Below are 144,179 nucleotides of genomic sequence, written 5' to 3'. Positions count from 1 at the left end.
CCCACGTTCACCATTTACCAAAACCACAGTTTGTGGGGTAGAGAGAAGTTCTTTGATCCAAGAGATACAGTTAGTTGAGAAAGCCAACAAGAAGATATTTATGAATCTATCATATTTTTTTTTTTACTTCAAAAAGTAATCATGTATTTTAAAAAATATTATTCTTTTAAAAGTATTTTAATCATTTTAATAAAGTTGAATTCATCTAATGTTAAACACAACTAGTTTGATGTTAGATTAACACCCCCCCCCCCCACACATATATATATATATATATATATATATATATATATATATATATATATATATATATATATATATATATATATATATATATATATACGATTGCATCTCTACCAGGTGATACCAAATTGCTTGGGACTGTTAATTTTAGGTATTTTTTCAAAATTCTAACCTTAGAGATGTGTTCAACATGATGGATTTAATAGAAATTGAAACTTGAACCATTTGATTTCGATGCATTGATAGGTTTTTATAAGGTTAAAAAAATCATGGTGTACAATTTTCATAAATTTTTAAGGCTTCAAATTCCATTTTTTTCACACAAAAATGTATGATCCAAGTGTCAATTTGTAGTAAATCAATCATGCTAAACACAACTGTAAGGTTAAAATTTTGAAAAAATACCAAAAAAAATCTTAGTGGGTAGAGCTTGTACGTTTTCTATCTCATAGGTTTTCATTTTCACACACACACACACACACACACACACACACACACATATATATATATATATATATATATATATATAGTAATGCATTCCTTAGGCCCCCTTTCCGGTAGGTCTCATTAGGCCCCTTCAAAAATTATAGTTTTAAGTATTCTTTCTGACATCTAACACCATAGATGTGATCTATAAGTTTTTTTAGCAGAAATTGGCTTTTGGATTGTCGAAATCTGACTTGTATACATGTTTTTCTAGTGGTACAAAATCAATGGCTATGAAGGTACCAGCTTTTTGTATCTCAAAAAAATATGTTTTTAATCGAAAAAACATTATCCAAGAGTTTGTTCCCACTAAATTGAGTATGCTAAACACATCTAAGGGTTCAGATCTATCATAAAATACTTAAAACTTATATATATATATATATATATATATATATATATATATATAATCTAGTTGTAATACAACACAAGTTATTTTGACTCAATCTAAGCTTATATGGCTTTGTGTAGGAGCTGGTGTTGGGGGAGGAGATGACAAGGTGATTGGAGTGGAGAAGAATACAAAAGATGAGGTTGAAGTTGGCAACAAAATCATTATGAAGATAAGATGTAGATGAAAATGGTCAATCTCCGTTCCTTACACCATTCTCTTCTTTGAAAACATGGTTCCCAAGCACATGTGAGGGTAGGTGGTATTTATTAAATCTTCATTAAATAACCGTCTACCCTCTCATCTTCGTCTCCTCAACAGAGCCTAAATGCATTATGGTGGATTTAGTGAGATGGGATCTTCCATAATATTTTTTTTAAGAAAAAATCATGTTTCTTTTAAGTTAGAAAAAACATGTGCATTTACAAACTATACACAGGTCGGATTCTGGTTATTCAAAAGCCACTTTTATTAAAAATAACATGCGAATCACATTCATGGAATCATTTGGAAAAAAAATGAAAGAAACTAAGTTTGTTAACTTATATATATATATATATATATATATATATATATATATATATATATATATATATATATATATATATATATATATATATATATATATATATATAAAGAAACTATGTGTTCATGAGCCCAGGTCTCATACGCATGAGATACATGGATTTCACGCAACCCTTAACCCCCCTTGGGGGAGTTATGCTTACGTAAAACCGATGCAGTTTCTTGTATGCTTGATCAAGGTGTTGGATTGCTTGTAGTCAATGAACGAAAAAGATTGGATCGGGAGGAGCACGTTGTTACACTCTCAATCTCTAAGAAGAGAGTATTCACAGTCTTAGGTAAAGATGTTCTCACTTCTCACCGTAGTGAGTTCTTTCTTTGTTGGTATCTTTTTTTCAGAACGAGTGAGAGTGTTCACTTGTGACTTACATTATAAAGCTGCGCTTAGACTTTGTTTTGCTTTTGTTGAGTCTGATGTAAGCTGCCCGGTTCAGGTACATCAATACCCCAAAGGGGCAGCCCATATGCTTGAACTGTAATAGCCCTCAAGCAAAATTGTGAATGAATTAAATGCATTGAGTTTTCTTTTGTTCACCCTCGTTGTGATTGCTTCTTGTGATTGCAATTATTCTCCCTCTATTCTCTATTGCTCTCTTGCACTCTGATTATAAGCTTTCGCGACTGGCAAGCGAGCTGACAAGTAGGCTTGCGATGGTATGGAAGGACCATCGCGCCGCGCTGGCCCATTGAAAAAAATAGGTCCCTGACAAGTGGTACCAGAGTCTGTTCTCATGCTGGGGAAAGGTCTCTAGAGTCGGTGTCGACAGACACGCCGACAAGCTGCGATTTGTGAGCATGACATTCTGGCACCTTATCAAAACTTGCGCAACACCAAAGGCAAGGCAGTTGTCGAAGCTGAGGAGATGGGTTCATTACAAGAAAACTGTTAATTAGCGACAGAAATTTGCGACAGATTAGCTAGAGAAAACTTTCTTCATGAATTTGTCTCTAACTAGCGACGAATTAGCGATGAAAGTTGTATCATCGCTAATCTGTCGCTAATTAGCGACGGATTAACGACAAAATTTTTTTCGTTGCTAATTCTCAATACAAAAAAACATTTTAGCATGGGAATTTTTCCGTCGCTAATCTGCGACGAAAAAATTCCCTCGCTAAATCCCTCGCTAATTTTCGATTTAAATCGAGAGCGAAATTTTCCCTCTCTTCTTGTTCGAAATTTAAATCGACCGCGCTCAATTTAAACCAACTTCGATGATGCAGAGTGATCATTGTGCAAGTCAATTCATGCCGGACGGCGATGATACAGAGTGATCGCTGGAGGACGGCGACGCCGGAGAGCATGGAGGACGGTGACGCCGGAGAGCATGGAGGACGGCGACGCCGGAGAGCATGGAGGAAGGCGATGCTGGTTCACGGCGGATGACGACACTGGTTCATGAAGGACGCCGGAGAGAATGTCGGTTCACGGAGGACGGCGACGCCGGTTGACGGAGAACGACAACGCCGGTTCACGGAGGATGAGGACGCCGGTTCATGGAAGACAGTGACGCCGGAGAGCACCGATTCACGGAGGACAGTTTACGGAGGACAGCGACGCCGGTTCACAGAGGATGACAACGCCGGTTCATGGAGGACGGCAACGCCAGAGAGCACCAGTTCACGGAGGACGATACAAGTTCAGCGATGAGGTAGAGTGTGAACACCCCAAATTTTTCAAAGTCTTGTAAAAATGACCCTTTTGCCCCTAATCCCGTTTTATGAGAAAATCAAACCATTTCTTCAGATTCTGTGAATTAAATTCCATAAAGCTATATTCAAAATTAATTCCGGATCCGAATCCAACACTTCAAATCCATATTTCCTCCAAAAATCCAGATCAAAACCCATTTCTGAAGAAAATTTCTCAAAATAGTTTTTAAATTCTCAGAAAAATTCCCTTTTGTAAATATTTTTGCAAAAACACAAAAGTTTTAATCTTTGTTTTCTCACAAACTTTAGGATTTTATTTTAAAAATACAAAAAAATTGAAAAAATAACGCAAAAACCGAAAATTTGGAAAAAATTTGAGAAAAAAACAAATGATTTTAAGCCTTTTGAAAAACAATTTTCGCTAAAGACGTCTGAAGCCCTCTTTTGTAAAAAAATTGAAAGTTGAAAGGGGGTCTTTTTCAAAACCTTTTTAGGGTTTTCTTTTCGTAAGGAAAAAGAGGAAAAGCCGCTCCCCTCCATTTCTCTTCGTCACTCTCTCTCTCCACTGAAACCCTAAAGCCCTCCTCTATCGGCAAAACCTCTCTCACTTTCAGCCTCCATTACCCATCAAAACCACCCATCTTCGCACAAACTCTTCCATCGCCCTTCATCTTCAACCGTCGGCCCATTCCCGAACCTTCGCCCCCCTCCTTAAGAGGGGCACGACAAGGAAACCCTGGGCATCGCCTTCACCCCTCCATGTGTCTCATTCTTCACGCTTTCTTCCTTCCTCTCCTATCCTTCTTCTTCTTCCCTGACATTTTTTTCTCTGAGTTACTCCACCCTTCTTACATCGGACCACGTTTCACCCCAGCACCCCTCTTTCACGCTCCTTCCTCCTCTTCTCTTTCTTCTTATTTCCTGAGTTTCGGTTCATCTAACCGAAGAAGGTTGACTACGAAGCACCTGCGCTTACAGCCACGTCGGCTAAAGAAGATCGATTGTTGTAAGGCTACTGGAGTCGATCATCTTGACAACAGAAATATAAAAAAAAGGCCGATTATACAGAGCCAAAGGGGCATCATCCTTTTTAGAGGATCCACGGAAGTCGTTCCATCCCCAGGATTTCCAAGCAACCTAATCGACCAAACATCAGAGGAATTACGGGGATCGCAGTACATAGCATCTACATCCTTCCAGGCGACAAGTTCATCTGTGCATGCATGGGCAACAAATATATTCATATGTTTCAAATATTGCAGGTCAGATCTAAGGATATTCAAATTCCTCAGACTATGTTGCTGGGCTTACTCAATCCTAGTAGATTCAATATGAGGGCAAAGCGATTGGTCGTGAACTTCGTCCACTGTTAGCTGTTGTTGCTTCCCAAACAATTGTCATTGAAATCAAACTCAAACATAAAAGACAGAGGCTTCATTAGAGAGGTATTCCTTAACTGGTTTGCTGCTACAACGTCAAATTGTCTTTTATGTTCCAGGGTTGATGTCATCTTCTTCATATCTTCTCACTGTGTTTACCTGCACATTACCAGGCGTATACCCACTCCACTGTATCCACCACAGTAGTGTAGAATATCAGTTTTTCCCAATATGCCAGATTGCTCTGTTCTTTTTGTTGTTTCTGTATATCCACATTTCCAGCATGCTATTCACTACAAGCACTGATGGTCTATAGTTAATTTTTGATGTATTTTACAATCATGCATAATGAATCTTCAGTGATATTACTGTATCAGTCATTGACTCTATCATGGAAATGATTTTGGGGTTGGTTAAACAAAGATATATTCATCTGTTGGCTCAGTCCCCAGCCAGATCCAATTCTAAATGGTCGGCCTCGAGAGACCTGGTGATGATACTGCTGTTTTGTAAAACCATCTTAGCCCCACAGCGACTCAAACCCCTGTGCTCCTCCTGTACACAGCCCCTTTACAGTATACCCAACAAATTCTTGTGTTTGTTGCATCACAACATTTCCACATTTGGTTGCACCTATACACTTGCACATGCCTTGTATACAACATCCTTCATCATACTAGACATTAGCACCCTGCAACCTGCTAATAGTAGCCCTCTCACCACTATGCACATCACTTACCCTCACAATTGCCTTTTGCTATCTCCACAATATCTTCACTTGTGTTGTCATATATTACATTCACCTCTTCATTTACACTTCACCATTGCACTGTGTTTTCTGGTTGCATTGCACTGTTTACATTATATCTACCTGTGGCTTCATTGGCTATAACATATAGCTTCCACCTTCTAGCCTAACCAACCGGCATGCCATTACACCATCTCCCACGCATTCTATGCTTACAACAGCATATGTACACAATATTTGCACATTATTTTCCTCTCTCTCTGCACTTATATCACACACTTTCACTATGATCCATTTCCAGCACCCTCATCTACACACATCACCACCCATGCTGTATACATGTAAATACACATATATACATATACCCCTATATCTACATATATATACATATCTATATCTATCTATCTATATATATATATATATATATATATATATGCATATATATGTATGCACATATATATCATTTCTCACATCTTAGATCATAAAAACCGTGGCATGTGAGTACCTCATATTTGGCATGTTTGAAATATACAATTTTCTTTTGCCTTCATACTAACTCAATTGTTTTGCAGGAAATATATGGAAGATATCATTATTTGGGGTTTTACATTTGATTTTATCCATTGTAATAGTTAGGTTGGAATAAGAATTTACATTTCCTGCTTTAGGTAGAATGAATGAGCATTATAAAATATCATGAAATTGTTTGTTTTCATGCATTTTGCCTTTATTTCTCAAAATTCTCACAATGGTGAAACATGAATGGCACGTGCACCATTTCATAAAAGGTAAGTTAATTCTAAGTTAATGATTTACACCAACGGCCATAGTCGGGGTGTAAACAAGACTTAGTATTTTTATCTTTTATAAAATAACACTGGATCCACACTGGATACTTTTACACCAACGGCCATAGTCGGGGTGTAAACAAGACTTAGTATTTTTATCTTTTATAAAATAACACTGGATCCACACTGGATACTTTTAAAAAATCATCATATTTTCAAATATTTTCACATTTTATCAGAATTTAACTTAAAATTAACTCAAAATATATACCAATGGCCATAGTCAGGGTATATTGAGGGTTAATTTCATTTTAAATTCTATAAAAGCACTAAAAAGGTATTTTATCCTTTATTTGAATTTAAATATGACTATTATATAATATATTCAATGACCATAGTCAGGAGTGTATTATATCATTAATTTTATTTAAATTCATTTGAAGAATGAAATATGATTTTCAAATCCAATTTCAAACTTATTCAAATTCATTCATCATTTAAGATAGAGCAACATCATATTCAAAATTCTTTTCCAAAATCCAAGTGATCTCAAATATCTTTCTTCAATCTATAGTTTAATTCATTCTTCTATCTTATTTCAAAGATTTAAATTCCAAGTTCAAAGTCCAATTTGACTTTGAAATTTCAAAATTCAATCTTTATATTCTTGATTCATTCCAAATTCAAGCTCCAAATTCAAAGTCCAATTTGACTTTGAAATTCATTTATAATTCAAATTCTCAAATCAATTTTGAAATTCCAAAATTCCAATTTAATTCAAAAATTCAATTTCATTTAAACTTTGAAATTCTTGATTCATTCTCAAAATCAAGTTCATCTTCTTATCTTCAAAAATTCAAAAACCACAGTCTGAGATTGGTTCTGAATCTCAAAAGCTTGACCTTTGCTAAATTTTAAATTCAATCTGGATTTTCAAAACCCAGATCCATAATTCAAAAGTCCCAGTTGGACTTTCAAAAGCCCAAATCCAAAGTTAAATCTCAACTTGGATCACAGATTTCACATCAAATCCATTCTAGGATCCAGAACCCCATTCTACACTGGATCTCAGATTTCAGATCCAAATCCATTCTAAGATACATAATCCAATTCTACTTTGGATCTCAGAATTCAGATCCAATTCCATTCTAGGATCCAGAACTCAATTCCCCTTTGGATCTCAGACTTCAAATCCAAAATCTATTATAGGATCCAGAATCCAATTATACTTTGGATCTTGGACTTCAGATCCAATTCCATCTTAGGGTCCAGAGTCCAGCTCTACATTGGATCTTAGACTTCAGATTCAAATCCATCTTAGGATTTAGAACCCAAATCTACATTTGGATCTTAGACTTCAGATCCACTCCATTTTAGGATCCGGAATCCAATTCTAATTCTAGATTTCAATTTCATTTTTGGATCTAATCTGAATCTCTTAAATCCATTTCTATTCTTAAATACCATCTGGATTTCTCAGATCCATTCTAAATTTCCAACTTCAAAAATCTAAATTCAAATTCCATCTCAAGTATTCATTTCCTTTCCTAAATTCAAATTCAAAATTCAAAGTCCATTTCTAACTTTGAAACTTCATTTCCTTTCATTTCAAAGCTTCAAGTCATTCTTTCTTATTTATTCTTCCAACTCTGATCTACTTCAAAGACTTAGAACTTCTCTGATCTATCTCAAGTTCTAAGTTAAATTCAATCATTTCTTCACTCCCTTATCAGATTCATCTCAAAAACACTTGGGAATTCTTCAAAACATTTTCAAAAAGAGCATACATCTTTGCATTTGCACAAGCATGATTCTTTGTGCATCTAGACTTAGAATAAATTCTTAGATAATTTCTTAGCAAAACAAAATGCATTAATTCGACCCTTGGTTCGATTACCCCTGGTAAAGGCGCCAGGAACGGTCGAACCTCGTACCGATGAGCGGATCCCGTCTCCTAGTTTTCCCGCAAATATTTCAAAACGAAGGCGAGTTATTTCAAATATTTTCAAAATTAAGGTCAAGTGAGACCCGCAAAAGAGTTCATCTTCTCCCCTTTTCTTTCCTTTTCTCTTCTCTCTTTCTTTCCGTCTTTTATTTTCTCCCTTCAAAAAGGAGAAAATAGAGGTTGGAAAGGGAAAGAGAAGGAAGAGAGAGAATATCATGAGAGAAAAAAATTTGCGATGATCACATAGAGTGATTGTTCTGTGCAATGCCTGTCGGGTGTGGTATAAGTCTGACTTATTGCTGCCGGAATACCGCCCGACAGGGATCAATTTTTTTTTTTAAATTTAGCGACGGATAATGTCCGTCGCTAAGCTGTCACAAATTAGCGACGGAATTAACAAGAGATAAGTTTTTTCGCTAATTAGCGAGCAAAAATTCGCGATGGCCTCTATCCATCGCTAATCCGTTGCTAAACAGTTTAGCGACAGATTAGCGATGGATATAGTCAGTCGCTAATCCATGATTTTCTTGTAGTGGTTCACCTCAGAGCCATGAAGAGATGGCTGCAATTGTCAACAAGTCGATGGAAGATGTGACTTCATATGAGAAAGCGATTTCACGCGCAGTTGAATCATTCGGTGGACTGAATGATGTGGTGACGAGCCTGCAAGAGCATGTAAACTTACAAATGGGGCAGATCACTTCATTGACAACAACAGTGGCTGACATGCAGGCTGAAGTAGGGGAGCTTCAGTTGAAAAACTGCACATTACAGCGGTCAATGACCCTAAATAGGGGAAATGGTGAGAGGTCATCAAGGATTGATGTGCCAAGACCAACAAAGTTCAATGGTTCTCGAGACAGCAAGGTCATTGAGAACTTTTTGTTCCAAGTGGAGGACTACCTTGGTGGAGGCACTTGAAGATCTTAGGATAAAGGTTGCAGCAGCGTTACTGGATAGTGACGCTATCACTTGGTGGAGGCGTAAGCGCAGTGACACGAAGAAGGGTCAATGCATGATAGACACCTTTGACGACTTCAAAATAGAGTTGTGCAACTACTTCATGCCAATGAATGCGCAAAGGCAGGCATACTGAATGGTTCGTAAGCTTAAACATACTGGTTCATTGCAAGACTATGTCAGAATGTTCTAAATGCTCATGTTGGAGGTGCCTAACATGCCAGAAGATGACAAGCTCAACTGGTTCATTGTGGGACTTCAGCTATGGGCATAGTTTGAAGTGGAAAAAAACAACCCTCGTATTTTGAAAGATGTATATGTGACAGTCGAGCGCTTAGTTGACACTCAACGCAAGTCTTTCACCCCATCAACCAAAGTCAAGAAGAAGCCTGACCACAGAGGCAAGAAGGATGAGCGACGCAATGACAAAGGTGATGCAACAACACGCCATCAATCCGACAAGAAACAGAACTACCCAAAGTATAACAACAACAATAAAAGTACGATTGTGACATGTTGGTTCTGTGGCGATAGACATATCGCCAGGTAGTGCCCCAAGCACCTCATGAAGGACAACAGACAAGCCAACGCAACGCATAAGGAATGCTATGATACTGAATGCAGTGACACTGAAGCTATGCAATCATAGATGGGAGTCGTGTGATTGATCAACACAGCTAGAAGTTGCGCAGTTGAGAATAGACATGTTAGCAAAGAATTATTGTATTTCAAAGTCATTACGAATGGAAAGTCTACTTCAGCTATGGTAGACTCTGGGGCCACACACAACTTTGTCTCACGAGAAGAGGCAGAGCGGTTGGGCTTGAAGCTTGAGCCAAAGTAGAGGACCATCAAAATGGTAAACTTTGAGGCCAAGCCCATCTTTGGTGAAGCAAGAGATGTGGCTGTCTAAGTGGGAGTTGGGTTGGCAAAGCCAACTTCTCTATGGTGCCCCTAAACGATTTTAAGATGTTTCTGGGTAAGGAGTTTCTACGGAGCCAGAATGTTATGATGCTGCCAAAGTTTCTATGCAGCTAGACGAGATGTTGAACGCAGACATCGTTCGTCCATCGAAAGCCCTATTTGGCACCCTAATCCTTTTTCAGATGAAACATGACGGCGCTAAACAGCTATGTGTGGATTACCGTGCTTTGAACAAAGTCACAATAAAAAATAAATACACATTGTCATTGATAACGGACTTGTTCGATAAGCTAGGCAGTTCCTGCATCTTTTCCAAGTTAGATCTGTGATCGGGTTACTGGCAGGTGAGGATTGCTGATGGTGATAAGCCGAAGACAACTTGCGTCACCTGCTATGGTGATAGCAGCAACATGGAGGAACATGTCGGGCACTTGCGAATAGTGTTTTAGGTGCTGAAGGAGAATGACCACTGTGTCAAACGAGAGAAGTGTCTCTTCGGGCAAGAGGGGATCAGCTTTCTTGGCCACGTTGTGGGGCATGGTGTGCTGCGTATGGATGGGTAAAACACCACAAGAAAAATGTCAATTAGCAACGGATAGTAGCGACGACATTTTTCCGTCGCCAATTAGTGACGGCTTAGCGAGCGTCACTAATCCGTCGCGAAGTTTCGTGATATTCACAGATGTAGCGATGGAAAATATTTCGACGCTAAGCCGTCGCTACGTTGTGACGGCTTAGCGACGGACCATTTTTGTCGCAACAACACGCTGCGGTTAGCGACAAATTGGGCGACGACATTTTTCCGTCGCTACGTAGCGACGCCGTTAGTGACGGACATATTCCGTCGCTAAGGAGTTGTATATATTTACGCCGGCTTAGCGACGAAATTATTTTGTCGCCCAATCCGTCGCTAATTTTTGCGTAAATCTGATCAGAAGCCCTTTTCCCTCTTTTCTTGTTTCCTCTCTCCCGCCATCCCTATGCAGCCCGACGCCTTCCTCTGCCGCCCGCCGCCCCACCGCCTGTCGCCCCGCGTTCCGCCCGAGCCGTCGCCCCGCCGACCGACGCATTCCCCCGCCCAGAGACAGGTTCGCCCGCCATTCGTCGTTTCCAGCAGGGGGTTTAACCCCTGCGTTTCCAGCAGGGGTTAAACCCCCTGCCTTTCTGGCATGGGGGGTCGACCCCCTGCCGTAAAGGCAGGGGGTCGACCCCCCCCCCCCCTGATCCCCTGCCTTTACGGCAGGGGGGTTGACACCCTGCATTTCCGGCAGGGGGGGTCGACCCCCTGCCTTTACGGCAGGGGGTTTAACCGTCTGCATGTTCCGACATGGGGTTTAACCCCCTGCCTTTACGGCAGGGGGTCGACCCCCTGCCTTTACGGCAGGGGGTCGACCCCCTGCCGAAAACGCAGGTGGTTTAACCCTCTGTCGTGCCAAAAACGCAGGGGTTTAACCATTGCGTTTCCGGCATGGGGGGGGGGGTCGACCCCTGCCTTTCCGGCAGGGGGTTAACCCCATGCCGGAACAGGCAGGGGGTTAACCCCTTGCGTTTCCGGCAAGGGGTCGACCCCCGTTTGCGTTTCCGGCAGGGGGTCGACCCCCCCTGCCTTTTCGACAGGGGGTTAACCCCATGTCCGAATAGGCAGGGGGTTAACCCCTTGCGTTTCTGGCAGGGGGTCAACCCCCCTACCTTTCCGGCATGTCGACCCCGGCAGGGGGGCGACCCCCTGCCTTTCCGGCAGGTCGACCCCGGCAGAGGGTCGACTCTCTGGTGGAAAAGCTGGGGGTCAGTTAACCCCCTATGTTCCGTAAGGGGGTCGACCCTCTACCAGAACAGCAGGGCAGTCGACCCCTTGCCGGAACAGCTTCCTTTTTTGTGGCAACTATTTTTTAAAACTGCATTTTTTTGTGCAGATTTTTCAACAGAACCAGCTCGTGCTCAGCCACCTGTGGTAAGTAAGTGGAAAAAACAATGCAAATCGGGTAAATACCCGTGGTGAGTAAGTGATACAAGCATATCACATGTTATTTAATTTATTAGATGTAACACTTTATTGTTCACACACTCACTTAGTTGTTGATATTTAGGGTTGCTTTGTTGGAGTTCGGAGATCATGCTGAGCATGATTTTAATGTATGAATATGGAAGTGTTCTTATTTTTGGAGTACGGAGTCCATGCTAAGCATGGCAGTAGTTAGTGAGATATTGAAGTGTGTTTGCTGCAGGTACATGTTTGCCATTTGTTTGATATGAATGATTACGATGTATTGCAATGTTTGATGTAATTGTATCCATGCTTGCATGTAGTTACTTTCAATTTGATTTTGACCTCCATGTGAAATTTTATAATAAAAGCATGCTCCAAATGATTGTATTGTGTCATTAATAGTTTACACATAAAAATATTAAGTTATCAATGCATGCATCAAAATTCTTGTTATTGTTTGACATAGTATATTGCATGATAAATTTGATATTTTCTTCATCGTAGCATTCTGATTGTTTTCTTTTAATTCGTTAGGATACTATTCGTAACGTCATACGACAGAATGACTGCAAACCGTAAATGGATGTACCGTAGGATAGTGGACAATGAGTTATCGCATGAATATATGGCTGGTGTTGACAATTTTATTGAATTTGCAACGGCAAGTGTCAGTACAGTGGATCCTACAGGTCAGATTAGGTGTCCCTGCAAGATTTGTAAGAATAATCGATTTGTAGAACCTCATAGCGTTAGACATCACCTATACAGGAAGGGTTTTGTGAGTGATTATCAGAACTGGACGTTTCATGGAGAAGAATTTAGAAACGATTTTGATGCACGGGTGAATGTGGTGCACGATAATCCATATACAGATTTGATATTTGATGTCGCAGGAACAGAACTGGGTTCTGCTATGCGTTCTAGTGATGTAAGAACTGTCGTAGATGAAGAATCACCAAACGATGCAGCTAGTAGATTTTATGATTTACTTGGAACGGTTGTGAGAGTCACACTATCTTGTCTGCAGTTTTGTAACTAATGAATTTGAAGTCCGAGTATAATTTGAGTCAATCATGTTTTGACTGTTTGTGCATGATTGTGAAGAATATGTTGCCTAAAGATGAGAAATTGCCACAAAATTTCTATCGTGCGAAAGTTATGGTCAACGCTCTAGGTATGGATTACAAAAAGATTGATGCTTGTCCAAATCACTGCATGTTGTATTTCAAGGATCAGGAAAACAACATATCATGCCCGTCATGTGGGCATCCTCGGTTCAAGCCAAAGACAAGAGGCAATGGTAGCACGAGATCAAAGGAAGTTTCATACAAGTCGCTCTGCTACTTTCCTATCACTTCTAGATTGCAGCGATTGTATATGTCTTCAAGGACAGCTAAAAATATGAGATGGCATGCAAATAAAGTTCGACACGATGAAAACAAGATTACGCATCCTGTTGACGCTGAAGCTTGGAAGCACTTTGATCGTACTCATCAGAGCTTTGCAATGAAAGTACAAAATGTTAGACTCGATCTATGTACAGATGGATTTAATCCATTTGGGGGTAGATCAACTCCATACTCATGCTGGCCAGTATTTGTAACTCCATACAACCTTCCACCAAGCTTGTGTATGAAACGTTCAAATCTTTTCTTGTCTCTGTTGATCTCTGGTCTGACCTCACCTGGCCAAAATCTTGATGTATATTTAAGGCCATTGATCGATGAACTAATAGTACTATGGGATGACGGTGTTACCACGTATGATGCCCACAAAAAACAAAATTTCAACATGAAGGCCGTTGTTCTATGAACAATCAGTGACTTTCCTGCATATGGTATGCTATCTGGTTGGAGCACACATGGGAGGTTGGCTTGTCCGTACTGCATGGCGGATTCCAAAGCTTTTAGATTGAGGCATGGAAGGAAGCCTTGCTGGTTTGAGTGTCATCGTCGATTTCTACCCAGCGATCATCCATTCCGACGATAAAAGAATGTGTTTAAAGCAAGCACAACTGAAACAGAAGGTCCATCCTCAAGATTGTCTGGCATAAAGATTCTAAGAAGATTGCGATAATTTCCAGATGTATTAACAGATGCCCGCAGTCCTACACCCTTCCGTTGATTTGGGAAGGATCACAATTGGACGAAGAAATCTATTTTTTGGGAACTACCGTATTGGCCGACCCTTTTGATACGACATAATTTGGATGTGATGCATGTAGAGAAAAATGTGTTTGATAATGTGTTCAATACAGTAATGAATATTAAAGGAAACACGAAGGATAATCTGAAGGCCCGTATGAATTTAAAATTAATATGTAAAAGACAAGAATTGGAACTCAAAGAGTATAATGGCAAAGTACGTTCTCGAACCTGATCAAATAAAACATGTATGTCAATGGTTTAGACAAATGAGATTTCTAGATGGATATGTCTCTAACATTGCTCGGGCTGTGAAGATTGACGATGGACAGTTATATGGGTTGTAGAGCCATGATTGTCATATCTTTATGCAACGATTGATACCCCTAGCATTCCATGATATGTTAGACAAACCTATATGGGGGGTATTGTCTGAGTTGAGCGGATTTTTTAGAACATTGTGCGCATCGTTGGTCGTAGTATCAGATATAAAGAATCTCGAAGACTCTATCATCACCACTGTTTGTCTGCTGGAAAAGATATTTTCGCCAGCATTTTTCGATGTTATGGAATATTTGATCATACATCTGCCATACGAACTAAGGGTTGGTGGCCCTGTGCAATATCGATGGATGTACCCATTTGAAAGGTATATGTTTTTTTATATTTGTCTCTTTAATGGCAGATATTTAAAATTTGAAATGTATATTCTTGTCAGATGCATGTATTATTTTATACAAAATTTTATTTGAATGTATTATAATATTTGATACGAATGATTCGAATGCATTGCCATACTTGATGTGAATGATTTGAATTATTTGAATGTATTATAATAGTTGATGCGAATGCATGAGTTGTAGTACAACACTTGATGTGAATGATTAAAAATTTTATTTGAATGTATTATGATACTTGATATGAATTATTTGAATGCATTGTAGTACTTGATGTGAATGATTTGAATTATTTGAATGTATTGTAATACTTGACACGAATGATTCGAATGCATTGCAATACTTGATGTGAATGATTTAAATTATTTGAATGTATTATAATTTATGCAACGAATGATTTGAATTATTGCAATACTTGATGTGAATGATTTGAATTATTTGAATGCATTGTAATACTTGATGCGAATGATTTGAATGCATTATAATGCTTGATGTGAATGACTTGAATGCATTGTAATACTTGATGTGAATGATTTGAATGTATTGCAATGCTTGATGTGAATGACTTGAATGCATTGTAATACTTGATGTGAATTATTCGAATGTATTGTATGACATATGTTATTTGTTAGAATATGGTTCGTGGAGGTTATAGTGGTCTCTCATCCAGTAGTAGTCAGGCTCAGCCTTCATCTTCACGGGCTCCTGTGATAGGTATATCATATAACTAATTGGATGCTTGATTAGTTCAAATGCGCATTCTGAGAATTTCTAATGTATTTTTTTACAGATGATATTGCGCCTGTACATGACCCACCTACACCAGTTGATCACACAAGTCAACAGCAAACACAGGAAACAAGGTCTTCTCAGGCTGGCACAAGAAGACTCATTCGAATAGGGTATATCGATAATCGACTGTAAGTATTTTGTTTTCAATTATTGCATATCTTATAAATATTTTATATTGATATTTATTGTGTAACAATTCATGTGCAGCACGAGGTTTGAGCCACAAGAAGTAGTACGAGAGATTTGGAATTCACTTCTTCAACATCTACCAGGACCGGTTGCTCAATGGAAAGAGTACCCAAAGGAGGTGTTAGACAGATTGTGGTCGTCATTCATGGTATATAGTTGTTCCTCATAGTTAATGTGTTTCATATTTAATTTATTTAAGTAATGTCTACTAACTTTCTGAAAATATTTGTAGGCTTCCAATCGCTTTGCAACTACGGTGGAAGAAAATGATGCAAGGAAGGTGTGGCAGAAGGTGGCTGCCAATCGATTTGCAGACATGCTGCACACTATGAAGACTGCAGCAAAAAAAGCATCTGGCATACTAGATGATCCATTACTGTGGAAGGGTCATGGCCCTATTACTATCAGGAGAGATTACTAGGATGAAATATGCGATAAGTGGGCGGGAGATGCATTTAGAAATCACTGTGTGAAGGTTGCACAAAATCGATCGAAGATGCCCGAAGCCCATCTACACACAGGTGGATCTAAGACATTTGGGAGTCACCTGAAGAAAATGGTAACTCATCAATATATAATATTAATTTTATAAGTATTGTTGCAAACTTGTGTACTAAATCATTTGTCATTTAACTTCGCAGGAAGCAGAAAAAGGAGGCAGTGTACCATATAAGGATGTGTTTGTTGAAACACATAAACGGAAGACCACGGGAGTCTTCGTATCAGAAAAGGCGACAACGACAATGGTATGTATTTATTCTATTAATAATCATTGCAATATATTTGCAAGTTATCATAATGTTATCATTAATTATTAATGAATACTTTAAACATTATTTTGTAGGAGGCATATGAGTAACAGATGGTAGAGCGATATGGCGATGACGCTACTCAGCATCCATCATTTGATCCTACAGCATGGGTGACTGCAGCAGGTGAACCCCAAAAAGGTCGCGTGTTCGGGTTTGTGAGTAATATGAACACTTCACCAGTTATTGCTTCTTCCAGTTACGGCTCACCGACTTCTTGCGCCGACATAAGCTCCAAGCAGCAGACTATTCTTTCCGGTGATGATGTACGCCAGATCGTTACGGAATCACTGAATAACTACTTCCATGACACTGTCGCCCCCTTTCTCCGAAATGAGATCAAGGTCGTTGTTCTGGAAAGGGGATCTTCGATTCCAGGTCCCTCTCAGGTATAATCACATATTCAGTTTTTTGTCTGTCTTAGAACACATATGAGCATAATCGAATCACATATATAACTTTTTGCCTACCTAAGAACACATATGAGCATGTTATAATCACATATTCGGTTTTTTGATTGCCTTAGAGCACATATGAGCATGCTATAATAACATATAGAGTTTTTTTATTGCCTTAGAGCACATATGATCATGCTATAATCACATATAAAGTTTTTTTGCCTCCCTAAGAACACATATGAGTATGATAGAATCACATATAAAGTTTTTTTGACTGCATTAGAACACATATAAGCATGCTATAATCACATATTCAGTTTTTTGACTGCCTAAGAACACATATGAGCATGTTATAATCACATATTCATTTTTTTGATTGCCTTAGAGCACATATGAGCATGCTATAATGACATATAGAGTTTTTTTATTGCCTTAGAGCACATATGAGCATGTTATAATCACATATAAAGTTTTTTTGCCTACCTTAGAACACATATGAGCATAATCGAATCACATATATAACTTTTTGCCTGCTTTAGAGCACATATGAGCATGATAGAATCACATATAGAGTTTTTTGCCTGCCTTAAAGCACATATGAGCATGCTATAATAACATATAGAGTTTTTTTATTGCCTTAGAGCACATATGAGCATGCTATAATCACATATAAATTTTTTTGCCTGCCTTAGAGCACATATGAGCATGCTATAATCACATATTCAGTTTTTTTACTGCCTAAGAACACATATGAGCATGATAGAATCACATATAAAGTTTTTTTGACTGCATTAGAACACATATGAGCATGCTATAATCACATATTCAGTTTTTTGACTGCCTAAGAACACATATGAGCATGTTATAATCACATATTCAGATTTTTGTCTGCCTTAGCACACATATGAGCATGATAAAATCACATATAGAGTTTTTTTATTGCCTTAGAGCACATATGAGCATGCTACAATAAGATATAGAGTTTTTTTATTGCCTTAGAGCACATATGAGCATGCTATAATCACATGTAAAGTTTTTTTGCCTGCCTTAGAGCACATATGAGCATGCTATAATCACACATTTAGTTTTTTGACTGCCTAAGAACACATATGAGCATGTTATAATCACATATTCAGTTTTTTGACTACCTTAAAACACATATGAGCATGCAAAAATCACATATAGAGTTTTTTTACTGCCTTAGAACATATATCATTTATGATAGAATCACATATAATTTTTTTTCCTTTGCCTGTTTTAGAGCACATATGAGCATGCTATAATCACATATTCAATTTTTTGACTGCCTTAACACACATACGAGCATGATCAAATCACATATATAGTTTTTTGCATGCCTTAAAGCACATCTGAGCATGGTAGAATCACATATAGAGTTTTTCTAGATGCCTTAGAACACATATGAACATGCTATAATCACATTCAATTTTTTGACTGCCTTAGCACACATATGAGCATGATAGAATCCCATATATAACTTTTTGCCTGCCTTATAGCACATATGAGCATGATAGAATCACATATAGAGTTTTTTTATTGCCTTAGAACACACATGAGCACATGATAGAATCACATATAATGTGTAATTTATTTCATTATATTTTGTTTATCAATACTGACTGTTGTTTTCTTGTGTAGGCTGATAGCGATAATCAGCGTAGCGGAGCTGAAGGGACAGATAAAGGCAATGAACAAGAAGACGCACAAAATCTTGGCGATGATTAGAGAACTGTGTTGAAGAAGTTCTATTTTTTTATGTTTCCTAATTGTAATCGTTGAATTGTAAATAATTAAAATTGTTAATTTTAAGGTGGAACGATTAATTGTTGTAGATTCTTTTTATATGGATTTTTTTGTCTGGTTTGTTTTTTATTTACAGGAAATATAAATTGTACAAGAAATATAAATTGTACCATTCTCGGTATTTAATTTTCAAATAATTTTTTTTAATTTTTTTTCGTGTTTGCGACGGATTAACGACAGAACCATCCGTCGCTATTCATATAAAGCTAGCGACGGACGTAAATCCGTCGCCAAGCCGTGGTCGTCGTTTAGTACCGGCGGATTGGCGACGGAATACAGCACTCGTTAGTCCATCGCAAATAGCGACGGACCTGGCGACTGAATAAATCCGTCGCCAGTTAGCGTCAAAAAATTCACAACGTAAGCATACCGTCGCCTCGTCGTCGCTAAGAGGCATAGCAACGGATTAGCGACGGAATGTGGTCGTCGTTAATCTACTGCTTTGTTATAGTGAAAGATAAGGGCTATCTAGGAATGAGTTCTGCCAAGTAAAGTGCCAGAATTTCGGTCATTTCTTAGTTTGGCGAACTACTATCAGCGTTTCATCGAAGGCTATTCCCTCGTTATTGCGTCCCTCACCTATCTGTTAAAGAAAAATCAAGTATGGCTTTAGACAGAAGCATGCCAAGATACCTCAGACTTTGCCATTGATGGAGTTATTATGCAATATGGTCATCTGATCGCATATGAGAGTCGTAAGCTGAAGGATGTAGAGAGGTGTTACACAGTGCATGAATATGAGATGACCACCATTATGTATTGCCTCAAGACCTGGCGACATTACCTCTTGGGTGCCGAGTTTATCGTCAAGATAGACAATGTGGCCATAAGCTATTTTCAGACACAAAAGAAGTTGACGCCTAAACAAGCTCGGTGGCAGATGTTTTTGGCTTAGTTCGACTTTGCCTTGCAGTGCAAGGTTGAAAAGACCAATGTTGTGGCGGATGTCCTAAGTCGTAAGGCTGAATTGGCAGTTGCATGCGCGGAGCCTTCTGAAGTGCATTTAGAGGGTGCATTGTTGAGCCGCATCCATGAAGGTACGCAGCAGGATCTGATTACACAACACCTTGTTTATCTGGCGCAGGCAGGGAAGACTCGACAATTTTGGCTACAGGATGGCCTCCTCGTGACAAAAAAGAGACGCATCTTTATGTCGTGGTGGAGAAACCTCTACCGAGAACTGCTTAAGGAGTGACATGATACACTATGGGTCAACCATTTTGGTCAGGAGCGGACCTTAGCACACCTTGAGTGTGACTTCTATTGGCTGCAGATGAGGAACGACGTTGAGACGTATGTATGGGCAATGCCTCATCTGCTAGCAAGATAAGGGGACAAACCAGAAGGTTGTCGGTGACCTTGAACCTCTACCAATTCCAGAACGTCCTTTGGATAGCATCTCCATGGACTTCATTGTTAGTCTGCCAAAGGTAGAGGGTCTCAGTCATATTTTGGTTGTGGTGGATCGCTTATCAAAGTATGCCCACCTTGATCTCAGCTTCTAAGGAGTGTCATGCAGAGAAGACTGCAGAGTTGTTCGTAAAGCAAGTGGTGAAGCACTAGGGCATACCAAAGAGCATTGTGAGTGACCGCGGTGCTCACTTCACGGGCAAGTTCTGGCATGAAGTATTTTGGCTACTTGGCTCTGATTTGCTGTTTTTAACAAGCTTTCAGCCGCAGACTGATGGGCAGACAGAGTGCATCAACGGGATACTTGAGCAGTACCTTAGGCATTTTGTTAGTGCCAATTAGAAAAATTGGGTGAAGCTCTGTGACGTGGCACAATTTTGTTATAATCTGTAGAAGAGCGAATCTTCAGGCTACAACCTGTTTGAGATATCCATGGGGCAACAACCACTGACCCTGTACACTTTTGTCACACAAGAAAAGGAAAGGTCATCCTTCGCCTATCAGTTTGTTCGCGATTGACACGAGTAGAATGAGTTGGCGAAGGCATTCTTACACAAGGCGGCAAAGAGAATGAAGAAGTGGATGGACAAGCATCGTCGGTCTGCTGGGTTCCAATTTGGGGACTAAGTGTTGGTGAAGTTATATCCAGGACGCACATGCATCTTTCGCGGGAGGCACCGTGGACTGCTCAGAAAGTATAAAGGATCCTTCACCATCACAAAGAAGGTGGACAAGCTAGAGTTGCCCCCAGACTTCAAGGTGCAGCCGATGTTACATGTGTGCAACCTCAAGCAGTTTCATCCAGACGGTGGATATCTGGAACACAGTGTGCCACAACGTGCTTCCATTATGCAGAGAGCCCGGCAGCACAATGGGCCAAGAAGCACCTCAGTAAGATCCTTCGTCACAATGTCAACTACTTGGGCGAGGCAAAGAAATATCTAGTGCAGTGGGAGAAAACAACATAACCAATGTGAGATCCTGCATTCTGAATGAACAACTGTTACCCGGCTGAAGTCAGGGCTTACCATGAAACAGATGGCACCGAGGACGACGTATGATTTGAAGGGTGGAGCATGTTTTCTTGCGACTTATATTGTAAAATTACGCTTAGAGTCTGTTTTGCTTTTGTTGAGTCTGATATAAGCTGTCTGGTTTAGGTAAATCAATACCTCGAAGGGGCAGCCCGTATGCTTGAACTATAATAGCCCTCGGGCAAAATTGTAAATAAATTAAATGCGTTAAGCTTTTTTTTGTTCACCTTCGTTGTGATTGCTTCTTTTGATTGCAATTATTTTTTCTCTATTTTCTCTTACCCTCTTGTATTCTGATTATAAGCTTTCGTGATCGGCAAGTAGGCTTACGGCAATAAGAAAGGATCATCGTCCCGGGTATGTAAACCTGGCTAAATTTATTTCCAATTTCTAGTTAAAACACCTTCCCTGATCCTCTCTTATTTTTAAGAGCCAAAAAAATTGTTTCTAAATGCTTTTGTCAGTTTTCAAACCTCTTGCGCACACACTTATGATTCAGGTCCTCTGATTTAAAAATATCAGACCGACTATGACCACAGATCCTAACACAAGGTTGTCACTTGTCAGTTTTGGGATTCTGATGGCTCAAATGATGGGCTGATGATCGTGTTAACTTGCACGAACATGAGGTGACTAGCTACCAAGAAAATAAAGTTACGGCTCTGGCCCATTACAATTTGCAACAGCATCATCATGGCTGGTTGAAGAATGGATAGGAGCCCATAGTCGCCTCCCCAGTCATGTCATACAGTCATGTCATAAAGCGATGGGCGGGATTGTCCCACCAGACCTTCACAATGCTGTCCATGTATATTGCTGAAAGGAGAAGAATAAAAAGTGGTGTGGGTCCCATGGTGATGCAAACCATGTGATCTTAACCACTACGGCAAGGGACAGGCTGCGTCAGGGTGCCCCCATCCCTTGGTCACTCCAGATGAGAGTGGTTAGGTTCACATTGTATATTACCAAGCTATTGGTTATATTTCATCAAGGCCAAAACCTGACATGGGATGATTACCATTTGAAATCCATAGGTGCATCCCTTACTGAAGAATTGAGATCAAATGCAATCAACTGATCACCCCCATCCGCATCTGCTTTTGGGTCCCACTCTGACAGGTTGTACAACAGGGATGGAGGGTGATCAGGTGCAGCAGTATATCTCATCTGTGCAACGTGATTGCATCTAATGCAGGCAGCACTTTTTTGTAGGGATGAGAGCGATCCGGTTTCACCGATCCTCTATGTCATCCGCTGATCTTCACTGAAGGAATAATGTAGATCATATCTGCGGTCCAATTTGATCAAAGCAACTTGCATCAATGAGATTGCAAGGAGGGGTATGAGGATAGGGATGGCTTTGGAAATGAGTAGAACTTAGCTAGCATGGGAGCAGTCAAGGGTTTTACTAACTGGAGGCCTACCTCATGGCGTTGAAAACTATTCAGATGGAAAGTGGGGAAGATCAAGGGCACAAACTCAAAGTAGGGTTTTCAGTTTTCAATCTCCAACCATCAATTTATTAATGGTTTTTGGTCTCATTCATGTTTCTAGTCCTATATAGTCGTATTATCACCATGTGATAGACAAAGTTACTTGTACTTTGGGGTTAAAGTATGGAAAAGGACTGCTGCTGTCAATTTTGTTTCAAATGTATGGCAGCATACAAAGAGACCAAAATTTGAGGATGCTCACATCATGGTAGATTCTTCTCTTTCTAATTCCAGTTTCTCCTCCCTTTCTCAGAACACAACTTATTTTAGGAAAATTAGAAAACGATACTTAAAAGCACACCAGCCAAACAATGGCCTGATCATGCCATGAAAGAAGGTTGCTTCGGTTTTGTTTCACTACAAGAAACGAAGCAAAAGGGATCTTGCTTCTCTTCACAAATTTCCTTCTTTTGCTTCCTCTTATTAATAGTTTTCTGTTTATTACAAGTGGAAACTGATGCCTGGTCCAGAGATCTACCGCACTGCAAAGTTCTATCAAGCTATAGTTGTTATGATGCAATGTGATGGAACACTTTTAGTATGCTGCTGCACCTGATCACCTTTCATCTTTGGGGTACAGAGGGGCCCAAGCAATGATGGAGGGCGATCATAGCAGAGCACTAAAAGTGTGCAATTACATTGCACCTGATCCTCCCTCAGTTGTTATGCCTAATGTAGTAAAACCCTGAAGCCTCCCCCCTTGGCTACCAAGAAGCCTGCTTCTTCGACTTTATGGCAAGGGATGCACATAAAGTGACCCAACTAGTTAGGTGCACGGAGCCCATGTGGGTGTTTATAGTTTAAGTTGGACCATGAGTTTGTTATTTTCAATCTTCTTGGACTACAGACACGCGAGCGCGAGCGCACACACACACACGAGCAACCACTCATCCTATCACCTTAATTTCGGTTGCTCTCTTGTTAGAACCCTTCAAAAAAGCATTGTCCTGAGTGTTTTTTGCTTGATCTGAAAAGCAGTAGAAGTGTTTATCACAGTTTGCATAGTAAAAACATGCATTAGATTGGGTATTTTCATGCTGAAATATGCTTGTTTAGAGAGATAAAAACCAATGGTTGATTTCATACTAAAACTTGATAGTAAAATACTAAAATATTCAAGTTTTTTCATTAAATCATTTCAATTCAAACCATATTTTTTAGTAAATAACCAATATTAATAAATACAATTATTGGTTTTGATCAATTAAAAAAATACCTGCAACTATTATTTTCAGAGCTGCTTTTGTGTGTGTGCGCGCGCCCGCAGAGAGAGAGAGAGAGAGAGAGAGAGAGAGAGAGAGAGAGAGAGAGAGAGAGAGACCTCACTTCAGCAAAAAGAGAATTCGTATTTACAATCTTTTTATTTCATTGACAACTCAGAGTGGTTGTTCCATTCTCTGGGTTGCTTCTCTAAAGATTCCCACCTATTTAAACAAGACCAACAGCAGAATATATACCAGAAAAATGACCATACGAATAGGCTACCATATATATTATCTGTTAAGTCACGCCTTCAGTTCTCTCTCCCCGTCTTTTTCTTCACACGTAGCGTGACATACAGCTACATTCACACATCAATTACACCAAGGATACGTTATTCCCACAGCCATCAACTGCCTAGAAGAGATCATAGAACTGCAATTTCCCATGTTGCTGGCTCTCAAACCCCACTAAGCAAGCATACAAGTCTTCCATCGTAACCGCACCGTTCTCCATCTTCATACCACCACCAGCACCTTCTTCTTCATACTTTCCATTACTTTCTTCACTAGTCTTTCCTTGAAGAGATCCACATTCATCATCAACGCTTTGGATCTGTATTCCACAGTTGTTCTTGAGAATCTCTCTGGCATTCTCAAGTTCATTACCGAGCCTTGCTACCTCCTTCTCCAACCTCCTCTTCTCCGAGACAACGGACTCCATCTGGAGCTTGAGCGCGTTGTAATCGAGTTCGAGCCGTTGCGTCTTCCACCTCGCCCGCTTGTTCTGATACCATATTGCCACCTGCCTGGGGTGCAAGCCCAGATCGTAGGCAAGCTGGACCTTCCTTTGTGGCTCCAGCTTTTTCTCCAAGCTGAAGCTCATCTCCAAGAACTTGACTTGATCTTCAGTGAGCCTCTTCTTGTATGGCCTTGGTGGCTGCTCTTTTGCGAAGCAACCCAGTAAGGATTCGCCACGAGTCTTCTTCTGATAGGCATCCATTATGCAATTTCCTTAGAATGGATGAATGAACTATTATAGAGAGAGAGAAAGAGAGAGAGAGAGAGAGAGAGAGAGAGAGAGAGTAGTGGCGGTGTGGGAAGAGGATAAAGGGAGTGGGAGGGGGACTAGGTGACCTTGATGAGCGTGGGATTCACGTGGGGGTCGGACCCAGCCTGTTTTGATTTGAAATGCTCCCACAGTTCTGAGGGAGAGGGAGGATCAGGTGCAATCACATTGCACACTTTGAGTTTGCAGTTGTGCCTGACTGCCCTCCAGCTTTGGGGTACAGTCTATCAGCTGTGGAGCCCAACACAGATGAAGGGCAGGTGAGGTGCAGCGATACACTAAAGTGTGGAGTGAGATTGCACCTAATCGGCCGTCGAGTGGGGCCGGGGATGGAAATCAGTGCAAGAAAGGATCGTCTGTATGTGACAGATTACGTGTATCTAGTATAGTACACTGGTGGGTGTCACAGTGATATTATGTCAAGTCATGTCGTGTGAAGGGGAACCACATCCACCCCCCCCTTCCCCTTGTGCCAACTTGTGTTGGACATGTCATGCTGAGCTACCACCACCCCCTCTCTCTCTCTTATCTGATATATTTTTAGTCTTTTCCCCTTATGGAATCAAGCTTCGATGGGGGCATAAGTTTGGCCAATTTGTTAGATTGTGATGTTTGAAACACAAGTTGGGGGCTCTTTTTCTTTTTGGTATATGCCATTCTTTTCACCTTCCATCAACCCCAACTCCCCCTTTTACTTTCTCTTCACCGTATGTTGGTGGCGTCTGTATTCTCTTGTTGATCCCGTGGGAGCCTCTTGACTTGCTAGAGAGAGAGAGAGAGAGAGAGATCGTTTTGAAGGAAGAGACGAGCCAACAGCCCAAGTCTGAACTATGGGCTGCCCGTTTGGTTTGGCTCGTAGCGTGTCATAGTCATAGGAATACTGTAGGTTGTATCATTATTGTGGGAAACGTTTGTGTGATTCTTTGCGTATGGATCGCCGGATGCGCCATGCTACGTTTTTGTTTCTTTAATCCATCGCAACGACTAGTTGCTGAGGAAGGCCAATCAGTTTTAATAAAAATATAATTTAAAAAGAAATAAAAAATGGGAAGAGGATGTCAAGCACGTTGTTGTTATTGGCCAGTCCAATATATGATGACCAATGTGATTTTTTGTAATCATCAGGGCAGAGAGTCATACACTATACTCGATCGTATGCTTTCGGTTTATAAGCGACGAAAAAGTATAAATAATTAGGGCTACGATTGGCGAACATAGGGGGCTCGTTTGGAAGTAGGGAAATGATCGGAAATTTTTTGATGGAAGATAAAAAAAAAAGTACAAAATTTTAAAATATTCTAGATAAGAGAAAAACGTTCACATGATTTTTTTTAATCCAAGTTTTTCACATGAACAAGTCCTCTCGCTGGAAATCTTGAAATTTTTTATACAACAAGCTGTTCTCTCTCTCTCTCCAATCCAATTTTCAGATGTTACACAAATGCTACAAATTTTTATATGTAAAATTTCATAAGTGAATTTCTCTTTTCATATATATGATATTTTTTTCTCACTTCTGAACACTGTCTATAAGGTCATTCTCTTTTTTCAAAAGAATGTATTTGATGACTTGTCAGTGTAAAGATAACATATTCAGATTCAGATCCGTGCCCACACTGCTCTAGACCTGAAACGGTCCACACGTCCATCAAGGAGAGTTAGGTTGTGATAGATTTTCTAATGAGTGTAGGATTTTATCTAATCAAGATTACCAAGAATGTAAAGACTCTAAGGTGAAAGTTGAGGAGTCCATAGTCAAGAGGGCATCAATTATGTAAACAATTATATAATGAATGATCCTCCTCTCAACATGATTTAGAGAGTGACAAAGTTTCATCATGGACATATGTTAATCTTAACCTAACCATGTTAAAAGGGGTGTCATTTCTTTGTATGGTGCACAGTTCCCATGTTGATGTTAGAATTTTCTTGGTGTCAGAGACGGTCGGTTCCATTTCCCTTTAGTTTCTCCAAGTGCAAGGTTCCCTGGTATGGCATCTGGTTCAGCTCCAAGTTCATCAAGTACGTCATCTCTCACCACCCCTAATCCCTCTATTCAGTTGAATGCCTTTTCGTCATTGGTACTGATCAAACTTGATCAACACAATTATCTGTAGTGAAGGTCTCAAATAGAGCCTAGTATATTTTTTAAAAATCTCATCAAATATGTTGATGGATCAAGCCCCTTCTTGATAATCATGCCACCCTCTTGATCAGTGTATCACTATAGGACACAGATTAAGCTGAATCCAGAATATATGGTATGGAAAAGAGGAGATCAACTTGCTCTTAGTTGGATTCGGGCTACTTTTACCAAACCTGTGTTGGGGACTATCATTAGAATATCCTCAGCACGAGAGGCTTGTGCCACATTGGAAAGAGCATACTCCTCCCAGTTGAGTGTTTGAATCCTGTAGTTAAAAAAAGGACATACAAGATGTTCAAAAATAAGAAAAAATATATCAAAGTACTTGAATCACATTAAGTTTCTGGCTGATTTCTTGTGTGCTATATTGAATCCATATTTGATGAAAATTTAGTTCACTACACTTTAAATGGTCTCTCTCAAGGGATTATGAAAGTTTTGTCACTTCTATCACTGCTAGAGGCTCCTTATCTATGTTTGTAGAACTTTATGAACGGTTAAATCAAGAAAAGAGATTGTAGATGATAAACAAACAACCACTTCAAGAAGATTCATCTGCCACAACCTTCTTTTTCCAAAGAGGACGTGGAAGAAGTGGCCTCTTTGAAAGAGGTAGGGGATGATCTAGAGGGGGTGGATGGTTTACTAGGTTTTAGACCAAAGATAACGAGAATCAAAACTAGTGACCTCCTCGGAAAGAGAGAGCTAAGCATTTGTCAGTTTTGTGAACATCGTAATCATACAATCCGAACATATTATGATATTCCTAAGGCGATTGTTGCCACAACTTTTAATAGCATGCAAGACTCATCGTGGTACCCTGACACAAGAGCCACCCACCATGTTACTGTTGATGATCAAGGTGTTACTAACAAAAGTGAATATCAAGGACCAGAAGGTGTTATAGTAGGAAGTAGATCGCACATTCCAATTTTTAGTTCAGGTAATCTTTTTCTATCGGTTGGGAATAAAACTTTCTTACTAAATAGAGTTCTTCATGTTCCCTCTATTAAAAAAAATCGCTTGTCAGTAGCAAAGTTTACAAGAGATAATCACTACTTGTTTCAATTTGATGTTAATGGATTTTGTGTAAAAGATCAACAGAGCATGACTACTCTCCTAAAAAAACTGAGTAAAGGAGGTATTGGTCGGTTGGACAACATGAAAAGGAGCACGAGTCTCCTATAGTTAGTTTTGCTAAAGTTGACAACATAGTGACAAAAGTTTTTATCGGTAATTTTTGTTTTTCAAAAACTCGTGAGAAATTGAAAAAATTCTATAAATCTTGCATTTTTGGGGCAAAATCTCGGTAATAAAATTTTAATTAAAAAATATAAAAATTATTTTTTAAAAGAAAATAATAATAATTATTTAAAAATAAAAATATAGGATTTTTTTGCGATAAATAGCCATTTAAAATGTAAATATCGTGTTTAAATTGCGGTATTTATGTTTTTTCATAAATCTCACAAGAAATTGCCGTTTTAAACTTTTAGGCAATTTCTCGCGATATTTCTCACATTGGTTGACGATAATAAATTTAGATTTTTTGATGAAGTTTGGCATTGTCGTTTGGGTCATCTTGGTTTTAAGTTATTGTTAAAACTTGAGAAACATAACTCTATTTTATTTTCTGATAATAAATATGCATTATGCTCATCGTGTGACATAAGCAAATTTCATAAGTTACCTTTTGGTAAGGTTGAATTTTCGGCACAAGCTTCCTTGGAGCTCATTCATGCATACCTACAGGGCCCTGCTTTTGTGCCATCTTGTGAAGGGTACAAGCTTTATCTATTGCTAGTTGATGATTTTTCAACATTTTCATGGTTGTTCCCTTTGTTAAAAAAGTCAGGTGCCTTCTCATGTTTCATAAATTTACAAAATATTGTTGAAAAGCAAATTGTTGGTCAAATCAAGATTTTCACAATGATGCGGGTGGAAAGTTTGTCACTGAAAAGTTTATCAATTTTTTGAATGATAGTGGTATCAAAAGACAGTGCCTTGTCCTCACACCCTAAAACATAATGATGTGGTAGAAAGGAAACACCAACATATAGTTGAAACAAATTTGACTTTTTTGTTTTATGCATCTTTGGATAAAAAAAATTGGGTTGATGCATTCAGAACTACTGCCTATTTGATTAATTGTGTCCCTAAGCCAAACCATAGTCACAAGTCCTCATATAAACTCCTTCTAAAGCATATCTCTGGTTATGAGCATCTACATTTTTTTGGATCCGGTTCCTTATACCAAGTCTAAACTTGACCCAAAGTCCAAACCCTGTGTTTTTTAGGTTATGGTTATAATTATTAGGGTTATCTGTGTTATGACCTTGTAACCAAGAAAATGTTTGTCTCAAGGCATGTTGTTTTTTATGGACACTTTTTTATGCTGAAAAATGAGAACTTCTTACTTCCCAAGAAGTGTCTGCCAGTCAACAGACCCATTTACCTAAGGATCCTACAACCAGTAAAACTCCAGAAAAGAACTGTGAGAATACTCCCATACTTTTGCCTAATTCAGTTTTGTTACCCAGTGTGGTTACACAACAAGAGGTTGTTCATCCCGACGATCCTTCTCTTGAAATAGGTTTCCCACACTTACCTCAAGATCTGCCATGGCATGATTTAGAAACCCAATGACTCTACCATCCTGCCAAATCAATGATCAATATGGGCATGCTCTTCCATCTAACTCTGGGTCCCAGGTATAAACCTTGTCCTTGACTTGTCCCATCAAAACCCTGTCATAACACATCATATGGTTACCAGATCTCAAGATGGAACCCTAAAACCAAAGTTGTTTTTTAGATCTAAATATCCTATATCCTTTTTGAGTGAGTTCAATGAGGAAGAACATGAACCTTATTTGTGCAGGTAAGCTCTTATTGATGTCAAGCAATGGAAGAAGAAATTCATGCTTTTTATAAAAACTAAACTTGGTCCTTGGTTCCTCTCGATAAAACTACTAATTTGGTTGGATGTAAATGGATCTACAAAATTAAAAGACTTGTTGATACATCCATAGTCAGATACAAAGCATGTCTTGTAGCCAAGGGCTACAGTCAGCAGGGGGTGATTGACTACTTTGAGACCTTTAGTTTTCTAGTCAAACCTGCATAAGTAAGGATGGTCCTATCAATTGCAGCCAGTTTGTGTTGGCCAATTAATCAGTTGAAAGTAAATAATGCTTTCCTCCTTGGCCTTTTGAATGAAGAAGTGTATATGAGTTAGACACATGGGTTTGAAGACTAGAGTCATCCTAACTATGTGTGCAAACTCAATCACACACTTAATGGGTTGAAGCAAGCGCTCATGATGTGGTTTGAACATTTGCGTACTTATTTGAAAAAATTGAGATTCACTGAATCGAAGGCAGATTCATCATTATTTGTCTTACATAATTATGAAGAACATATGTTTGTTTTAATCTATGTTGACAATATTATCATTATAGGAAACTCAACTACAAATATAAAAAATATTATTCAAGATTTTGGGCATGAGTTCTCCATTAAAGACAAACCCTCTGCATTATTTCTTGGGATAGAAGTTCTTTATGAGTATGCAAGAACCATGTTGTGCCAGAGAAAATATATTTTTGATCTCTTGGTCAAAAAAGGTATGACATATTATAACCCAGTAGTAAACATAGTTGTACCAAATGTAGTTCTGTCAAAATATGAAGGTCAACTTCAAGAAGATGCCACACAATACAGAAGTATCGTTGGAGCATTATAGTATGTCACATTTATTAGAGCAGATATAACACATTCAGATAATAAAGCCTCTCAATTTATGCATGAACCTAGTCAAGATCATTAAGCTCATATCAAACAGATTCTGTGTTATTTGAAGGACACAATTAACCTGGGTCTATAAATTAAAAAGTCTTTCTCTTTTTTATTATTTGTTTTTGCTATTGCTGATTAGGCTGCCTTGACAATCATAAATTTATGAGCAAATACTTGACCTTTTGGAAACCAACTTACTATCTGGGAGCTCAACTAAACAACGTATTGTTGGTAGGTCCAACATAGAAGCAGAATATAAAGCAATTGCTAGTGCATCATCAGAACTAATTTGGCTGAAGCAACTATTGTCAGAGCTGGACGTCCCATCCTGTGAAGATCGCTTATTATGGTGTGATAACCTGAAAGCCGTATATGTTGCTGCAAATCCCGTTTTTCGAGCTTGAGCCAAACACATCAAAATTGATTATCACTTTGTGCAAGAAAAGGTTGCCAGTAATGAAATTCATGATCAATTTATTCTATCGATCTCAAGATCAAGCTGTAGATATTTTAACTAAGCCACTTTCAAGGCCTACATTCATTTATTTAAGGGATAAGCTCAACCTCATGGAGGTCAGCTTGAGGGGGCGTATAAGGTTAACATATTTATATTCAGATCCTGGTCCACACTACTCCATACGTGGACCGATCCACATGTCTATCAAGGAGAGTCTGAAAAAGTTGAATAGATCACACACATGCAATCTTCACTCCCCTCTCTCTCTTAGATCACACAAAAACTTTATGTGGTTCGGTCTATGAAGAAGACCTACATCCACAAGCCTATACAAGCCATATCTAATATTTTTACTAACTGCCAGGGTTAGGATTACATGCCGATTTATGCAAGGTCGCAGATGATAGAAAGAGATTTCAAACTTTGTGTATTTGTTTTCAGCTTGTCATTATTCGCAAAATCTTGACATTTTGTGGTTCCTTTATCTGTATTTACAAAATCAAATTTGTTACTGTCTTTATCTAGTTGACAGTTAGTAGCTTGCCAAATAGAGTCCTCAAAATCTCAATTTCCTTGATATCAAAATTCCCATAAAAAAAGTGTTAGGCTATGATAGATTTTCTAATGAGTGTAGGATTTTCTCTAATCAAGATTACCAAGAGTGTAAAGACTCTAAGGTAATAAAGATTTGCAGAGTCCATAGTCAAGAGGGCATCAATCATGTAAACAATTATATAATGAATGCTCCTCCTCCGCTCAACGTGATTTAGAGAGTGAGAGAGTTTCATCATGGACTTAAGTTAATCTTAACCGAACCACATTAAACATGGTGTCATTTCTTTGTATGGTGTGTATACGGTTCCCAAGGTGACATCTGAATTTTTAAATTCATCCAAGCTAAAGTCCCTCTTGTGGACGTTGTGTTCATGAACATGGTTAAATCAACCTGTTTTGGAACAGGATCCACTCGTCCCTACTTCATATACACCTAATGTCATACCTACCCCTTGTGAGATATCTTTGTTGCAATTTGTTTTCTTAAAATCTTAAACTATAGATGAAGCCAACATAATCGATTGACCTTTGGATTATTTTCAATAAAAAGTATGAATTTTTAAATCATATTTTTTTGTGTTTTTACAGCAATTGATTTTAAAATTGCCATAAAATCCTGCACACATAAGATTTTGAGTGATTAGAACACTGATCTTTTCTAAATGAAGCATCTAGATCACATTTACTGGGTCAGATTTGATAAAAACAACCAGCAAGAATGAATCTCATAAGGGTAAGACATTAGGATAGTGGGATGGGGATAAGTAGATGTCATTCCTCCCAAATTGTTATTCAAGGCACAAACCTTTGTTGTCTTACATTAAACTTTCTGACGTACACCAATGGGGCCTCTGCTTGTTTGGTAGGAGCAGTGAGTGCACGTTATCTTGTGTTGAGATGTTGCAAGTTCCAACCCCAATGGAAACAGATCAGGCCATTTGACAAATGAGGATTACTGTCATGAGCCTATTTCTTCCAATGGGCCAGTGCGACGGGACAGTCCTTCCTTACCGCCACAAGCCTATTTGTCAGCTCGCTTGCCAATCACGGAAGCTTGTAATCATAGTGCAAGATAGCAAGAAAGAATAGAGGGAGAAGAATTGCAATCACAAAAAACAATCACAACGAGGGTGAACAAAAGAAAGCTCAACGTATTTAATTCATTCATAATTTTGCCTGAGGGCTATTACAGTTCAAGTATACAGGTTGCCCCTTCAGAGTATTGATTCACTTGAACCAGGCAACTTACATCAGACTCAACAAAAGCAAAACAGACTCTAAGCGCAACTTTACAATTTAACTCGCAAGGGAACACGCTCCCCCCTTCAAATCATGCACCATCCTCGGCGTCGTCTGTTTCATGGTAAGCCCTGACTTCAGCCGGGTAATGGTTGTTCATTCGGAATACAGGCACCCATGTTGGTTCCGTTGTTTCCTCCCACTGCACTAGATATTTCTTTGCTTCGCCCAAGTAGTTGACCTTGTGACGAAGGATCTTACTGATGTATTTCTCGGCCCATTGTGTTGTCGGGGCCCTCTTGGATCTCCATCATCTGGATGGAACTGCTAGAGGTTGAACACATGAAACACCGGGTGCACCTTGAAGTTTGGAGGCAACTCCATCTTATACACCAGCTTGCCCACCTTCTTTGTGATGGTGAAGGGTCCTTCATACTTTCTAAGTAGTTCGTGGTGCCGCCCACGGAAGATGCATGTGCGCTCTGGATATAACTTCACCAACACTTGGTCCCCATCTTGGAACCCAGCGGGCCGACGATTCTTATTCGCCCACTTCTTTATTCTTTTTACTGTCTTGTGTAAGAATGACTTTACCAACTCATTCTATTTGTGTCAGTCGCGAACAAACTGATAGGCAAAGAATGGCCTTCCCTTTCCTTGTGCAACAAGAGTGTGTGGGTTCAGTGGATGTTGTCTCGTAGCTATCTCAAACGGGTTGTGGTCTGAAGATTCGTTCTTCTGCAGATTGTAACAAAACTGTGTCACGTCGAGGAGCTTCACCTGATTTTTTTGATTGGCACTAACAAAGTGCCTAAGGTACTACTCAAGTATCATGTTGATGCACTCTATCTGCCCATCTGTCTGCAGATGGAATCTTGTTGAAAACAACAAATCAGAGCCAAGTAGCCAAAATACTTCACGCCAGAACTTGCCTGTGAAGCGAGAATTGCGATCACTCATAATGCTCTTTGTTATGCCCTAGTGCTTCACCACATGCTTTATGAACAACTTTGCAGAGAACTCCTTAGAAGCTGAGATGAAGGTGACATACTTTTAGAAACGATCCACCACAACCAAAATAGAACTGAGGCCCTCTTCCTTTGGCAGACTAACAATGAAGTCCATGGAGATGCTATCCTAAGGACGTTCTGAAATTGGTAGAGGCTTAAAGAGACCGGCAACCTTTTGGTTTGTCTCCTTATCTTGCTGGCAGATGAAGCATGTCCGCACATACACCTCAACATCGTCTCTCATTTGCGGTCAATAGTAATTGCACTCAAGGAGTGCTAAGGTTCGCTCCAGACTAGGATGGTCGGCCCATAGTATGTCATGGCACTCCTTAAGCAGTTCTCGACGGAGGCTTCCTCACCACGGCACTAAGAGGCATCTATCTTTTGTCATGAGGAAGCCATCCTGTAGCCAAAATCGTCAAGTCTTCTCTGCCTGCGCCAGAGAAACAAGGTGTTGTGTTGTCGGATCCTGTTGCATCCCTTCGCGTATGCAACTCAAAAATGTGCCCTCCAAATGCACTTCAAAAGGCTCCACGCGCGCAGCTGCCAGTTCAGTCCTGCGACTCAGAGCATCCACAACAACATTAGTCTTTCCAACCTTGTACTCCAAGGCAAAGTCAAACTCAACCAAAAACATCTGCCACCGAGCTTATTTGGGCGTCAACTTCTTCTTTATCTGAAAATAGCTCGTGGCCACATTGTCCGTCTTGACGACGAACTCGGCACCCAAAAGGTAGTGTCGCCAGGTCCTAAGGCAATACATGATGGCGGTCATCTCACGTTCATGCATCGTATGACGCCTCTCTGCATCTTTCAGCTTCTGACTCTCATATGCAATCGGATGAGCCTCTTGCATAATAACTTCGTCAATAGAAAAGTTTGAGGTGTCTGTGTGGACCTCAAAGGATTTTGAGTGATTAAGCAATCACAGCACTGGCTCCCTCAGTAAGGCTTTCTTCAAGCCATCGAAGGCATCTTGGCACGCTCTTGTCTAGAGCCATACCTGATTCTTCTTTAACAAATCTATGAGGGGTGAAACAATGAGGGAATAGCCTTCAATGAAACGTCGATAGTAGTTTGTCAAACCAAGGAATGACCGTAACTCTGGCACTTTGCTTGGCGGAACCCATTCCTGTATAGCCCTTATCTTCTGCCCATCCATGCGTAGCACACCACGGCCCACAACGTGGCCAAGAAAGTTGATCTCTTTCTGCCCGAAGAGACACTTCTCTTGTTTGACACAGTGGTCATTCTCTTTCAGTGCCTGAAACACTGTTCGCAAGTGACCGATCTATTATTCCACAAAAAAATGACCCCGTCGATAGCTAGTCGGGAGGTTAGGCTCATTCTCAATCGTAGTATAGTTCATGTAGCATCCTAACCATGATGGTTCTTAACCATCTATGATCGTTTAGAGTCTCCAACCACTGTGTGAGTGTAACTCTAAGTCATAGGTTAAGTTCAACACACAGACCCATATTCTCAAACTCATATTTCACTCATTCTCTCATGAGTAATATCGTGAAATGATCATGACAGATCTCATATTTTAATCTCAAGATGACATTAAAACTCATAATAAGCACGCAACGATGTAGAGTCTCCACATCGTTAAATCACCGATGGCTCACTCTCCATGGTGGTTGCACTGTTGCCGCGTACCAGGTAGCCCGTATCACAAGTCACCACTTTCAAGATTTAAGAGGTTATGCATGTTAATCTCAATATATTCATTCATACAATATGAATAGAATAAAAATTGGACTCAAGTCTAAACACAATCGCATCGCAATGCATGTCATTAGCAGTTTATTACATAGATATGTTATCACAAAATAATCTTTCTAACATGCATGGCATACAATAATTAACATGTATTCCACAATTAACATGGGTGTGCAATCATCTCATAGTATCATGCATGGTCAATTTATGCATATTATTTTTACACTTAAAACTTATCATGCTAATCATGTTAATTCACAACAAATAACATGCAACGTAAAGAAGTTTATTCACAACTAAAATTACTTATAATATCCCTTACCTCGAGTGTAAATATTGTGCTCTAATCGTAATCGAGTCTCAAGATGCTCTAATAGTATGATTTGGTCATTACACATTTGTATTCGTATTAATGCACAAAACCTTTTATATTATAATAAAATTACCAAAATACTCCTCTTCAATTGACTCATGAGTCTTCAATTTTTGTATCCCTGTTTTGAATAAAACTAGTAGACAGACAGATTCCCCTCGGTGATACGAGTCCAACGCACCAAACCTCACTCAGTTCTGAGTTCATAGTGTGAAGTTATGTCCAATTTACCAAAATAGATTTTGAATACCCACATGGGCATTTCGGTTATTTCAAAATTATTTTCATACTTCAAAAATAACTCACAACCAGTTCCAGGTCCATTTTTTATTTGGATCCAACATTGTCTAACTAGATCTAGACACCTTACTGATCTGGATCCAGAACCGTCTGATTGGATCTAGACTCAGTTCTTATCTGGATCCAGAACTGATCTAATCATATCTTGTTTTGGTTCAGATCCAGAACTGATCCGAACCAGATCCAGTTCTGTTTTGGATTTAAAACAGTCAGTCTGGATACATACTCATATTTCTCTAGATTCAGTTTTGTTTGGATCTGTCCAGATTGACTAAATCCAGATTAGGTCTAGTCCAGATCAAATCAAAATGGATCTGAGACCCTATCAGACCGAACTGGTTTGGTCTAACCCGGTTTGATCCAAACTTGTTCGGTTTGAACCGACTCAACCAAAACCGGTTCGGCCAGAACCAGTTTGTTTTGAACCGGTTTGACCAATACTCTTTTTTTTTATGAAGAACCATGTGGTTCGGTTTAGGTGCGACCCGGTTCACACCCAGACTGAACTAGCCCCCTTTTTTTTTATGCCGACTTGGTCTAGGTGCGACCCAGACCAGCACTTTCGGTCTGGGTTACTCCCAAAGTGACCCGGTTCGGTTTGGGTCACACCCGCACCAAGCCAGTCCCCTTCTTTAAACTCTAACTAACGCCCCTTTTGTCTTTCTCTTCTTCTCAAACAAAGAGGGGTCGGCCGCCAGAGCCAGCCCTCTCTGACCTTCTTTGTGGCAGAGGGTCCGGCCACCGGCGTCGGCCGACCCTCTCTCTCTCTCTCTCTCTCTCTCTCTCTCTCTCTCTCTCTTGTAATCTTCTTTTTTTTTTTTCTGCAGCTTCTCTGGCAGCCATGGTTGTCGGCTCCCTTCGCTCGGAATAGAAAGGAAAAAACGAAGATGAAGAAGATGGAGATAGAGAAGAAGGTTACCTCGTTGTCGTAGGCCGAATTTCGGTAAGCTCTCAACTTCTTTTTTTTATTTATCGTTGCTCTCCCTCTGTCGTTCTCTCTCTCGCTCTTGATAAAGGATGGAGGAAAAGGGCCTGAGTGAGGGTTTTTATAGCCCTCACGCAGGGTGAGGGGGATGAGGATAAACCTCACCCCCTCCCGTAGATTATGGGGGTGAGGTTTATCCTCACCCCTTTTTGGTTTATGGAAGGCGGTTCCCCCATTTGGGGGAACCATCTCTTCTCTTTTTTTTTCTTCGAGGTTTTCCTCTCCAACGAATACATCAGAGGGGGATTTACAAAAAAGAATTTTAAGATTAAGCCTCCATCAAATATATGATACCACCCACATATAAATCAGCATATTTAAGCAAATTTAACCCTCAATATGAATATTCCTTGGAGAAAAGAGTTTTTTTAGCATAGCAGGTTAAGAGATTTAATCAACATGAAAAAAGAGATTCACTTTTCTTCAGCATTACACATCATATGAAACAAAAGGAGTTTTGAAGCAGCATGAGATGTTCTCAGATAAAACCAAACACTCAGAAAAAAAAGACATGCTTTTTATTCATTATTAGCACAGATAAATGTCACTGGAGAAAAACAATATAGAGAGAGAGAGAGAAAAAGAGGGAGTGACGACAACAGAGAGGAGAACTGGCAAGGGAGGAGGACTTTGTCAAAAGAAGACGCTGCGATGAGTAGGACGCTGACGAGTCATCTCTCCCTAGTTGCAGCTAAGCGAAAAAGGGGTGAGAGAGGAGAGGGTGGTGTATGTTCCCCCCCCCCCCCCCCCGATGATTCACTGAATCCCACGTCTATGTTCGGGGCTTTGAATGAGCACCACGTATACAAGCACATGGGGCTTGTATTCTTGTGTATGTTGACATCACTAAGCAATGGAGTCTGGTGTGGTTGCAAAGACTTCAGTACCCTTTCTTGCCATTCTTCTCATAAAGTGATGGTTTGAGAAAATAACAAAAATGCCCTTCATTCAAAAAAGAAAAAACAAACTGTTCAAAAAAAGGACAAACATGTCCTCCATCCAGAAAGTCGAGGATGATGTTGACTCTTCAAAGTCTTCTTCTTTCTCCGTAAAACACTGTAAAACCCTTTCTCTCTCTCTAGAGAAGAAATCAAGGGAGGCAAAGAGTTCTCCCTGGAGAAGGCCCAACCACCTCACTCTCTCTCCCTTCTCTCTCTACTTCTGTGTACATCCAACAGACGATCTTACATTGCTCCATCAAACACCGACTGACCTGCACATTGACTGTAGCATCGTTCAACTTGATGAGTTGTGGAGCTTGATTCATAGTTTTTGCCCTTACAGGAGGGGGTTCGGGGGCTCCTCCCAGCGTGGGTAACATCATTCAACTTGATGAGTTGTGGAGCCAAATTTTTTTGGGGCCTTCCAACAGCAATTTGTAGTATTATCGGGCTTTCTTACAATGATTTGTAGTATTTTTGGGTCTCCAACTAGCCTCACAACGATTTATAGTGTTATTCGGCTTTTCAACAACGATTTATAGTGTCTTTCGCAAATCGCTATAGTGATTTATAGTGTTTTTGGATCTCACTATAGCGATTTGTAGTGTCTCCCGCAAATCGCTATAGTGATTTATAGTGCTTTTGAATCTCACTATAGCGATTTGTAGTGTCTTCCGCAAATCGCTATATCGATTTATAGTGTTTTTGAATCTCACTATAGCGATTTGTATTGTCTTCCGCAAATCGCTATATCGATTTATAGTGTTTTTGAATCTCACTATAGCAATTTGTAGTGTCTTCCACAAATCGCTATAGCGATTTATAGTATTTTTGAATCTCACTATAGCGATTTGTAGTGTCTTTCACAAATCACTATAGCGATTTGTAGTGTTATTCAGTAAGCAAATCGTTGTAAATCGCTACCCGAATTAGGACAAACTTGTCAGAGCCATATCTCCCTAACCGGAGGTCATATTTCAAATCCATAAAAAGTGGTGTCTTTGTTATTGAGTCTAGTTTATTCTTGTAAATTTTAAGCAATTTTTATTGTCATTTCATTCCCCATTTTAACTAAAAACCATACCCTTATTATTTTGTGTTATTTGAGTTGCACAACACCATTCTCACTTGACATCCACATCTTGATTCTGGCATGCTCTTTGTTGGATTTTCCATTGATTTCTTCCAACCTTGCTTGGAACAAACATGTGTCTTTCTCACCACAACACCCTGTGCATTTTTTGACCACGACACCCGGGACCCGTGCCGTGGGGGAGCCCTCGGACCCCCCTCAAAAACTCTGAATCAAGCTCCACAACGAATCAAGTTGAACGATGCTACCCACGCTGGGAGGAGCCACCAAACCCTTCTCTTGTAAGGGAAAAAACTCTGAATCAGGCTCCACAACGAATCAAGTTGAGCGATGCTATCTACGTTGGGAGGAGCCCCCAAACCCTCCTCCTATAAGGGCAAAAACTCTAAATCAGGCTCCACAACTAATCAAGTTGAGCGATGCTATCTACGTTGGGAGGATCCCCCAAACCCTCCTCCTATAAGGGCAAAAACTCTAAATCAAGCTCCATAACTCATCAAGTTGAATGATGCTACCCACGCTGGGAGGAGCCCTCAGACCCCCCTTTCTATAAGGGTAAAAACTCTGAATCAGACTCCACAACTCTTCAAGTTGAATGATGCTATCCACGCTGAGAGGAGCTCTCAGACCCCTCTTCTGTAAGGGTAAAAACTCTGAATCAGGATCTACAACTCATTTAGTTGAATGATGCCACCCACGCTGAGATGAGCCCCCAAACCCTCCTCCTGTAAGGGTAAAAACTCTGAATCAGACTCCACAACAGTCAATGTGCAGGTCAGTCGGTGCTTGATGGAGCAATGTAGGATCTTCTGCTAGATGTGCACAAAAGCAGAAATAGAAGGGAGAGAGAGAGTGAGAGGGTTGATGTTCATGGCCTCCTCCAGGGGAGATTTCTTTCTCGGATAATCCTTCAGTGCAGAGACTGGGTCTTAAATAATCATCTTCGGGGCACTTAAGTCTTTACAACCACTCCTTTTCAAGAATCGTCATTTTTTTTTGCACCAATGGAGAAGAGGGTACTTAAGTCTTTGCAATCGCATCAAACTTCAACGCTAATTAATGCTGACAAACATGGGGATACGAGATGCACATGCTTACATACGTGGTGCTCTTTGGGACCCCGAACATGAGATGTAGCTAACTCCCCTGTTCGGGGGGGGGGGACATATAACCTGCTTCGGTGAGAGAGGGCTTCGTGCCCTGCCCAGAAAAAATTTCATTGAAAAGATTCCTCCACTCCACACACACACACACCCCGGTGAAGGAATCTTTCCTATAAAAAAAATCCTTTTTAAAAAAACTTTCTCAAAAAGAATTTTTCTTTCATTTGATAAGGTTGACGACCTATATCATTTTTCTTATATTTTTTCCACTTCCAAACGTGCCCTAAAGGTAATCTTCAAGAGCTTGTGTATCTTTGGCCGAGTATGTGCCAGAATTTACATGGAAAACAAGGAAAAGCTAGAGAGGACATAGGGGTGAGATGTGCAGGAAGCTATGTCAACGGACCAAAAAAGATCCAGATCTATCTTGGTCCTAGCCGTCCAACTGATGCATCTGGATGGCTAGGCTTAGTCCACATCCATGTGAGAATATGAGCTAATCATAGCGGTTGGTTAGACTTCTAGGATTGGATATAGGATGGATATCCCTTCATATGTGATGCGATTCTCACTTTAAATGGATACGGCTAGAAGGACAAAGGACATGTCATTCTTATGAATGTAGTTTTCTATTAATCAAATTCCAAAAAGCTTCGTCATAACATGTAAATTGTCGCTCGAATCAAGAGAAGTTGCGTACTAAATACATCAAAATAATCTTATGCCCTACAATAAGCACTTCTCAATTATTTCTTTCAATCTATTCCGAAAGCTACCTGCAAACCCCAATATTCTCTTTCGAGATCAACCTATTAACTAAAATCATAAAACAAATTAATAGAATATAAACACCAATTTTCCTATTGTCAAATATGCTATAGATTCTTAGGTGCTCATTATGGGTTAAGACCTTAAATCGCCCAAATATGACCTCTCTGCAGGACTTTTGGGCTATTCAAAAATCAATGGTTGGCAAAACACAAAATTTTGTGAATAAAAAATCATACATTTTTGTTAAAAAAATATGATCCAAGGAATTCTTGTTAAACCGTGTTGATTCCATCCATAAGGTCAGATTTGATCAAAACAACTTGGATCATAAGATTTAAGAGGGGTATAAAGATGGGGATGACATAGGGAATGAGTTCCACACAAAATGTAGGACGCAATGGCAGCAAAAACATGGGTTGTACCGGTTGGCCCAACACTTTAAGCTATGGATTTTAGTACCTTGTCAACGAGAATGCTGCTGAGTATTCAGTTAAATGCTATTTTCTTCAAGTCCTTTTTTCCTTTATGTTGATTTTCGCTTATACCAAGTAAATGGCCCTCATGCAAAAAAAATTTTGAAGATGATGGTCCTCATGCAAATTGATCCACAGCAGCAGAGAAGTGGAATATATCCTATTGAACCTAGCCGTTATCTCTCTTGAAAATGTGATGCACATCTCATGGGACATACAACCCCAAAAAAAAGAATAAGAAAGAACAAGACTATTAAGGTTGCTTCTCTCTGTAAAAGCAGAACAAGACTAGTATTAAAGTTTTTCTTATCTATGGTAGTGCAAGGATGATATATCTGATACTCTGGTCTTTGACCTGTTCTCATGAACTTCATAGCTATGACTTCAAACTTCTATTCTTTCTAACATATCTTTAGCTTCCTGTTAACAAAGGCCTTACTGAAATGTTCTGTTAGATCTCAATCTATATAGTTTCAGAAATGTTGCTCTTGGTACTCTTCCACGTACTTTGCATGTTGCACAACCAACATGTACATATATCATTTCGAGCATCTCTACTTTTTGCAGACATTAGTTGATAAAGATATTGGGCTTTGGCATTAGAAAAAGGCTTCCACTGTCACCAACACCAAGAAAATCCCTCGTTTCTCCTCCAGCCTCAAACTTGTGGGTTAGCATGTCACTCCTAACATTACGAGGCATACCACTCATACTGAAAGCCATGTTCTTGTGAAGACTATTGTACTCTTCTTGCAACCCCGCTGGTTGGCCTCCTAGAAGTGGTGCATCTTGATTCAGTGCAAATTTTCTGTGATTAAAAGCATCAGTTAGCGACATCGCACCCATCTCGGTTGCCTTCTGCAGCAATGCTGTTGCAGACATGTGAGCATGTTGAGTCTGTTGGTATGGGTTCATGATGTTGCTGCTGCTTTTGTTGTTGTTGCTGCTGCTATTGCAATGCATGGAAGTTGTGATGCCCATGTAGGTGCTGAATGATCTGTTGATTGCACTTGAAGATGATGTGCTTGTAAGACCTAAACCTGAAAGAGATGACCCACTTCCAAATTCCATCCCTTTGGTGGTTAAGCAATTACCGAAAATATTGGCGTACCCATCGAGCTGGTTGGAGGAAGTTATTTGATGCAAATCAGAGATAGAAAGTCCGGTGTCCATGGCATTGATCCACTGACTATCATTTCCTCGCATGAAGGGGGCAAGAGTGGAGGGAAGTGAAGCTTGCACTAGGAAAGGGTCTGGTGCAACTCTCGATGTCTCCTGGGCCAATGCATCACAGAATGCTCTGTGCGTTGTAAAGCTGTCTTTTCTGCAGATAAAACATCTATGGTTAGGGAAAGAAATGATAAAGAGCATAACACTTTCAATTCCACAATAGCGGCATGCAGATGCTGTTTTTTATATTTAAGTTAAGAAAAGAAAGCCAGCATTATACTTCGAACATGTTAAGCATGAGTATGATTCAAACTTTCTAGCTTCTAAGAATAGACTATATATACCGTAATTGGCCATCCAAGTAACTAGGGCAGAACAAGCTAGCTTGGGGCTCGAGCTCAGCTCGAACTCGTCCAACTAAGTAAACGAACCGAGCTTGATGAAGGGCTCAGGCTTGATGTACTTAATTGAGCTAAGGTCAAACAGGCATTTGAGCTCAATTAAGATTGATTAACTGGATTAAGCTTGACTCATACAAGAGAGGTAGGGGATATGTATTATTTATATTGAATAAAATGCCAAATAACAGGTCTGAAGTTTGCTTCATATAATAGAGGTGGAGAGTTCGACTCCCTCCCCCTTCACAAGGAGACTTTTGAAAAAGAAAAAAAAAATAAAGCTCAGTTCAAGCCGAGCCAAGCCTAGTTCAAGTTTGGCCCGAGCCAAGTTCGAACAAAGATGTTCAAACTCGGATTGTGGTTGAGTCAAACCGAGCTTGAACATGCTGTCGGGTGAATGAGCCAAGCACGAACAGCCCAAGCTTGGTACAAGCTTTATTCATGTGCACCACTACCTGTAACTCGAGCAAAAACCATGTGACGCGCATGCAGCGCATGACTCAGCGAGTCAAGTTCTTTATATTTGATTCTAAGAATATACAAAAATGCCATATATGCATGTATTGCTTTCACAATTGTGTGTGTGTGTATATATATGTTCCCTCACAAAACCCTTGTTTTCTCTATTTTATGAATATTTTTAATAAAATATGTAATCGCAACATGAGTCGGGCTACTGAACTGAGCCGCAGTGTCTTGTTGTTTCTAACAGAGTTTAGGTCCGAAACAACTTTTCATGACTCATTAACCCATTTAATGCATGATTCAGACGCAATAAGTTACCAAGTCAACTGGGTGAGTTTGCCAACCATGGTCTAGTTGCTTCAAAATGAAGGTAGCTTCTAGCTCATGTGAAGCCTGGAAAATATACATGCGTGACTGAAGCTACGCGTACGTATAGCTTTATTGTATCCAAAAACATGAACCATGCATGAAGGATAATAGTGAGTATCGACCTTGAGAATTGAGTACCACAATCACATATGTACTCTTTGGTTCCACAAGTCTTAGAATGTGCCTTCCAATCAGACTGAACAGCGTATCTCTTTGAGCACTTTTCACACTTCCACTTCTTATCTCCATGCTTTCTGCAGTAGTGCTTCTTGATCCCTGTGAGGTCACCGAGTGCCCTGGTTGGGTCATGGTGAACGCAGGTCTTCTCCGGGCACACATACACTCTCTTTCTTGGCTCTTTGCTGCTTCTCTGTCGAAGCTTCCATGGAAGGTTATGCCCGCGTCTGTGGAGCTGCAGGTTCTGATCTCTTTGGAAGCCCTTGCCACAGATCTCGCAAATGAATCGATTAGTAGTCATTAGCGCCTTCGGAGACAAAGCGATCACCTCCGCTTCCGGGTCTGTACCAAAAACAATAAGTTTAAACTTAAGTACAAAGTTCGATATAAGATTCCTACTACTTAAGGACCAAGATGTCTTCTGGGGATGCTGGTAAAAAACTAAAGGGTGCAACATTAGCACTCTAGCATGTGATAGCTCATCGCCATTGGCAGGTAGAATGGGACTCTTATCTTTATTCTCTTTCAATCAATCATTTCTCTCTGGTCTCGTACCCTCAAGTGGATGATTTCATCTCTGAATATTTCATTATTCCTTCAACTTGAGATCGATTCATATCACAAGTTACCAACTAATTATTAGATTATTATGTTTATTATAAAATATTTAAAACATTATTACTATGACCCCAAGCATGTTTAACTTCAGAGTCAATATGGAGCCTGTTCTGATGGTAGTTAGAGGTTGGGGAAATGAAAGGCGCCTTTGAATTTTTGTGTAGAGGGAGAGTAAAGCAAGCAAGGAAAAATAGAGAAAAAAAAGTGCTAAAAAAAGGAAAATTTTAAGGGGTTAGAGGGAAGAAGATTGCCTGGAGTGCCTGGAAGGTTTCTCTTTCTCTTAACTGTGCCATGCGGGGGATTGCTTGCATATGCAGCAAGCTCCGGAGCAAAACCACATATTGACGATGACAAAGCATTCTGTACTACTTCTCCCGACATCCCTTCCGAATTTCCTACCACTCTTTTGAGATCCCTATTCACCATGAACATCAAGGAACAAACGTGAAAACAGCTCACCATCAATAGTGCAATTCAAATCCTTCAGATCAAACGTGAGTAAGTAGAAAAAAAGAAAATGATGACAACCACTACATATGATATATAATCATATACATAGCAACAATAAAACAGCACACCCCACTTCAACTACTAATTCCTTGGCAAGCAGACAAACAGAAATCCCTCGAGTGCACATCACATCCGAGTGAAATTGTAAACCAGTAAAGTCTCAATTTGACAAATCCATAAAATATGTTTATACCTTATCTTTTGGCAGACGTGGTTTTTTACTCCCAGCTCCTCTATTACTAATGTTGTTTGCTTCTGATTTCTTGTAACGACGTTGAAACAGAAGAGAGAGAGAGGGTGGCGATGGATTAGGTGGAAGGGTGAAACTTGAAAGCAGTCGGTCTTCTCCTCCTCACTTAATACTATTGTATCACTGCTGCAGATTATTTTTTTATTGATTATTCTATACTGTTGCTGCCAATTTTTTTATGCCTTTGTTTTTTTTTTGTTTTTCAAAGCAAACTTGTGTGTTTCGATTCCCAACAAACAGTCCAAACAGCAAATTGACAGAGAGAACGTGACTCTCCTTCCCATAATCCTACGCAATAATCGGCCAAGAATCAGATCAATCATGGTTTAGCGAAATGACCAGCATAGCCTGGGGTCGTGACTATAGCATGTGGTTAGGGATGGCAGTGGACCGGGAAAAAATCAGGCCCCGGGGATGGAGGTTAAAATCAAAACTTGTGCGGGATGAAGGCGGGGATGGACTTACGTTTTCTTTCTCCTGTCCCGCCTCATCCCCAATCCTCATTAGTAAAATGTTAAAATACTATTTAGGGATGACAATGGACTGAAGAAAATGGGGGTCACACTCCGCCTTGCCCCATTTGGACTGGGGATGGAAGACATGATGTTAGTTATTTGGATTCGGTTTGGATCTATTTGGGTTAGTTTGAAACCGGATCTATTTATCATAACTAACATTTATGGACGGCAAATGTGCGTTGGTTTTGAAATGAAGATAAGTTTCACGATTAGTCGTAGGCTTATTTATAACTGATAGTCAATTACAAGAAAACCATATTTATATATACTTACGTGGTTGAAAGCAGGGTAACGGAGTAGTGGTTTTCCAAAGGTTTATCTTCCATACGATAAGGGTCCCTGCTTTATTCTTCTCAATTTTGTGTTGTGACTCACCTAAGGCAGAGAAGAAACTAGAGGAGAAGACTCTCCCGTCTGAACACCGAGTCATCTCATCCAACAATGGCAGAGACATCATGTACATTTGTTCTCTATATTTACTGTTTTAATACAGAATTCATGTACAGATTTTTGGGGTCGTTTTGACCCCAACACATGAGACAGAGATAAAAGCGGAGATGAAGGTTAAAATCAAAACCCGTGCGGGTACGAAGGTGGGGATGAAGAGTGGAATTTTGAGATGGGGGCGGGGGTGAAGACTTTGTACCCTGCCCATGCCTCAGTCCACTGCAATACATGCGTTGGGTTTTTTTTAACAATTGGTTCTATAGGAATTGCCGGATGAGTAAAACCATGCTCAGGATTTATAAATTGTACTCCGGTCATATTTGAACCTACACGAACCGGTTTTGATTAATTCTTAACCAAGTTCATACATGAAAATGTTACGGAACCCACAAAGTCACGTCAAGTTAGGGGTGGCAATCGGGTCGGGTTGGCGGGTCAGCATACCTCAACCCGAACCCGACCCGTTTATTAAACGGGTCGGCTGTGGCAAACATGAACCCGACCCGTTTAATAAACGGGTAACCCGACACGACCCGCCAACCCATTTAATAAATGGGTTGGGTCGGATAAACGGGTTTTCAGGTTCGCGGGTCAGGTTGGCGGGTTGACGGATCGGGTTGGCAGGTAGGCATGTTGGCGGGTCGGGTTGACTGGTCGGGTTGGCGGGTTGACCCACCCGCCTAACCCGTTTATTAAACGGGTCAGCTGGGTTGGCGGGTTGGCATACCCCCAACCCGAACCCGACCTGTTTAATAAACGGGTTACGCGGGTAGACCCGTTTATTAAACGGGTTGGCTTAAGCCCAACCCGAACCCGCCTAAGAGGCGGGTTGGCGGGTCGGGTCAGAAATTGCCACCCCTACGTCAAGTGACACTTAAAAAGGCATTTGGATGCACTTATCGAAAGAAGGGAGGGACAAGTGGAAAGATTTGGATAAGTGCAAGCATCCTAGAGAAGGTTTTGAATCAAATGATATTGAAAATCACCATTGATAATACTTTCCTATTGCTTTGTAACTTTTTTTATATTTAAGAGAAATTAACCGCTCCTGCAAACAGAGACCTAGTCGGGCTGGCTCTGCCTGTCATGCAGACGGTCACTGTTATGATAGCGTAAAACTCTGTGGGATTTGAACCTAGACCTCTGCCTAACGGCCTAGGCCCCATCCCACCACACCGAACCTCTTTAGGGCAATTGTTTTGCACTTGATGCCAAAACCTTTAGAATTCTTTTGAACGTGCATTTAACATCTGACTTTTGATCCACCAGAATCGAAGGTGGATATTAAAAATCGCCACTGATGGTGATTTTGATTCACCTTATCCTTTCTTGAGAATGATATTGCTTATGACATTAGTGATGGGCATTAGCTCAAGTATCCAATGGGTAGTTGGGTACCCGACCCTATAGATGGTCATAGCTCATCATGCCTTGTGTAGCTGAAAGCCAATATGGCTTCTGTTTTTTTTTTTTTTGCCCATTTTACAATTTACACATGAAAATGAAACCCCTCATTTTCATATTCAGGCGAAACAAACATGCCAACATTTTTTTGTAGAGCACACGGTCAACATGGGTTTCTTTTCATGTTGGCGGTGCATTTGATGCATAAATCCATTCTCACCACTCCTGTGAATGGATTTATGTATTTTTTTCACACATGGGATGCCTTTCCCATGGATTTATTTTCTTATCAGTGGGAATGAAACAAGCCATGCCTAAGGCTTCTTATTTATACATGAAAATGGGGTTTTACACATGAAAACCTCCATTTTCATATGCAGGTGGAACAAACTTGCCAACTCCATTCTTCTGTGGAGCCCACTCATGCATATACTATGTAAATCCATACACACTACTCCCCTGATTGGATTTACATATGCATTTTTTCACAAATGAGATGGCCTTTCCATCATGAGATGCCTTTCTCATAGGGGTTTTTCTTATTGGTGGGAATGAAACAAGCGACCCCTGAGGACCAAAATGACATCACAGTAAAGCTTGACTTGGCTTGGCCAGTTTACTAATTAGGCTTAAAGAGTCCGACCCTACCAATCTTGAAGTCAGCCAAGTAATACACAAGGTTGGCCCTAAACCGATCGATATATAAGTCAGGTCCGGCTTTCAACAAGCCTAGGTCATGGTCTGACTGGTTCAATGTCCACCCTGGTTGTTCAAGTTGGAAGTGAGCTCAGACGGGGGGAGCCCACATTCAAGTGTTGTGGGGCCATGTGATTAGTGTCCATATGATATTGCCTAGGACACTGCTGATAATTTGGATGCCCCAATTAATAATTGGGTTTGAGGAGGAAGGAGAGATGGGCGAGAGACTTAGCGCGTATAGGCATGTGACGCTGCCAAGTCTGATGGTCAAATTCCCAATGCCTTGAGAATTGCAGTGTAGGCACCGTGGGGCTTTCTTAGTGTCGCAGAGGATGTGCGCGTGAATTTTTCGGTGTGCGGTCTGCCCACGTGGGCTGACTTGCTTCACTAATAAAATGCCCTCTCTCTCTCTCTCTCTCTCTCTCTCTCTCTCTCTCTCTATATATATATATATATATATATATATATATATATATATATATATATATATATATATATAGAACTGAACATATTAATAAGTTTCATTTAATTCTTGTTTCTGCTTAATTCTGCCCAATAGGTTTTAAGTATTTTTTGATAGATCTGAATAGTTAGATGTGTTTAGCATGCTCTATTTAGTGGAGATCGACTCTTGGATCATATTTTTTTGACAAAAAAAACATATTTTTCTAAGCCAAGAAACATTGAATACCTTAGTAACCATTGATTTTGGATCACACAAAAAAAACTGTATACAGGTCAGATTAGGGCGATCCAAAAGCCTGTTCCCACTAAAAAACCCTAAAAATTACATCTACAATGTCAGTAAGAAAAAATACTTTAAAACTATGATTTTTGAAAAGGCCTAATGAGACCTAACAAAAAAAAAAAAGGCCTAAGAACGCATTGCTCATGTAAAACAAACCCCCAACATCTTGTCACACATATTTGTTTCTTCTTTACTAATTCATATCCGTGTGTGAGCTACTATTCTTTAATACATATTAATGCCATTTATCAATCTCCACTAGAGAGCTACGAACTACGAGAAGGGGGTTTAGCCCGACCATATCCGATGTCCAACTCACTAGATTCCTTTACAAATTCCAAGTTATGCTCTCTCTCTCTCTCATATAAATGGATCAGGATATTTGTTTGGTTATGAATCAGCAGCAACCGGTCAGGACTCCTTGGAATGAGGAGACAACGAGTTTAGTAATCGTTCATTGATATATTGTTACGATATGAAATAATGAAAGGCACTCACCGTACTTGGACATCACGGGCATGTGTTGAGCGTTTTGTGGTGGGAGCAATGTTGAATGTTGTCAGTATCCGGGTCATTAATCGTTTGGCCACCGATTCACCTGCATCCACCTGATACCGATACCCAATTGAATCGTTCTGTATTGGCCATAAGATCATAAAAATTTATTACTTGTCAATCGTAATGTGATGCATGGTAAAACCATTAAAATAATATTACAAAATAATTTTTCATATTTTTTATATTTATTAAAAATAGCCGATTCAAGAGTGAAGCGTGTCGATTTTGGGACGACTAGATGCGTATAGGCCGATACTCACGGATACTGATAACATTGGGCGGGGGATAGAGAGATAGGAGAGGGTGGGTACGTAGTCTTGGTTTACCAAACTTTGCATGACAAAAGTTTTGGATTTTGCTTTGGACCTTTACATCTCAACGGGGTTTCCATATGAAACTCCACTTTCAACTTTTTTAAAACCATTGATGTCCTTTGGATGATGCATTTCAAATGTTGAAGGGCTTCCAAACAAGTTTTAAATGGCATATTTAGGGATGACAGTGGATCTGGGAAAATGGGGTCCCGCCCTACCTCGCCCTGTTTGGATCAAGAATGAAGGACATGAAATGGGGATGAAGGTTAAAATCAAAACCCGTGCGGGATGGAGGCGGGGATGGACTTACGCTTTATCCCACCCGCCCAGTCCCCAATCCTTCTAAAGGATGATAATGGACTGATAGGAAAAACGGCCCCACCCCTCCTCGCCCAGTTTGAACCAGGGATGGATGACATGAAACAAGAATGAAGGTGAGAGTGGAGGTTAAAATCCAAACCCGTGTGAGAATGAAAGCAGGGATGGAGGTCCGATTTTGAGACGGGGCCGGGTTGAGACCTTGTCCAATGCCATCCCTAGGCATATTCTTGAGACTATAGCAGACAAAATGCAATGTAAAACACATCCTCTTGTTGGTGAAACAGTTCGAAAAGGTTGCTCAAAGAATCTTGGGCATTTTACATATAGGTGCCTAATCATATAGCACGTTTATGTTTAGCTGCCTTAGCTTTTAAATATTAAATGACTACATTTTTCTAAGGAATTGCTCGTGACAGCCTGCGCTACTTTCTATATCACCCAACTCTAATTAATTCTTTAAATGAATGTGTTTGACCTTGTTCTTTCTTTGGATTATTGGATGTCGTTTTTGTAGCTATAATTAAGACTAAATAATCAATTTCAAAGGTACAACCATCAAAAGCATGAATCAAGCTAAAAGGTAGGCGATTATTTTAAACATTTGAAAATTGAGGCAGCAAAATGTAAAATTCCCATGTGTTAGGGGCCTACATGTAAACGTCTATTGGGGTGTAGGTCTAAACCATAGTCACAATTGTGCTAAATCTCGAGAAAATATTAGGACTTAAAAATATAAAAAAAAAATAACAAAGATAAGTAAGAAAATATCATGTTTAGTTAAAAATACATAAATAAAAAAATAAGTAAATTTTATAAAAAAAGAAAATATATTTAAAATATAAAAATAAATAAAATAGTAAAACTAATTGATAATTTCGTGATAATATCATGATATTTGATATTTTTAAAACATCATGATATTTTACTTATATTATCATTTACTGAATTTACAGCAATAATATCTGTGATATTTTAAAAATAGCACCAATATCTGTGACTATGGGCTAAACTAATGGTGTGTCTTTGTTGGGCATATTCTTTTTTAAATGGCCAAAGCCCAAGTTCATCATGGGAGAATGGTTAAGATTAGGCGATTTTTTTTATCATAAGTATTCTCCGCCAAGAGATGGGGTCATTTAGTTGGCCCAACCCTCTGCGATAGAAACTACATGGGTCATTTAATGGGCCCATCCCTACGAGGTAATCTTTGGGAGGTTCACTGTCCTACAAGAAATCAGTCGCTAAATTAGTGCCAGTAAATACATTTATTAGTGCTAACATAACGTCAGCAGTACAAAAAAAAAGACTGTTGATAAAACTTTTACTGTCGCTAATGTATGGGATTTTTAATTATGACCGTTGTTGTTGGTTGAATCAATAGCAACCATTGAGAGTGTGGGTGCTAATAGTGCTACCAATATCAGCCACACAAATTTCTGACCGCTGAACAGCAACAAAAAGCCAGTTATATGTAGCCAAAAATGTCACTGCAATTTAATCGATTGCAGCAACATTTTTACTAATAGCAACCACAAATGTTGCGTTAAAGCCCTTTATCATTGTAGTGGCACTAAAATAGAAAAAATATTTTTATTGATGTTAAAATAATATCAATAAAATATTTTTTTACTAGTGCACTAAAAAAGTGCTCAAGTAAAAATGGCTAATAAAAAATATTATAATAAAATAGTATACTAAAATCTTTCAAAGCTCGAATTTATCAAAAACTTAAAAAATCATAAATCATACATGAAAAAAAATCTGCTAAAAAAAATCCTAAAATCAAAAACTTAGAAAATCATAAATCAAACATAAAATGCAAAACTGCTAAAATCTAAATCATACATGAAAAAAAAAAGATTAGCATGATTTCACTCAATAAATTATAAAATTAGCAAATAAATACAAAATTCATAAAATCTAAATCATACATGAGAAAAAGAATCTAATTTTGCATGCTTTCACTCAAGAAATAACAAAAATATTGATCAAAATGCAAAACTCTTAAAATCTAAATCATACTTGAAAAAATCTAGTTTAGCTTGTATTCACTTAATAAATAACAAAAATATATATTAAAATACCAAACCCTAGAATTTTAAAAAAAATCAGATTTAGAATGCTTTCACTCAAGAAATTTAAAAAATAGAATTAAAATGTAAAACCCTTAAGATTTAAATCATATTTAAAAAAAATGAATTTAACATGCATTCACTCAGTAAATAAAAAATATGAATTAAAATACAAAACTCCTAAAATCTAAATCATACATAAAAAAATCAGACTTAGCATGCATTCACTAAATACATTATAAAATTAATAATTAAAATGCAAAACTCCTAAAATCTAAATCATACATAAAAAAAAGCAGACTTAGCATGCATTCACTAAATACATTATAAAATTAATAATTAAAACAAAATTGGATTTGAAACCCCTAAAATCTAAATCATACATGAAAAAAAATCAAATTTAGCATGTATTCACTAAATAAATTATAAATTAGCAATTAAAATTATACTTGAAAAAAAATATGATATAGCATGCATTCTTCAAATATATAATAAAATTAGCAATTAGAATACTAAATCCTTAAAATCTAAATCATATATGAGAACAATTTTGAGTTTAGCATGCATTTACTCAATCAATAATAAAAATTAAAATTAAAATATAAAACCCCTAAAATCTAAATCATACATGAGAAAAAAATGGATTTAACATGCTTTCACTCAAGATTATAAAAATATGGATTAAAATAAAAAAAAAATCCTAAAGTATAAATCATACGTGACAAAAAAAATTAAACTTAGCATGCATTCACCCAAGAAATTATAAAAATAGCAATTAAAATGTAAAATCCTAAAATTTAAATCATAATTAAAAAAATCAAATTTATCATGCATTCACTCAATAAATTACAAAAATATGAATTAAAATGCAAAACCCTTGAAATCTAAATCATACATGAGAAAAAAATCAGATTTAAGATGTAGTCATTGAAAAAAATAAAAAAATATAGATTAAAATGTAAATCCTCTAAAATCTAAATCATTCTTTAAAAAATCAAATTTAGCATCTATTCACTCAATAAATAATCAAAATATAAATCAAAATATAAAATCCTTAAAATATAAATCATATATTAGAAAAAAAAATAGCATGCATTCAGTGAAAAAATTATAAAAATATGGATTAAAATGTAAAACCCATAAAATCTAAATCACTCTTTAAAAAAATCAAATTTAGCATGCATTCACTCAATAAATAAAAAATTATAGATCAAAATGCAAAACCCTAAAATATAAATCATACATGAGAAAAAAAATCAGATTTAACATGTATTTACTAAATAAAATTAGTAATTAAAATACAAAACTCCTAAAATATAAATTATGATTGAAAAATAAATAAATTTTGCATGCATGCACTAAATACCTTGGGTGAAGCAGTGGTGGTATACGATCGGACAAGGCGACAGTGTATGATGGTAGTGGTGGTAGTGGCCAGTGAACAAAGAGAGAGAACATAAGGAGACAGAAATAGGGAGAGAGCATCGGTCGATGAATACAAAGAGAGAAAGAGAGAGAGAACATGAAGAGACAGAGAGAAGGAGAAAGCATCGATCGACAGTGGTGGACGATCAATGATCAAAGAAAGAGAGAACACAAAGAGAGGGAGAGCATCGACCGAAAGTGATGGTTGGCTGGTGAACACACGGAGAGAGGCACGATGACCGAAAGTGGTAGTGGAGAGAGAGAGAGAGGGGGGGGGGAGGGGTTGCTGGTTAACATTGAGAGCCTGCACTAAATATGTTTTTTTTAATACGTATCTTTTTACTGACATATATGCTTGCCAAAGAAAAAAATTGTTTTTTTTTTATGTTGAATTACTGGTTCACTTTTTTTATGTACAGCAGAAAAAACTCTTTTCTTTTGCGCACTTCTTTGTTGTGCTTGAAAAAAATTATTTGTACTAGTGCATTTTTATGTGTGCTAGAAAAAGTTTATTATACTAATGTAATACAATTTGTGCCGGTATAACTCACTTTTTCACTAGCACCAAGTCATGAATTTTACTAGTGCGCAAGGAGCGACGTGCCAATAAAAGAGGTTTTTACAGCCAAGTTATTACAAAGCCCGTTAGTTAAAGGCACTTGAATACCCGATGAGAGTCGAACCTGGGATGAAAGGGTCAGCACCTTTTTGCCATACCCTCAACAACTCAGGCAACCTGTACTTTAAAAGCACTCATCCTCCACTTGATCCATATAGGTAGATAGTGTGACCTTCTCTAGCTAGACTGGAGTTAAATAAATAATCCAATTAATCTCTCTCGTTATTGTTAGTGCTGATATGGACGTTTCTTTTGTTTATTCTACCATATGACAGACTGAGTATGGTTGTGTGCACGCAATACCTTTTTTTTTTGTTTATTTTCTATTTAGATCCAAGTGCAATTACTAGTAAAAAAGGGGGATTAAAATTAAAAAGGTTTCAAAATATGATCCTTACTAAACTTATAGTTGTTTTTTGTCCTTCTTCATGTTTATCCAGATAAACGGGATAAGATGGGAAATTGCATTGTGAACACTAATAGAACATCCTACCTTCTCCCATTTATCTTGATAAGTCGATGCATCCAAAATCCACCTAATTTCTCTATGGTCAAGCTTTAAGGGAATAAAGAACTAAATGTGAATAAAAATACGTCCACAGGGTTTAGCATGGCTCGATTAGGGGTGTAACTGGGTCCAGTATAACCGACTAAATCCAATGTCCCCAACTGATTATACACGACACGAACCAATATTGGTAGACCCATGGTTTTGGGTTGGTCCAAAATATAGACCCATAGTGAGAATGGATCGGGTTTTGAGTATTGTAAATGAAGATCCAAACCTCGAATGGACTCGACCCGATTATGTACCCAGACCCAAATAGTTTTCCATGTTTTAAAATTGAACAGACCCAAACCCGCTTTATACCTGAACAGATTATACACCCAAAACCTGAAACAACCCTAACCCGCTTTGTACCTGAACAGATTATACACAAAAAACCTGAAACGACCCAAACCCGATCTGACTATGTACTTGAACGGACCCGTATCCGAACCTGATCCATCTGAAAATTTCTAATTGATAAATATTATATATTCAATTAAACATTTAAAGATGTTGATAAACTTAGAATTAATATGCATTGCATTTTAGTAATCTAAATCTTAATTCATTTTTTCATATACTTTTGATTTTCCTTTTGTCAAAGAAATTGTCTAATGAAGTGATTCCCAGCATAATACACGAGAACTCATTGAATTTGATACATTTTGAATATGATATATCATTTTTTTTAACCTTAAATGTTTGGTTGATGTGGATGTATTTTTTATTATATAATATTCTTAATAAACAGTTTATTTCAATAATTTACATATTTTTTTATTGGCGGGTAATTAGCTAGACCTAGAATACCGATCATCTCAAGATCTGAACCCAACATACACAAACTCGTTAACCAACATGGGTCTACTTTTTCAGTCATACCCAGATCTGAACCCGACCCAAATCAAAATAGGTTTACTAAAGACCCGACCTGATGTATACCTGAGCCCATTAACCCATATGGGTCCACTGTTTCTAGCTATACCCCGAACCTCAATTAGATTGGCTTGGGTTTGGGTCATACTTTTAGACCTGGTTCATAATCAGATCTGATAAGACCCACCTAGGCTCGATACTTGATCTATATCCACAATTGAATGAATCCTTTTCAATAAAAGAACATGTGCATGCTTTGGACAAGTCTCACGTGAGGTTGGAAAAATATTCCCAACCTCCAAACCTAGGTCCAAATCTAAGGTGCCGGTACCAGGTAGGTCCGAGTCAAACCAGGCCTAACCTAGGGGAAACTAGATTTTGAGTTTGAATATAGAGAACATAAGCTTGATCCAGTGAAATTTTATTTTGTTCATGTATGTTACAATGAAAAGTAGTGGATCTCAGTCAAAACTTGGATTCAGACCTAGATCTGTTAGGAACTTTCTTAAACCATGCATGGGTCCATGTGCTACGTGGACCCTTTATGGGCCTGCTATGAATAGCTAGTCATATCAGATTCAATTCATGTCTGAATCGGTCATGCCTGACCCATTGACAGGTCCAACTCTTCCTCTTCTTTTGTTGGTGTTTCATTGGACATTAGGTTGCTTGACAAATCAAATATCAATCAATTTCTGAATGATTGGATCAGATATTTGCACTTGGATTAATATTCATATAGGTGGCACTAACATGTCACAAGACTGCAAGAATATGAAATTGGTAGGAATAAACCGACTTATAGATTATGCAGTAAAGATTGATTCTTAGAAATTACTATAGTAGTAAGAGTCATTGCCCTATGGGGTTGGCGTAGTGGGGTGGAGCCTTGGCTGCTATACGGGCAGTCAAGGTTCAATTCCCATGGGTGTCGCCCCTTGCATAGGCCCCAAGGGCAGGAGTCTTAGCCTCAGAGTTTTACGTTGCCGGCACGATGACCGTAGGTATAGCAGGCTGAGCCAGTACGACTAGGTCTTTATGCCGAGCGCAGTTTCTTCGGGTTATAAATCCAAAAAAAAAAAGTCTCATTGACTTAGCTTAGACACTCGAAAGAGCACCAGAAGACTTTTTCCAAGATACCATGATATCAAAGTAAAGAGACACACTATCTAGGGGTGTCAACGGGTCGGATTTACCCAGACCTGACCCAAACCAAAGCCTATAGGGTCCGGGTACGGTGACAAATAAGAAGACCCAAAGGTCCTATTAATACATGAACCAAGGTATAGTTTGTGAAATTTTATACCAGACCCGGGTCTGATCCGAGTTCCAATTAAGACCGGCAAATTTTTAATGTAAAAATATTAAAAAATATTATTTTACCGGATGTGGTTCGGATCTGGTTCATGTAGTTCTTATCGGGTCTGGGTATGGATTCTTTTATAGTAGACACGGTCCAGACCCAATACTATGCTCAAAAATCTGGTCCAAGTCTGATTCCAAACCGGACCCATTGACACACCCAACACTATCCAATGGTAAACCTTCATTTATGAAGACAACCAACATAATCAATATTATAATAACCTGACAAAGTTAGTGATTGACAAGCTTTTTATATGAATAGCAAACCTAAGTGTGCCCTTAAGAAATTGAAGCATCCGTCAAGTAACAACTAAATATGGGGTAGTTGGCACGTGTGAACTATAGCACACCTGATTGACGGCAAAGACATGTTAATGTCAATTATAACAGTAAGCCAACAAATCATATTTAATTACATCTCTAAGAAAATAATCATCACTTATGGAGATTTTACCACCTGCAGCCACAAGAATGTAACAGGTTTGGCCTCATGTATTTTAAATTTGTCGACTAGAGGAACACCCAGTAACTGGTTGCTAAAACTTATAATCAAGCGCAAAAAAACTTTTGAAATCTTGGTCTAACTATAGAATAGACACCAAAATTTCTTATGGATGAGTGCCATCTGGAATAATATCACCAACGTACAAAAGTAAAACTACTCATCCTCCAAACTTAACACAGCATTAAGACTCATTAGTTGCAAGTGGAATTTAGATTCAGATGGGTGAGGCTAGCTGAGGAAGCTTTGGGGGTAAAAGAGGCCTTTACACGGCCTTGTATAATTTTTGATAAAATTTATGAATATTCAAATATTGTTGTTGTTCTTCTCGTATTACATGCAACCATGATTTATATAAGATCTTATCATAGTTTTACCAGTTTTAGTTGCAGGATGAGCTCATTTTAAAACTTATATAAGTTGTGTCAATTTGAACACACACAGAAATTTCAGTTTCTAAACTTTGGATACATTGTCTTTGATGTCTCATAAATCAAGTTAAGGGTACAAGCTTTAGTGAGTTGGGTGATGAAGTGTATCTTATTCTTTTTCTACAATAGGGTCTCTTGAAGATAGAGAGGTTAAGATATAGACCTACTTACAGTGTCAGTATGAGAAATCACCTGAGGACCCAGCAAAGACCATAGAGCATGTGACACATATGTTTGCAATTAACATGACATTGTCTCTCTATCACTTAGGCAATTTGATATGTGTGAGGGAAGGTGGCTCTATTGAGAGACAATGGTTAATAATCACACTTGTTGGTAGCCTTCGAGATATGATTGACTACGTCAACTTTGGTCTTAGACAATCAGTGTGTCATATATTGGTATCATATGTCTATGTATTAGGTGAGCAAAGTTTTCTTATGCTCGTAATGATAACTAGTATGAGCGCATTATATTAATATCAGACCTCTAGTACGTCTTTCAATGTATACCCAAAAAAGTATACTAATATATTGATTCAAAGTTATGATTTGTCAAATAATTTTTTTGTAAATCTTGTTTTGAGACATATTTGTAATTATTGTATTTGTTAAATTTGGTTTTTGTATTCCTAAAATCTCTACAACTCTCAGAGTTTTATTTTAATTTTAAAACATTACCTAATAAGAAGTGACTTTATTAATTAAGAAAGTGTAGTTGAAGGTTGGCATCAACTGGAACTCTTTCTTAATGAGAGATTGAAGTCTTTATACTCTATAAATAGAAAGTCTTATCCTAAGCCTAAAGACGAGCAATGAAAAAATTCATTTAAGTAGCCTTGTGTCCCATTCACTATGCTTCCAAACTTAGGGTGAACATAAAAGCTTGAGCCCGGTTCTATTTTGATGGTGGTTAAAGTAAGTTGATCTAGCTTTTTACATTATTTTTTCTTTATTTTTCAATCAATATAGATTTGAGAGTTTTTTGTTTGTGAAAGGTATATTTTCTCTTCTCTTTTTCCTTGACATTATTATTAATTTATGTATATTACTTTTTCAAATTCGTGTTTGGATCCTATATATATATATATATATATATATATATATATATATATATATATATATATATATATATATATATAGGTCGGATCATACCTGAATCGGATAGCACTTGACATAGTTAGCTTGAGAAAGTTATAACTTTGTAACTGTATATCAGAATTCAATAATTTTTTATATGTTAGAAAGCTTATTTAATTATCTAAATTCTATAATTTTTAAGCTAAAAGAAAATTCTTATTATTTCATGTCCCAAATTGCATGACAATAAAAAAATTACAAATTCAATTGCTTATTTGTTCTATATTTAAATAAGCTTGATCTTATTTATGATTTTCATTAAAATCACATTTATAATTGTTGATTATGATTACATGTTTGCTTCTAATTGCAAGTGTCTATTATTTGAAATTCAATCCATCTAGATAAACTTAGATATTTTAATTGATTATTTATGATCATATAATATACTAATTTAGAACATGATTTGATCGTGTTGATTTCAATTACATATTTAAATTAACATATCATATGAATCATGAAATGTATAGCTAATCTCATTGTCATGATTATTTCAAAAAAAATAATGTGATTGTATCTCATAAAACAAAGTAATAAAATTATATATTTAATTACAATCACATGTAAAATTTCATAAAATTTATAGTTTCTTTTTTATCCTAACCCAACATGATTTCCAACACCATTAACCTTGTGAATAGGGTATGCTAATGCATTAGGATCGGTTGTTGGACTAGTTGAGTGCCTGATAATTGAAAAAGAAATTGAAGACTAGATGAGAAATGTGCAGAGGCAATTCTAGAGCCTATGGGGCAGATAAAGATAGGTTAGTGATGTACAATTAGATCTTGAAGGGAGTGGATTAGAGTGTGATGTGACTGAAGAAGTTGAAGTTTGTGGGGCTAAGCAGTGGTTAAGATGATAGGATGCTAGGAGATGTGGTGGGTGGGGTCGAGAACTCAATTGGGCTAGGAATATTAACACTGAGCTAATTGGAAGCAGCAGACCAAGATTCCTTGGCATCAAGAAAGACAAACTTGACTTAGGTTTGATCTCAATCCAAATGTATCGAATACAATGGTGAAAAACTTGCTTCAACTACAAAAAAACAGACTGAATAATCACATTTCAAGCAGAAATTCATATTTGTTAACTTTGGGTCTCAGAATTTGTCGTTTCATTTTTTTTGTCTGTTTTAACCTCTACCTGCTTGGAGGTTTTCTGGTGGGAAATCTATTCCATCTTTTCATTTCTATCCTTCTCTCCATATTAGATGGCCAAAAAATGTTTGACACTATTTTGCCTGTGCTCAAACCAAAAATGCTGGTAAGCTAATTGAACCCAGATTTGGTAAGATGTATTGCAAACTCAAATCAAATCCAAATCTGGATCAAATGATATATCAGATTAACTTGGATTCAGTTATTCCTGGATCCAATATATGCCCTATCCATTCAATATTTTTAACAATTAACCCATATGCAAATATAGGATCCTTCTTGTACATATTTTTTCTACATAGATGTACGTTCGAACCTGTTTAAGTGCCCCATATATGCCTACATAAATGGTAACCCGGGAGGCACATTAGCCTTGAGTTAAAAGCAAGTTCAGTTCTAATCAGAATCCAACTGAAATCTGGCCAATACAGTTACCACCCAGAAAAATCCCCTTCTTGATATAGCCAAGCAGAACCAGGTTGATCCCACATGCCTTTTTTTTGTGCAATGAGTTAGGTCAATCAAATATTCTCATTTCATCTATTTTAGCAGGTTTTGGATAGGCCAGTCATGATTTGAATGAAGTCAGAATCATTATGTTTAGATCAAGATCCAGATCTACTTTACTGAAGACCAGATGGATGTCAGCTATGAATAACACCATATCCAAATACCTGTTTACAAATTGACAACCTCCGCCCAACCAGACATACTGGCTAGGAAAAGAAGGCTACATCAAAGCTCATAAGTTTCATATTGCTCCAAGATACTTGGTGTATAAATTGTTTGTCATTACAACCACAATACTTGGTAATATAAATTGTTTGTCTACTATAACCACAATAATTTTTAGAAAATTACAAAAAAGATGCAAATTAAATGAAGGGCCAAAATGACAATCATTAAATTGGCATCACCATGATCTTAGTTGTCAAAAGTTGCGGGTTAGGTATAGAGGCACCGCTTAGGCTTATGGGTCTAGGCGGTAGGACCACATTTGTTGACCTATGTTGCCTACATTGACCGTCTAGGTCGTAGGAACATAGTTGTCATATTTTTTAATTATTTTTTTCATTTTTCTTTTTCTTCGGTCCAAAAGCTTTCTTTTTTTGTTCTCTCATTTTTCTTTTTTTGCTTTTCTTTTTTACCTTCTTAATTTTTCCTTTTTTTCTTATCTTTTTCTTCTTTATTTTTCCTTTTTTTCTTCTTCTTCCTCTTTTTTTTTACATTTTTTTTAGTTTTGCTGTTTACATGTACGTATGTGATTTTGACATGCACATATATAAACCTCTGTTTTTCAGCTCTCTCTCTCTCTCTCTCTCTCTCTCTCTCTCTCTCTCTCTCTCTATATATATATATATATATATATATATATATATATATATATATATATATATATATATATATATATGTCACACGAACTCGGCTAAAAGGTCGACGCACCCGCATCAACACAGGTGCATCTTCGAATACGGTAACCTAAGTGTCTGACTCGATCAACGCACCGAGACCGAGTCCATTCACATTTTGCACTCGGTCAACTTTGACCGAATCTATTTTTATCCATTTATTAAAATTAATTTTAAACTCGGTCAACTTTAATCGATCAACTTATTGCTTTAAAATTGACAATCTTATTATTGTTATATATATTTTTTAAATATATATATAATATATATATATATAGTCGTGTCTCCGTGTCCAAAATTTTTGAAATTGCTCTGCACCCGTACCCATGTGATATATATATATATATGTATATATATATATATATATATATATATATATATATAAGAACAGGGTTCATCATATCCTCTTTTTCTTTACGTCACAATTAAGATCTTTAAAATATCAAAGTGTTAGGTGTTATGCTCAATTTTAACTATCAGATGTGTTAATTAATACTTATTTATTGAAAAATAAACTTTGTTTCAAATTGATTTGATGTAAAAAAAATGTGAACATTTTTATCATGAAATTTTAATAAGATATCAATCGGTGATTTTTTTTACCTCTTTAAAATACACGTCTGAGCATAAAGATGCTTAATCAATTACATGTTCATCATTATACAACAATCATAAACACATCTAATGGTTCAAATCGAGTATAAAACATCTAAAAAACTATGAATTTTTTAGGATCTTTACCATAACCAAACGAAACAAGGGCAAAGACAATCCTCTCTCTCTAATGGTTCAAATCGAGTATAAAACATCTAAAAAACTATGAATTTTTGAGGATCTTTACCATAACCAAACGAAACAAGGGCAAGACAATCCTCTCTCTCTCTCTCTCTCTAGATATATATATATATATATATATATATATAGTAATGAGATGGTGTGCCCCAAGTTTTGATGTATATATAATATTATGAAATTTCATGAATTTTATGGCATGTTACACTGAATTACAATCATATGTTTGTTACTAAATTTAACTATTTATTGTAATATTTTTGTTTTTCTGATGTTTTAGTTTTTTTATCCTGCCTAAGCTCCGACTAATCATTTTAGGTGTCTTCTGCCTATGCTCCGACTAGAGCTTTTGGCAACTAAGACCATGATATACCATATTGAAAATGCTCCCATGGCACCACGCAATAGATTACATGTAGAAATATTTCATTCAATATAAAACAGAAGCAGAAGCCGGAGAATTCGTGTTAGTAAGGTATCGTCATGTACTAAAATCAGTCCTCATCAATCTGTGTACAATCCTCAACCATGTGGGAGCCTGAATTCTGGATGCTCCGAGAGCGCAATTCCTCAATATCAAACTGCAAGAGAGGATCACACACTACTCTTTCTGGAGCCAGAATCTTGGGACAACCTGTGCAAAAGAATATTAAAGTCCACTACATGACAAATGAACATATCGCACAAGGAAACATAAAACAAACTATACCTGCTACAGGACACTTGTGTTGTCTGCTGGATTTAATGTAGTGCATTACTGCTTTATTTTCATATATATGCTTGCAATCCATGCTGCAATGAAACAGAATAGCAGTCAGCTTTAACAATCAGCTCCAGCAAAATCCACAAACAGAAGATGTATATAAAGCTCATATCTCAATTTTTTGTCTACACACATTCCTGCTTGGGAATACTATGTAATATAAGACTATCCCTCAAATGTCCATCAAACTATATAGTAGTATCATTAGTTCAGAAAAGAAAGACAATGAATAATTAAAAACTAGCTAGTAATAGTTAGAAAACTTGGTGCCCAAGAAGGTAAAGTGGCAGTGGTAGACAAAAATATAGCAGTAAGATATAAATTGCTGAAGTGCCTACTTTGACTATGAGACACATGATAATTTGTTTACAAAAGAAAAATGATAAAGAATTAAGAAGCTGCCTGTAGATAAGCTTTCATGTTTTAATAGGTCGGAAAACTCTATGCCCAGAACACACTATGAAGCAATGCAAATCAAAGCTTTGTATAGCTGCTCAAAAGTAGGCGGTAAAGTATCAGCTGAGTTGTTCAGCACTTCAGGATACGAGAACAATAAAAGAGCATTATGAGTCTCCCAGGAGTTCCGGTAAACACTATTACACCCAAAAATGAGCACAATATACTCGGTATGAAAAAGAAACGTTTTCGATTACTTAATCCAAACAACATGAGAAAAGTATAAATGTAAGAAGAAATATAAATAGATGAGTGTGGATGGTACTTGTGCCAATGCCACAAACAGTTTTCTCATGCGAGGAACGCACCTTTAACTTCAACAGTCCTAGACAAGCCCTTAAAGTGACCATTTGATTGCCCAGACAAATTTGTCAAAATAGAGAACTGTCCACAAAGAGTGGAGCCAATGGATTTCTGCAAGACCCTGCAAGCAGCAGACCATTTTTTCCCAGATCATTTTTAGACAACTTTTTCTGGAAAAAGTCTAACTTAAACAGTTTCCTTCCTCTTCATTTAAGCCCCCCACCCCACCCCTAGACATGCACAACGAACCGAGCCAACCCGGGCTCGGCCCGAAGCTCGTCCATGCCTTTAAATGAGCCGAGCTTGTACATGGCCCTGAGGCTCGGACGAGCAAACGAGCCGAGCTTGAACAGCCTACTAAGCTCAAGGAGCTTGAGTAGGATTGGTTAATGTATATGTTAATAATATAAAATATATATTATATGCATATTATATTTTTTCGGACCCACCCCGCCCCCTTTAGCCGAAGTTTAGATTTTTTTTTGTTTTTTTTTTCTTTTCAATCTCCCCCTCGCCCCTTCATTTGTTTCTTCATTGTTGCTCCTTTCTTTGGTGGCTATCCGACTCTCCTCTTGGTCACCACCACCACCTGACATGAATGGCCACCAACACCGACACCACTAACTTGTGCTGCACCAACCTTTTCATCCACTTGTCCATCATAAACCATCACTACTCTCCTGCATTAGGTGGTGTTGGGATGTAGATCGAATAATTCCATGTGATCCTGACGGTAAGTTTTATCTCAAACATATGTTAAATTTGAAGTTGTTAGGCCCTCTTCAAGATCCGATTTCGAAGGTTCGAAACTTGGATCTAAAAGGAGCCCCAGGCTAGCAACAGATAGGTGCCGACGGAAGCGAGAGGATTAAACCTGAGGTTCTTAACCCTTAAAGGCTGGGTTGGATGTGTTTAGGGTGCAAGCCCCCACTAGACACAATGGGGTAGATGTCTAAGGGTAACGGTGGTGTAGGTTTTGGGTAGATCTGAAAAAAAAAACTAAAGAAACAAGGAAATTGGGTAGGCTAAAAATGGCTCTGGAGGCCAACTGAGAGAGGATTTCGGTTCAGATCTGATATAGACTAAACCAAGGGCTAGTTAGACACCTAGGAACATGTGTCAAGGTTAGGATGGGCTACTGGAGGTTAGGGATTACTAAAATAGGTGGTTGGGTGGCTGGGAAGGTCAAATAAAGAAAACAAGGCTTTTCGGGTTAATTGGGTAGATGCGGTTTTGGTTATAAGGCTATAAAAAGCAAACTAATGCAACTCAGGGTCTGGTTACAGATCTAGAAAACTAATATCTGATAATTAGAAGCTTGACTACCTTAGTTAGGCTTAGAAGATGGTGATACAACAGAACCACGACTGCAGAGGCTTCCAAATCGCTTTCTCGGGTAATATAGCCTTCCTGAATCTCTAAAAGGAACTCGTGAAGGGCGTGGGCCCTTTGCGCAAGCTGGATACCACCACTACACACGTGGTCTCAGGTGAGACCAGAGGGGGAAAGAGAGACAAACGAGAAAGAGAAAAGACATCAGAAAGAGAGAATCATTCAGGAAGAGAGGGACAACTAGAGAGAGGGAGATTATGATAAGCCCAATTTTATTCAATAATAATAAAGGAGAAACCCAGACATCTATTTATAGATGGGAGGCTTGTGATAGAGTTTTTATCTAATCAACCTATCCTAAAGCATAAAGACTCCTACTGGAAAATAAAGACTGAGTAGCGTTTTTAAAGTCCTTCATCTGACAGAACTCCTTCTCTAAAAAAGACTCTTCAAAAGAATAAATCAAGTAAGGACCTATGTCACAGGGATTCGGCTAACCAGATGCCGCACCCGCGTCGACGTGACGCGACACGGGTGTGTGTGCGGGTGCGCGTGCAGCACCTGGTGCGATCAACCCGATATGTAAAAAAAAAAACCATCGAGGGAGGCTCGCCTGAAGAAGAAGAAGAAGACAATAAGGAAAGAGAGAGGCGAGAGGGAGCTCACCTGAAAGGGGGTCGTCGCATCGCTGGCACGTGGGGCTTGCTGGACGTGGGCCTTGCCGGCATCAGGTGGCCGAAAAACAAACGGGAGAGAGGGAGACTGCGGTGGGGGGAAAAGGCGAGCGAGGAGAGAGAGTGAGCAGTGTGGGGAGGGTTTCTCGAATAGAAACCCTACCATGCGTGCTTATTTAAAGTACGCCGTGATTGTTTTATTGGGTTTGGATCCGGGTCGGATCCAAATCTGACCCGGGTCTGATTTTCTTTTTTTTTTGGCACCCCCGCACCCATGTTTTTTTAAAGTGCCGCATCCCCGCACCCGCGTGACATAGGTAAGGACTCTTCCGTAATTAATTAACTACCTATTTAACTCTAATCAGCTTCTAGATTGGAGACATCCCTTAGAACTCTCCAGCATGGCATGCTCCCCTAGGTGGACCTCGCTCTTTAATTGGATTTTCTCCTCTGCTTGACATGTGTCATGCTTCTTCTCTTGCCCTGGAATCTGAATCTCTAACTTGTCACCCATTAAAGAAGCCATGTCAGTTGTCATGTCATCAATTTGGGTTCCACCTAGGCCTGGACAGCTCTCCCTGCTTGCAGGAAAAGGCATGTAGATCCTGAAGCTCGGATCTACACCATCTTCTGAAATTCGGGCCGTAACAAAATCCAAAAGTATGTAGTATTTCAGTTGCATAGCCAAACTCTTCCAATGACTAAACAGCTTAGCCTTTATTAGTTGAAAACAGATTCTTGCATATCCCAATCTGCATCAAAATCTAATTAGATTTTAGAATCTATTACTATATCTAACCCACCTATGTAACCAAATTTGGCATCGCTTACGAAACCAGCTAAACATACATGGGTTGGGCAGTATCAAACCCAAACTCACTCCCTTGCATCCTTAAGTATGTTATCTAAATCTTTTTACATGCCAACTATCATGAAAAAAAAATGGTTGAGTCACACTAATTCCTTTAGAAAGGTGATTACTAAGAATAAAAAGTGTTTGGAGTACTTCAATGTTTGGCATTTACAATACACTTCATAACTTACAGTGCACAAGAAATTGGATTCAAACATGGCTGTGAAGAAGAGCATTTGAACATAAAGAAAGAACTGATTTTTTTTTAATAACAGAGGAAAAGTTGCCTCACTCACCGGGTCCATTAGCATCACAGTTGGCAAACCCGGCAATCCAACTCGAAAATCGTTCAAGTTGGATCGGATCGCCCATCAATTGAGCCATTGAATTGGGCCACCGATCCAGCCCAAACCTGTTTTAACCAGGTTCGGGCTAGAATCGTTCAGGAATCACCCAACTCGGCACTAACTCCACAACTTGCCGAGTCAGTGCTAAATTGAACGATTCAAATCAGTTTCAAGCCAGCCGATTCTAACCCGATTCACTGGGATGAACAGGTATGTGTACCAGTTCTTTACAAGAAGAACTGGCATGTGTATTGGTTCGTTTCGCGATGAACCGGATTTAAAACATAAAGAAGGGTGGGGGCTCGAGTCTCTCGAGTCTCGACTCTTCCCCTCCCTCCCCAATTTCTGAAACCCTAAGCCTCCTCCATTTTCAGTGGCCATCATCACCGCCGGCAACCACCGACGATCTCTCGCGCTGCTGACAGCCAGGTTCTCTCTCTCTCTCTGTGAGGCTCTCCTCTAACAGACGAGCATCGAGCCTCTCAGAGATTCTGATGCTTGCTCTCTCTCTCCACAAGGCTCACGACAACATTTAAAGTATTATAAAAAAAAATGGTCCCAACACGTTCGAGTTACCCAGTTGACTCGCTGACCCGCGATCCGAGCCCGAGTCATGGGTTTGCCAACTATGATTGGCATAAAATCCAGCACCCATCCCCACCAAGGACCACACCCAACTTCGGCCTTGCAGCAAAGGATGTGCACCAATGGGTTTTAAACTCATGATATCCTGTCAAAATGAGACATTCAGGAGTCGCCCCTACCAGATGGGCAGAGCTCTGTGGGCACTCATGATGGATTTGATTACATAAGAAATGTCTCAATGTCCTTTTTCTTTGTATTCTTTCATTTTGTGATGCAGATTGGATCGAAGCTCCTAGTGCGAGGAGACCAACAACCAACTGTTATGTGTTTACTGGTAAGACTTATTTGCAGATAAAGCAAAAAACGAATAGGTAAAGTTTGGGAGCAGAGTATGCATCAGAAGCTGCAGTTGTGACTGAAACTGTATGGACAAGAGATGTTTTAGCTATTCACCATCAAAAAGTGCATTACAACTCATCACTGTGACAGAAAGTCAATATTGAAAAGTAAAAAATATCAATAGGATGTCAATTTTTTCATGAAAAGGTGAACCAAGTTATTGCAATAAAAAACAAAATGCCAATGCACATAGAACTACTTACAGGAGAACAAAACAACGGGGAACTATCAATAACATGGCAACCTTATCCACATATTGCACCAGCATACTACTTCAGCAGCCAGATAATCATGCTCACATCATCATGATGTTAGTAGTAAACAACTATCCCAGGATGCCGTATAAGTCAGTTGTATCTTTTGCAGTTGGGATTTAGCTTTATTACATGCTCATGTATTAGAAAGATGTTCACATAAATACAGATATACTTGTGTGTGTAGGTATGATTGTATGCATATAAAATATTCAAATAATCCTATTTAATTACAGCCATAACTAGCCAGAGATCCCATCTCATCCAGACACAAAATTCTAAAGTTCTCTACTGCAAACTCAGGTAAGGTCTGAGTCTAGGAGAGGAATGTCAAGCATCATGAAGACAAAATCTGAAGTGTCATCTAAAATCAATTAAATGTATGCATTTGACAGATAGATACTGTGGAAAACTTCTATTGAACAATTTCTTCAATAGCAACCAGAACTTTTCTCTAACTAAAATGCTCTCTGATTAACAAACTAATTTTACACAAAAAATTATAAATGAGGAGCATCAAAACTAAATCAGATGCCACCATTCTTGCATCTCAGTTGCTCTCACGTTCAATTATTTCTAGTTCATGCCAGTTATGCAGTGGTTCATATGGAGAACAATCCTATTTTGGTTGCATATGCCTTGTTGGCAATGCTTCTGCTAAACAAGATAAAAAGAAATTGTACCTGCGAACTGGATTTTCCAATTCAGTGATGGGCTTCCCTGATATAGGACATCGGATGTTCAAAAGATTACACTGAGTACTGGTCATTACAATGTCCTCCTGCTCTTCCCCAGGCATTGGCTGGCCTGCGTGATGAACATTCTGCAGAAAGTGGCATTTAGTTGTTTGAATGACACAATTAAGCTTTCAGTACCTAAACTTTCACATCAGACCATAATGTAACACCAAATACATGGATTGTATATTCAAGGAGTTTTCATGTGCATTGTGGTAGCACAGAAGATTGAGTAAAATACTGAAGGTTCACTCGAAAAAGACAAAGTACCATGTTGTCACTTGTTTTTCTTATAAAAGTGTAGACTACTTCATGACTTCATGTCTCAAATATAGCTTCAAAGAGAAAGGATTGCGAAGGAAAAAATGTAGAGTTTTCACAAATATTGCCTCAAGGATTGCCAAACCATGAGCATAATCTAAAAGGATCATCGAAATGTGATGTCAAAAATTGAGCTGCATCAGAGTAAAAGCAGAAAGTACACGATTTGATTACGGCTCTTGGAGTGGTAACTTGTGTGCATATTAGTACTGCATTATATCATAGTTCCAAAGCTCAGTGACTTGTGGCTCGACTCATTTAGTCATGACTAATGACTCGGACAAGTTTTGTTATGTTCTATTTTGTCTATAAGAATAGTATAATATATTATATAAACAGAAAATTTGCATACAATGGCAAAAATATTTAAGGCGTGAAAATATTTAACATATAAATAATAATTAGGTAACATTCAGTGATGCAACTAATATCTAACATCAATAGACATTTGATTATGAAATGAAAAATGATCAATTTTATCAGTCACCAAACTAGTACATCAAAAAGCAGCACCAACTAATTATTGTGATGTATAAATTATCCGCTTCACCAATTAGCTGTCATAAACAGAACTTGTGAAATTCTAATGTCGATTAAGCAAGATCTCCAATGCAAACCAATATAAAAATCTAACATAGCAAATAATCGTAACTAAAAAAGAAATAATCATATATCTTAATGGAAATTAACATGATAATTGGTTCATGCGCAAATAAAACAAATAAAACTCCATATGATCCCACAGTTTTCTTGAAGCCACTAGAACACACGCTTCCGAATCCTATCAAAACGGAAAAATAGTACTAAAACAATAAAATGTTTACTAAGAACAGATTAATTCTGATAGAGAACATACCCAAATCGCTTCCTCGAATTGCCGGAAGAGGGGATGATTCTGTGGGACCAAAGTGGACTGGCTCTTGAATTTGGCAACCTCTTCATCTATCAACTTGGCAAAGTCTGACAACTGCTCAATGTAACACCAAAATAACACCGGGAAAAAGAAAACGATCAACGCTGTCCCAATAAAACCTAAAAATTATGCAGAGAAATTGCGCGAAAATAACAAAGAAAAGGGCGGAACGATTGGAGAAACCCCGTCCGATGGCGGCGCGTAGTTTTGTCCGATGGATTGGAGGGCCGAAGAGAAGTGTGTAACGTCATGGAAAGACGCTAACAATTCGAGAGCCGCACCTTCAATTTCCTTCACCTGCAATACACAAATCGAATGCGTAGACGATCCATCATCCTTTCGCTCGTTTTATATTTTCGATCTTTCGGGGTTTCCACTAAAACAGAAAGATTCTGGGAGAAAAAGAATGGCGGGAAGTTCAGAGATTGATGAGGGGAAGGTGAGCGGAACGAACCCGATCGAATTGCTTGTCCCTCTCAAGATCGACTGCGATGGTCTTGAGTGTCAAGAGGGCCTTCCGAATTTCCTTATTGGGTTTCGAGAAAAAGGATGAGAAACATCATTTGAGGGGAAGAAGAAAGATGGTGAGAATGAAGAAGATGAAGAGGGGAGAGATGCTTACGGTGATGAGGGATTGGTTGTCGTCGTACAACGTAGAAATTGCAACTTGCATTCTTCCCCCTGCATTGCTGCAAGAGGCAGACGCGACTCCTTCCATCTCTCTCTCTCTCTCTCTCTCTCTCTCTTGAAAGAACGAGAATGGAGGCAAAAAGTTCCCTCTGCCCTACACTACCAACAAAGGAGGAAGCCGGCTCGTGATTTGCTGGAAAAACACCAACGCTCGCACTTTCCCGCGAGAAAATATATTCCCAACACTAGGGCTGGTAAATGAACGAACCGAACAGAGGGTGTTTGACCTGGGCTGGTTCATGTTTTTGTGGCGAGCTGAACTAAGCTCTAGTTAGCTCAGTCGAGCTTGAGCTAGCTCGTTAACAAAAATGTGTGTTTCATTTGTATAGCAAAAATCCATTAGCATGTTTTAGTAGGTTTTCATTTCTCTATATATAAGGCTTATATTTGATACAAACGATTGTACCTACAATCTAGTTTGAATCTTAGGATGAGAGTTGTTTAGGCAATATCTAACTTAATAGATGTGTTTAGCATGCTCGATTTAGTAGGAATCAACTCCTGGATTGTAATTTTTTGATGAAAAAATATATTTTTATGCCTGAAAAAACCAATGCCTTCATAGCCATTCTTTTGTCGCTATAAAAAACTCTATACATGTCGGATTGGCAACGCAAAAGTCGGTTCCCAGTAAACAAAACATGTAAATCACATCTATAGTGTTGGACGTGAGAATAACACAAACAAACAAGAGGGTTCCTCCCTATTTGCTAGGTCGTTTGCACCCAATGTAGCAAATCTTAATCTACGTATATACATAAATACATATTTTAAAAACACAAATAATAAAAATTGGACTTTAAAGGCAAGTGAGCCAAGGTCAAACTAGCTCATATGTGAAGAGGAGTATCAACTGGTCAAATGTAATCCCATATTTGACCTGAATCCAAATCCGAAATTTGGTTGTCAAAGTCGGATCCAATTAAAATTTGGGTTTAGATTCTGTATTAATTTTGCATCAGAGTGCATTCTAGGTGGGTAGTGGAGACGTGCCTAATAGGGGTGCACTGAGGTTCTGTTTGATTTTGGATTGGGTTCATCAAACACGAACCTAAAGTGGGTCTAAAACAGGGTTACCAGAAACCTTAAAGAGAGTGGATAATGTATTTCCTGGGAGACCTAAGAAAACCGATGCACAGAGAAGGGAAAGGATTGAAGAAAACGTGCTTCTCTCTATATTCCACTACAGCATATGCATACAGGTATTTATACATGAGGATAACAGAAAAAACTAAAACACATATGTGCAATACGGGTTTATCTAAAGCACTACAAGGTTATCGGTTTATCTAAGATGCTTTAATGCTATCAAAAAACGAAACTATAATCAGCTGAGAGTTCTGATAATCCTGAGATGTTCGACCGGATCAGAGTCCTTAGCACTCCCCCTCAAACCGGTGCATGGAGATTGCACACACCGAGTTTGTCGTGAAGATGGACAAATGCTTCTTTTCCCAATGCTTTGGTAAACATGTCTGCCACCCTATCTTGACTGTGAAGGTAATAGGTCTGAATAATTCCTTGTGCCAACTTTTTCCGCACAACATGATAGTCAATGTCTATGTATTTATTGCGCTCATGAAACACCGGATTTGCAACGATATGCAAAGCCGCTTGATTATCACATAATACAGTGACTGGTTGCGTGTGCTCAACACCTAAGTCGGTTAATAATAACTTAAGCCATATAACCTCATATACAACATTTACCATAGCTCGGTACTCTGACTCGGCTGACGAACGAGAAACCATGACTTGCTTCTTTGTTTTTCAGGAGATAGGAGAAGGGCCCAAAAATATGCAATACCCAGTTACACGGCATCGTGTATTGGGACATGATGCCCAATTTGAATCACATAATACAGTAAGGTGGAGAGGATTGTTGTTTTGCAGCAATATTCCTTGTCCAAGTTGTAACTTCAAATATTAAACTACTCGAAGAAGTTGGTGCATGAACCGACTCAAGACATGTATTGCAAATTGGATGTTTGGTCATGTAACGCTTAAATATATTAATCGTCTAACCATACGATGATAGTGACGAGGATCATGTACAAGGGCTCCTTGTTCTGAACATAGTCCATGTTTTTGCTCCATAGGAAAGGATGTTGGTTTGGCATCGAGAAGGCCCATCTCGGTTATGATATCTAAAGCATACTTCTATTGGGTTAAATAGATTCCTTTACCTAAGCGGGCAACCTCAATGCCCCAAAAATACTTATGAACACCTAAATCTTTCATGTGAAATAACTGTGTGTTATGCAACTTTAGCTTATCAATTTCTTCTGAATTGTTGCATGCAATGACTAGATCATTCACGTAGATTAAAACTGTCACAAAGATATGGCATTGGACATAAGTAAATAGGGAGTGATCTACATGAGACTGTTTGAACCCGAAACTTTCAAGAGCATTAGAAAGTTTGTGGTACCAGTTTCACGATGATTGTTTCAAACCATATAAGGATTTTTTAAATTTATACACACGGTTCTCCCTCTGTTGGGCATATCCCGTAGGGATCTCCATATAAACCTCCTCTTGCAAATCTCCACGAAGAAACATGTTTTGAACGCCCATTTGACAAAGTACCCAATTGCAGGCAGCTGCAACAACAAATTCTCATTGTGACCATCTTTGCAACCGAGGCAAAAGTTTCACTATAGTCGAGTCCCTCTTGTTGTGAGTATCCTTTGGCGACCAATCACATCTTATATTGTTCAATCAACCCGTCAGATGTATGTTTTACTTTATACACCCACTTACAACCGATAGGTTTCATGTTGTCAGGTAAAGTGGTGATGATCCAAGTAGTATTATCTTGCAAAGCACATATTTTTTAGTGCATAGCATCCTGCCAAACTTTATACTGAACAACCTCTTCAAATGAATCAGGTTCATGAGTAGAAGCAACAAAAGCTAGAAAAGAAGAATGTTTACTTGATTTTGTTTTTTTAAAGAGACAAACATTGACAATGGAAACCGAGTACTTAACTTGGACCTTTGTATGGAAGACGTGTTCGGGCTTGGTGAAGAAATCAACGGACAATAGAATTTCTTTAACCACATATTTGGTTTTTTGGGACGAATTGATATTCTAAGGCCACTCTCGAGAGGAGGTACGGAAGATGCGGGTTGAACGTTATTAAAATTTTTCATTCATAGTTTCTGATTGAAATTCCATGGAAGAATTCAGAATTTCATGGGTTGGTACTTCAGGTACTAGGTCCTGTAATGGATGTGATATGGTAACGGTTCCTTGGTCTTCAGCATGATCTGTAAGCTTAAGTAACACACTTTCATCCTCCTTTTCTTTATTAAATTTATAAGAAAATACATTTTCATAGAAAATCAAATCTCTACTTCTAAAACTTTGATGGTTTTCTAAAGCATACACTTTATATGCCTTTTGTACTTCTAAATACCCAAGAAATACACAACGTCGGGCTCTTGAGTCAAATTTGCTTTTATTTTGGCCTGTGTCGGTTGCATAACATAATGATCCAAACACACAAAGTTGTTTATAATTTGGTTGTTTATGAATCATTTTTTCAAAAGGAGTTTTTCCCTTGAGTTTAGGTGTTGGTGTTCAATTGATTAAATAAGTTGCATCTAGAACACACTCACCCCAAAACCGTATAGGTAAGTTTGATTGAAAATGGAGTACTCGAGCTACTTTAAGAAGGTACCGATGTTTACGTTCAACTACCCCATTTTGTTTGGGAGTATAAACATAGCTATGTTGATGTACTACACCATTGTTTTTAAAAAAATCTTGAATTTCATGTGAAAAAAAATGAGACCCATTATCAGAACGAAGAATCTTGATTTGTTTACGAATTTGGGTCTTGACAAGATTAAAAAAGTATTTTATAATGGCAAAAGTTTCATACTTATGTCTCATAAGAAAAACCCAGGTTGTTATTGTAAAACCGTCCACTATACTTAAAAAATAGTGTGCACCAGAAAAAGTGGACTTCGAATATGGTCCTCATATATCACAATGAATCATATCAAAAGCATTTTCTTTATTAATCTCACTCAAATGAAACTTTATTCTAGTTTGTTTGGCTTTATGACATGTATCACAATAATGGGATTCATTAAATTCAAAAGCTAAATTCAAATGTGATTTTTACTAATTTGATTATTGAGAATGAAGGATGTCCAAATCGTCTATGCCATAGTTCATGATCGGTTCTGGTAGTAAGACAAACTTGGATACTATTGGTTGGTTGTAGGAAGTACAACCCATTTATTTCTTCACCGTGTTCAATCATCATCTTCAATTTCATGTCCTGAATAACACAATAATTAGGATAGAAAGTTATTGAATAATTCAAAGATTTAGTCAATTTACTTACTGATAGTATATTATTTTTGAATGAATAAATATAGAGAACATGATTCATGTTAAATTGGAGAAGAGAAATTGACCCTTGAAACATGTATATTGCAGGAAACAAGATTATGAAAATCAAGGGATTTGGTTCCCATATGTTGAATAGCACCAAAGTCAATTATCCAAACATGATTAGAGAAAATCACGATAGGAGAAGTCATACCTGCAAAGTTGATCGCCGTAGGCTGATTTTTTACAAGTGATATAATTTTATGTTACTCGTCCACAGTGAATGCAGAAGCAATAGTACTTAACCCATCACCCTTACCAGTAACATTATGCATATCTGTTGAAGTGACTTGAAGATCAGTGCAAGAAGATGCAACAACAGTGCTGGGTTTAAAATTTGGGTCATATAGCCGATGGCTTAGAGGATAGCCTATCATCTTGAAACACTTTTATTTGAGGTGATCAACACCATTTCAATAACTACATACATGTCGGTTTTGCCGGCTACCTTTGAATTTTTTAAATCGGGTTGCCGGTTCTCGTCTGACCCCATTTGATGGTTCTTAAGTGAAGTTATTTTTATAGGGTATGGCTAAGGTTGTACTTGTCTGGCCATTAATTGGCATTGTGAACTTGGCTTCACGTTATTTTTCTTCTTGAAGCAACAATGCATATACCTTAGTCACATTGGGCAAGGGTTCAAGTAAGAGGATTTGTCCTATTATTGCATTATAGGAATCATTTAGTCCTATCAAAAATTGAATAACCCTTTCCCTTTGTAATTGATCAGAAAATATTTTCATTGAGCCATATTTGCACATTGGCACTTGTGAGGACGAACTGAGTTTGTCCCATAGAGATTTTATTTTGATGAAATAAGTAGCAGCTAGCATGGTTTCTTGTTGCAGACGACAAATAGAGTTTTGAATCTGATAGATCCGTGGTGTTAGACTTTGAGTATACCTTTCTTGTAGATCTTTTCACACCTCATGAGTCGTGGTGGAGTAGATTACATTATTGACAATCTCTTTACTAACCAAATTCAAAATTCAAGATAATATCATGTTATTACAACAGACCCACGACGGGTGATCGATTGTTCCTTCTTCAGGTTTGATGATAGAGCCATCAATAAAACCAAGTTTATTTTTTGCACTAAGAGCCATATCATGACTCTACTCCAAGTGCCATGATTATCTTCGATCAACTGATGTGAGACAAGAATGTTGCTAGGGTTATCAGAGTGATGAATGAAGAAATGACTAAAAACATTCTGACCGGATTCTATCTTGAGAAACATGTCTTTTGAACTTTCTTTTTCTTACGCCATTGACATTAAAAAAAACTCAGCCTTGGTAGTGTCGCTCCTCACGACAATGAGGCTGAAGCAACAAGGATAGCAAGCAATGAAAGAAGCACGAATGTTGGAACCAGATCAACCTGAATACTCCGGGGCTGATAAAGAATAACGGCACACGGCCTTCTTTGCTGAGAAACAGCTCCACGCTGACCACAAGCACAACAGGATCACAATTGTGCCTCCTGAAGTACCAGCTGCATGCTGGTCTCACACTGAGTACAGGCACGCAACACCTTGCTGAAGAACCGACACGCTGAACACACGTTGATCGCAACAAGGTTCATGCTGATCACAAAGAACATACCTCAATGCCCACGACAATGGCATCCACCGCTCTTTCAAAACTTTGACAGCTTGAACGATTCTTTAGATATCAAAAGACCAGCCCTCTGATACCATGAGAAAACTGGCGCACAGAGAAGGGAAAGGATTGAGGAAAACTTGCTTCTCTCTATATTCCACTACAACATATGCATACCGGTATTTATACACCAGGAGAACAGAAAAAAGCTAAAACACGTATGTGCAATACCGGTTTATCTAAAACACTAAAAGGTTATCAGTTTATGTAAAATACTTTAATGCTATAAAAAAAACTGGAACTCTAATAAGATGAGAGTTCTGATAATCCTGAGATGTCCGACCGGATGAGAGTCCTTAACAAGACCGTTTCAGAAATGGGAAACATTGTTTTTGAAACATTTGGAAAACACCAAAAAATTCATGAGAAACACATCTTCCATGCAATAAGAAACAGTTTTCCATGTGTTTCCCATTCTACATATGTTTTGTTTTTTGTTCCATCAATTTATTATATTAGTTTTTCTTCAATGTTTCCCAGTTGTTTCTTAGTTCGTTTCTCGTTTCCCGTTTCACATTCACCTAAAAAGTTTTTTTCCCATTTTAGCTTTCCAAGACATTCCCCATTTTCGTTTCCCTTTAAACTTTTGATTCAAACCCAACCCAATATTATCCAAGTACATATTCTGTTAAAATTATACCCGCATGGGTTATTGGTTTTGATCAGTATCGATTGAGTCTAGATAAGCAACCGGGGTATCGATCAAACCTATTTTTTTAAAAATCAGGTCCAAATGTTAGACCCACTCCAAAAACAGTTTGGCTTCAGTTTTGGACATGAATTGGGGCAGGTCTTTATGGGTTCTCCTGTGAATAGGCAAGTATGAAGCTAGTGACAGATAAGGCTGGTAAACGAGTTGAACCAATCAGACAAAGGGTGTTCAAGCTTGGCTTGTTCATGTGGTGAGTTAAGCTGAGCTCAAGCTCATGGCAAGCTCGAGTTAAATGAGTGGAGTTCAAGGCAACTCATTTAAAAAAAAGAAAGAAAGTAAAAAAAAACTGTTAAAATTAAAATTAATAAAACTTGGATTCTAAATATATTGAGTCAAGCTGAGTCATTTTAAGTTGTAAGCAGTGGGATTTGAACTCTATTCCTTGCAAGCTAAACACTTCAACTGTCTATACTTGATATAAACCAATGTTAAAATCGTTCAGTAGGTGAATCGATTTCTCAAAAAACCATCTGAATCAAATTGAATAATTTGTGAACCGATACTTTTTCACCATCCAATACCATGTGCCACTAAAAAAAAATATTTAAAAATAATTAACCTTATTAAAAACATTAAAAAGTACTAGTTGAATGGACCCTTAACCCGCTAAGAATGGCAGTGGACCGGGAGAACACGGGGCCCCATCCCGCCTCGCCCCATTTGGAACCAAGGATGGAGGACATGAAATAAGGATGGAGGTTAAAATCAAAACCATGTGGGGATGGAGGCGGGGATGGTCTTAACGTTTTCCTGGCCCCATCTCTGTCTTCAATCTTCACCTTACCTCGCCTCACTTTGTCTTCGATTCTTCTTTAGGGATGGCAGTGGATTGAGGGAAAATGGTCCCCGTCCTGGCTCGCCCCATTTGGACTGGGGATGGAGGACAAGGAGGATGAAGGTTAAAATCAAGACCCGTGTTGAGATGGAGGGCAGGATTTTGAGACGGAGTGGGGATGAGGACCTTGTCATCCCTACAACCCTACATTCAAAGTGTATTTGTTACCGGTTAATGAGCCTAAAGTTGGCTTGCCAAGCATATTTCAATTTATAATTGCGTTTAACTTGGTATGACCTTTGAGTTGTGCATTTTTCATAATAATATATCTAAAAATTTCGGTGTGCATCAGCTGCTTGTCTTTTATTTTTTTTGGAATTGTCAAAGAAATCTACTTTTGGGATGAAGGCGCTTTTGTTGTTGTTGTTGTCAAAGAAATCTACTCCCACGCCAAAACACAATGACACCCATGCCACGAGTCACACTAGTTAGACACGCCATGACAACGCGAGGGCATTATTTTGTAGTTCTTAAATAATGTTTTAATAAAAAATACAATATACATATTTATTAAAATATATTGTATTTTGGGATGAAGGCGTTGTTGTTGTTGTTGTTGTTGTCAAAGAAATCTACTCCCACGCCAAAACACAATGACACCCATGCCACGAGTCACAAGAGTTAGACTCGCGCGAGGGCATTATTTTGTAGTTCTTAAATAATGTTTTAATAAAAAATACAATATACATATTTATTAAAATATAAGAAATATCTTTTATTGAATAAAAAAATTTAAACAAACTATCTTATTTTATTAAAAAAAAAACCCAACCGGCCTAAGGAACTCGATTTGCTACCAGGGTCGTACACGTATCTTTGTGACGCAAGACAATTCCCGCTCATATACAAAAGTATAACCCCTGGGAGGGGAGGGGAGGGGAGGGGAGGGGAGACGACCTTGAGCTTATTACGCGCCCCTTTGCCCAAAACGACGTTGCTCTGACAATAGAAAAGGTCGCGCTTTCAGACATCGTGAGCCACGCACGATGCTTTGCTACAGCGCCCTACCGCGCGGAGGCATCCCCCCCATTCTAAAGAGGGCAGCCCACGCCCTCCGCGCTCTGCACGGCAGCACCTTCCGACCCACCAAGCTGATTAAGGCCGTCGCGCACTCGACCGCTCCGGCCGCCGAAGCCGCCACCGAGAGATGGAAGCCGCTCTGCTTATACCACACGCAAGGCCGGTGCACCATGGTCCGTCCTTTTCTGTCTTTAAGCGTTTTTTCTTCTCTGTGTTGCCTCGGTCATCGATTTCGTGATCAGCTTATCTTGCTTTCTTTTCTTTCTTTTTCCTGAAATCATGGTTCCGACTGTATTGCAAGTTAGATTTCTTCTTCTTTTCTGGGTGTTATGGGGTTTGAGAATTTCCCGTGCTAATCGAACGGATTGATTCACATATTGGTTGGGAGTTAGGACTCCGTTTCGTTACGTTCTTGTTGTTTTCTTGTTCTTTTTTCGAACCAGGGTAGATACATAATTCGAAATTGGAAACAGGCAATTGGTTTCCGGTTTTTTTTTGCGAGTTAAAATTCTTCTTTTCTTGAGGCTCCTGCGTTTGGGGGATTGTGCATTCTGATCGGACGAAACGATCAGCATTTCGGTTGGGAGTTAGGAGTCTCTTTTGTTGCGTTCTTAGTGCAAGGATTGTGAATGCTTGGTAAGATTTGAGAAGCTTAGCCATTGGCAAATGGGTATGCGAAATCGCAGTTCGTATCCTGCAAATTTTAATTGCCTTGACTTCTGGTGGTCCAGGAGTGGGAATCCTGTTAGATTTTCAGTTGCCTATAATTTTCTGAGAATTTCCTTCTCGAGGTGGCATGGGGCACACGGATACATTGTATATGCTAGTTCCGATTTTTTATTGGTTGCTTTTAGTTAGGCGATCTTGCTTGTTGTATAGTTGATGTTAATAACATACACGTGGCAAACAGGTGAAGTCATTTCGACCACACTAGCATGATCGGTGCCCTCTAGGATAAAAATCATGAATAATTCTAAAATATAGTTTTTATTGTTATCAGCATCAAGCTTCGGTTTGGTATATCATAATGCTCTATTAGAAAATATGTGGAATATATACTTTAGAATTTGTAGACTATCACGAGTCAATGCTTGCCGAGTTGATTCCCCAGATTCTAGGCTCAAAACATTGAGCAAAACCAGCACTCTTTGTTCGTGCAGTACTTCTGGTGTATTTGGAATATATAAACAATGATGGGGAATATGATTCTAGAGAATGTGTTTTTTGTGTGTTTGAAAATCATGCCCAACTTTGCTAATGATGTAGTTCGTGATTTCATGAAATGCGTCTTTTTCACTTGGCAAATTAGAAGTTTTGAAATTAATATTCTAATATCAAACTCGTGATCATACTATTTATTCTTGTCCCTTTCTGGTTACCAGTAAATTTTGGATAGTTTTCAAGGTGTTCTCTTTTTCCTTTTTCTTTCCCCTCACAAGGTGTATCCTATCCAATTATTAATCCACAAAACTTAAGATATCTATATAACCATTTCTTCTGAAATGCAGGCGCATGATGCTGTGCACCTTGAAAAATTCAATCACAATTTCTCAAATGAGTTCCAAGTTAATACAGACATTATAAAAAATTTGTCTCCTCAGCATTTGGATTATTTCTTGGTGCTTGACTTGGAAGGGAAAGTTGAAATTCTAGAGTTTCCTGTTGTAATGATTTGTGCAAAGACTATGGAATTCGTGGATTCTTTTCACAGGTACATATTCCCTTTAATTTAGTGAGTATAATGAAAAGAAAGGAGAAAAGAGAAACAATGAAATCAATGACTGGAAAATACATGATGCATGTCTTGCAATTTCTGTATTGACTCTCAAGTCTAAGTGTCATTACTTGAAGAAATACATTTTATGACATAAGATTTGACTATATATTTGTGATAAATATATTTTTTTATCTTAAAAAATCTTATTTCATGCATATTTGCTTTTTCATGTAGCAAGCATTGTTTATGCACTAAATTCAATGAGGGATTTTGAGATTATTTGAGTTTAGATGTTGGCACACAAGTGCTTGTACCCTACATTGCAAGCTCCCACATGACAGATGTAGCATCTGCTTATCGCCCTTGGCTCAAGAATAGCAACGAGCTTTTCTTTTTTGTTGTATGTTGTCTCTAATGTCTATTTCTACATTTTTGCATATGGAAGTTTCTTCCTTTTATAAGTTGATGCCTTAGGCTTTGCCTACCTTCTCAGCCATATTATGCCCTTTAACAGGTATTCCTATTAGAAAATTGTTTGATACTTGTTTGCCTTCTGTATAAAGCATAGTTATTAGATGCTTCTACATATGTTTAGAAGCTAGGCTTTCGCAGAAGATAGAAGCTAGATGTAACATCCTGCTTTTTTGATTCATCAACCAACTAGGAGTCCTTGTGAACTTGGGCGCTCATAGCTCATTTTGAGTGGATTCTTTGGTTCCTTACTATGTTTATCAAGGTGTGATCCCTTTACTCCATGAACTTCTAAGGGCATGTAAGCTTGTAGATGAAATTGTGTTGGAAACCATGCTAGCTTCTTCGATTTTCGGTGTGTTTGGGAGGTAATTTAATGTGCGTATAATGAGTGTTTTCTGCTGAGAAATTCGTGGTATGCTACCTAATTTTATGAAGTTGACAAACTAAGATTTGAGTTTTTTGAAAATTTTGCACACCCATGATTTTTGTATATTTAGAAAACAGTGTTTTTAAAAGAATACATGTGTGTTTTAGTGGGTATGAGTTTTAAATGCTAATTTAAACATATTTCTCATAGAAATCTGTGCTAGAATTGTTCACCATCGTGTTTTATGACAAAAATACATGAAATTTTTGTTGATATTGTTGTTTTGAAACTTGGATTTTCGGTTTAGCCTAGTCGAGAGTTGACTCCTGCATATTCAGAGGCGACTTCTTCATGTCGTGCTCTTTGTTCTGTCTCTGAGGCCTGACTCGTGCAGATTTGGAGTTGACTCCCTTGTTTTCCTAGTTGTTTGTGTTTCTGGGGTTTAAAGAGTCGGCTCATGCAATGTAAGAGTCGACCATTGTGATCAAATTGTCGACTCCTACAATGTAAGAGTCGACCCCTGTAATCAAAGAGACGACTCCTTCAATGTAAGAGCTGACCTTTGTAATAAAAAAGTCAACTCCTTAACATTAAGAGTCAACCCCTATCAGGTTGGGTAGACCCTTGTTTCTTAGGAGTCGACCCTTGCAGAGCCAAAGTTGACTCACAGGAGATGAGTTGACCTTTGGGCTCAAGAGTGTCGACTCTTGAGTTACCTAAATGTGGTTTCTTGGTGTTTTGAGTTTGGGTATGGGTTGTTAAGCCTCAGATTCGATGAAACTAGCCTGAAATGGTTGTGTATGGATTGGCAGTACTAGTGTTTGTTGATTTTGAGCAATCTTTGTGCAATAAGGCATTAATTTGATTTCGATTGGTCCAAGAGGAACCTAGTTAGTGCATAAATACATATTTCTTACTGAACGTTGTATACTGCATCGGGATGTTGAGTCTCGCTATTTCCAGTTATGAGTATTAGAAGGATGGTAAAACCAATGAGAAGAAAGAGGTATGCATACGTACAATTGGAATTTTAGGGTAACAACCCTAGATGTATCTTGTTTGGGTGTTGACCCAAGCTATCAAGAGGGTACATGGCGAGGTTATGTGATGCATAAGAAACTTTAATTAAAAGCAAAATACACTATATGTTGTCACAAAGGGTGACATGAGTTCGCTGATATTTGTGGCTTGAGTCAGCTTGTCAGATGTGAATAAGCATGCACCAACATTGTGGAAGTTAGACAGTTGAGTTAGCTCTCGTCTTTTGGATCGTAAGGATATGTTCTCCACTACGGTGGCTTAGAGAACACTGGACTTCGATACTCTAGGTGGAGGTGGAGCTGCTGCAGTATGCCTAATAGTGCACTACGTTGACTACAGAGAGAGGGATAAGGTCCCTAACTCTGGGTCTTAGGTAGAGGGATGCCTTGACGATGGGTCTCAGACTCTGGTGCAAGCATCACCATGACTATCTAGGATTTTATAAATGAAATGAATGAATGAACAACCCTTGAATGGCCTAATGATGCCCATAGTGTCGAGGGAGTGGTGCCCTCTTAGTTGTAAACAAAATCATAACAAAAAATTGTGTATGGGCATGACATGCTCATAGGTTCCTTAGCATGATTTTGTTTCAACCAGTGTTGTGAAAAGCGTTGAGGCGTAGCGAGGCGCTCCAACAAAAGCGTTGAGGCGTAAGCCTCAAAATTTTTTAATTAAAACTTAAATAAAACTATAAAAATTATCTAAAATTATAAATAAATAAGAAATGCTTTATTGATGAAGCAACAACCGATAAAAAATAAAAAAATCTCAAATAAATATGGAAAAAATATGAGATTAACATGTAAAAGTAACATTAATGCAACAACTTGATCTATGTAAGTATCTAAGAAATAAAATATGAGCAATCATTCAATACAAAATTAACATTAACAACAAAATGCATATTAGCACTAACAACATCATGTCATAATTAGAAAATGCATGTTAACATTAACAACCAAATGTTAATATATTTATCCAAAACTCTTCAAAATGAAAGTGTTAACATTCATAATTACAACTCAAAGACCCCCAAAACATATAAATGGCCATAGCTTTATAATATGAATTAGGGCCTAGGCTCTTCTTGTGTCTCGTCATCATCAATATCTAAGTCTTCAATGTCATCATCTGAGGAATCCATATAAATAGACTCTCCTTCATCTTCATTCTCTGTCTCTTCATCATCTGCACTTTCTTCCTCCACGTCCTCGGTAACTTCTTTTGCTTTTATTTTTCCTTCAATAAAAAATCATGTATTAAATACTTATGTTATGTAATTAAAAAAAATATATTTATATTAATAACAAGGTAAAAGGAATATAGCTTTGCCTCGATCTCTTGAAGACCTTGCTTGCTTAAAATCACTTTGTGAATCATGAGGTGAAGTGACTTTTTCAATAGGCACATGCTCAATGGCATTTATGTCAAAATTTGGATCCAACCATGAATCCTCCAACCAATTGGGATCACTAGGCAACACTGGATCTTCCTTCTCCACAATCCACTCATCGTCTGAGTCTATATGATCTAGACATATAAGGTCTTTGGTAGCCCTCCTTCTCATATTTCTCTTTTTTAATTTCATATTGTACATTACAAAAACCAATGCATTCATGTTCTCTTGTTCAAGTCTATTCCTTCGTTGTGTTTTACTATAATTTCAAATCATTGATAATAAATTATAAGATAATTAAACTTATAAAAATGTATTTCAAAAATAAAATACAAAGTCACAAACCAATGGGAAAGTACTCCAATTCCTTTTACAGCCCGATGCACTGCACGCCAAACTTGGAATTCAAATTGCAAAATTCATCAACTCAGGATTTTCGTGCCCAAATGAACTCCATCAATCAGTTGCATTCAAATAAAACAATAAAAAATGATAAAAACATTAAAAATGTCATAATTAACAAAAACATAAAAAAATATTAACAAATAACAACATAATTGCAAACTTACCAGGACTTTTTAATTTTCTTGATGTAACAACTGTCTCTTTACCAAACAACCCCTTTGCCTTTTTAAATGCATCGATTTGTGTTGTAATTTTCAATCGAATATTTGCATCAGAAACCAATTTTTTAACACAATCATAAAAGTCACTCATCACTTCTCCATTTGGGTTGAAGTTGTCAGCATAATGAAAATGTGGATTTAAATAATAGGCAACTGCATGCAAAGGCTTATGAAGTTGCAAGTCCCATCGTCTATCAATGATATCCCAAATAGGTTTATATTTTCTTTCAACCTTGTCAAGGTTTAAAGCAATTTCTTTCTTTGATCTATCCATTGCCTCATACAAAAATTCCATAGCAGGTTTATCTGCATCAACTAATCGCAACACTTTTACGAGAGGTCGTGTAGCTTTAATTGCATATGATATGGCAGCCCAAAACTTATGATCATTAAGAACAATATAAGAAATGTTTTTAGCATCAGATTTCTTATAGTAATTAGATGATCTAAAATTTGAAGATAAGAACATCGACTTTAACTCTTTCTTATAACATCCAATACTATGAAGTGTAAGATATGTTTTGGTAAAACGAGTGGCGGCAGGACGTAGAAGTTCTTTCTTCTTTGTAAACATTCTCATTAAATTTAATACCCATGCATGACTATAAATGTATCTTATAATTTTTTTTGCCTTTTCCACTGTATCTTTAAAATTTGATATCTTTCCAATATCTTCTAACATAAGATCCAAACAATGCGTTGCACATAGTGTCCAAAAACATGTTTTTCCTGCTGTTAACATATTCCCAGCTACCACATAATTTGGTGCATTATCTGTAGTGAATTTCACCACATTACTTTCACCTTCTTTAACAACTTCTTCAAACAACTTACATAAATTTGCACCAGTTTTTTCCATGTCGCTGATGTCAACGGACTTAAAAAATACTGTCCCAGATGAGTTGTTCACAAGAAAATTAATTAAGTTTATTCTTTTTTCATCTGTCCAACCATCTTCCATAATGCTGCAACCAACCTTTGGTCATTCTTTTTTGAATTCTTTTAAAATTTTGTGAGTACAATCAATCTCGTTCTTCAAAATCCACGTTCTGATCTCGTGATAAGTAGGTGGTTTGAACCCTCGCTCATAATTTGCAATAGCTTCTATCATTGCACCAAAATATGGATTGTTGCAAAGATTAAATGATAAGGCATTTGCATAAAAAATCTACCAATGGCACAACATACATTTTTTCTTTCATCCTTTTTTAAAGCAGTGTTTATTGTGGTTTGTCGTGCTTCTTTGTTCACAAAGAGGTCCATAGGACCATCTGTGCTTGTTTTTGCATCACTACATGATCCACTGGTTTCTTTATTCACATTATCGCTGGTTGATGATTCAAAATAAACACTTATCTCGATATCCAACTTGTTTTGTTCTTCCTCTTGTTTCGTTTGCTTCTGATCCTTTAGATGATTTTGAAAAAATCTTTTCACATCAGGTGGAACTGTTTCGCACATGCTTACACCATGTTTTGTGTCAGCTAAGTGATGCTTTAACCTATAGATGCCTCCCGTAGTCTGTTTATGACAGTAATTGCAAATTACATATCCTACGAGTTTGGAATCTTTAGTGGGACTTTAACTCCATGATCCCATCGTACATCTTTTCCCATTGTTCAATTGCAAAAATACATATAACAAAATATATATTAACACAAAAATTAGATTCATATTCAATAAGAATCAATATATATAAATTTAAAACTAATGGAAACACAAACACATGAAGTCAGTGAGAACTAAAAAATTATTAGTTTAATTTTTTTTTATTTAGGAACCAATTTGAATTACTTGCCACTAAAAGGAGAATATAAAAAAAACTAACAATGTATTCAATGTGAATGATAACAGATCATGGGCAAAGCTAAGTAAATGGGCAAAGATTCAATGTGAATGATAACAGATCATGGGCAAAGCTAAGTAAACCCTACCAGATTACACATGTAGTAAGTATTGAAGTTGCAACTCCGACCTCAATTTATGTGAATACATAAGGTCAATTTAAATATAAACAAATTTTATGAAATAAAAGACATAGTTACAATGCAAAGATTCAGAGTTTTTCCCCTTGCAGTAAGGGGGTTTGGGGGCTCCCCCCGACGCGGGTCCCGTTGTGCGGTCAGTGGGCGGGGGTCCAGGTGGGGGCGCTCCTGGCGGGGGGTTGTAGGGGGGCAGCGCCCCCCAAAAGTTTTATTTTTTTTGGGTTGCCAGCGTTGTGTTGGGATGTTGCCAATCAATTAATTTGAAATAAATTTCTTACGCTAGTTCGTTGGCTGACTTGGTTAGTTTTTCCTTCTTCCAGGTCCGACTAAAGCGTCATAGGTGGCACAAGAAAGTGTTGAAAACGAGAGACCCAATCATTGTTTGGATCGGTTGGAGGTGTTATCAAACAATGCCTGTGTATGCCATTGAAGACCAAAATGGTCGGCATCGTATGCTGAAATACACTCCAGAACATATGCACTGCCTAGCCATGTTTTGGGGACCTCTGGCTCCACCAAATACTGGAGTCGTAGCTGTCCAGAATGTATCAAACAATCAGGTTTGATGGTATATGATGATCCTTCAAGTTTCTTTATCTTATTTTTTAGTAATGAATCCCGTAGAAATTTTTGAGGTACATCTTCCATAAAGTGAACTATAGTTCATGACCACCACCGAGTGAATTGTATTGGTCCTATTGGATGCTTGGTCATGACTCATGAGTCATGGCGTATAGCTGACATGGAGAATCTGGTCTGCACTGTGCTGCCAGTACTGATACTGGGTGGGTTGGTGGTGCTATGGTTTGGGGAAGTCAACTTGATTTGCAAAAGTTCCATTGAACCTTGTTAGTGCTGTTGACTAGATTCACTTGTTTCGTTCCTGCACTATGCTGTGAGCACTCTTTCAAGACTTGCTGTTACTAGTTCCTATCTACTTACATTTGTAGAGCATCCCAATATGTATACATTTGCTTCTACTCTAACTGAAATTTATGTTGATCATATATCGTAGAATGTTTTTGAGAGACAGAGAGAGAGAGAGAGAGAGAGAGAGAGAGAGAGAGAGAGAGAGAGAGAGAGAGCCTGTGTGTGAACAACGAGAGAGAGAAGCTACGTGAGAATAATACGAGAGAGAGAGAGAGAGCCTGTGTGTGAACAACGAGAGAGAGAAGCTACGTGAGAGAGAGAGAGAGAGAGAGAGAGAGAGAGAGAGAGTGCAAAAATAAAAGCTTAGGGCAATTAGGGTTGGGCGCTCTTTGTTTATACCCCAACTTTTAGTCAAATTAGGGCTTTGACCCTTATTTGACCAAAAGCAGTAAAGGCGTATACTCCTCATTTTGAGGCGCGCCTCGCCTCGAGGCGTGTGCCTCAAGGCGTGCGAGGCGCACGCCTTGGGGTTTTTGCGTTTTATTCATGCGCCTCAAGGCATAAAGCCCCTCGCCTTGAGGCGAGGCACGCTTTTTGCGCCTTGAGGCACATTTTTAATAACACTGGTTTCAACTCTTCTTTTTTATTCATCTCTGAAGGTATTTTATCCATCTAAAGGTAAACAAGAAGAGTCGACCAAAAGCCTGGTATGACAGGTTTGGTCATGTTATACTTTATATTCGATTTAGATATTGTTTAACTGACACTTCTTTATTTATGAAGACTTCTGATGCAGGGATTCTTCTTTTTCTTCTCTATGTGGATGGCGTGATCATTACCGGAGGCGACAAACAGAGAGTTGAAAACATTAAAAAACTTCTTAAAAATTATTTTGAACTGACTGATTTAGGTTTATTGAGATATTTCTTAGGAATTGAAGTTGCTTATTTCCCTTATGTGTATTTATTATCTAAATTTGTTTTTGATATTGTTTCCAGGTCTGGAATTACAGATGATAAGAAAGTGGATATTCTAGAAGTTAACATCAAAATGAGAATCGATGATGGAGAATCTCTTGATGATCCTACTTCTTACAGACAACTTATTGGAACACTTTCTTATCTTTTCGTTACTAGACCTGATATATCACACGTTGTCCACACAGCTAGCTAGTTTTAGCATGCTCCCACTTTTATTTACATGAGAGCAATTTTGCGTATTGTTAGATATATTAACTTCTTCCTTTCATGAAACCATTTCCTATTTGCTTCATCTTCATTAGATTTAATTGCTTATACTGATGTTGACTAGAGAGGTGATCCCAATAACATACACTTAAGTACTGGTTTTTATGTTTTTTAGGTAAATTTTTTATTTCGTTGTGGTACAAAAAGCAACTGAAGGTCTCTTTCGTCCACCGAAGTTGAATACCGAGCTATGGCCAGCACGACAATGAAAGTAGTTTGGCTTAGACATCTTCTAGTTGACATAGGAGTTGAAGTGATATAAGCTTCACGCATGTGCTGCGACAACAAGAGTGTGATCTATATTGCCAGCAACCGAACATTGTATGAACGCATCAAATATATTGAAATGAATTGTCACTATGTCAGAGAGGAATATCTACATGAAACCATTGATCTGCTATATGTTACATCAAAATATCAATTAGCGGATTTCTTCACCAAACATCTCGCTGTTCCTAGTTATCAATTTCTCTTAAACAAACTTTTACTTCATTGTACCATAAGTTTGAGGGAGAGTGTTAAAAATATAAATATATAATATAATAATATATTTATTAATTTTTTTGTCTAGTTCGGTTTGAACTAGACTTTTTATCTAGTCAAGATCTACTTAGATCTTGACTAGATTTATAGTCGTTGGAGCTAGTCCAACGGCTATAAATAGAGTTGTTGGACTAGCTCCAACGACTCTTTGAGAAGAGCTCATTAAGAGCTCTTCTCCCCCACTCTCTTCTTGTATAAATAGGGGTGATCCACTTTCCTTTGTAATCAATGTTTCTTAAGCATTTTTATATGAAATAAAGTTTATTATTTTTATCTTGTGTTCTTCCATTTATACCTTTTTGTGGGTTGTGATTGTAGTGTCTCCAATAGACACCTATTGTAAACTTTTTGTGCTTTTGTGGAAGATCACCATTTTATTACAGCTATGTCTATCGGATATGAATATAGGGCTTCTTTGCAAAATAATTTCCTTGAGAAGCTAATGTCTGCTGGAATGTTTGCCAACTATTGGTAGGAGAGGAAGTGGGATAGATTCTAATAGAGTCATCTATCTTTTGATTTTCTTTATTGTGGAAAGATATTACTTCAGTTTTAGGTGAACATCAAGTATAGGTCTGTTAGAGTTTAGGTTCATGATTAGACCTAGAACTGTTTTCTTGAAATGATCATGGAACAAGAAACGGACTATCCATTTTGTTAGACATCTCTATTGAACCAGATGGAAAGTGTGGAGGATGTTCTGCAAAAGATACATATTTAGAAATCGTAGTCTCAGTTACTGAATCATAATAATTGTGTCCTTTTTGTCCCTTAGTATATCTAATAAAAAACACTTATATCTCTCATGCTTAGGTGTTAAAATAAACGTGTTAGTTAAAATAAACAAGTGCTACCAAACAGTTTCAATTAGGAATAATATGATGGATGACCATAGAGTCTTTGGTATGGTTGTTCTTGCCAAAACACTAGTGTTTTTTTTGTAGAGTAACGTCACCATATGAATTTGTTCGTCCTAAAAATGTTTCCATCTTGTATTGGAGTCTAAGGCCAAGAATTTTTATGCACAACTCCCTTTATAAAACAAATGTTAGAACTCCATGCGGATATACATTCTCCTTAATTCTGAATTCAAGAATTTTAATCTAGGTAGAAAACTAGGTTTCAGCCATCACATTAGCTGTTTAAAGACGTCAAAAAGTTCACTACTGTTTTTATAAAATTAGTTCATGCATATCTTGTACAATTGCCAACTATAAAAAGTAAGCTTATCACCCAGTGTTGTGAAAAGCGTTGAGGCGTAGCGAGGCGCTCCGCCAAAATCTGAGGCGAGGCGTAAAGTGTAAGCCTCAATTTTTTTTTAAATTAAAAAAAACTATAAAAAATATTTAAAATTATAAATAAATAAAAATTGCTTTATTGATAAAGCAACAACCATCATAAAATTAGTAATTTCACTGGTGACAAAATAATATACATGAAAAACATGATGCATCTTTCCTGCACCAACACCCGTACCAAATCCTATAGGGTCAAGGTATGGTGATAAACAAGGAGGTTCGATTAGAACCTGGGTCAAATTCAAAAGCACTGACTAATATATGGAGCTGGGTATGGTTTATAAAATTTCATGGGGCCCGACCCCAGTTTCGACTAAGATCCACAACTTTTAAATGTAAAAAATATAAATGATATTATTTTACTGGTTATGGTTAGAGTTTGGTTATGCAATTCCTATATGGTTCGACTATGAATTCTCGTGGTAGGTCTCACTGAACCAGAATCCGGACCCGGTACCAATATCATAAATCAAATTTGGGTTTGAACACACTTGAATCCAACGAAACCCGACCTCTTGACACCCTTAATTCTGGCTCAGATGATTCAAGTTGAGTTTGAGCTCAACTCGTGCTAGCTCATTTAGTTTAAATAACTGAAATTTTTAAAGGTCCGTGATGAGAATGGAACCATGACCCATTGGCTACAAGAATACCGACCAACTAATTGAGCCAACATATTATTTTTTGTATCACGTATGCTCATTTAGACAATCCTAAATAAGTTTGAGTCAAGCCGAACAGTGGGTGTTCGACTAGGCTCATACTACATGAGCTGCTCAGTCCTGTTTGCCGAGCTCACTTAGCAGTTGGTTTGCCAACTCTCTTCAAAGAAGGTTGTCGTTGTTAGTTTTGGATCATGGATCCGACCCACACCACATTCCAAGGATCCATCTTGGGATGCGTGTGCGGTGGCATGTTTGTAATTTATTTTTATTACTTGTGTAATGTTATACCCTGTACAACACTTATAAATAACAAGTGAAAAGGGAAAACCCTATTGCCGCCGACTCCTCTCTTCTCTCTTTACCTCACTTTTATCTCTTGCAGGTTGATATTTCTGACATGGTATCAAAGCACAGGCGCTGAAATCAATCATCTAGAAGACCTATAAGGACCAGCACGTGCTTCTAAAGGACGTAGGATTTATTTTCTGTCTCTTTTCCTTAATCAGATTTATTTCTTTCTCTTTTTCTTAATCCTCCTTCACGTCATTCTACTTTCTCTTTTGGTTCTTTTCATCTTCATTATTTTTTCTGGTACACACGTTCTAATATTACATTCCAGTCTGCCGAATCTTTGTTTTTCTCCCCAAAAATATTTCTGTCAAATATTTTTTTGGTTCGCACGTCACTATTCTTCTGTGTGACGAAGGCATTGATATCATTTTCAGCACACAACATTGCTGTTTCTTTTTCAGCATTGTTGTTTTTTCTCTCAATATATTTTCTGTTCAATATTCTTCTGGTTCACACGTCACTACTTCCCTGTGTGATGAAGGTACTGAGATTATTTTCAGCACACAACATTGCTTTTTTCCTTTAATACACTGTCAGAACAGTCAACATTCTATTTTGATATCATCCCATTCCTATTTTCTATCTGTTATTGCATCTCATTCTTGAACCCTAGTTTTCTTACTCACCTCATGACCCACAAGTTATCCCATGATAACTACTTACTTTGGAAGCGTCAGATTGTGTCCTTTATGCGCAGTCATGGTCTTTATGGGCATCTAGATTGGCGATCACCCGCCCCACCTACACATATCATGCAAGAAATAACAGGTGAAGATGGGAAAGTGAGTCAACTTCGAACCACCAATCCTGCCTATGACATATGGGTACAACGGGATCAGACATTAGTTGCTTACATAACTTCCACACTTTCTGATCGTGTTTTACAAACTATTTCTGATGATCAATCTGCTGCCGAGTTGTGGAATGGACTAGCTCATTCTTTTTCTCAGGTTTTCGAATCTCGGGCTTTGCAACTCAAGTGGCAATTCTAATCCATGCGAAAAGGAAACAAATCTATTACAGTGTTCATGGGGGATGTCAGGGTGATTACAGACCAGTTAGCTGCCATTGGAAGCCCTGTATCAGATAAGGATATGGTACAACAAGTATTAGGTAGCCTTGGACCTGAATATCGCATGTTTTGCATGGCACTCCAGGTTGTCTCAGTTCTTCCATGTTTTGATGATCTTCAATCTAAGCTTTTGCAATATGAGGTCAACTTAAATCAGGAACACGCGTCATATGATGCTCATCCTGTGATGATGGCACATACGCCTATTCAAACAGGAGTCTTATTTACTCCTCCTCGTCTCAATGGAACACCTATGAACAAAGGAGGATTACTACCTACACCAGGTGGAGGGGGCATTGGCTCAGGCAGTGTACCACGAGGGGGACGTGTTCCTACTTGTTTTCTATGCAATAAGCGGGGACATGTTAAAGCAAATTGCTGGTACAATCCTCAGAACCGGAACAAGACAGGGAGGCCAGATAGTAGGCCAGGGCAGAAGGCAACTCAGACATTTGCACGCACTCCTCAGGTACAGGTTCTTCCACAGGACATACAAAATATTCTTATGACTACTTTCAATCAGATGAACTTGCGCCAAAATGATGAAGGTATATGGTATATTGATTCAGGGGCAGCAACACATGTTACTTCTAATGCAGGTAAATTTTCTCACTTGACTCCTTACACTGGAAATGACACTATAGTCATAGGAGATGGATCTCACCACCCCATCTCTCACACTGGAAATGTCTCCCTTTCTTTGCCTGAATCTCAATTACCCTTGTCAAATGTCTTACTCACACCTGCTATTCAAAAGAATATTCTATCTGTGTCAAAATTAGTTGATGAAACAAATTCTTCCGTTGAATTTACTCCTTCTGTTTATCTTAGTGATCTTCACACCAAGAAGACACTCGCCAAAGGTGAACGGCGCAGGAACATGTACGTCTTTGAAGAATCTCATGTGCCTTTGAAGACGTCGTCTTCCGTAGCCGTGGCTTCCTCAGCTTCTTCCTTTCCAACATTTTTGAGTCGATCTACAGATCATAGTTCTTCATCTAGAGTCTTGAATCTTAATAAGCCAGACTTATGGCATCTTCGTTTGGGTCATTGTAGTCAAGTTTTTCTTGACAAGTTGTCTGCTAAAGGTTTGATACCCGCAGTTAGTTTAGAGTCAAAATGTCCAAGTTGTCATTTATGCAAAAGTCATGTACTTCCTTTTCATAGTATCAATAAAAGAGCAACAAAACCTTTTGAGATTATATGCTCAGATGTTTGGGGTCCTGCGCCCACTGCCTCTCTTTCTGGATCTCGATACTATGTACTCTTTCTTGACTCTTACACTCGTTTTAGTTGGATTTACTTCATGAAAAACAAATATGAAGTTTTCAAGTTGTTCAAACAGTTTCATGCACTAGTTCAAAACCAATTCAATACCAATGTTGTATATTTCCAGTGTGATGGGGGGGAGAATGCATATCCCATGATTTTAGTGAATATTTGAAGGAGCATGGCATTACACATAACATTTCTTGCCCTCATACCCCTCAACAAAATGGAGTAGCTGAGAGAAAACACAGGCATATTGTTGAGACAACCTTGAGCATGATGCATACTGTGGGTATTCCTTTCTCTCTTTGGACAGAGGCTTTCCATACAACTGTTTACGTTATCAACAGGTTGCCCATGACCATCCTTGAAGCTAATTCTCCATATTTTGTTCTTTATAATTGTCATCCATCATATGAAGAACTACATCCTTTTGGTTGTGTATGTTATGTTCATATTGATCATTCATTGAGAAATAAGTTTCAAGACAGAGCTGTACAATGCAAGTTTCTTGGGTATGCAGATGACTATAAGGGATACAGGTGTTATGATCCTCATACAGGCAAAATTCGGGTATCTAGAAATGTTGTTTTTGATGATGAAAATTTTGACACTCTGGGTTCATCTTCCACAGATACACAGGACAATTATGATCCTTGGCTCAGTGACTCACTTTTATATGACTCGTTGCCTTATGAGGATTCATCTTTATTGACAGACAATGAACCTTATACTTTCGATGTGGAACCGCATATGGAAGACATTCCTCCTACAACAACATCCTCACGTTTTTCTGGTCTTGTTTATTCTCGTAGGGCTCATCCAGTCAATGATGAGACTCCTTTACGACGTTCTACTCGGATTAGACATCCTATAGATCGCTGGGTAAGTTATAACAATTTCTCTTTGGATTTTCAAACATTTCTAACTAGAGTGTCCAAAGAAACAGAACCTTCTTCTTTTCATGAGGCTGCACATTCTCGTGCCTGGGTAGAGGCGATGAATGAGGAAATGGAATCATTGCATGAATGCAATACATGGGAAATTATACCAAGGCCAGATAACAAGAATGTTGTAGGATCCAAATGGGTGTACAAGGTCAAGCACAAACTGGATGACAGTGTTGAGCGCTATAAGGCTCGTCTGGTTGCACGAGGCTTTACACAACAGTATGGGCAGGACTACGATGAAACGTTCAGCCCAGTAGTAAAATTGGGCACCGTCAGGATTATCATTGCATTGGCGTTACAACATGGATGGTCACTCAGTCAACTTGATGTTAAAAATGCTTTTCTGTATGGTGAACTAAAGGAAGAAGTTTACATGGAGCAGCCACCTGGTTATAGCATGCATGATTCATCCAATTGGGTATGTAAACTTCGACGCTCTCTTTATGGCTTAAAACAAGCTTCTCGATCTTGGTTTGAAAGTTTTTCCACGGAGATCCAGCATCATGGGTTCACTAAAAGTGTTATCGATCATTCATTGTTCATATTCAAAAGTGATTCAACTATTGTTTGGGTGCTTATATATGTTGATGACATCATTATTACCGGGAGTGACGAGTTTCACATATCTTGGGTTAAGTCTATGCTGATGGCTAAATTCAAGATGAAAGACTTGGGTCCCTTGCGATATTTTTTGGGTGTGGAAGTTGATAGTGTAACGACCCCAATCCATACCCTTTTAAAAATGCGGAATATTTTTTTTCTTTTTTCTAAGAGTTGCGGAAAACTTCCCAGAGACCTGGGGTCCCTACAGTTCCAATTTCAGTTGGATAACCACACACCACAACGAAGTTGCAATTATCATCCATATCAACCAACTAAAACTCTTTTATTAATGAGTAATAAAATTTCAAAGACAAAGTTTTCTTCAACTGAAAGTAAAATAACAATTGCAGAATTTAAAAGAACTGAAAGACAAAAGAAAGAGCCAATCTATCCTCTACTGAAGCTGATAAGCCCAAGTGTAACTCATCCATCCCCAAATGCATGTCCAACTTCACTGTTCACCCTTACCTGTGAAAAACCAACAAAGTAGGGTGTCAGAACCGAAATTATGAGCACAGTTACTTCTAAAGAAACATGTGAGAGAAAGAACATGAATAAGATTTCATGCAGTGATTTGAGTGAATGCAGATATAAAATTTGCAACATTTAAATATCTATAACTACCAATAATTGCATTTCCTCACCAGTCAGGAACAGTACAGCAGTGTCACATATCAATAACTAAATAACCAACCTTTCAGCATGATCTCACAAAGTAAAACGTATGCAACCACCAAATGATGTCATGATATCAAGAATGATTCAAACATGCATGATCTAATGCATAACAGAAAAATGCATGATTATGTGCAATGCATGATTTCTTCTGTTATCTTTCATTTAAGTTCCATCTTTCCATATGCATGCCCTATTAGATGCACACATCTTTAAGTTCCTCTTTTTAATTACCGTGGCCCGCGGATACACCAAACGGGTACAAACCCCGAGGTCAAGTAGGTTCCCAGGGTAGCTTAACACACAATTTGTATTTTATTACTGGGTTCCAACTTAGCCCTCGACCGATATCAGGAAACCGCACCATCCATCGGAACATTAGACCTCCACATCTAATGTCGGGGACACAAGGGACACCCCACGCCCACAAGTGCCACTTTCTTGGTACCATAAACTCACAGCTGTGACTAACACACCACTCCCGGGTAAAGTGGCGGGCTCTCCCTAAAACCGTGGCCAGGAGAAGAACCTCAATATCGGGTTCAGGGGCAACAACGCACACAAAGTTTTTGTATCCTCACAGTCTCCCCAAGACCGGATATCCAAGATTCTCATACTCCAGATGAGATATCCCAGAATGTAAATTTCACTGTTCTTATTCATTATTTTCATTTAAAGTTCATTCTTTAAGTTTGCCACACATATGCAAAAGTAAAGTGAAAACCCCGCATCCTCCCTTGCAGGAACCCATTCGGGACTCCAGCCCGTATAAACCATTAGAACAGCGTAGTAAAGTGTCAAACCATCTTATGTGGTTTAAGTGATATATTTAAAAACATAAGTAAGAGAAAACCAAACCCACGGCTCTCCAGGCCAATGATGGTCTATTTAGGCCATCGATGCATCGTATGCAAAAAAAATCATAACTTGCAATGTATGCAATAATGCCAACATAATTACAAATGCACCTTCATTCAAGCTTCCACAGTCATAGGCATGGGTGACCATTTATGTGTAAGTGTTTTCATGCAATCACTTAATATACATGCATTCATCCATAATTTCATAAGTATATGAGAATAATTATGCATGGAAATTAAACACGTCTCATCAGGTAGACACATGAAATCTTCCATTCGTAGCATGAGTTATCATCCACACACAAGCACATAAACCGGATCTAGAAATTTATATGTCAGGGCTGCACGCCTTTACATCGGGTATGCATCTATATCAAAACAACTTGCCATGCCCTATTAATAGACATCAAATACCTCACATGTTACAACTATAAAGCATGCTAACATGTGCCAAATGCATGTGCACTCATGCAATCCTAACACAATCATACGCATGTCAACCAACCCAACTATATACATATGCTGCAGGAACAGAACTGGAAAAAAAATCTCCGGCATAAGCAATATTTTCGTCTATTTCACCTGTATGAAATTAGTATTATGGACAACACCAACCATGACAAACAGGGTTAGCTTAATGCACGTGTATCAACATGCATTCAAGATGTTTCTCTCACGATTTCAGTGTCAGTACATCCCACGCACACACACAGTTTTATAACAGAAGTTTTATTTTCTTTTTGGCACCGAAGAAACCCACATCTATGCAATTACATGACAAGAATATCATTTTCTGTTCAATGCTGAAACAACCCACACATATGCAGTTTAGTAGGTAAAATATTTTAGATATGGTCAACATTTCATAACCACTTTCAGAACGAGTCTAGGTATTTAGGAAGATATAAAGAATACAAGCATGCTGGCATGTGTAACCCAATATTCAAAACACGACTATATAGATAATAACAAATAAAGTTATCAGCATGTACTTATTAACATTGCATTAACCTAGGTATTGTAGTTATTATTTACAAGCAGGGAACATAGCAAACTTTTAGAACATGTCCGAAACAGTAGGTCATACCTGGTTGCCCACTTAATATTAATATGCATCAATCATTCATATGCACGTATTTGAAACAAATATATTTCACACCAAATCCAACACTACCATAGGCATAACAAGGGTATAGCTATTTATTTTTTTCCTAAGCAATTCAACTCTTTACGTAATACAAACATACTAAACACCACAAGAAAATCCAAAATGAAGAAAAACAAGTAAAACAAACAGATCCAAAGGCTATATAGCTCCAAAAACGATACCAACGTCCAAAAACATCATCTACCGAAACACCCGTTAAAAATCTATAAGATTTTCAGCAAAGGGGATCAATTGCACACACACAGGAAACCCTTTTTTTTTTTTTTCTCTCAGAAAAATCGAAATCACCCATCCCCTTGATGATGAAAATCCGAAAACCCCCAAAAATCCGATTGATTAGGATTTCTGTCAACCCTCATAACCTCCTCCCCTTCCTTTATTCATGCCAACCGAAACCCCCAAATCCAAGATTTGGGGTTTTCCCATGTGGGATTCAAAAAGAAATCCCCACTCCAGAATTTCGGTGGAGCCTCCCCTCAAACCCACACAGGGAATCGAACCCATGTTCGATCCCTCACCTCGATTCCAAGAAGACCCGTACCTTTCTCCGATGACTTTTCCGGCGATCAAAGACAGTCGTGGCGGGAGCACCGGGCTGGCTGGAGTCGCCCCCACTGCTGTCGTGACAGGGATGCTCGAGGAGGGCTGATGGCAGCTGGTTGCTCGTCGGCGACCTTCTCTATTCCGGCGTGTGCGCACCGAGACAGAGACGGGAGATACGAGGGAGAGAGATGAGGGACTGAGTGGAGAGAGATAGAGGCGAGGGAAGAGAGTCCCCTCTCCACTCCCTCTTATCGGCAAGACCCCTCCCCCCTTCACGCCGAGATGGGAGGGGGAGGTCGGTTACGCTCTGCGTACCCCCCCCCCCCTCTTCGCCCCTTTCCTTTTCTTTTTTTTTAACAACCCTATCGGGCAACCCTTATCGGGTTGCCCCTTTCTTTAAAAAGGGGTTACAGGGGGTGCGGCTCGGGTCCGGACCCGAGGCCCGTAACCCGACCCCCAAACTATATGGATCCATCAGTTGGATCCGAATGGATCCAACTGTGGATCCCCGGATAAATAAATAAAAATTTAAAATTTTATTTATATATTCTTATTATTATTATTATTATTAGTTTTATTTATTTATTTTAGATATGGATATAAAGACCATTTTATGGATCTTAGATCCACATGTTGGATCCATTTGGATCCAAACATGGATCCAACCTTAAATACTCGGTTTTTCTTTTCTTTTATACTATTAATGATTTATTTAACTATTATAAGTATATTTTTAATACCCCATTGTGGGTTATTTACACGTTCTTTTATGGATCCGGTAATGGATCCAAGGCCCAAATTTAGAAGAATACTCGTTATTTTCAAATAGATTTAAATAAATAAATTACAAAATTTGAGGTTATTACAGATAGTAGACATGAGACTATTACATTGAGCCAACATAAGTACACTATTGATATTTTACTTGCTACAGGGATGGAGAATTGTAAACCTATTAGCACACCTTGCCTTCTAAATCATAAGCTAAGTGCTAAAGAAGGCACTACTTATCATGATCCTACTTTGTATCGACGAGTTGTAGGGATGTTACAATACTTAACATTCACTAGGCCTGACATGGCATACTCTGTCAATCAGGCTTCACAGTTTATGCATGCTCCTACAGATGTACATATGGAAGGAGTAAAAAGGATCCTTCGGTATTTAAAGGGTACGATTGGAGATGGCTTGATGTATACCAAGGACACAACTTATACGTGAGGGCATCGACTATTCACCTACACAGACGCGGACTGAGCTGGTGATCCTGACGAGCGCAGATCAATTTCGGGGTATTGCATTCTTATCGGCAATAATATTGTAACATGGAGTAGCAAGAAACAAAAGGCAGTGGCGCGATCTAGTACTGAAGCAGAGTATCGTGCAATGGCAGCAGGAACAACCAATGTTACATGGGTGAGACATCTACTGCAAGAATTACAAGAACTGATCTCGTCCTCTATGCTTCTTTGCGATAATCAGAGTGCTATTAATATTGCCTTCAATCCCATCCTTCATTGTCGCACGAAGCATATCGAGATCGATCAACACTTTGTTAGACAAAAGGTGGAAGAAAAAGAAATTGAACCTGCATATGTTCGGTCAGATATGCAAGTTGCTGACATCTTTACCAAGGGATTATCCACTCATCAGTTTTGGGCACTCAAAGACAAGTTGAGCATGATCAAAGACCATACTCAACTTGAGGGAGGCTGTTAGTTTTGGATCATGGATCCGACCCGCACCACATTCCAAGGATCCATCTTGGGATGCGTGGGCGGTGGCATGTTTGTAATTTATTTTTATTACTTGTGTAATGTTATACCCTGTACAACACTTATAAATAACAAGTGAAAAGGGAAAACCCTATTGCCGCCGACTCTTCTCTTCGCTCTTTACCTCACTTTTATCTCTTGCAGGTTGATATTTCTGACAGTCGTATCGTATCAACAGAAAATAGATACCTTTTACCCTGAATCGGTTATTTTTTAATAAATATAAAAAATACTTAAAATTATTATTTGAATATTAATTTAATAAATTTAACATGTGTCACGTTTTGACCTTTGTGTTCTTTCATTTTCGCATCCCACTTTTAATCATTTTGGCACGACCCCTCAACCTCAACCCCTTTCTCTCTTCACCTTGGCTGTTTTCACAAAGAGAGAGAGATGAACGCGTTCAATGCGTTCAAGGCGAGGGTGGGTATCGAGTGGAGCCCCCACCCGTACATAACGCTGGTGAGAGGGCTGTCAGGGACCCGAAAGCTCCATCGGCAAACCCTCGAGGCCCTCCGCCTCATGCGATGGAACACCCCCACCGTCCGTGGCATGCTCCATCTGGTCTCTCTCTCTCTCTCTCTCTCTCTCTCTGAATGAATGGATGAATAAATAAGATTAAAAGTGAGAGGCGTATATGCCTCACCTTGAGGTGCGCCTCAAGGCATATGAGGGGCACGCCTTGGGGCATTTGCGCTTTATGCTTGCTCCTCAAGGCACAAGGGCCCTCGCCCTGAGGCGAGGCGCGCTTTTTGCGCCTTGAAGTGCGCTTTTAATAACACTGTTATCACCCTTTCAAGAGAATTGAAGAGGGTGCTTACTGCTTGGACATAAGAATGAATAAAGTCTAAAGCATGTGATGACTCCGCACTACTGCTAAGAAAATACTCCATAAGTTGATTAAGGCCCTGTTTGCAAACTAGCCATTGGAGGTACGTGGGAAGTGAGGAATACCCAACGCCAAAGTCGTTTGGGATGGATGCAGTTGTAGGAAACAATGGAACTTGATGCAGAGCAGGACCAGATCGGGCTTGTACCGCGTGACCCAGGCACGACCAAGGAACCCGACCCAAAGGGGATGGACGATCGGACCCAGGAGTTGGATCCGATCGCGGGCAAGGTGCCTCGATGCAGGGACGTGACCCTGCGTACCTACTCCAGACGAGGGAAGGCCCAGGGCATCCCAGATCCATCAGCAGAGTGAAGACGTCTCGGGTCCAGGACCGGACTCGAGACCTGGGTCTACTTGCATTCTTTAAATACCCTATTCTAGGGTTGCGTGGGTAGACGTGATTGAAGTTTCAGAAGCCACCTCTGATATTTTTTTTTCTCTGCAGTTTTTCCTTTGGACTTTAGTTTCCTTCATTGTTATTTTCCTTTCATTAGTGTCATTCTATTCTTGCTTAAAGTATTACGGAAATAAAGCAAGCACCGTCATTTTACGGTGATTATTCTTTTGGTTTTATGCACTTTGCACGACCGTGGTAGCTGTGCCATCATCTTCTGGAAGAGAGTACGTTTGAAGCCGATCCCCGCGCTGCATCAGAACTGGAGTGGTATTTGACGACTCCAGTTCCATGTTTCACTTCCCACCTGGATGAGGTGGTAGTTACCAAGTACTACACCAGTTCCAACACTGATCACTTCTCCGATGACCTTCCCAATGTTCTTCCAGTTATAATTTCATCTTTTTAGTTGCATTCCAAACTGCCACACAAGTGGAAGTGTCCAATCCCCAGCCGAATTGTTCCACTTATTCCAAACAACCATGTGGATTCACTAAAACCACAGATTTTGGGGATTCTGTATCTGCATCCTTAGCTGCCACCCACTGGCAGTTTCCAAACAGGGCCTAAAGGCACAATTTAGAAAAAAGGTGCCAGCCGGCCTTTGTACCAATTGTCTGCATTATACTATTCAAGGAATACTCTGTAAGTTTATTTGGGGCACATGTATATGTATGGACACAAAAATGCATTGGGCATGATAACCCTTTGTTTGGGAAGTTTCGGGATTGTGAGATTCTTGGTTAGCATAAGGTATCAGCCTGGGGCTTGAATGAAATAGTTGGATGGTTAGGCCGTACTATCATAATCCAGAGACCTGGGGTTTGAATCCCATGGGGGTTATCCCCTAACTTGACTATCAAAAAGGGAAAAGAAAGTAAGATATCATGCTATAATGGTGTCTGCTCTTCCAAATATGATTTAATGAGTGGGTTGTCTTCAATTGATATCATTTTTCCTTTTGTTTTGTATGATTGCTAATTTGCTTGTGTATAGCCGTACTTGGCATTCTTATATTTGCAAGCATTTCAGTCTTTTAGAATTCTTTTCTTATCATTGGTTTGGATTTCTGAATGGCAGGTTCGTAAGGCCAACTAAAATGAGTGAGCAGAGGATAAATGAATATATTGATGGAAAATATGGAAAGCTAGGAATTGAGCGGTAGATTCTCCTTGGGTTTATCTCTCTTTTTAGTAATTTACATCTGCTGTGTGCTTCTATTGCATTTAGCAAGTGTGTTATAACCATTTACATCTGTTGTGTGCTTCTATTGCATTTAGCAAGTGCGGTAGACCACTATTTAGACTAATCAAATGTTTTGGTTCTGACAATTTCTCTGTTTTTGTGACGGATAATGCATTGCCACTAAAAGCATTTTATCATCAGTCCTGGTGTTTCTGCTTGAATATGCATGCATGAACAATCTATTTGGCCTGGAATAGTAGTTGATTATGTTCCTTTTTTCTGAAAGTTCCTTGAATTGAATGACTGATCTATTCTTGCATTTTTTATTTGTATCTATCTGCGCTTAAAAAAATTACTAATGGAACTAGTATAACATGGGAAAGAAAAGGATATTGTCCTCTTCAGAGACCTTCATAAGTTCAACACTGGAAAATGATAAAATTTGATATGCTACTGATAGTCTGAAAATGCGAAAGTGATGCTTACAGTGTGGTATCTTCGAATATGGTAAACTTCCAAGATATGAATTTGGGCATGGGATTTGCCTTTGAAAATTTGAAGAATAGTCTGCTAGTACGTCAATGACTATGACCTTAGACATGTGATTTAGTGTCTCAGTTGCATAAGCTGTATTCATGTATGTTATTAAGAGCAATATTATACATGTCTATAATTTTCAGAAAGCTACTTTTAAGGTTCATTATAAATTCTAGCATTATCCCTAACGCTTCTAAGGTGGGAATCACCAAAAAAACCTAGTCTTTAGCAACTCAAGGTTGAGATTTTCCATGTGTGGTTGCAGATAATATGGGGTTTTAAGAAAAATCTCTCTAGGAGTAGCTCAAGTTTTTGGAATATAAAACTTGTAAATGATTGAGTATGTGTGGGAAAAAATGGCACTAATGCATTTCAAGGCATATTGAATGACTTATGTTCACCCTATTTAGCTTTTCCCTCAAAGCATGGTTGCTCTTGTATCTGAAATAAAGTTGAGCAGCATTTAAACACTTCTAGAAATAAAATTATATAAATATAAATATAAATATAAATATAATTAAACTAATGAGCAAGGTTATAAAAAGCATATTTTAGCCCATACCGGTCGGGCCCAAAATAAGGTACATATAGTAAAAAATCTTAATTTTTTATTAAAATATTATTTTTTAATAAAAATATTAGTTAAAAAAAAACTAATATTTTTTTAATAAAAATATTAGTTTTTATATAAACAACAATAGCTGTGTCAAATAAAATAATTAGTTTTTATTTTTTAATAAAAAACCTAGAAAAAAATCAAGAAAAATCTTAAAAAATATAACATTTGAAACAATGATGAATCACATAAGGTACAACTATAGAATCACATATCAAGCATTTATGATAAGAAATCATCAAAGATCAAATAATAAAGATAATAACGCGTGCATATCTCACAAGAACAATGCAAAGTATGAAATGTCATGCAATTAAAAACATCCATAAGACTCATAATTTTATAATACATAAACAAAAACAAAATAACCAAGTTTGTAGATACTTAAGTTTTACGTAACCATGTTTTTTCAAAATATAAACAAAAGCAAATGTACATGATTTCAATCATCATCATTATCTTCTTCTTCTTCTCCTCTTTCTCCTCCTCGTTCATCATCCATATCCACATCTTGCCCAATATATGTAGTCTCTTTATCATCTACCTCCTGTGCTTCTTCTATGTTGATCCACTGAATGTCCTCTTCATTTAAAAGTTAAAACACTTGGTTCTTTTTTAACCTATGCATCCAACACATCAAAATGTTCTAGACTGATGGGATCAAATTGCTCCTTATGCCATGATACGTTCTCAATTTGCCTAAAAGGATAACATGAAAAAATCAAAATTAGTTAGGCTTTGTATGACATAAAAAAACTTTAAATAAACATATGAAAATGACAAATAAACTTGATAATTTTATATACTTCTGCCTTAGCCATAGATTGTAGCAAATGTAGGCGAGGTCATTGAACTTTTTATGCTCTAATCTATTTCTTCTTTTAGTATAGATTTGCTCAAAGACACTAGTTTATTTTGCATCCACTTGCACTACATGTTTGATTAAGAATATGAATGACAAAAGCTCTCACTTTTGGATCACTCCCAAAATCTAGTTCACCACATGTATAAAAATACAAAAAAGGAAATGAGAAAACAACAATAGATACAAAACATAAATAAAATTAAAATAGGCAAAATAAATTACTTGAACGCATCGTGGAACATTTCCCTTAGTGGACAAAATAAATCAAACCTTTAGTGGCTTGTGCTTGTGTATCACTAATGATCTTGGTATTTTCCCTTAGTGGCTATTGTGTATTATCGATTGTGACTTTGTATTTGTGCACATCTTATATTGTTTGGTGTTGTGCACATATTTTTTGTATTTTATTACATGGTATCATAGCCAATAAGCTCTTGATCCCAATGGTGTACCATCGTGGTGCTCACACCTCTTCTTGGGAAATGTGTCAAAACTTCAAGTGCCTATTTTTCTTCGTCAAATGCTCATTATGGAGGAGTCCATGTTCGTCATGCCTATCAAGTTGAATACCTCAAACTACTGCACTTGGGCTTCTACCATGGAGAATCACATCTTGTCTAAGGGTCTCATCAAGTACATTGATGATGATTGTCCGAAGCCCCAACTGTCATTCAGAAAGATAATGGATGGGAACATAAATTTCTTCGATGAAGATGAGAAAGTCGCTACCACCCTTGAGTTTGAGAAAATACACATGGAGCCGTGAGTGGACAATGCAATTTTTTTGGTATGGATTATGAATAGTGTGGATGCCTCTATTCTTGATAGTGTGACTCAATTCAAAGCTGTCAAGGAAGCATGTGAATTCTTAAGAGACATGTATACCATGAAGGACATGGCTCATTGGTGGAGTCTCCATAAAAGAATGATGTCGTTGAAGTAAGGTGACAAATCCATCTGGATTATTACAATGAGATGGCCCTCTTATAGAGAGATTTTGTCGTCTTAGAACCTATGTGGGAGACACCTGAGGATCTTCTCCTAAGACAAGAACAACTTAAAAGAGAATAATTCATGTTTCTTAATGGTCTAAGGCTAGAGTTTGAGGGAGTGAGGATGATGTTACTCCATAAACCCAAAATTCCTTCTCTCTATGAGACTCTTACCGAGTTGAGTATTGTGGAAGGAAGATTGAAGGAGGATAAAGAAGACAAAACAAGTGACACTGTTCTTATCGCCTCCAAACTTGGTGCTACTACCAAGGCATATAGACCTCTACACTTTGGAAAACAAAACAATGGAGGATCAAGGAAGATCATGTTACTTTTGCAATGAACCGAGGCTTATCAAGCTAGCTTGCCCAAAGTTAAATTCAAAGGCAGCTTCGGTTGGAGATACCTTCTCTAAAATAAGCAATGATGCCAACAAAAAAGGTGGTGACCTTAAAGATCTATCAATTGCACAATTGGCAGAGGCTCTACAACCATTTTTGAAGACATATACTCCTACTTTTGGTGTTGCGGTCTCATCCTCTTCTCCTTTGGGTATGACGTCTTGGATCCTTGAGTTAGGAACCTCTTTTCACATGACACCTAATGAGTTCCTACTATCCAATTGTCTCACCAATGACAATGATGATGATTGCATTACTAATGACCCTAGTAATGATAATGTGAATGATGATTCTCCAAATCTTTCTAGAAATAAAAATCTAATGATATTCAAGAGTTAAAGGTCTATTCTCGGCATAACAATGAGGAACATCCATGTGCACTTGATAATAAGTTCATGCAAAACCAACCCATAAATGAGACTAACCTTTGGAGATCAAATCGTATATCTAAGGCCTTTGGTAGATTTGTGTCATATGGGTTTTTTTCCTCAAAATATAGAGCTTGTTTATTAGCTATTCATGCTTTTCACGAACCTTCTACGTATAAAGAAGCCAAAAACTATTCCCCATTGGCTATAAGCATTGAAGATTGAGTTGGATGCCCTCCATAAAGCTAAAATCTGAGAAATTGTGAGCCTTCCCTTAGGAAAGAAAGACATAGGAAATACTCAAGAATATGAGATTGACTATGAAGAAACTTTTGCACCTGTAACTAGAATGACCAGTGTTAGTACTCTCATAGTTGTAGCTTCTCTTAAAAAATGACCGATTTGCCAATTAGATTTCAAGAATGTATTTCTTAATGAAAATCTTAGTGAAGAAGTGTACATGAACCCTTCACCCGGACTTGATGTTGAGGAAGGTAAAGTTCTTTGACTTAAGAAATCTTTGTATGGTTTTAAGCAGGCTCCTAAGTCCAGGTATGATTGTTTTAGTAAAGTCATGATTGGTCTTTGGTTTTATATTTTGTTATACCGACACTACTCTCTTTGTCAAGAATTCTGAAACCAACATCATTATTTTACTTTTATATGTAAATGATATGATTATTACTTGTAGTGATAGAAAATGAGTTGAGTTTATTAAAAATGTTCTTAAATTACCTTGGTTTTCTAAGGTATTTTCTAGGTATTGAGTTTGCCTACTCCTCTCGAGGGTGTGTTTTGTCTCAAATAAAATTGGCATACGACATTGTTGCTAGGTTTGGGTTGACAGATGAAAAAGGTGTGGATACTCCCGAAGTCATCAATGCTAAAATGAGGGCCAATGATGGGACTTCCTTAGAGGATCCCACACTTTACATACATCTAATTGGATTGTTTACATGCTTGTCTATCAGTCGAGCCGATATAGCACATGTCGTACACAACGCCAACCAGTTTCAGCCATAGTCATAAATATCGGTCTTGGCTATATCTCGGCAAGACAATTTCTCGTGATAAGTGTTATGAAAAGCGTTGAGGCGTAGGGAGGCGCCCCACCAAAATCCGAGGCGAGGCATAAAGCGTAAGCCTCAATTTTTTTTGAAAACTTAAAAAAACTATAAAAATATCTAAAATTATAAATAAATAAAAATTGCTTTATTGATGAAGCAACAACCCATAAGAAATAAAAAATCTCAAATAAATACTGAAAAAAATATGAGAATAACATGTAAAAGTAACATTAATGCAACAACTTGATCTACGTAAGTATCTAAGAAATAAAACATGAGCATTCATTTAATAAAAAATTAACAACGAAATGCATATTAGCATTAACAACCAAATGTTAATATATTTGTCCAAAACTCTTCAAAATAAGAGTGTTAACATTCACAAGTGTAAATGAAAAACCCCAAAAAATGTATAAATGCCCGTAGCCCTATGATATGAATTAAGGTCTAGGCTCCTCTTGTGTCTCGTCATCATCAATATCTAAGTCTTCAATATCATCATCTGAGGAATCTATATAAATAGGTTTTCCTTCATCCTCATTCTCTGACTCTTCATTATCTGCACTTTCTTCCTCCAGATCCTTGGTCACTTCTTTTGCTTTTCTTTTTTCTTCAATAAAAAATTATGTATTAAATACTTATTTTATCTAATTAAAAAAATACATTTATATTCATAGCAAGGTAAAAGGAATATAGCTTTACCTGGATCTCTTGAAGGCCTGTATTGTCTAGAACCACTTTGTGAATCATGAGGTGAAGTAACTTTTTCAATAGGCACATGATCAATGACATTTATGTCGAAGTTCGGATCCAACCAATTGGGATCACTAGGCAACACTGGATCTTCTTTCTCCACAATCCACTTATTGTCTGAGTCTATATGATCTTAGACATATAGGGTCTTTCGTATTCCTCCTCATATTTCTCTCTTTAAATTTCATATTGTACATTACAAAAACCACTGCATTCATCTTCTTTTGTTCAAGTCTATTCTTTCGTTTTATTTGCACCTATAATTCCAAATTATTGATAATCAATTATAAGATAATTACACTTATAAAAATTTATTTCAAAAATAAAATACAAAGTAACAAACCAATGAGAAAGTACTCCAATTCCTTTTACAGCCCGGTGCACTGCACGCCAAACTTGGAATTCAAATTGCAAAATTCATTAACTAAGGATTTTCGTGCCCAAATAAACTCCACCAATCAGCTGCATTCAAATAAAACAATAAAAAAATGATAAAAACATTTAAAATGTCACAATTAACAAAAACATAAAAAAATATTAACAAATAACAACAGACTTTTTAATTTTCTTGTTGTAACGGTTGCCTCTCTACAAAAAAAATCTCCTTTTCCTTTTTAAATGCATCGATTTGTGTTGTAATTTTCAACCGAACATTTGCATCAAAAACCAATTTTTCAACACAATCATTAAAGCTACTCATAACTTCTCCATCCGGGTTGAAGTTGTCAGCATAATGAAAATGATGATTTAAATAATAGGCAGCTGCATGCAAAGACTTATGAAGTTGCAAGTCTCATCGTCTATCATTGATATCCCAAATAGGTTTATATTTTTTTTCAATATTGTCAAAGTTTCAAACAATTTCTTCCTTTGCTCTATCCATTGCCTCGTACAAAAATCACATAGCAGGCTCATCTGCATCCACTAATCGCAACACTTTCACGAGAGACAACATAACTTTAATTGCATATGATATGGCAACCAAAAACTTATGATCATTAAGAATAATATAAAAAATGTTCTTAGCATAAGATTTCTTATAGTAATTAGATGATCTAAAATTTGAAGATAAGAACATCGACTTCAACTCTTTCTTATAATATCCAATACTATGAAGCGTGAGATATGTTGTGGCAAAACAAGTGACGGTTGAACGTAGAAGTTCTTTTTTCTTTGTGAACTTTCTCATCAAATTTAATATTCATACATGACTATAGATATATCTTGTAATTTTTTTGCCTTTTTCACTGTATTTTTAAAAATTGATATATTTCCAATATCTTCTAATATTATATCCAAGCAATGCACCACACATGGTATCCAAAAACATGTTTTTTCTGCTGTTAATATATTCTCAGCTGCCACATAATTTAGTGCATTATTTATAATGAATTGCACCACATTACTTTCACCAACTTCTTTAACTTCTTCAAACAACTTACACAAATTTGCACCAGTTTTTTCTATGTCGCTGATGTCAACGGACTTCAAAAATATTGTCCCAGATGAGCTGTTCACAAGAAAATTAATTAAGTTTCTTCTTTTTTCATTTGTTCAACCATTTGCCATAATGCTGCAACCAACTTTTGTTCATTTCTTTTTTAACTCTTTTAAAATTTTATGAGTACATTCTACCTCGTCCTTCAAAATCCACGTTTTGATCTCGTGGTAAGAAGACAGTTTGAATCCTCACCCATAATTTGCAATAACTTCTGCCATTGCACCAAAATCTGAACTCTTGCAAAGATTAAATGATAGGACATTTGAATAAAAAAATCTACCAATGACACAGCATGCACTTTTTCTCTTATCCCTTTTGAAAACAGTGTTTATTGTGATTTGTCGTGCTTCTTTGTTCACAAAGAGGTCTATGAGACCACCTGTGTTTGTTTTTGCAACACTACATGATCCACTGATTTCTTTGTTCACATTATCGCATGTTGATGATCCAAAATAAACACTCATCCCGATTTCGAACTTGTTTTGTTCTTCCTCTTGTTTCTTTTGCTTTTGATCCCTTAGATGATTCTAAAAAAAACCTTTTTACATCAGGTGGAACTGCTTTGCACATGCTTACATCATGTTTTGTGCCAACTAAGTGATGTTTCAACTTATAGATGTCTCCTGTAGTCTCTTTATGACAGTAATTGCAAATTACATGTTCTATTAGTTTAGGATCTTTAGTGAGATTTGAAACTTTAGCTTCATGATCCCATCTTACATCTCTTTCCATTGTTAATGCATTATATAATCCATTGAATTCAGATTCATATTCACTAAGAATCAACATATATAACTTGAAAACTGATTAAATAACTTAAAAACTAATTCTATAACTTGGAAACAAATTATATAGCTGTGAAAAAAATTATCCTGTAGAGTAAAATTCAAAATAAGCAACTTTATTTTGTCTTCAGATTCATATCAGTGAACAAGAATTAGCCAGTTAGTCCTTTACTTCCTTTAATCAGTGAATGATTTTTATTTTCAGATGAACAATTAGGCCTTTACTTCCATATCCTGTAGCGTAAAACTAAGTGGTGTTTTCAGATGTCTAATTTTTATTTCCAGATTTGAAAATAATTTCATATTGCTTGTTTGATATTTAAAGGGGCATCGACCTTGCATTCTGTTCTTTTTTTTTGCTAAAAGGCATGTTCTATAAGCTTAATTGGTATCTATAACTTTCAGAATTTTAGCCTTTGAATTTGCTTTTGGGCTAGTTAGGGTTAATCTGTACCTATGATATATTGGGAGATTATTTAAATTTTAAAGGTTTCCCATGATTGTTGACACCATGTTTATGTTTCCTGCATGAAATGATGATTATAGGCCACCTTGTTCCTTGTGGGACCTTGATAAACTCCCTTCATTAGCTGGTAGCGTGTTCTCTTTGATTTTGCCAAGCTTCTCATCTTGTTTCCTATATTTTCAGATAAGCCCGCTGCCAGAACCTTCATCTTTTAAAATTCTTACAATACCTTGTTCTTTTCTGGACATCCAGGAAAAGTGATCATGCTTTGACCTTTTGCTACTTTTTGGTGGATGTCATGCGTATCTCTGTTTTGGACCTTTAACCATTAACTATTAGTTTTGAGAGTTTTAAGATCTTGAAAGAAGTCTTTTGTTCACTGATTAAAGGAAGTAAAGGCGTAAAATACGGCGATGAAACATACAAATTCATATCCATGGCCCGCGCAATACAAACTGACAATCACATGATTCACGTTTCAACATTTCCCGTGTATTTATTTAATTAAACAAAAGAAAAAGGAGCAGAAACAAACCACAAGGCCACGAGCTACATAAACAAAAATAAAGCAACTATGAATCCCACGAAATAAGGCCCAAGATTAATAAAAAGCTCCTCTATTTCAAGAAAAACTACCTTTACATTCAATCCAAAATCAAACAAAGGGGAAATAAAAAAAGGTCGCAAAGACGAAGCGAACTCGCAATCTATCATCTTGGTAATTTAACGACATAGAGTGAGCACTAAGCAGAACTTCGTGCGATGTGCAAATAAAGCAATATCACAAAGATGGAACGAGAGGAGGTATTTCAACAAGGACCGATCAAGAACGACATTCTTGTGAAAGTATCTTCAACAAGATACTACAATCAATAGAACAATATTCTTGAAAATAAATATGTGCACATACGCACAACAAGAACACTTGAAACACTTGTGCACAAAAGCATAAAACACGAACTCACAAATGTGCAAATGCACTCATAAGATTCATAAACAACAAAAGGCTGGACAATAGTCCCAAAACCCTTAAAAGAATACAAGAAATAGTGCCCATATATATAGGGCATTGGGAGGCCTTGGAAGGGGCTCCACGTAGTCGTTGGAGCCCCTCCAACGGTCACAAATGTGACCGTTGGAGGGGTCCAACGACTAGTGGGTTGGGCCCCTCCCAAGGCAAGTACACTATCATTTATTAAAGGGAAAAAAATTAAGAAAAAGGAAAAGAAAAATACAAAAGAAATACAAGCATATTCACGAAAAAGAATGTGTAAAATGCCTAAACTACCCCTAAGACTAAAGATAGAAATATATATATTATATATATAATAGGTAGATACATATACATATATATAATATATGTATATGTATTACCTTATATATATATAAAATATATATACTAAATTACAAGTTGGATTTACATAATTTAACACCCCCCTCAAACTTAGGGCAAGATGACCGAGAGTTTGCCAAGGAGGAAGTTGAACCGCGGAGCACACAAAGCTTTAGTAAAGAAATCTCCCAACTGATATTCCGACGTGACATAAGGAAGGTCAATGACTCCTTTGAGATACGCCTCACAAACATAGTGACAGTCTATCTCGATGTGTTTAGTCCGCTCATGAAAAGTGTGATTTTTCACAATGTAGATTGCACTCTTGTTGTCGCAACACAGCTTGGTGGGCCTTTCTATTGTGATCCCCATGTCTTCTAGCAACTGATGAATCCATACAATCTCCATGGTAGTAGTCACCATAGCACGATATTTAACTTCAGTTGAGGAGAGCAACACCTTTTGTTGCTTCTTGCATCTTCACGAAATTAGTCTCTTAAGAATACACAAAAACCAGTGGTGGAGTGACGGTTATTTGGGTCACCTCTCCAATCAGAGTCGGTATAAGCAATTAATTTTAAATCAAAATAAGATGACAAAAAAACTCCCTTATTTAGAGTACCCTTTATGTATCTTACGACTCGCAAGATGACACTCATGTGAACTGATGTAGGCGCATGCTGAAACTGACTTGCAGTATGGACTGCATGAGATATATCTGGTCTGGTAATACTCAGATACATCAATGATCCTACAAGTTGTCTGGAGGGTGTAAGATCCGAAAGAGGAACACCATCATCAATTTTCATCTTTGCCTCTATTACAGCAGGAGTTTCACAAACCTTCTCATCTGTAATACCTGACCTGTCAATGATCTTAGAAGAAAGCTTAGTTTGAGATAAAAAATACCCTCTAAGAGAGTATGCTACTTTAATCCCCAAAAAGTAAGTTAGAAAACCCAAATCAGACATTTCAAATTTATCTTTCAAAATAGATTTTATACTCTTAACTCCGTTAGAATCACTCCCAGTGATGAGCATGTTATCCACATATAATAATAAGATCACAATCCCTGCATTGGATTTTCTAACAAATAGAGCGGTGTCAGTAAAGAAAGAAGAAAAACCATTTTCAATCATTACAGAATTAAACCTATCATACCAAGCCTTGGGGGCTTGTTTTAGACCATAAAGTGCTTTTTGAAGATGAAGCACTTTTCCCTTGGGAAACTCTATTCCAGGTGGAACATCCATATAAACTTCTTCATTTAAATCGCCATTTAAAAAAACATTTTTAACATCCATTTGATAGATGTTCTACTTGTTGATAGAGACAACCGTTATAAGACATCGGACAATGACCATATGAGCTACAAGAGCAAAAGTTTTCTCATAGTCAATACCATACTCTTGACTATATCCTTTTGCAACCAATCGAGCTTTATATCTCTCAAGAGATCCATCACTTTTAGTCTTTACTTTGAAAACCCATCTACACTCTATTGTTTTCTTACCTTTAGGAAGATTTTGAAACTCCCAAGTTTTGGCTTTTCTCAGAGCTCCAAGTTCATTATCCATTGCTATAATCCATTGGCCTTTGGAGAAAGTTTGTCATTTTTATCAGTAAGAACAAAACATTTACACCCAAAGACCCTTAACCTGCTATAATCAGGTTCATTTTCGTATAATTTTTCAAAGGAAGAAATTTTGTTTAAATTTTTTGATGGAAGTCTGTTTATGAGATAGACAAAGGTAAGGGCTGCCTCAGCCTAGAGATTCTTTGGAATGCTTTGTGAAATGAACAAAGTCCTAGTTGTTTCAATGATATGCCTATGCTTTCGTTCAGCTAACCCATTTTGTTGAGGGGTTTTCGGACAAGATTTTTGGTGAAGAATACCGAAACTTTCAAGATAACTCTTGAATTCATTTGAGAGGTATTCTCCTCCAGAGTCAGACCTAAGGATTTTTAGGCTTCCATTGAATTGATTTAAAATCATGATATGAAAATTTTTAAAAGTTGAAAAAACTTCATGTTTATGTTTAAGAAAATAAATCCAACAAAACCTAGTGTAATCATCCACAAATATCACATAGTATGAAAATCCTCCCTTAGATATCACAGGAGCCGGACCCCATACATCGGAATGGACAATTTCAAAAGGTTTTGTCGTAAACATGGATCTTTGAGGAAAAGGTAAACACTTCATCTTCTCAAGAATACATTCATTACATAAAAAATCACTTTTACAACGATGTTTAATAAAAGGCAAATAGGAGATTTTTACAATATTGGGATGACCCAATCTCTTATGCCATACATGAATATCTTTGTTTTGAACAACATTACAAAATTGACTCTTGGGAACTTGAAGAAAATCAACGTAGTAGAGGCCTCCTCTTCTAGAGCCTTCCCCAATCAATCTTCCGGACTGGCGATCCTGTATCCAACATTTATTAGAAGAGAATTTTATATCGCAACCATGGTCCGAGAGTTGGGAGACGGAAAAAAGATTTAAATTTAGTTTTGGGATAAGACGAATTTTTGGAACAAAGAAATCTTGTTTTTCAAAATTGCATATTCCTTTAATTTCAAGACGTGTTCCATCTGCTGTTGAGACAAAGGATGTAAGAGAATTTTTAGAAAAATTTGAAAGAGAGCAAGTACTTGAGGTCATGTGAAAAGATGCCCCGGAATCTAAAAGCCAAGATGTCTTACCAGGGGAGGAGGAAGATGACATAGCAGCTCCGGAAATGTCTCTCTTGAGAAGAGGTTGCAATGCTTCTACGATTTGTTGAAGTGAAAGAGACCCACTTGATGATGAAGGTCGTTCCTCCGATTGGGATGCCATAGCCGTTGCAATTAATTTCTTCCATTTAGGACACATGAGTTTGATATGTCCTGGTTCTTTACAAAAATGGCAATTCAATTTGCTATAGTCTCTTTTGCCATACCGATCATTTCCTCCTTGACATTGGTTCTTGAAATGAGGAGGTCTATAGGTCTTTACATTATTCCCTGGTTTTGCCACATTATTAACCACTTCCCAATCTTCTTGAGTAGAAGAGGCAACAAGAATGCTAGGATTACTCTTGCTAATCTCCATACGGGTTTCTTCACCACTTAGCTTAGTGATTACATCTTCAAGTGAGGGAGATGTGAAGGCAGAGAGAGGAGAGGACCGAGCTTGTTCAAATTCGGGTTTAAGACCATTTAGAAAGTTGAAGAACCGATCTTCTTCAAGTTGTTGGTGTCTTAATTCGATTGCTTCTCCACTCCATTTTGGTTCAAGGATGGCAAGCTCGTCCCAAATAGAGGATAATTCGGCAAAGTACTCCCGAATGAACATCTCATTTTGTTGGAGGGTCAAAACCCTCTTTTGGAGATAGTATTTGTGAGATAAGTCTCTTGAAGTGTACATTTTCTCAAGATACAACCAAGCTTCGGAAGCTTTTTTAAACTTGATGATATTGACATTTATCTTGGTCTCAACGGATGAAAAAATCCAAGATAAGATCTTGAAGTTCTTTATCTCCCAATCATCATGCTTTTTAGAATATTCTTCAAGAGCCCTTTGTCTTTCTTTCCCTTCAAGGATCTTAATATCCCATTTTTCAATGATGGTGATTTTGGGTTCCAGTTCCGGTATTGAACCATGAACATAACCCCAAAGCCCCTTTCCTTTAATATGGGCTTCCATATTACCGGCTCAAACATGATAAGTTTAAACCCAAGAGGGAAATGGGAGTCTTTTTCGCGCATTAGAGAGGAAAGAAGACAAGAAATAATACGTACCTCAAATATTTTTCGCGTCTTTCTTGATAAAAGAGACTTCTAAAATATTGCCCGAAGATAATCCACTTCAAACTTCAAAAGCTTGAAGGCACGCTTTACGAGGTACTCAAACAGAGGAGACTCGCAATTCTTCTTCTTCAACGAGGCTTTGATACCATGTGAAAGTATCTTCAACAAGATACTACAATCAATAGAACAATATTTTTGAAAATAAATACGTGCACATATGCACAACAAGAACACTTGAAACACTTGTGCACAAAAGCACAAAACACGAACTCACAAATGTGTAAATGCACTCATAAGATTCATAAACAACAAAAGGCTGGGCAATAGTTCCAAAACCCTTAAAAGAATACAAGAAATAGTGCCCATATATATAGGGCATTGGGAGGCCTTGGAAGGGGCTCTACATAGTCGTTGAAGCCCCTCCAACGACTAGTGGGTTGGGCCCCTCCCAAGGCAAGTACACTATCATTTATTAAAGGGAAAAGAAATTACGAAAAAGGAAAAGAAAAATACAAAAGAAATACAAGCATATTCACGAAAAGAATGTGTAAAATGCCTAAACTACCCCTAAGACTAAAGATAGAAATATATATATATATATATATATATTTTATATATATAATAGGTAGATACATATACATATATATAATATATGTATATGTATTACCTTATATATATAAAATATATATACTAAATTACAAGTTGGATTTACATAATTTAACAATTCTAACCTGATACAGATAGTCAGCAACACCGCACACGCTGCGCTGCTGATTCGCCTCGACTCTCTGTTGTGAACAAACTCGTCTCCTCCTTTCTCTCCGGCACCAAATCCTAATACACCCAAACGAAGAATTGAACAATATTCAGGCCTCCAACTGCGTATTTCTTAGAAAATAAAACATTAGGGTCGGGGGCCCTATTTTTTTAAACCTAATTTTTGGTCAAATGAGGGCTTTGACCCTCATTTGACAAAAAATCCGAGGTGTATGCGCCTCACCCCGAGGCGTATGTCTTAAGGCGTATGAGGCGCACACCTCAGGATTTTTGCACTTTATACCTGCGCCTCAAGGCACAAAGGCCCTCGCCTTGAGGCGAGGCGTGCTTTTTTGCGCCTTGAGGCACGTTTTTAATAACACTGCTCATGATAATATAGGCTTAGTTGATAAATCTCGGAAAAAAATTGGTGCTTTAAAAAATTTTAAAATGTAAAAATAATACAAATAAATAAGAAAAATAACATGTTTAGATAATAAAATGCACATATAATAAAAGAAATAAGTAAAACATATAAAAGAAAGAAGAAAAATGTAATTAAGATATAGAAAAGAAGTGAAAAAGTAAAAGGTAATTCATAATATCATGATATTGTCAGTGATAATATCACACTATATGTATTTTTTTGAGATTTTCATAATATCATGATAATTTGCCTTTAATATCGTTTCATGAATTTACAACTATATTTTCAAAATATTGCTTATATTTGTGACAGGAAGCATGCACCCACTTCAGTTCACATGAGTGCAGTCATGCAGATTATTCGATATATTAAGGGCAGTTTAACTAAATGACTATTTGTGTCATCTTTCTCTTTAAATTTAATTGCTTATACCAATTCTGATTGGAGAGGCAATCCTAATGATCGTATTTCTATAATAGGATATTGCATTTTTTTTCTGTGACTCCCTTGTATCTTTGAGATGAAAGAAGCAAAAGAAAGTGTCACTTTCATCCACTGAAGCTCAATACCCGACAATGACTATTACCACCATGAAAATTGTATGGCTGAATTTTTTTCTAAAAGCATGGGCATCTACATCTCTACACCTACGAAGATGTGTTGTGATAATAAAAACACCATCTACATTGCAAGCAATCACACTTTCTACGAGCAGACAAAACACATAGAGATTGATTGCCATTATGTTCATGAAGAATTCCTCAAGGAAACTATCTAGCTACCTTATTTGACATCCGAATATAAAATTGCCTATTTCTTCATTAAAACCTTGTTAGTTATCATCTCCTCGCTTCTCTTTTTTCTTAACAAATTGTCGATCATTTCCCCATCAGTTTGAGGTGGGGTGTTAAATGTATATATATATATACATTTCATTTGTATATATGTATATTTATATATGTATTTTTTATAGATTGTAATATAGGTATTTTTATTTTTATTTTATTTGTAATAGGTACTGTCCATTAGGGGCAGTTTTGGTCTTTTTATTTTTTTTCTTATTTCTGCACTTCCCATTAGGGGCAGTATAGACCTTTTCTTATAGCTGTTGGGCTATCACAACGGTTGGTTGGGCTCACCTCTCTCTCTTTCTCATGTATATATGTGGGTCTCTTCCCACATTTGTTCCATGTTTTTCTTAAGCATTTTATCAATAAATATTATCTATTTTTTATGTGTTTCTCAGCCCTTTAATGGCTTATCCTTGTGTATCATCAATGATCTTGATATTTTCCTTTAGTAGCTATTGTGTATTGCCTATTTTGACTTTGTATTTGTGCACATCTTACATTGTCTTGTGTTGTGCACACATTTTTTGTATTTCATTACAACCTCCACCTTCTCTTCTCTTTTTACTGACACCACTACTTCTAGCACCAACCACACCTTTTTCCTTCATTGTAAAGCTTCTTACTTTTGATGCCATGTTAAGGGGTCGTAGGATTAAAAGTAGAAAGCTCATCATTTACCTCATTTCATGGCCACACATATCCCATTTTCGCTTCATTTATCTCCTCTTGCTTTTTTCTTTCAAAGTGGTAAGCAACTAGTGACATTGCCATTTCACGGGATCCAGCAAATTCTTTGATGTGTATAGAGCAACATTGTGATGTATCTCGGTCAAATGATGCCTCAACCGAGAGATACTACCACAAAAAAGTATTATGGAAAAACTTACACTCGGTTTTCAATCGTTACTTGAGTACTCCATTGCTATGGTGGGTCATTTAACATCATCTTCCTCCAAAAAAACTCAATAAGAAGAAAAAAATAGAGATTTTTACCTTAATCCACTTTTTGGAGTTGAAAAGGGTGAAAATGCACTCTTGAGCAATCCACAAAAGCCCTTCCTTGTGCACGGATTGGTCCCTAAGTTGCTCTCACAGATTCTAGGGTGTGTGAGTTTCCCTCTAATGACCTCTACACAATTGATGAAGTCGGCCCTCAAAAGATCTTTAAAATCCAAAAACTAAAAGTAAAATTCGACCATTTTTAAAGTGTGTCGAAGGTGTATCGTGCGATACTAACAATGCAGATATGATACATACTTGTATCACGATGAGTGTGTATCATATTGAAATTGGTAATAGTAACTGCTAATGAAACTTCCACCAACTTGTGTGTCTCTATCTGCACTCTTTGTGCATTTGAGAGTCAGTTCCCAAATGCTTTGATGGTGCCAAGTGAATCCATTGGTGATTCATCTTTTTCAACCCAACCTGAACATTTTGGAGTCTTCACTTGTGCTTCGCTTGTCAATAAGCCAGTCCCATTGAGATCTATGTTGATGAATTTTGGTCATTTGAAACTGTTTTTCTTTCATTGCTAGCTTGATTGGGATTACTTTCATTTGCAGTGTCTGGCATGATACAGCAGTACCTTTCAGAGAAGTGCTTCAAGACTTTGAGATATGGCTCACACATCATTGCTTGTGGCAAAAACAGTTGGGAGGATCTCTTCATCGTGCAGCATTTGTAATTTGGTGGGTTGAGCTAAATGATGGAATTCATTTTCATGCTTATCAGTTTTATTTTGATCTCCTGTATGTACTATATTGAAAGTTACGGTTCTCACCCCTCCTCTTCTATGCATGAAGTTATGTTAGTTTTTACTACCAGATAACCTACTTCCTGACTCTGCAAACACTTGTGTATGCTGTGTAACTAACCAACAGTTAAGTCCAATCTTTAGTGCCTTACATATTTCATAAATTTTCATACAACAATTTTTCTGTCTGCAAATCAAGTTTTAAATTTTAAGCATGCTTTCACAATGTAGCAAAATTCAAGTCATCAATATTAGTGGCCTTTGTCACTCTTAAATCTTGTTATTTTTTATTTTCCTTTTTATAGATCCATTATAACTTGTGTCGAACTTGAAACAAGTAGATATATGGCGATCAAGTTCATATTATGTACATCTGAAGGTTGAGGAAGAGGTTGAAAGTCATTTAAGGAAAAACACGTCTAACTTTCAGTTAGAGTTTTTCCTGGACAATTGCTGCAATTTCTCATATGTAAAGTTTGAAGTGTCTCTAGTAGAACGTGTAGTGAATAACCATATATGATGCAAAGCAGTCGCTTCTATATCAACTTTCACTACCTTTTGAGCTCTCCGAGCATAGAATTCTAGTTTTCATGAAACAGATAGGGAGGACTCAATTGACATACACATGCATGGTGGAAATTCTGAGAGTTCTCTCATCTTGGTCTGTTATCTCTGTGGCAGATCTTTTTCGGACTATCAAGCATTTCTTGTCATGAAGATTTATAAGGAATCAGTTAGTTGGATTACTGTGACATGGTTACTTTGATAATCCTGTATTCAGCTTAAGATATCAGTCACTGAGTTTGTGATGAGCTGCTAGTGTGTTGCCTGGCCCTGGAATATTTCAATGAAAATATTGGTGAAAGCACAAGCGGACAAGATTGCTAATTCTAATAATTTCCTAACACCAACTTAGTACAGTGGTAACTTTATTTTAAAGATTAGGCATTAGTTCTTCCTCTTTTTTCTTTCCTTTCCTTTCCTTTCCTTTTTGGTATGCAGCTGTAACAAGTTCTTTTGAGTTCTTGAAATTCTTACTACACTAATAGTGAGTCTCATGATTCTGGTTCGGATGTCAAGCAAGACAATATTTGCAAGAAGCTTCATTGTGTACGCTATGGACATCAATATTATTTTTGTTGCAGTTTATATTACATTTGGTGAATTCACTTATTGTCACTGTAGTAGAATAGCAGCTTAAAGGATACAATCCAAGATCATCAGGAAGCTGATATTCAAAGATACTTGGTAGCAACCAGTAGCTATAAGATTTTTTTCCCTAGAAATATGCAATATTAAGTGAATAAGCAACTTAGGGCTAGAACAAAAAGATGATTATCCAAAATAAGACACCTTTGCATGTAGATGATGCAAGTGCCTTCTCTGCAGAATGATAATATCTCATTTTTTTTGTACTTATGGTATCATCAACATGTAAAAGTAGCACATCCAGTGTCTAAATTTCTAACCTCGAACTACTCAAGCTAGGATTGAAAGGCTTCTTTAAGACCATGCAGTGTTGAATGTAATATGATGTTTTTCTGAGCGGCTGTTCATGTGAATCAAAGATATTCACATCAAACTACTAAAGAAGCCATGATTGAATAGGAACCTCAAAAGTACAGGAAACCATTGCAACGAGCCTCCTCCTTTGGGATTATGATCTTGCTTTGAAACTTTTAAGCCAATATATTTATAGGGGATCACCGTGTCATTTATGTTCTTAGTTGATGGATTCATGAAAACCTAAGTGTTTAGGTCCTTAAGGATCAGAAGTCGATAACCAATGGAATTATGTCTGTTTTGTGTCTTGAATCCCACAAAATTAGTTCCAGGAATCAAAGGATCATGCTCCTTTTAAGGAGGAGCTCTGCATATGGAAAATCATGCAAAACTTTTAGTTGACCAATGCAAGTAAAAGTCTGGAACTTGTGGATATACAACCGAATGGATGGAAGTGGATATGTACCCATTTATGCAATACATTGAAGAATGATGCCCTTGTTTAGGAAGGGTGATGCTTACATTCATATCCAGAAGGTTAGTTGTTTGAGCAATTTGACCTTTTCCTTCGATGAATCAATGCATATTGCATGTTTATGAGTTAAACAATGTCTTCTTTTTTTAATAATATAACTGGTTTTTAGGCTTATGTCTATTGATTAGTTTGTAAATAAGCTCTCTCTAAGAGCCTCTGTCAACATGTATGGCATATTTCCTGGTTGACTTGGCCTTTTTTAGACGTGGGCTGAATTTTTTATTTGCATTTGCTCATGTTTGGAGAGTTCATTTTCATATATTACAGCATACTTTTATTGCATGATGATCTTTAAGGAAACTGATCTAATAACCGTTGCACAATTAAAAATTCTTTCAAAATCCCAGCTTGGCTTTTTGTTCTCTTAATCTTTTCCTTTCAAATCGTTCTATGGTACATCCTTGCTTATCATCATTAACAAATGAACTTTTCTTTTATGTTTATCGGAAGAGTTTTGAAAATACATTAAAAATACATTAAAAAACTTTCTTTCTGATGTAATCCAATCAATGTCTGATGTCCTACCTCATATGCTTGCGTGGGGATTTATCTTTGGTGGCCCATTTGGTATTGTTATATGCCTTATGAATCCAAGTTTATTCATACATCTTGAGATTTATCCAATTTTTTTTGTCAAGGTTGCTGGCTTATATGCTTGGAAGAGCTTCTACTAATGCTTTCTTTATTTGAGCTTACCATGACATGCACACTGACTTGTAGAAATAAAACATGGGTAAATTCACATGGAGTGCTGAAATCATTTCCATGATGGTGGTTCAGGAATGTCATATTTTGATTTTTCTGAATAAAATATATAAATTTGGACCATAATTCCTATACTTGAGAGAAATACGAACTAATGCTTTTCTAGTTACGTGTCTATTTTTTTGTTTCCTGTATGTAGTTTACAAGACTGTTACCCATTATTTAGTGACGTTTTTTGTTTTGTTTTGGATAGTGGAAATTGGGACATAAAGACTAAAATTCCTCAGCAGTGTATAGTTTCTGGTATTGAAGTGCCATCATATTTCATGGAGTGGATCAACTTGAAAGACATCTATCTCAACTTCTACAAGAGGAGGGTAAGTAGTAAAACTAGTGGAGCAGGGAATAATCTGTCGCCCTGATTGTTTGCTTTCAGCACAAGGGCAGACAGTTATCCATTGTAATTCTTGGGGTTTCTGATCTGCCACATTAAAAAGAACATGGACTATTGAGTTCCTTCTTCTGATGGGCTGGTGATCCATCTGATGCCCTTGTCTGAGCACAGCTTTTTTCATGTCTTCTTTTTCCTCTCTCCATTTATTCCTGAGACACTGACTACCTCATCGGTATGTTATTTCAGGCTACTGGGATGATGGCCATGATTAAGGAATTGGGTATCAGCATGTTGGGGAGCCACCACTTAGGAATTGATGACGCAAAGAACATCACAAGGGTGTTGCAGCACATGCTTAGTGATGGTGCTCATTTGCAGATAACAGCAAGGAGAAGTTGCAAAGATCTTGGCAATGTGGAATTCTTTTTCAAGGATAGGATTAGATAGCAGAAGTACTATCATTCTTGTTAAACCTAAGAGTATTGTTCAAATACTTTGATGTGTTTTGATTCATAGAAAAGGTTCATCCATTCAAGGAGGATCATAGTGCGCTGACATGCATACACACATGCTCACATTTTGCGTGCATGAGCTCTTGCACTCATACTCAACCATTTTTTATCCATCGTTATTGTTTTAAAATTTTACTGGTTTAGAGCCACTGGCCTTAGTCTCCTTGTTGTGATCATAACAATTAAACAAAAAAAGGCATTATATCAACCATGGTTTGTTTTTATTAAAATTTGAGAAACTTTCATTTTATTCAGTTTCTTTGGGAGAAATTGTTAAAAATTAAGTAAAATAAAATCAATAAAAGAAAAAAGTTGAAAATAAGTGAAAGAACAACCACTTGAGATATCACGTGACCTTGACTATTGTGATTTCATTGATGTTTAACTCCTGTCAAAATGCTGTGATAGATGAGGAGGTATCTTTAAAAATGTGGCAATACTTATCACTAGACTTGTAAGTCTAACCCCAACACAGCTTCTCTCACTCGGCCTGATAACCTGAGTTTTAGATCTCATTTCCTAGGAAACGAATGTTGCCCATACTTTTGAGCCATAAGATGTGAAAACAGTAGTTGACAAGTTTCGTAAAACTTTTATGTACTTCATATTTGGTTGTTATTCTAGTAACATTTTTTCCATCTTGTTACTTTCCTATTTCTATTGACACCAATGAGGTATTTGTCAATTGATTGGGGTGCCAAAGTCCAAGTCATTATCTTTATAAAAATGAATGATGCATTCTAATCTGATATTATTAATTGGTTTAAGATATTCTGCAACTAATTGCAATTAAGCAATATGGTAACCATTTGAGAAAGGTCTCTCCACAAATACAAGTAATACATGCATAGTCACAATGCCTCCTAAACGTGGGGTAAAAAATCATGGCGGTTTTTGCATGCAAAAATTGCATATAAAGCTACCACCGAGGTGGTATCCCATGTGGTAAGCGGGGTCCTGTGCCTAGCTGAAGGCCCAGGTTCGAATCACTCTGCCACATGGGGCTTAAGAGATATCTGGTAGGGGTCTGCCTAACCCCAGCTTGCCTTTCAAAAAAAGAAAATTGCATATAAAGCTTGTCTGGTAGGGGCAGCTAGTGCACGTCACCTTGTGTAATGGTATAGTTGTATAATTGGTAGGGGTCTGCTTAACCCAGCTTGTCTTTCAAAAAAAAGTGCATATAAGGCTGACCATGAGGGCTCTGCTCATCTGGTAGGGAGGATCCATCTGGTTGGAGCGATTCAATGAATGACATCAAGTTGAAGGATCATCACGAGTTTGAAACCCGTGACTACGGGTCCCTTGCTGTGATGCCAAAGCTGGGTGTACTTTCTGGTGGGCAAGTTGAACACAAGACTTTTACACAATGAGATCTCCAGTGAGTGGAGGTTTTCCCTAGTTATCTGATATATATAAGGTTAATATTGGCTACTAATGAGTAGAAATCACTCTTTTCTTCAATTTTTATTTTTTGTATATCAAATGTTACGGATGTGATCTACATAGTTTGTTTAGTTGGAAACATGTTTTGAATCATGTGATTATGACAAGTTATTAGGTTTTTAAAAGGTTCCAAAGATCAATGGTCTACAATGTGCCAAAATTTCACAACTCAAAAGATCACATTTTGGCATTAGAAAAGCATGATCCAAGGCTTGATCCTTAACAAACAAATCATGGTGAACACATTTGTGTGGTTAGATTGAGTCAGTACAACTTGCACCTATGATTTCTAGCTCATTAGTTTAGTACCTTCATTAGTAGTTAATATATATATATATATATATATATATATATATATATATATATATATATATATATATATAAAGAGAGAGAAATGGGTACATGCTAAATGAGTTTTTGTGCTCTTTCAGTGTTTATTTTGCAGTTTGGACCCCATAAATATGTTGGCCATGGTCGATTTACAAGGAATTCACACCTGGATCATGTGCTTTCAATGAAAAAAAATGATATTTGAAGCCTCAAAATTTTATAAAGATTTTAGACCATCGATTTTTTGAATGTCATAAAAACCCACCCATATGTCAAAATCGAATACTTCAAGAGCTGATCCCTATGAATTCAAGTACATAGATTACATCTGTACGGTTAGAATTTGAAAATAAAATAAAAAAGGCTTGAGAAACTCATTTAACATGTTTCATTTAGCACGAACTGATTACTCTCTCTCTCTCTCTCTCTATATATATATATATATATATTTCTATCCAAGTGCTGTGTTAGGTTCTTCCCACTGAATGGTGCCTCCCCAGTTGGTTCTTTTGTTTGTTTGGAGTTGCATATTTAACGAATACTTTTCTTTCTCCTCAAAACAGAAGTGTTGTGTAAGGTTCCTGATGTTTGTTTTCAAGGACACCAATAAAGAATCAAAATGGCTAAAACTTACAATAAAATAGGCTTAAATGGTGATTGCATGATCATGAGAGGGAACATCTTATCTTGGAAAATTATTCAATATGTATACAAAAGGTCAGTTTGTCTCCCCTTTTTCTGTACCAACAAATGGTCATAACGAAAGTGGTGGTGCGGCCACTGCCCCTCTTGCAGGTCATGCCTCTCTCTCGGCAAACAGAAGTGATGCGGCCGAAACCTCTTTCCATTAGAAAACCCCTTTTGTAGGCTATTTTCCGGTGAAAAATCGAGGAAAAAAAACAGAAAACCTAAGACAAAAGATATGCTGAAATATCGCCAGATTTACAAAATATCACGATATTTTGTAAATCTTACTAAAAAATATTATTTTTAACTTTTAAGGTATTATTCACGAAAAAAATATCAGATTTTCCCATAAATCTTGCAATATTTTTTACTATGCTGGGGATGAAGGTGAAAATCAAAACCCGTGGAGAGATGGAGGTGGAGATGGACTTACCTGCACCAACTCACCCTCGATCCTCGTTAATGAAATTATTAATATACCTTTATTATATTACAAAATAATATTTAAATTATATATATATATAAGTTCATATATATATATATATAAGTTCATACTTCCTAACCCAAAACTAGTCCCCTTTCTATCATCTCCTTCCTCCAACGACTCTAAAGAAGAATTATTTAAATCCTGAAGAAAAACAGAGATCCTTTCAAACTTGCCACATTTGGGACGGGGACGAAAGATGAGGAATGGAAGTAAAAATCAAACCCGCCACTGGGATGGATTGAGGATGGAGGGCAAAATTTTGAGACAGGGCTGGGGTGAAGAGCTTGTACCCATGCCCCCCGGTCCACTATCATCCCTAGGCTTATATAATATAATATAATATGTATTATTTTTTATGACAAAAAACTCTTACCAAAATAAGGAAAAGCTCGGTTGAGCCCCCACGACCACCCTGCCTTACTAGGCCCACCTCAACATAAAATATATTATATATATATAACATATAATATACATTATATAAAACATAATATAATATATATTATATATAATATAATATAATATATATTATATATAATATATTGTATTATATTATATTATATTATATATAATATATTATATATATAATATAATAGGATCGGCTCTGCTCGATTAAGCCCATGGGTGGGCCATGGGCTGGAGTTTTCTCAACGACCGGGCCATTGACTAGGCTGGCCCGGTCCATTAACAGGTTGGGCCAGCCCGTTGTCCAACCCCGAACCACTTTTATTGTTGAGATGAGACGAAGATTAAGCCATGGCCACAAATATCATCCATTTTTTGAAAATCTTGCAAAAAATAATTAAAAAAAGGTAATGTTTTTTAAATATCACCTATTTTGAAAATATCATGCTTTTATGGTACTATTTACCACGTTATTAATGTGATTATATAAGTTTTTTATATTTTATATATTAATGGTTTTTTTATATTTTTGCATATTTTTTATATACTTTTATTTAAATGTAACTGCATTTTCTTGAGATTTTACTGAGGAAAACATTTTTCCAAAATTTACTGTACGAATTTTCTTTGCCAATAAACATGCAGAGAGTGTGAGATTGCAAATGAGTATGGTTAGACACAACTAGGGTTGGGAAACAAGATGAGCCGTTAGTGGCTTGGCTAGTAAGGAGAGCTAGTTCAAACTTGTGAAATAGGAGCATGAACATTAAGAGGGTTGAAGTGTTTGGCCTGCAAGCAATAAACCCAAGAGTTCAAATCCTATTGCTTCTAAGTTGAAACAATTTTTATTTTATAAATGAGTTAGTTTGAGTTTGACTTAGTAGGTTGAAGGTTCAAATTCCATTATTTTCAACTTTATATATATATATATATATATATATATATATATATATATATATATATAGAGAGAGAGAGAGAGAGAGAGAGAGAGAGTATGGGAACTAGAAATATGGGCATTTCCAATACTTTTTTGCAAATCCAACCATGTGGATGTGCTTGGCATGATGAATTTGCTAGGAATCAACCATTGGATCATTATTTTTATGCAAAATGTGATTTTTGAATGCTTGAATATTTATGAAGATTATGAGCCATTGATTTTAAAACCTTAAAAGAATCATGTTTATGCATCAAAATTGAATGATTCAAGAGCGGATTCTTATAAAACAAAGCATATAGATCACATCCAAGAATTAAAAAATCCATGAAAATAGCGGTTCACACATTAGTTTTCATATTTTCAGTTCTCATATTCTAGTGATTATATATATAGTAACTAGAATATGAGAACTCGAAATGTGGGCATTTCCCAACCATGTGGATGTGCTTGACATGATGAATTTGCTAGGAATTATTTTTGATAAAAAATATGATTTTTGAAAGCTTGAATATTTATGAAGATTATGAACCATTGATTTTAATTAAAACCTTAAAAAAATCACATGTATGCATCAAAATACGGGTTCTTATAAATCCATGCATGTAGATCACATCTGTACAGTTAGATTCAAGCGAAAAGAACGAAAAATCCGGTTCACACACACACACACAATATATATATATATATATATATATATATATATATTGTAAATGAGCTTGCTCATGCTCTTCTGGTTTAACTCAGGCTTTTCATGAGCTCAAGCTTGGCTCGGCTCAACATAGTAAATGAGCCAAGCTTGAATACCATCTGATCTGTTCGTTTTACCAGCCCTAGACACAACAAGACAATGGATCCAAATTTTGAAAAATGCGTTCAGTTTAAAATTTTCAAATTCAAATCTGACTTGGACTTCTCACTGAAGTTCCACATCCATTAAATAAATGGGAGCCTATGTTAGTAGATACTATGAAAGCGGGTTGAAATCTACTGATTCTCTGGTAAAAAAGAAAAACAGGTTGGGTTAGACCCTTTCCAACCAACCTGACGATATATTGCTAAATGATTCTGAACATGTCCAAAAATTAGAGACCCGACTCTGATCACTCGGATTTGTACCATGCAAATTTGAAGTGTGTCACATCTGTTTCGAGTTTTCAACCTTGTCCTGAACCACTCCACCAACTTTGGTCCTACCTTGAACTGAACCACCCCCACCAACTTTTGGGCCTGCACCAATCAAAATCCTTACTAGATTTAGTTCCCCGAGTGTAACCATGCATGCTTATATTTTAAGAAATTTATTCTTTACTATCATCTCGTTCTTCTTTTATTGTAGATATCCACTTATCATAAGAATGGTGGATGCTTAAAGATGATCTCGCCCTACACTTGTGATCAGAATCAAGAGGTGAATGGGTTTAAGCCTCGGGATGCTACTAACCTACAGCAAGATGATGGCTGGCAGACTGTGAAGTCGAAGAAAGTTTGGCATCGGAAAGGGGAGACTTCAAAGTTCAGACCAATGGAGGCTGAAGTCAGTAAGTATAGAGCAAGGTTGTTAAATGCGAAGAGGCGAAGCGAGGCGTTGAGCCTGTGCTTCGCCTCTGAGGCGTACGCCTCTCACAACTGGTATGGAAGTGAAGCGGTGGGACGGGAGGCAGTAAGAGAAGGACCACGCGCCCAGCTGGTACGGAAGCGAGGGATATGCCGGTCGTCCGGTGGTCGAAGAAGACTGAGCGGCAGCTGCAGCACAGCAACTCCGGTGGTCGGTGGTCACAACTGGTCGGAGGTTGATGAGGGGCGCATCACAGCAACGTCTCAATACCTTGAGCGTGCGCCTCGCCTCTGAGGGGTACTCTTCAGGTACTGCGGCGTACGCCTCTCACAACACTGGTATAGAGCGATATCAGGGTATGTTTAATGGCTTGTCCAAGATTAGATAGAATGACACAACAGACAGAATAGGGGTTAATTATTTAACAATTGTAGTTCATCCAACATTTGTTTCGATTGTACACGGAAGTTGTGTTCCAAAGTTCAATGTTTGTTTTATGTTATGGGAACAACAAGAATGAACCATGCATGATAACTTCGTTTTGAACTTTACGACTCATTCTGCTCAACCATATGGGTGTTTTAACATGATTATTATGGATTTTAACTTCGGACATAGATCTCGGATCTAAAAACTAAAAACAATATTTAAAATTTGAGTAATTTGAAAAAAAAAATAAGAATTAATATTTTTTTGTCTCCCCTTTTTTCTGTAAATGGTCATAACGCAATGAAGTTTAATATGGATTATTAGTATTTCAAGAAAAATAAATGGAAGCGGGTGCCACGTGAGAGAATGGTTTGCGTAAATGAACGTGGGCCCACCCACCTCACATGGGGAACTCAATTATTTGAGAGGGGGCCCCAAGCACCGCACAGAGCGAGGGTGGGACCCACTCCCTCCCCGGCATCACGTGTAGCGTCCCAGCTTCCTCAGTCTGCTGCCCACCTCCTTGCCTGTCTGTACCTGATTAGTTTTCACGGATCTAGGGCGTTTCTCTGGTCTTAATGTTAATTATTACTACTGACGGATCATTTGACCCATCTCTCGCTGTCTATTCCGAGATCCAACTATCCGGACCCAAATGGTACCGGTGGGGGCCGACCAACCCTAGAAGAGCCCATCTCTCTCTCTCTCCTTACTGGATCTGGTGGGACCCGCGGGTTAAAACCAATGCCAAGTGATCGGTTTCTTAGATGGGGCAACTTCTGAAATGAGATCCGATAGGGACTTTTTTTTTTTTTTGGAAAGAATCCAACAGGGACTTGAAACCCACAAACGGAAACTGTTTAGCTTGTGGCATTGAAAATCCAAGGGTGCGTGCCCATAAGGGCTTCGTTCATCTTGTAGGGGTGAACTTCACGAAATTTGACGAGACGTCATGAGTTCGAAACCCACAAGAGGCATCCTTTGCCGCAAAGTTAAAGTTGGTGTACTCCTCGGCCGGCAAGGGGGACGTCAAGGGTCTCATTTTAAGCCAAAAGTGCCCCAAATCCACAAATCTATAAATTGATTGGAGGGAAGGTGCTGGGGTAGACATGATGGGATCTCAGAATCAGGGGTCTGGGTTCCAACGGGCCGGTTCTGGTTCTGGTTCCAGTCCGGTTAACGGGTCAAACCGGCCCATTAGCCACTTCTAGATGCAATAGGTCCAAATCTCACTTTATTAATCTTGGGAATGGTGCACATTCCTCATCTTCCGCATGACTCCACCTAGAAGGCACATACTGTCGCTTCTTTTAATAAATTTTGGAAATTCCTTAGCATAAAAAGATGAAAAAGTTAGCACAGTTGGACAAAGTACAATGGCATGAATTTGTTTTCTCTTTTAATACCAGGAATATGGAGGCATATTTCTAAGTCAAGCATCCACCATCAATCACCAAGATCAACGGTTGTGCACGCACTGTTGGCTCATCTTTTTATCTGGCCCCCGCATCCCAGAGTCCCTGTCTACAAGAGACCGAAAGTCCTGCGAGTACCACTTAGGAACCAATGCCCGACTCTTAACTGGACCCACCAAGTACCACCGAGATGGTATCCCATGTGGTAAGTGGGGTCCTGTGCCAAGCTGAAGGCCCAGGTTCGAATCCCTCTGACACATGGGGCCTATCGAAAAAAAAAATGGACCCACTAAGATCTACGACTTTCTCTTTTCCTAAAGTATATGTTGATAACAAAAAAGTGAAAAAAGTTAAAATTTGGCTTTCCTGTCAAAGAGATTATTAGGCACCTTAAATCTAAAACGTTCTTTTAGACCAGTGTGAACATCTATGCCACAATGAGATCCATTTTCGCCGCATATCTGGTGACATGAATCGGATACGGCCTGACATGTTAATACAACCAAAGCAAGAATGGTATACCCTACCCAACCCGATGTCCTGAACCGATTATACCAGACCGGAATAGATATTGGGTGGACCTGTAAATTTGGATTGGGCCTAAAATATAGATCCGTAGTAAAACGGATCAGGTCTTGAGTAATGTAAATGAAGACCCAAACTCGAAAAGACTCAAGCCCATTATGTACCCGGACTCAAATGGTTCTCCATATTTTAAATTTGAACCGATCCGATAATGTAGCCGAACCTATTGTACACCCAAACCTGAATCAATCCGTAGCCAACCCCCTACCATATACCTGAACCCGCTTTATACTCCATCCATCTGACAGTTTCTATTTGGTAAATATTATATATTCAATTAAACATTTAAAGATATCGATAAACCTAGAATTAATACGCATTGCATTTTAGTAATCTAAACTTTAATTCTTGTTGCCTTTTTGTGTGAAAATTATCAGATTGAAGTAAATCCTAAAATAATACTCGATGATATATCATTGGTTTTTCTGTTTTAACTTAAAATATTTGGTTGGCATGGATATATTATTTTTATATTTAGATTTTGACATTATTTAGAATAGTTATTAAACTTCTATTTTGCTAGCATAGAATTTTCTTAATAACCAGTTTTTTTTTTACAGAAATCTTCTTAATAACCAGTTGATTCTATTAATTTATATATTTTTTATTGACAGGTAATTAGGTCTAAAACACCCATCATATCAAGACCCGAGTTGAAACCCAAACACGTTAATACCTTAACCCTTTAAACTATAGGGGTCTATTTTTTTCAGTCATACCCAGACCTGAACTCGACCAGAATCAAAACGGGTCTACTAGAGACCCAACCCAGTTATATATGAACCCGTTTACCCATATGGGGTCCATAGTTTCTAGCCATACCGAACCCGAATTAGAATGGGCGGAGTTTGGGTCTGACCCGGTTACACCCATATACGTACCAAAATTATTTTAAAATTTTATTGACTAAAAATAATAAATTATGCCCTCGTGTCATATTTTTCAAATTTTTTTGAATTGGTGTCTTGAATTCACATCATACCTCAGTTCATATCCGTGTCTTTGTGACAGGTGAATAATTGAAAAGGGAAAGTGAGAGTGAAGGGCAACATGGCACAGATGTGTGAGGCCCTTTTGTGCACTGCAATGAAGCAAAGATTCAGATTATTTTATGAGTAGTTCACAAAAAACACCCCTAACTTATCAGTTATTTATAAAGAACTACTAAATTTTTTGGTTATTACAGTTAGCCTTTCGTATATTAGTTAAAAAAGGTCAGGGTAGGCCTAGGAAGACATGGATGGAGGTGATAAGAAAGGATATGAATGCTTTGAACCTCACCGAGGACATGGCATTGGATAGAAATGAATGGAGGAGAAGGATTCATGTGGAAGACCCATAATGATTTTCTTTGTTGGTTCATATCGCCGACCCCAATTGTTTTGGGATGAAGGCGTAGTTGTTGTTGTTGTTGGTTACGATGAGCAAAGTCTTTTTTTCTTTTTTCGATAGGCCCCATGTGTCAGAGGGATTTGAACCTGGCCCACGTAAAATGCCCTTTTTTTAGCTTTTTTTCTCATTTTTTTGTGAGCTAGAAAAAAGAAGGCAAAAACAAGAATTTGAGGAAGCAAAAAGAGTTTTTTTTTTTTTCTCTTTTTTTTGTTTTTTCTTGCTAACCCATCGTACAAAAGGTATGCCGTTAGAGTGAAGGCGCTCGCACCTTGGGCTCATCATATGTTTACTGTAGGCTTAGACGAAAACCCCATAATTTCATTTTGACAGAGTATGGAGCTGACGTCGGTTTGTACATGGGACATAACTCGAACCCGTTTTCACCCCTGATGATATAATATGTTTTACCAGGCAAATATGGAGCAGGATCTTAATACGGATCATGTATCTCACCTGGATCAGGATCTAAATTTCTCTCACCGAATTGATTGAGTCCACTCTCTGATTCCATATTTGGGAAACATAGATTGGGCATCGACATAGATTCGACGCATTGACAGCTCTCCCATCATAAACATGCAATTTTCTTTGGTCGGTCATGCTGGACAATAACACCATGTCAGGGCCAGGAAGAAAGACCCTTCAATTAAGATAGTTTCGTTCACCAACCAGTACAGCTACATTCTGCCCCTATTTAAAAACTGGAGAACAGAGGGTGTGAGTATATATATATATATATATATATATATATATATATATATATATATATATATATATATATATATATATGCTAAATAAAACATGTTAAATAAGATTTTTGGCTTTTTCGATATGTTTTTTGGGGCTCTGACACCATAAATGCGTTGGGCATGGGAATCCACACTTGGTGTTTTCGATGAAAAATGATATTTTAAGACTAAAACATTTATAAATATTTTAGACCGTGGTGGTTTTTCGAACCTTATAAAAACTGACCAATGTGTCAGAATCGAATGATTCAAGAGCCAATGCCCATTAAACCAATTGCATAAATCACATCTCTATGGTTAGACTTTAAAAATAAAACAAAAAAGCCTAAAAAATTCATTTAACATGTTTACCCTATATATATATATAACATGTTAAATGGCTTTTTCAGCCCTTTTCTTTCGCAACATGTGTTTGACATGATCAATTCACTAGATAGCAAAATATAAATCATGTGTTTCGATGAAAAAAATGATGTTTAGAGCCTCAACAATTTAACAAAGACTTTGAACCATTGATTTGTATAACTTTATAAAAACCTACCCATGAGTCGAATGCTCAAAGAGCTAACTAATTATATAAAATCAAGTAGGTAGATCACATCTATAAAGAAACATGTTGAACGCGATCCAAAGATCAATTTTAGCATTAAAAAATTATAGCTATGTAATCAAAGGAGAAAACAAGCACCAAGGAAACATGAAAGTGCGAAACATGCTGCCATTGTGCAATTATGGTTTAGGGAACTACCTTGTTTTATCTTTTTTCTTTCGGCCTTGCAACAAGGGATGTACTTCCTAAGTATCAAACTCTTGACATCCTTCAGCTTGAATGCCTTAAAGTGACTAACCTAGTTTGTGGGTTAAAGTCTCCCTTGCTTACCAGGGAATCCACCTAGCTTCATCGTTGCAGCGGCAAGCTGCACCACCTGTGGGTTTCTAACTTGCATAGTGATAGGTTTGACCAAAGGGAAAAAGTGGTGGAAGCTTCCTTGATTGAAAAAATTATGAGGAAAGCACGTATTTTCATGCACTGGTGGAAGATGCTGCCCCTTTTTTTTTCCTACATCCTTTTATCATATTTTATACCTATTATATGTTGCATGTCTGGTAACTAAAATAAGTTTACCAACCAAATATGTTTATTAGTATTAACTAAGATTTTTATAGTTTGTTTACTTTTTATCAAAAATTTCACCATAGGGATGTGATCTGGATGCTTGGTTTTATAGAAACAGACTAATCTTAAGGATTGAAAATTAACAACTTAGAATTTTTATAAATATTCAAGCATAAAAATTATATTTCTTGATCTGATTATGATGAAACAACAGTTGATTCCTAGCAAATGGATCACGCTGAATGCATATGCAAGATTAGATTTGCTAAAAAACCTATAAAAAAACTTTATTCATACCGGCAAACATATTTGGTTGGTAAACATATTTTAGTTTCCCCATATATCTGAACCTTAAAACATGGAAGCACAGAGAGATTTAATTGGACCAAATATGACCTTCTAGAGACAAGTGTTCCATGGTGATACCTTATACTACTTCACTTATTTAGCAAATAAAAAGATTTTTTTTTTTTTAAATAACCCGAGAAAACCGCACCCGGCTGGCTCAGCTTGCCATACCTACAGTCCTTGTGCCGGTAAAACTCTGAGGTTAGGACCCATGCCTCTGAGGCCTATGCTGGGCATTGGTTTGCTTCATCCTTAAAGTTGTAGCTTCTATTTTCAAAGCAAGAGACATGGTGAAACAATGAGGCCAGCCTGTAATCAGCAGCCTAATTTCGGGGTCAATATTAATCCCTTGCATAACTACGAGGCCAATTTCTAGGCATATTTGCCTAAGAATCATCAAAACAGTTATCGCTAAACCACAATATATTAACTTCTAACCAAAAATGTGTCCGGAAAACCAGGTAAAGCCAACCAGAATTGGCCATTTTAAATGGTGGAACCCTGATTAAAAAATTAGTTTTCCAGTGTCATCCAGGTGGAAGCACCCATCCTCGAAAATTCTCTCCCGTGGGAAAAAGAGGGGTGTGTGTGTGTGTTTGTTGTTGGTGATGTTTGTGTGCGACTCCATTTTCATACGAAAATATGGGCCTGCAACTTCTTTCCTCAGAATGCATTTGTTTAGATGCGCATGGGAGAAAAGTTCATTTTCAATGCCCATGGAGAAAATGGCTCATTTTCATATCCATTTTCACACGAAAATGAGTTTTTCTCACAACTTGAAGGGGAGAGGGCAAACGCACCTTGAGAAAACTTTCCAGAGAAGAGGGCAACCATGGTCGGGAAAGGGAAAGAAGAGAATATTATACTGCCTCCTTTTGCATGTTTGTCTTGTATTTGAAGCTTAGGCTCTCGTGGTTATAAGAATAATTTCAAAGGGATGGAAGAGGGTAGATTACGGGTCACACGAATCCTCATACGTACACCCTTGTCCTCACTAGGTTGCTGTAATCTTTATTATTTGTTTAATTTTTTTTTCTGGTGAGAAAGCTAGTTGGCTAAAATGCTTGAACTTCCAAGCGATCCGCTTGTTTTTCTAAACCCTTCTAAGTTTAATTACTGGCAATGTCATAAACAGCTTATTGTGTCGGTACAAATTATTCATCATACACATGCTTACAACGTGTCCATGGTTAGTTGTCATTAACACTAATGCAACATTAAATGGAACCTTATAAAAAAGGTATTCCCTTTGTCCGTTCCCATATTCATTGTTACATGAATTCCTGAAGAAGTTAAACAAGTTTCATAAACATTAATGAAACAAGTTTCATAAACATTAATGAAACCGATCAAATGAATTACAAATTAACCCATCTTTGGTTCCTAAATATCCAATTGACCAAGTTCCTACAGCACACTTGATATTTTTTAGGCCCCCTTAAAGGAAACTAGTAGCTGGGATGGGAAGTGGCAGACGCAACCACCTCCTTGAGGTGGTTAGGGATGGCAGTGGATTGGGGTGGGTGCGAGAGGCAAGGTCTCCACCCCTGCCCCATCTCAAAATTTTGCCATGCATCCCCGTCTCAAAATAACTATTCTCATTCACATCCCCGTGTCTATCTCAAAATAACTTTATTTCTATTTTAAGAGAAATAAGAAGAAAATAAGGAGACGAAGGGTTTAAGTTATATATATAATTTCAAAAGTATTGGGTTCAACCCTATCACTCATTAATGGTGTGGGAAAGTGGAATAGTCACCCACTACTTCCCATTAATGCAGAAGAAGTTGAAGGGCCAGACCTATCCCTCCATTAATGATGTGGGAAAGTGGAATAGCCACCAACTTTTCATTAATGCAGGAAGTTGAAGGGTCAAAACCCCTTCGGTTTCTGGAATGAGTCTAGAAGACTCTATGCCATCTATAAATAGGGTGCAAAGGCTATGCGTTTGTGGGAGAAGAGCAGAGTGGTTGTGTGCATCGTGCAGAGAGAGAAGAATTAAGAGAGAGAGAGTGTGAAGAGAAGAAGAGGAAGGAAAAATGTTCATTACCACACATTGATCCTCAGAGAGAGGTGTTGGTTGTGGTGTGGGTTTTGACTCAGGTTGTACACCCGAGAGATAATCTTGTATCCCTCTGTTCCTGTGATTCCTTTGTTGTTATTCTCTTTACCTTTGGGCAAGCTATTTAACATTGTACGCTCTACTCTTATTATAGTAGATTATTCTCTTTGTGCCTCGTGGATTTAGGTCAGGTTGACCGAACCACGTAAACTCTTGTGTTGTATTTTGATTGTACCATTGTTAAATCTTATATTGCTTCCACGCGAATTTTTGTTACCCTCATTACTCAACAAGTGGTATCATAGCAAGTTCGTGGAAAGCTATGTCTTCTAAGTCAGTTAGCTCCAAGTTTGATGTGAAGAGGTTTGATGGCAAATGAAACTTCTCTTTATGGCAAAGAAGGGTGAAGACTCTACTTGCACAGCAAGGGTTACACAAGGCTCTTGTCGGGAAGGCGAATAAACTAAAGATCATGACCGATGATGAATGGGATGATCTTGACTTGAGGGTCGCTGGTGTGATTGAGTTGTGTCTATCATATAAAGTCATTTGTAATGTGATAGAAGAGAGGACAACGATGAGATTGTGGTTGCGGATAGAGAGCCTCTATATGACTAAGAACTTGTCCAACAAGTTAGACCTCAAGAAACAATTTTATAGTCTTCGTATGAATGAAGGTACTCTCATTATTGACCATCTCATTGTGTTTAATAAGATTATTGTTGGTCTGTTTAGTTTGGATGTTAAACTTGAAGATGAGGATAAAGCTTTATTACTAACCTCATTGTCCCTGTCTTATGAGTCATCTTGTGACAATCATAATTTATGGAAAAGAAACATTGAATATGGAAGATGTCATAGGTATGCTCATTTCAAATAAAATTAGGAGAATAACATCACCAAATGAGGATTCTGGTAAATGATTGATGGTGAGTTCATCCAAAGGCAGAGGTCGGTTAAAGGACAAAAAAAATGATTGCAGATATAGGAGCAAGTTCAGGTCAATTAAGGACATCACTTGCTACAATCGTGGAAAGAAATGACACTTCCAGAATTAGTGCAAAAAGCAAAAAATAAAAAATAAAAAAAAAAGAGAAAGAGATAAATTCATCAGAAACCAAAAAAGATACCACAGCCACAATTGAAGTTGAGGTTGTGATTTTGTCTACTACTAATGATCCATGTATATGTGTGTGCCAGGATACAAATTGGGTCATAGATACAGGAGCCTCATACCATGCCACACCACGAAGAGAATATTTCAGTACATACAGGACTAGTAATTTTGGTGTTGTCCCAATGGAAAACATAGGAACATCAGAAATTGTAGAGATTAGAGATATTCATCTCCAGACCAGTCTTGGGTACATGTTGGTGCTCAAGGATGTCAGACATGTTTTAGACTTAAGGTTGAATTTATTTTCAGTAGGAAAGCTTGATAAAGTGGGCAAAAACAGTGTTTTCAGCCAAGGACAGTGAAAACTCAACAGCGGGTCATTGGTTCAGGCCAGATGAAAGAGCTGTTGTACTCTTTATAAGATGCAAGACAAGGTATACAAGAGACAATTGAATACAGTTGAGGACTCTTCTATTGATTTGTGGCACAGTCGATTAGGCTACATGAGTGAGAAGGGCTTGCAAATTCTTGCTAAGGGGGAGCATCTTTCAGAGTTAAAAAGTACATATCTAAACTCGTGTGTTTATTGTTTAGCTGGTAAGCAACATAAAGTATCTTTTGTTAGAAATGCCTTTCATAGAAAATCTCACATTCTGGAGCGAGTTTATACTGATGTTTGTTGTCCTCTGAGAACAAAAACTGTTAATGGTTTTACTGATGTGAAAACTTTCAGTGGTGCACTTTATTTTGTTACCTTTATAGATGACTTTTCTAGGAAAGTTTGGGCATACTCTCTGAAAACTAAGAATCAGGTTCTTGATATATTCAAGCAATTTCATGCTATAGTTTAGAGGAAAACAACTGAAATGCATCAGGTCAGATAATGGTGGCGAGTACACAGGTCCATTCCATGAATATTGTAAAATTCATGGAATTTGCCATGAGTTGACAATTCCAAGTACCCCACAACACAATTCAATTACAGAAATGATGAACAATATAATTGTAGAGATAATCAGGTGTATGCTTGCACAGTCAAAGATGTCAAAGAAATTTTGAGGCGAGGCTTTAAGGATAATAGTTGATGTGATCAACTTGTCTCCTGCTCATGCCTTAGCAAATGATGTTGCAGATAGGCTGTAGTCAGGAAAGGATGTATCCTACAAGCACCTAAGGGTATCCCCAAGGATGAGAGGTCCAAGCTTGATGATAAGAAGTGGTGATGCTGAATTCAGCTACAGGCTATGGGATCCAGAGAAGTAAAAGGTATTCAGATCCAAAGAAGTGGTATTCTTTGAAGACCAAACACTTGAAGATCTCAAGAAAGAGGTGTCAATTCAGACATCTAAAGGTGGATCTATCCACCTAGATCCAGTTACTCCTCCAGTGGCACAAGTTGAAGGAAGAGCAGTGCAGGAAGATGATGCAGAGGCTGATGTTGATTTACCTGCAGGCCATGTAGAGCAGGAAGAAGTTGAAGAACAACCTTCTCTAGAACCTCAGCTGAGAAGATCTTTTAGAGAGTCACAACCTTCCAGAAGGTATTCTCCGCATGAGTATGTAATGCTTACTGATGCAAGTGGATCAGAGAGTTACCGGGAAGCACAAGAGTGTGTGCAGAAAGAGCAGTGACTAATAGCTATGCATGATGAGACGAATGCATTGCAAAAGAACCACACTTATGACTTGGTGGAACTACCAGAAGACAGAAAGGTCTTGAAGAACAAGTGGGTTTTCAGGTTGAAGACTCAAAAACAATGTTCTCAACCAAAGTACAAAGCTAGATTGGTTGTGAAAGGCTTTGGTCAAAAGCAAGGTATTGACTTTGAAGAGATTTTCTCTCATGTTGTTAAAATGTCTTCTATTCGTGTTGTTCTAGGTATTGCTGCTAGCTTGAATTTTGAGATTGAGCAGCTAGATGTGAAAATTGCTTTCCTTCATAGTGATTTGGAGGAAATATACATGAAACAACCAGAAGGCTTCAAAGTTAAAGGTAAAGAAAATCTTGTATGCAGGTTGAAAAAGAGCTTGTATGGACTGAAGCAAGCTCCAAGACAGTGGTACAAAAAATTTGATTCATTTATGGCTGAAAATGGATACAAAAGATCGACTTGAGATCATTATGTCTATATAAAATGGTTTGGTGAGAATTTTGTTATTATCTTGTTATATATTGATGATATGTTTATCCTTAAAAAAGATATATTTATAATTGACAGGCTCAAGAAGGAACTGAGTAAGACCTTTACAATGAAAGACATGGGGCAAACAAAGGAAATATTGGGCATGCAGATCTCTCGTGATAGAAAAACCAAGAAGATATGGTTATCACTGGAGAAGTACATCAAGAAGGTGTTGAACAAGTTCAGTATGAACAATGCAAAGTCAGTTGGTTCTCCTTTTGCATGTCACTTTAAGCTGAACTTAGAGTAGAGTCCATCAAGTGACAAGGAGAAGGAGAAAATGAAGAAAGTTCTTTATGCTTCAATAGTCGAAAGCTTGATGTACGCGATGGTATGTACGAGACCAGACATCACATATGCAGTAGGTGTTGCTAGCAGATTTCTTGCAAATCCAGAAAAAGAGCATTGGGCAACAGTAAAGTGGATCATTAGATATCTTAGAGGGAGCTCCAAAGTTTGTTTAAGCTTTGGGGGTGGATCATCTGTCTTGACAGGTTACACAAATACAGATATGACTGAAGATATTGATACAAGAAAGTCCACATCAGGTTTTGTACTCACTTTTGCAGGGAGAGCTGTATCATGGCAGTCAAAATTGCAGAGGTGTATTGCTTTGTCTACTAATGAGGCAGAGTACATTGCTCTTACATAAGCTTGCAAAGAGATGCTATAGGTGAAAAGATTCTTGAATGAGTTGGGTTTAGAGGAAGACAAGTACTTGGTGTACTGCGACAGTCAGAGTTCCATTCATCTCGCCAAGAATCCGAGTTTTCACTCAAAGTCAAAGCATATAGATATCAGGTACCATTGGATCCGAGCTGTGTTTGAGAAAAATTTACTTCATCTTGCAAAGATCTTCACAAATGATAATAATGTAGATATATTGACAAAGGCCTTATCGATGGAGAAATAAAATACATGTCGACAGCTAGCCGGCATGGACTTTAGTTGATTAGTTGAATTGGAGTATTCCCTTGGGCTTGAAGGGGAGATTGTTGGGTCTAGCCCTATCCCTCATTAATGGTGTGGGGAAGTGAAATAGCCACTCACTACTTCACATTAATGCAGGAGAAGTTGAAAGGTCAGCCCTATTCCTCCATTAATGGTGTGGGAAAGTGGAATAGCCACCCACTTTTCATTAATGCAGAAAGTTGAAGGGTCAAAACCCCCTCGGTTTCTGGAATGAGTCTAGAAGACTTTATGCCATCTATAAATAGGGGTGCAGAGGCTGTGTGTTGGTAGGAGAAGAGCAGAGTGGCTGTGTGCAGCATGCAGAGAGAAAAGAAGTAAGAGAGAGAGAGTGGAGAGAAGAAGAGGAAGAAAGAAGGTTCATTATCACGCATTGATCTTCAGAGAGAGGTGTTGGTTGTGGTATGGGTTT

General features: G+C 37.8%; 4 protein-coding genes across 5 annotated transcripts; 1 reads left to right on the top strand and 3 right to left on the bottom strand.

Annotated features, from left to right (window-relative positions):
- Nucleotides 1-24,186: 24,186 nt before the first annotated feature.
- On the bottom strand, nucleotides 24,187-25,133 carry LOC149836804 (homeobox-leucine zipper protein HOX6-like). The gene has a single exon (XM_090007128.1). The coding sequence runs from the start codon at nucleotides 25,056-25,058 to the stop codon at nucleotides 24,474-24,476; it is 585 nt and encodes a 194-aa protein (XP_089863254.1). The 5' UTR covers nucleotides 25,059-25,133; the 3' UTR covers nucleotides 24,187-24,473.
- A 17,529-nt stretch (nucleotides 25,134-42,662) lies between these two features.
- Nucleotides 42,663-45,670, bottom strand: LOC149836803 (uncharacterized). Its single transcript, XM_090007915.1, has 3 exons — nucleotides 45,541-45,670; nucleotides 44,650-45,013; nucleotides 42,663-43,416 (listed from the first exon to the last, which is right to left on the bottom strand). Exons 1-3 carry the CDS (start codon nucleotides 45,668-45,670, stop codon nucleotides 42,663-42,665), a joined length of 1,248 nt encoding a protein of 415 aa, XP_089864041.1.
- An 18,105-nt stretch (nucleotides 45,671-63,775) lies between these two features.
- On the bottom strand, nucleotides 63,776-72,193 carry HPY2 (RING/U-box superfamily protein). The gene is made up of 7 exons (XM_090007127.1): nucleotides 71,958-72,193; nucleotides 71,790-71,861; nucleotides 71,519-71,632; nucleotides 71,279-71,389; nucleotides 70,048-70,187; nucleotides 64,108-64,190; nucleotides 63,776-64,032 (listed from the first exon to the last, which is right to left on the bottom strand). Exons 1-7 carry the CDS (start codon nucleotides 72,051-72,053, stop codon nucleotides 63,893-63,895), a joined length of 756 nt encoding a protein of 251 aa, XP_089863253.1. The 5' UTR covers nucleotides 72,054-72,193; the 3' UTR covers nucleotides 63,776-63,892.
- Nucleotides 72,194-80,559: 8,366 nt separating this feature from the next.
- Nucleotides 80,560-125,787, top strand: LOC149836801 (putative exonuclease domain-containing protein At3g15140). 2 transcript variants are annotated; one of them, XM_090007125.1, is made up of 6 exons: nucleotides 80,560-80,834; nucleotides 82,170-82,372; nucleotides 104,529-104,609; nucleotides 121,718-121,843; nucleotides 124,905-125,028; nucleotides 125,292-125,787. In XM_090007125.1, the coding sequence occupies exons 1-6, from the start codon at nucleotides 80,628-80,630 to the stop codon at nucleotides 125,490-125,492; spliced, it is 942 nt and encodes a 313-aa protein (XP_089863251.1). In that variant the 5' UTR covers nucleotides 80,560-80,627; the 3' UTR covers nucleotides 125,493-125,787. The 2 variants fall into 2 exon arrangements, with proteins under 2 accessions (XP_089863251.1, XP_089863252.1); XM_090007126.1 differs by lacking the exon at nucleotides 104,529-104,609 and having other exon boundaries at nucleotides 80,561-80,834.
- Nucleotides 125,788-144,179: the final 18,392 nt, after the last annotated feature.

Source organism: Nuphar pumila, chromosome 5 (genome assembly GCF_984573655.1).
Source record: "Nuphar pumila chromosome 5, dmNupPumi1.hap1.1, whole genome shotgun sequence".
NCBI lineage: Eukaryota > Viridiplantae > Streptophyta > Magnoliopsida > Nymphaeales > Nymphaeaceae > Nuphar > Nuphar pumila.
Note: the sequence above shows the minus strand (reverse complement) of the source record. Positions and strands in the feature narration are given on the sequence as shown.

Excerpts from the sequence above, each read along its gene's own strand:
- LOC149836801 (XM_090007125.1), top strand. The coding sequence starts at position 80,628 with ATGCTTTGCTACAGCGCCCTACCGCGCGGAGGCATCCCCCCCATTCTA. Across the intron at positions 121,844-124,904 it reads CGTGCAGCATTTGTAATTTG|TGGAAATTGGGACATAAAGA; the intron begins GTGGGTTGAGCT and ends TGTTTTGGATAG. Across the intron at positions 125,029-125,291 it reads TCAACTTCTACAAGAGGAGG|GCTACTGGGATGATGGCCAT; the intron begins GTAAGTAGTAAA and ends ATGTTATTTCAG.
- LOC149836803 (XM_090007915.1), bottom strand. The coding sequence starts at position 45,670 with ATGTCGGGAGAAGTAGTACAGAATGCTTTGTCATCGTCAATATGTGGT. Across the intron at positions 45,014-45,540 it reads AAACCTTCCAGGCACTCCAG|ACCCGGAAGCGGAGGTGATC; the intron begins GCAATCTTCTTC and ends TTTTTGGTACAG. Across the intron at positions 43,417-44,649 it reads AAGACTTGTGGAACCAAAGA|AAAAGACAGCTTTACAACGC; the intron begins GTACATATGTGA and ends TTTTATCTGCAG.
- LOC149836804 (XM_090007128.1), bottom strand. The coding sequence starts at position 25,058 with ATGGATGCCTATCAGAAGAAGACTCGTGGCGAATCCTTACTGGGTTGC.
- HPY2 (XM_090007127.1), bottom strand. The coding sequence starts at position 72,053 with ATGGAAGGAGTCGCGTCTGCCTCTTGCAGCAATGCAGGGGGAAGAATG. Across the intron at positions 71,862-71,957 it reads ACAACCAATCCCTCATCACC|GAAATTCGGAAGGCCCTCTT; the intron begins GTAAGCATCTCT and ends AAACCCAATAAG. Across the intron at positions 64,033-64,107 it reads ACACAAGTGTCCTGTAGCAG|GTTGTCCCAAGATTCTGGCT; the intron begins GTATAGTTTGTT and ends TCTTTTGCACAG.